This window comes from Cherax quadricarinatus, chromosome 73, assembly GCF_038502225.1.
Source record: "Cherax quadricarinatus isolate ZL_2023a chromosome 73, ASM3850222v1, whole genome shotgun sequence".
NCBI classification, from domain to species: domain Eukaryota; kingdom Metazoa; phylum Arthropoda; class Malacostraca; order Decapoda; family Parastacidae; genus Cherax; species Cherax quadricarinatus.
In genome coordinates, this window is record NC_091364.1 from 5,835,081 (window position 1) to 5,966,180 (window position 131,100).

General features: G+C 40.4%; 2 protein-coding genes and 1 pseudogene across 12 annotated transcripts in view; all 3 read left to right on the forward strand.

Moving 5' to 3' along the window:
- LOC128701183 (uncharacterized) overlaps positions 1-20,780 on the forward strand; it is a 277,363-nt gene extending 256,583 nt beyond the window's left edge. For 3 of the 4 annotated variants that reach the window (XM_070100572.1, XM_070100574.1, XM_070100573.1), the window contains exons 4-7: positions 4,102-4,231; positions 16,154-16,287; positions 18,264-18,492; positions 20,419-20,780. In XM_070100572.1, the coding sequence (XP_069956673.1) occupies positions 4,102-4,231; positions 16,154-16,287; positions 18,264-18,492; positions 20,419-20,489 (564 nt within the window). In that variant the 3' untranslated portion in view covers positions 20,490-20,780. Of the gene's footprint in view, positions 1-4,101; positions 4,232-16,153; positions 16,288-16,382; positions 16,624-18,263; positions 18,493-20,418 lie in introns of those variants that run through there. The other variant, XR_011394052.1, reaches the window with a different exon arrangement.
- Positions 20,781-31,232: 10,452 nt separating this feature from the next.
- LOC128703532 (alpha-aminoadipic semialdehyde synthase, mitochondrial-like) lies at positions 31,233-76,173 on the forward strand (annotated as a pseudogene).
- Positions 76,085-121,499, forward strand: LOC128703156 (FGGY carbohydrate kinase domain-containing protein). Of its 8 annotated transcripts, XM_070100581.1 has the most exons (10): positions 78,628-80,885; positions 81,268-81,536; positions 84,073-84,228; positions 91,572-91,696; positions 93,085-93,261; positions 101,185-101,377; positions 110,261-110,386; positions 115,112-115,158; positions 115,357-115,455; positions 120,772-121,499. In XM_070100581.1, the coding sequence occupies exons 2-10, from the start codon at positions 81,475-81,477 to the stop codon at positions 120,804-120,806; spliced, it is 1,020 nt and encodes a 339-aa protein (XP_069956682.1). In that variant the 5' UTR covers positions 78,628-80,885; positions 81,268-81,474; the 3' UTR covers positions 120,807-121,499. The 8 variants fall into 8 exon arrangements, with proteins under 8 accessions (XP_069956679.1, XP_069956677.1, XP_069956681.1 ...); XM_070100576.1 differs by lacking the exons at positions 78,628-80,885; positions 120,772-121,499 and adding an exon at positions 76,104-76,221 and having other exon boundaries at positions 115,357-116,317; XM_070100575.1 differs by lacking the exon at positions 120,772-121,499 and having other exon boundaries at positions 78,227-80,885; positions 115,357-116,317.
- Positions 121,500-131,100: the final 9,601 nt, after the last annotated feature.

Consider the following 131,100-nt stretch of genomic DNA (forward strand, 5'->3'; position numbering starts at 1 on the left):
TCCATTTTCTGGTGGAGACCTCAAGCTATTGGGACCCATCCTACCTCTAAAGTCGATTTGTATAGTTGGTTACTAGCTATTTTTGAATCTCTCTCTCTCTCTCTCTCTCTCTCTCTCTCTCTCTCTCCCATAATTATTGGGAAGTAGAACTCGCCTGGTGTGTTTGTGCTCTATTGATCAGAAATAAAGTCGTCGTCTGCACTTCCAGTTGAACAAAATATGTTCAGAATGCCGAAGAAAAGTAAACCACTGGGACTCCACGTTGCATTTACCACAAAAAAAAAATCTGACCCCGTTCTGACTTTTTTATTCTTAAAATAAAAAAAAGAGGTTTACTTAGAGATTATGCAACCATTATACAAGCAAACAGACATGCACAAACAGGCAGAGATAGAGAGGTAGGAAGAGAAATACAGATATAGAAACAGGCAAGCAGATACAATTAGGCTGGCAGAAACAGAAACAGACCGACAAGCGAGAAAGAAGACAAAGGAACATACATACGGGCACATAGGCAAATATAAACTGACACAAACACACGTAAATATAGATGATAGGACAGACACAGGCAAATATAGATGTTACGACAGACATAGACACATAGGCAGTTATAAAAACAACTAGTTAAGAATCGGTGGTGGTACAGAGGTATTGTTATTTTCACCTCTCAAGGCAAGTTCCTTGATGCTGGTGAGGGGATCTTGCTTTAAGGGATTGAACTTGTCCTCCAGTTCCTTGGATTGAATTTGATTGCCTCCTATTCCGCAGGCGCATTATGATCCCTCTCCGGATTTAGCACTTCTCTTAAATGTAATAATAATGATAATAATTCTCATAGTTTGTGCCTTTTGTCACACCATTTAACAGCTGCCATCTCACCTCCTTAGTAATATCTTTAATATAGATCATATAAAGTGTTTGAATTTACTTTATATTAAAAAAGACACATGAAGGAGCAGAGTGAAATTAGAGCAGCTGTGGTGCAAGTCTCTAAGACTGCTATTGACTTTTGATTCTGTAATATACGTACGTGTATATAGCAACGTTTTAAAGATAACACACAGCTTTTATTGCGACAAAATTTGTGTTGAGCGTCATCTGCTCTACTGCTATTTTTTTACTTCTACTGGTAATATTACCATTAATACAACTTCCTCCCCACCACTATTACTACTACTACTACTACCACTGCTGCTACGATTACTACTATTACTACTACCACTGATGTTACGATTACTACTATTGATGCTATTTCTGCTTCGACCCCCCTCCCCAATAATACTACCCTTCCTCGTCCCCCCTTTCCCACCTCTTCTGCTTTTCTCACGAAGTAAGACTTGACAGTGTCCATGACAGACCATTGTCAAGTCATAATGATGTCAAAAGTTTACTAAGCGCCGGCCAGTTATTAATTAATCAGCTAACACATAGCGAAATGTCACAGTAGAACTTCGAGCTGTATCTGTCTTTTCTGGTGAGAGATTGTGTTCATAACTTGAGTTACTTAAGGAATGATTAGTTGATGGTACGATATTATTGAATAGTGCAACACTAGAGTGCAACTGCTGTTGGCTGCTCGTCGTCTGGTGTAATAGCCGTTTTTTTTAGCTGTTTGCTAAGTTATGCAGAGTGTGAGGTCTTGAGAACTGGAGAGAGTGGAAGGGAGGGAAGGAAGCAGGAAGAAGGGAAAACGGGAGGATGGGAGGGAGGGAGGCAGCCACAGAAAAGCTTTTACTTTGATAACGTTTTGTCGTCGGTCGTAAAGGATAAAACACACACACAGCTTTCTCAGTGCCACACACAAAAATGTAAAGAGTGAATTAAAAAACACTCAACAAAAACGACAATTGACTGCGAACACTACAAAGAAAAAACGCCCGAGGTAAATTGAAAGAAGCAAGTGAATAATATAAATATTTATATATATATGGTTTTACAAGCCATGTTTCTTTTCTAGTTCGGCCACATCAATAGGCCTCAAGCATAGAACCAGGCTGCCCAGCTTATGAGGTATTTGTGGCCAGTCTCCCTGTAGTGGGATTGAATCCTGCTGACTGCAATCATATATATATATATATATATATATATATATATATATATATATATATATATATATATATATATATATATATATATATCAATGAAACCACGAAACAAGTGGTTCTGAATCATTTATCGAACTGCGGCAGGCCAGGATTCGACGCCATGACACTGTCGCGCCTCAAGAGGCCAAGCATTGTACATGTCACCCTACCATCTGAGCCATCGATCCTACAAACAACATGACCCTAGCACACTAGACTTGTTTCATGTTGCGAGGACACTCCTGGCAGATGTATGCTAAGGATTAATTTCAGCCTCCTCTTGCTTTTGTTTATTATTTGTGTCCCACTTTTGTTTATTCCCTCTCTTCTCCCCTCCCCCCCCTCTCTCTATCTCTCTCAGTACCCCTTCATCCCAAACAGCTAGAAAAATCACCTTTTTAACTTCTTGCATCATCGTTGCTCTCAGCAAGCTCCGTGTTCGCTGGATTCTCCTTAATACAAGTGGTAAAGTGCCAGTAATCTTTTATGATATATACGGTCATAGATATACACAGAGGTATATGTGCTGGAATTTATTGTGATGTATGTATTGAAAGCTTTAGACCTCAATACACAAATAACCCGCAAATAGACTGAAACTTATGACGACGTTTCGGTCGGACCGAAAAGTTGTCATAAATTTGTCAACTGTGTGTGTGGGTTATTTGTGTATTGTTCCAATCACAATATTGAGTCATTTTATTCTTTATAAACCTCAAAGTAAGAGCTGTACACCCAAATTCGCTATGGTATATTCACAGAAATGTATACAATCCTAGGTGGATATACTCGACATTCTTGGTTGTTTAGTTATCTAGGCTTAAAGCCTGTAGACTATACGAGGGTCACTAAGGCTGCATCTAACTTCTTCACTACCAGTCAAGAATATCGTAATACCTAAAGAAGAGATAAACATAACATCTCTGCATATATTCACTGAGAGACTCGCATCTCGGCGTATATATCCTGTGTATATATGCTTCTTCTTGTGGTATAACAATTATGAATGACTTATGTTTTTTTTTGTTTGTTTAAGAAGTACCTTCATTAGATGGGGAATGTACAGGAAACTTTGTGCAGTTCAAATAAACACACACACACACACACACACACACACACCAGCGACCAGCGAAGAGGCGGGGCCAGGAGCTATGACTCTACCTCAATAAAACACAACTAGGTGAGTACACACGCACGCACGCCTGTTTGCAGAGACCTGGACAGGCTAGAAGCCTGGTCCAGCAACTGGCTACTCGAATTTAACCCCGTCCAATGCAAAGTCATGAAGATCGGGGAAGGGCAAAGAAGACCGCAGACAGAGTATAGGCTAGGTGGTCAAAGACTGCAAACCTCACTCAAGGAAAGGGATCTTGGGGTGAGTATAATGCCGAGCACATCTCTTGAGGCGCACATCAACCAGAAAACTGCTGCAGCATATGGGCGCTTGGCAAACCTGAGAATAGCGTTCCGATGCCTTAATAAGGAATCGTTCAAGACTCTGTACTCCGTGTACGTCAGGCCCATACTGGAGTATGCAGCACCATTTTGGAACCCACACCTGATCAAGCAGGTCAAGAAATTAGAGAAAGTACAAAGGTTTGCAACAAGACTAGTTCCAGAGCTAAGATAAATGCCCTACGAAGAAAGGTTGAGGGAAATCGGCCTGACGACACTGGAGGACAGGAGGATTAGAGGAAACATGATAACGGCATACAAAATACTGCGAGAAATTGACAAGGTGGACAGACAGGTTGTTCCAGATGGGAGACAGAAACAAGGGGTCACAATTGGAAATTGAAGACTCAGATGAGTCAAAGGGATGTGAGGAAGTATTTCTGTAGTCAGAGTTGTCAGGAAGTGGAATAGTCTGTCTAGTGACGTAGTGGAGGCAGGAACCATACATTGGACCTAGTAGCGACGAGTGAAGAAGTGGGGCCAGGAGCTATGACTCGACCCCTGCAACCACAAATAGGTGAGTACATGGTAATAACCAGGGCCCCACCTTCCTACCTTGCAGGAGGGTATCTCAACGCTACACGAGGTTGTGTTGTCCCACGTCGATCACCGCGCCTCGGGCAAGCTACGATGTGAGGTGCTAGCCAACACCTTCGAGCAGGATACCATGGATGCCAACATGACGGTCATAGGTACGTGTCCTTGATACAAGTGTTCATGGCTGCTGGGTGGTACATGTGTCCGTGGAGGTTCTTGTGGGTACGGTTCCTTATTTAACAGTTCATACTTGTGTCCCAGTTACAGTTGTTAGAAGTTGAACAAAAATTATATCAACTACCGAAACAATAATAAGAGACAAATGCGGTATAATGCAATTATTGACACTAAAGGATTACATTAGACTGCATTTGTATCCATTACCAGATGTTAGAGGTATTTGTCCTTGGTGAAGAAGTCCGTGACCTGTGAATGTTAAAGGTGTATCCATAGAGACTGTCTGAGGTGCTGTTTGGTAGAGAAGGCGTTTTTATCTCTTAGCTCTTGCAGTTAAAATCTAGAGAATGTTGTCCTGCTTCTGCACATTTAAAGGCTAAGAGTTGTTATCCTGCTTCACTTTATTTAAAGCTAAGCTGTTAGCCAACCTCAGTTCATTCACAGGTTACGAGCTGTTATCCAACCTCAACTGAGTCAAAGACCTGTTATCGTACCTCAGGTCATTTACAAGCCCAGCTCTATCTAAGGTATACTACCATTCCCCGAGATGCCACAAACAAACACGTAGATACCTATTTACTGCTAGGTGAATAGGGAAAACGTGTATAGAGACTTGCCCAAACGTCTCGTCGTGCTCAGGATTTCACCCACAACAATTTACCAAAACTCAGGTATCTATGACCAGCTACTAGTAGGTGAACAGGGAAGTAACTGTTGTAAAGAATATTGCCATCTTACCCGGGACTGAAGCTGGTCCTTCTCTTGTGATCTTAAGCCTCTTATCTCTGTGTAATGTATCTTTGAAAATACTTGGATTTATAACTCAAATGCCTACCAGTGTTGCAGGCATATGTGAGTTATGAATCCAGGCTGGTTAACAGGATTTAAAGCCTATTACACTAGCCAATAAAACAATGAGTAACCTGTTCACTATCAGACAAGAATACCCTAATCCCTAAAATAGGTATTAAAGTAAACTCTCCGTACGTATACGTTGAGAGAAATAAACCTCTTAGTGTACATATCGTGTGTTGCAAATGTCACTCTTGCCACAACATTGTATCAATTGCATCTGCTAGAAAAATGATAGGATGGATAATAAGAACCTACAAGACTAGGGATGCTAAGCCCATGATGACAGTCTTCAGGTCGCTTGTTCTATCTAGGCTGGAATATTGCTGCACACTAACAGCACCTTTCAAGCCAGGTGAAATTACTGACCTAGAAAATGTGCAGAGAACTTTCACGGCACACACAACTGTGATAAAACTTCTCAGTTAATGGGAATGCTTGAAGTTCCTCAACCTGTACTCCCTAGAACGCAGGCGGGAGAGATACATGATATATGCACTTTGAAAATCCCAAGGGATTAGTACCAAACTTGCACACGAAAATCACTCCCTTAAAAAGCAAAAGACTCGGCATACGATGCAACATGCCACTAGCACGATAACAGACAATACAATAAGTGTCAGGGCCCAAGACTGTTCAACTGCCTCCCAGCGTACATAAGGGGATTACCAATTGACCCCTGGCTGTTTTCAAGAAGGCGCTGGACAGGCAGCTAAAGTCAGTGCCTGACCAGCCGGGCTGTGGTTCGTACGTCGGGTTGCGTGCGGCCATCAGTAACAGCCTGGTTGATCAGGCCTTGATCCACCATGAGGCCTGGTCACAGATCGGGCCGCAGGGGAGTTGACCCCCGAAACCCTCTACAGGTAAACTCCAGGTATACAAACTCAAATAGACAAAATACTCATCGGAAGGAAAGGCTGTTCATGGAAAGTTTAAGCTGTGCAAACAGTGAGTCACGAATATGAAGAAATGTTTGTATAACCTTGTTTTAAATGTGGATAATCTCTTTAGTACACGAATGAAGAATATTTCACTTGGACTGGAATCATTTACACATAATTGTCAATGCATTTTTTTTTATGTTATGTTATGTTATGTTATGCTTGGTAAATGATTCTAGATTTAACAAAAAAAATACTGTTGAATATTGTCGCTGGCTATTTGGTCAGCAGTCTTGCTTTATCTTGCTTTATCTTTCACGATTTCATAAAATAGCTTTAAAAATTTGGTCAATAATTTGTATTATTTTGATCAAGACACTATGCGCAAATATTTATTTATACACGATGTCTATTATTATTATTATTATTATTTGTATTATTATTATTATTATTAGGTATCCTTAAAAAGGGCTCTTTAAATGGCAGCCAGTTTTTCTTCTAACTTTTCGTGTGTGTGTGTGTGTGTGTGTGTGTGTGTGTGTGTGTGTGTGTGTGTGTGTGTACACTCACCTAACTGTACTCACCTAATTGTGGTTGCAGGGGTCGAGACTTGGTTCCTGGCCCCGCCTCTTCACTGATCGCTACTAGGTTCTCTCTCTACTTGCTCCATGAGCTTTATCATACATCTTCTTCAAGCTATGTATGGTTCCTACCTCCACTACATCACTTGCTAGACTATTCCACTTACTGACAACTCTGAAGAAATACTTCCTAACATCCCTTTGACTCATCTGGGTCTTCAACTTCCAATTGTGACCCCTTGTTTCTGTGTCCCCTCTCTGGAACATCCTTCGTCCACCTTGTGTGTGTGTGTGTGTGTGTGTGTACTCACCTAGTTGTACTCACCTAGTTGAGGTTGCGGGGGTCGAGTCCGAGCTCCTGGCCCCGCCTCTTCACTGATCGCTACTAGGTCACTCTCCCTGAGCCGTGAGCTTTATCATACCTCTGCTTAAAGCTATGTATGGATCCTGCCTCCACTACATCGCTTCCCAAACTATTCCACTTACTGACTACTCTGTGGCTGAAGAAATACTTCCTAACATCCCTGTGATTCATCTGTGTCTTCAGCTTCCAACTGTGTCCCCTTGTTACTGTGTCCAATCTCTGGAACATCCTGTCTTTGTCCACCTTGTCAATTCCTCTCAGTATTTTGTATGTCGTTATCATGTCCCCCCTATCTCTCCTGTCCTCCAGTGTCGTCAGGTTGATTTCCCTTAACCTCTCCTCGTAGGACATACCTCTTAGCTCTGGGACTAGTCTTGTTGCAAACCTTTGCACTTTCTCTAGTTTCTTCACGTGCTTGGCTAGGTGTGGGTTCCAAACTGGTGCCGCATACTCCAATATGGGCCTAACGTACACGGTGTACAGGGTCCTGAATGATTCCTTATTAAGATGTCGGAATGCTGTTCTGAGGTTTGCCAGGCGCCCATATGCTGCAGCAGTTATTTGGTTGATGTGCGCTTCAGGAGATGTGCCTGGTGTTATACTCACCCCAAGATCTTTTTCCTTGAGTGAGGTTTGTAGTCTCTGACCCCCTAGACTGTACTCCGTCTGCGGCCTTCTTTGCCCTTCCCCAATCTTCATGACTTTGCATTTGGTGGGATTGAACTCCAGGAGCCAATTGCTGGACCAGGTCTGCAGCCTGTCCAGATCCCTTTGTAGTTCTGCCTGGTCTTCGATCGAGTGAATTCTTCTCATCAACTTCACGTCATCTGCAAACAGGGACACCTCAGAGTCTATTCCTTCCGTCATGTCGTTCACAAATACCAGAAACAGCACTGGTCCTAGGACTGACCCCTGCGGGACCCCGCTGGTCACAGGTGCCCACTCTGACACCTCGCCACGTACCATGACTCGCTGCTGTCTTCCTGACAAGTATTCCCTGATCCATTGTAGTGCCTTCCCTGTTATCCCTGCTTGGTCCTCCAGTTTTTGCACCAATCTCTTGTGTGGAACTGTGTCAAACGCGCGCGTGTGTGTGTGTGTGTGTGTGTGTGTGTGTGTGTGTGTGTGTGACTGACTAACTCTCACAATCGTGAGGTAGACGTTAATAATAATATTTTTAAACACAATTATAATATTAATATTTTAAAAAGTATCGGCTGGTATCGGTCCTTGTTTACCGACACCATAAAACCGGCCGATACCTATACTTCGGCGTGCCACTAACAATAACTAATAATAATAATATATTTTAATATTTGCCATGTGAATAAATCACATTCACATGACATATTCATGTGAATAAGTCACATTCACATGACATGTGAATAAGTCACATTCACATGACATATTCATGTGAATAAGTCACATTCACATGACATTCATGTGAATAAGTCACATTCACATGACATATTCATGTGAATAAGTCACATTCACATGACATTCATGTGAATAAGTCACATTCACATGACATATTCATGTGAATAAGTCACATTCACATGACATTCATGTGAATAAGTCACATTCACATGACATATTCATGTGAATAAGTCATTTTTGGGCTCTGCGTCCGTCCCTGTTTTCTCATTAACAAGACAATATATTTTGACATACTAATTAGGCTGTGTAATTAGCTCAGTCAAATTTTTTAATGTTTTCTTTTAAATTTCTTAATAGTGTCTGGAGAGTAAACAGTGATCCATGCTGCTGCCTGACACACTACTTCCACCTTGTATGCTCTATCATAATTCCCAGTTCTCCATTCTCCTTGTATATATGTCGTGCCGAATAGGTAAAACTTGTGATTTTTGCTTAAATAGCAACGCTCTTCTTGATGAATAAGGCAAGCTAAAATTTGTGTATGCAAAAATCATTCTGAACCTAATGAAAAAAATATATTTCATTGTTTATTAAATTATTGTAAACTTGTCTAAAATATATTTAGTTGGATTAGGCTAAATTATATTATGTTTGTTATAATAAGGGTAGGTAAGTTTTCTAAGGTTCTTTAGGTACAAAATTATTCATTTTTATTTTAACGTTAATCAAAAAAAATTATTTTTAAAAGTATAAGAGGAAATTTTAGAAAGGTCTTAATTTTAAACGAGTTCTTGCTAAATGACTAGTTTTACTTTTGCGGCACGACATTCATACATATATATATATATATATATATATATATATATATATATATATATATATATATATATATATATATATATATATATGTCGTGCCGCAAAAGTAGTAGGTAGTAGGTTGGTAGCCAGCAACCACCCAGGGAGGTACTACCGTCCTGCCAAGTGAGTGTACAACGAAAGCCTGTAATTGTTTTACATGATGGTAGGATTGCTGGTGTCCTTTTTTTCTGTATCATAAACATGCAAGATTTTAGGTACGTCTTGCTACTTCTACTTACACTTAGGTCACACTACACATACATGTACAAGCATATATATACACAACCCTGTAGGTTTTCTTCTATTTTCTTTCTAGTTCTTATTCTTGTTTATTTCCTCTTATCTCCATGGGGAAGTGGAACAGAATTCTTCCTCCGTAAGCCATGCGTTGTGTAAGAGGCGACTAAAATGCCAGGAGCAAGGGGCTAGTAACCTCTTCTCCTGTATATATTACTAAATGTAAAAGGAGAAACTTTCGTTTTTTCTTTTGGGCCGCCCCACCTCGGTGGGATACGGCCGGTGTGTTGAAAGAATATATATATATATATATATATATATATATATATATATATATATATATATATATATATATATATATATATCATGTGATATATGATGTCATATCGCTGTATTAAAATTAATTACTTTTACAAAATTCAAGCACTCATTGTGTTATTAAAGGCGAGAATCGTAAATATTAGGTATGAAAAGAAACTGGTCATTCCAATTCGATCGCAAAGAAATCCAGGTGAAGCGCATTAATTAGCATATCCAAACGTAAACGAGGAATCCGGCGAGAGATGGTATAAGATTCCGACAAGTGTGAAGTGCTAAGGATATTTCAGTTCAGTTCTTTCCAATATATACCCTGTTTATTCTCGTCTATGATCCCACCTGATACCTTTATCAGTGAAACTCTGACGATGTGTAGCGTTAACATGACGAGAGCCCGTTGTCCAAGTTTCTCACGCTTGAACGAACTCCAGTTTAGAGGATCAGTAAAGATGCATCATGTGATATATTAAAAAGGTCTGGGTATCCAGAGGATAAAACAAAGGGAGAGGGTGAAGTACAGAAGTAAGGCTTCAAGAAAACAGAATGTCACCTAAAATGGGTAGTGAGGAAGCAGGGTAATAGCAAATTGCGAGAACGCATTCAGCAAGAAGAGGTAGCAGTCATGAAAAGCAAGAAGAGAAAGCAAGAGCAAGCAACAAGAAAATGTTGCAAGACAGAACGAGAACTGGTAGAGAGTGAAGTCGCATTAAGACAAACATCGTTGCCGTTTTTGACACCAAAATGCTTTCAGCATTTTGCCCATGGCCTTCCTCGCACAACTCTGGACTTGTAGGTTTGTTGGTGAGGAGAGGGATCGATGTGAGGGTGAAAGATATAACGGAGAGTAGAGAATGCAAGGGAGAATCAAGCAATGGGTTAAATAGGAGAGAGAGAGAGAGAGAGAGAGAGAGAAATATAGCAGCTGGAGGGATGGAAGAGAGAATTAGCGAGAATGAGGACTGTAAGGGGAGAATACGGGGAATTCAAGGGATACCCATTTAAACGCAAGGTTCACTTCAAGAGTTTTAAACTTTTTCGCTTCGTGTAGGCAAAGTCTTCAAGAAGCAGCCCGGTCTACGTCGCTCAGTGACAGTTACTGACCAAGGAGCCTGAAATATTTCCCATCAGGTTAATGGAGTAATTTTCAAGTTCGTTCTCTGTTGATTCCTTTCCCCTGTTACTATTTTTTTTTTTTTTTTTGCGTTCCGACGTGGTGTTGTGGAACCTTAGTGCCTAGCTGAACACTGAACTCGTGTGCACCTATTATTCATTGATACGGGAATTTTGCCTCCACTACATCACTCTCCAGATTGTTCTTCTTCCTGATAATTCTGTGGCTGAAGAAATACTTCGTAACATCCTTATGACCCTTCCGAATCTTCAATTTCCAGTTGTAACCCCTTGTTGCTGTGTCCCATCTCTGAAACAAGAACATAAGAAAGAAGGAAAACTGCTGCAGGCCTACTGGCCCATGCGGGGCAGGTCCATGTCAACCTCCGGCTTAGACCAATGGCCCACCCAGTCAGGTCACCACCACTTAAGGAAGGAGCACGGCTTCTGACCCAGTGACACCAGCTGTCCTATCCAGGTGTCACTAACCATCTTTTCAATTCCTCTCAGTATTTTATGTCGTTATCATGCCCCCCATCCATCCATCTCTGCTGTCCTCCAGTGTCGTCAGGTCGACTTCCTTTAACCTCTCCTTGTGGGACATACCTTTTAGCTCCGAGACTAGTCTTGCTTCAAGCTTTTGCACTTTCTCAAATTTCTTGATGTGCTTGACCAGGTGTGAGTTTATACTGGTGCTGCATATTTCAATATGGGCCTGACGTACAGTGTGTATGTGCGCACGTGTGTAGGAGGAAGGGGGTTAAGAGCAGGGAATCCTCACACAACACGAGGTGATAAGTGGAGGGCAGCGTCCTCAGGACCAGTTGGAAAACTCTGTAGAATAAATTGTACTTCTTGAGACTTAGTTGATCCCGGCTGACACTGCGGGATTATTGTGATGGCAGGTGGTAGAGAAAGGCAGGCAAGGAGGGAGATGAAGCAAGGAAGAGGGAATAAAGGAGAAAGAGATAATGGGGGGGGGAAGAATTAGAGGGGAGATGAAGGGAAAGGGAGAATAAGAGGAACAGAGGAAAGATGAGCGAAATAGGACATTAAGCATAAAAAAAAGGAAGGAGAGGAAAAGTGAGAGAGGGAAGGTGAGGGAAATGCGTAAGGTGGGACTGGGGAAATGAGGCAGAGAGATAAAGGAGTTTGTGTGGACTTTGTGGCTGGTGATTGACATAGGAGGGCTGTATGCTGAGATAGGGTGAGGGAGGGAGGGAGGGGAAAAGGACCTGGGACAAGTGAGAGCGGGTCAAGTCAAACTAGTATTTAGTCACTTAGCCATAATACCAACTTACCTCATAATTTGTAATATTTTAAAATAAAGAATTAAACTAAGTCTGCCCGAAATGCCTAGCCATGCTAGGTGTTCTAGTGGTACACTCTGTAATCATTATTTTACTACACGTAAACCACACAATAACCAAATTCTGTAAACTCAGCATTGTAATCCTTATAGAGAATAAACTTCGAATTTGAAAAAAAGTGTTCCTGGATAAACACGCGTAATGATAATCACTAAACATGACGATATAACTGCTGACAGTAGCGGGTACAAGAGGAGGATGTCACCAACAATTGCGTAACAAAGATATACAAAAAGTCGGAAGTTCATATTACCTAGCTACACTTAAAGCGAAACCTCGTTATTATGAAGATTGGTTGTAACTGGTGTTTGGATAAGTGGGTGGTGAGTTACTAAACATCGTGATGTTACCACTAGAACTAGTGGTTGGATAACTGGGTGGTAACAATCACAAAATATTGTGATGTTACCAATAGAACCGGTGTTTGGATCAGGGAAAGGCATTGAACATACAACACTCAAATAGTCTACACGAATGTGATCTTTGACCTCCAATGAGTATGAAAACCTATGTTACGAACCTTACCAGCAAGGCTGTCACCACACATAATATAGTTCTTGAGTATTCACATCTCTCTTGGATGACCTGCTAATCGCATTCTGTCTTTAGTTTCTGAACTAGTAAAATAAATATTTAGGTAGCCCACATCGAACTTCAACTTGTTCTGACTCGATCAACCATTTTAGCACTGGATGGAACCTTACTGTTATGTATATGGGACGGAGTTTGGATTTGAGGGATTGTTTGGTATGAACATGGTAATCCCTTTGAAGAAAATTTTCCAAGGTGGAGTCGAGCTTGGTTTACCACTGGATAAAGAGCTTTCACATCTTTCGTTACCTTCTCTCATGTTTCAGAGATCCTCTCAGCTGGACTAATATTGTATGAAGCCATTATACAGTTACAGTATAACACCATAAGATGGGCAACCAAAAGCAGGTTCATTCTGGTTGTACCTCTCCCATTGATATCAATCTATCAGTGATCATTTATTCTCCATCTGACTCATAAGAGAGTCATCTGCCAAATATAAACTCTAGCTCTCCTTAGCTCTAGCTTTACCCTAGTATCATTATGTATATTGCCTAACGCTAAATATTTTCAACACCTGGAGTATCTCTTTAAAATAATGCTGAGAAAAGATAGCAGCTCTTAGTTTGTAAAACATAGGAACTCCCATCCGTAATTGAGTAGAGCCGAGAAGTATTGGTTTACAAGAGTCAGTGAGCGTCATAACCAGCATCTCCTCGCTTTCAGTGTATGTATTGAACTGTAAATCACAAACGAATGCATCGGCAAACTCTGAAAATAGAGCCTCAGACGAGACCAGAAACGACCATCTACACTCGTACGTCTTCGAATCCTGTATTATTATATTATACTTATATGAAGCGCTAAATCAGTTTGGGTCATTTATCGCAAAATGGTGGGCTCGATCTTCTCTCCGCACACTCCCACACCTCGATCTACTCGCACCTGACGTTAATAGTGCATCTGGATTTAGTATAGTAAAGTTCTCAAAATGGCTGTTTAGCCTTAGAAACTAAAGGGCGTCTGTCTTAATGCCAGGTTGAGTGGTAGGTGTTTTAGTATTAAACGATTTCGCAATGATATCTAGGTATATAATTTTATTTTTTTGTCTTAGTCCACGGCATCTGATACGTTGTTTTATATTAATTAAATAAAATAAACTTTTTTTTTCCAGAGATTCATCACCGTTAATGGCAGATATCAAAATGGCCACATACTCTTAAAAAAATTGAAGTGCATGTACATTCTAAATGGTCCCAAGAGAAGCAAAAATATGGAACCTGAAATGCACAAGATGACTCCACGACAGCAAAACTGGAAGAAGAAAAAACATAGTGTCATGATCATAGTCTGTACCTACTAACTTTACCAACAAAACTATTGTATACAAACTTGGCGCACAGTCTTGCTGAGTAAAGTGGGAATTTTACACAACAAAAGTTTCACTTTTTCGAACCAAGGACTTTATTAGTTATGTATATGTGTGTCGAGAACTTAATTAAAGGAAACTTGTATGTGAAAGACATTAATTATGAGGAACTTCAACCTTGAAGTTTTTCTTGTCAACACAGAGTGAGAAAATGTGTGACAATCACCAACTCGGGAGTTCATGTGTGTGACAACCACCAACACGAGAGTACGTGTGTGTGGCAACCACCAACACAAGAGTACGTGTGTGTGGCAACCACCAACACGGGAGTACATGTGTGGCAACCACCAACACGGGAGTACATGTGTGGCAACCACCAACACGGGAGTACATGTGTGGCAACCACCAACACGAGAGTACGTGTGTGTGGCAACCACCAACACGGGAGTACATGTGTGGCAACCACCAACACGAGAGTACGTGTGTGTGGCAACCACCAACACGGGAGTACGTGTGTGTGGCAACCACCAACACGAGAGCACGTGTGCGCGGCAACCACCAACACGATAGTACGTGTATGTGGCAACCACCAACACGGGAGTACATGTGTGGCAATCACCAACACGGGAGTACATGTGTGGCAACCACCAACTCGACATTTTATGGTTGACAAAAACACAAGTGTTTCTCTCCATCCTCCACTCGTACGGGAAGTGGTGCTATTATTTATCAAAAGAAGTAACATTTTTCCTGACGCGTGTTTGAGCCTTATGATGATCATCTCGGCTGAGCTTTAAGAGATATAACAGAGACCTTCCACTGCCTTTATGGTCCGCTCAGGAAAGAAATATAAGACATGATGGTGAATTTTTCCACCTCGTATATACAGCACAGGCACACCGCACAGTAGTTAAAAGTTAAGACAGACAAAACCAAACTCCATCCTCCGCTCTCTCTCCGGGAGCACATAGCCTGCCTCTTAGAGGCAGTATAAACCTCAGTAAGAATATATCCATCGCCGGGATAGAAGTTACAATGGGAAGAGTACTACTGTCAATGAACTTAACACAGTAATAATGTAAAAACTCTAGTGCAGAACAAAATTTAACTTGATAAAGCTCTATATAGAGCAAAACGTTATCACAAGAAAAGCTTGTTCCGGACCAGTGCCTTGCATGGCGGCTGTGACTTATTGGCGACCTGGCTGGAATACACTAGTTTACATTTGGAGAGGTTCAGGGAGAAGCCTAGATTCTCTCCAAGTTTGTGACCGTCGCTGTGGGTCATCTGGTAGATGACCCACAGCGCTGGACCTCAGTTGAAGCTGCTGGTCCCGATAAACCTTTTTTTCCATAAACTTCTTTGGGAGATCTCTCAGTTTTTACGAATGATACAAATTAACTGTAACAGTGACAGAAGTAGATATAGAAGGGGTGGTTATGGTAGTCGTAGCTGTGGTGGGCGTCCACCTGCACGACAATATCCAGAACTAATAACTAGTAGTAAGTAGAAGAGGGACTACTGATGCACACAGTTCCCTGGATAACAGACGAGCAATAAGAGCATTTGCGGTATGAACAGTGCTAATAAGTAGTATTCCATAGTCTATACTTTCCATCCGCTTTCATCTCACCAAGACTGTTTTTTTAATTTGGAATGTCTCAAATTTTCTCCGTATTTCATGCGGGTAGTGACCAGAGGAAATGGTTAGTGGGAAGAGAGCCTTCTACTTTAATATTCTTGCCTTCACCATCTAGATAATACAGTATAGTTTTTAATCTAGATAGAAATATTTAGTTTATCTCATGAGGTAACCTCGGTGTTTACTTCAAAATAATTTATATATTTTATCATATATATGGTAGTGTGGGTTAATAAGCAGATTACAGAGGTAACAGTTTATTGTTGCCTCACGCTACATATTGACCGTAGGTAGAGCAGAGTACTCAGTGTTAGTAGGCCTCTTGCCTGCTGACACTGTTACCGGCCATCTTTTACCTGACTCGTATTTACACTGCAGTAGGTAAATAATTATATAAAAAAAAATTCCAGACATTCCAGCGCGGGGCCCGACCATCACAGGGCGACGGGAGAACTATCAAGTTGGTGATCTGCTGCTGCTGAACTGCTCATCCCCTTACTCCTATCCAGCCACCACCCTCGCTTGGCATATCAATGGACACCTGGTTAGTTACATCTCATTTTACCAACACTGAGCTATAATTATGTTTGTGGTTGTAAATCAATATTCCTTTCTGAGGGTAAGCGTGACTCGTTTTAGGTCAGTGGTTCACTGTGGGGTCGATTTGGACCCCCAAGGAAGAAATTTCAAGTCCAAGGGAAGGAATTTTGGCCAGGAAAGGAATTAGGGTGGGTTATGCAAGTTCACAAACTCCCTTGGACGCAACATACGAGTATAGTTCTTCATCCTTGGAAACCGTCAGAGACGTTTGTTACCACCCGGTGAGCGCCAAATCTACTGCACTCGTCTAATGCTTCCCTTGTGTCTGGTGTGTCGAGAGGTAATCAGTCCTGTGTTTTCGTATTTCTTGAAGTTCTATGCCAGTTTTGGTAGTCTGTACCATACAAGCGTGTTCAGTATTTAGTGGTCAGTATGGTGATAGTGTTATTAACCTGCCACAGCTTGGAAAGCTGCTAAATTGCTAAAATCTAAGTTCTGGCTGTGTATGTATTGTATAATAGTACTGTAGTGAAAGAATGTTTTTGCTGAACAGGATCGTGGATGTATATATCGGTATTTTGGCGGTCGTGAGTAACTCTAGATATTACAATAACCACTGATATTCTTACATATATTGTATCCACACAGCTATTTGAGGTCCACTGAATTGTCTGGTTGAGATAGATGATCGGCTGTTTGTTCAGCTGTATATTGGTGCAAATAATTTATTCTTTCTTGATTTAGGATGAGGAGGATTTGGAGAAGTTGGGATCACAAAGGAAGGAATATGATATGGGACATTGAGAAGCCCGGGTTCATGCTAGGATTTCCTGTCATGTATTTAAAAAATTGAGAGTTGTTACTTCAGCTCATTTCAAAGTCTTTTCTTAGCGGATTCTTCATTATAAGTAATATGTGTTTATTTAAAAAAAATTAAGAAGCAGTTACAGGTATCCCCTTACTGGGAATACCTAGTTAGCGCTTTATTATTATATTTTCATGTTTCTAGAATTTGTAAGTAATAGTTGCCTCAAAAGCCACTTAATCACCCTAGACTAAATGCTAAATACTCAGTACACACATACTCACTTATGTTCTCCCACATCATAACTTCAACAATCACTTTGAACCTTTTATCCATTGCTGACAGGAATAAAATTGAATCATTGTTTTCACAAAAAGCATTTTTGAATATATGAATATATCTTTTGTCTTATATAAATTAGATTCACTTATAATTAATAATCTACTGTACAACTATGAAATAATTACTATCCTACTGTACAACTATGATATAATCCTTAGTGTTAAGTAGTCTGTAAGCCAATAATGTTAAGTTGGCCCATAATGCCAGGCATAATAGAGGTTCTCTTTGCATTGCAACCCACTATTGTAAATGCAAAATCTCAGTGTACTGTTTGCAAAGACATTAAATAAATAAATATGTGGAGTTACAATGTAATGTACAAACTAGCAAGAGAGTAGCAGGTAATATTATATTAAAGAAAATCAATGTGACATGTTAACTTAAAAAAACAATCACTGTAATAAGTCTGTGTTAATTTATGTAATTTATATGAAGTGGTTAACCCATATGGGCTAGACTTCATACCCCGTCCGTGTCCGCTTGGGTCACTCAGCATAAATAGTGGAAGCTCCATTCTTTGTCTAATAACATAACGATAGAGACTACCTATGTTAGGAAGGTGACAATCTCTTGATCCAAGAATTTGATCTTACCCCCCACTTCTTCATTTTCAACCTGATTACCTCTCATTACGCTTACATTTTATGACTCCTACGTATTTAGTACTTGAACATATATGTATAATAATAATAATAATAATAATAATAATAATAATAATAGGTAGTGCATTCGTCTTAGCGCACAGAGGTTCGAGCCTTGCCTCCTGCTCATACACTTAGTGACTCCCATATAAGAAAGAAATGTACATATGGATATGTATTTATTACTGACAGGCATCGCGAGAGACAGTAGTGGTGTATCCTGGTGAGACAGACAGTGACGGGTGTGAAGCATCATGGTCTGGTCTACAGATGCTGTTACAACATGAACACTTCCAACAAGGTGTGCTTATCCTTCGCTGCACAGCCTCCATCCTGCACGTGTACAGGCTCTCCACGGAGGTCATCATCACTGACTCCACGTACATAGAAAGTTCCCCGCGGGAGGGCGCCTCCACAGGGGGTAAGTACAAACAGGTATATATTTCTTTTGTGTACATGGAGTCACTGGTTAAGATACAAAATTTATTTAAATGGTAAATAAAGTACCAAAAGTCAACAATAACATTTTCAGATTTCAGAAATCATTTATTTAGTCCGTCATGATGTACTTGTTGAAACAAAAGGTAAATATTGTGGGAAGATTCTCCGTGTGACCTTCCCCCAAAAATGTTGTGGATGCAGAATGATGTACACACAAGAGCAGCAAGGCTAAGTATACGGAGAAAGTTATCTGTGTATGTATGCTGAGAAATTAATCCCTAATTCAGGGATGAAATTACCCAGAACTGAAGGTGAATAAGTTGCACGTACCCTTAATGATCGTTTGTATAGTTGACCTACCACATCTGCTAGAAAAATGATAGGAGGGATAATGAGAACCTTCAAAACTAGGGACGCCAAGCCAGTGATGATTTTCTTCAGATCGCTTGTTCTCTCTAGGCTGGAATATTGCTGTACACTAACGGCCTCTTTCAATACAGGTGATATTGCTGACCTGGAGAATGTATAGAGAACCTTCACGGCAAACATAAGTACGATAAAGCACCTAAATTACTAGGAACGGTTGAAATCCCTCGATTTATATTCCTTGGAACGCAGGCGAAAACAATACATAATAATATACACTTGGAAAATCCTAGAGCGGTTAGTACCAAATTTGCACACGAAAATCACTCCCTACGAAAGCAAAAGATTTGACAGGAGATGCATCCCCCCAGGGGCTCCACGAGTACGCTAAGAGACAACACAGTAATCGTCGAACTGTTCAACTGCCTCCCAGTTGACCCTTGGCTGTTTTCAAGAAGACACTGGACAGGCATCTAGTCAGTACCTGACTAGCAAGGCTGTGGTTCGTACGTAGGTTTGCGTGTGGCCAGCAGTAACAGTCTGGTTGATCAGGCCCTGATCCACCACGATGCCTGGTCACTAACCAGGCCGCAGGGGCGTTGACCCCCGAAACAGTCACTAAGTATACTCCAATAATGTTAATTTTCAGCACAAGGATTGTTGGAGGATCAATCCTCAGTACGCTAATCGTGATATACACACACTCTTAGACACTGCTGCAAAAGTTTTAAAAGTATACTTTTACTAATATATATATATATATATATATATATATATATATATATATATATATATATATATATATATATATATATATATATATATATATATATATATATATATATATAAAATGTCGTGCCGAATAATTAAAACTGGTCAGTTAGCAAGAACTCGTTTAAAATTAATTCCTTTCTAAAATTTTCTCTTGTACGTTTAAAGATATATCTTTTCATTTATGTTACTGCAAAATTAATAATTTTGTACCAAAAGAACCTTAGAAAACTTTAAAAAAAAAACTTATTACAACAAGTGCAATTTTATTTAGCCTAAACCAGCTAAATATATTTTAGATAAATTTACAATAAATTAGTAATAAACAAACAATGAAACATATTTTTTTTTCGTTAGGGTCAGAATCAGTTTTGCGAAATTATTGCATACACAAATTTTCCCTTGCCTTATTCAGCAAGAACAGCTTTGCTGTTAAGCCAAAATCGCTAGTTTTACCTCTTCGGCACGACATATATATGTACACTGATGGATGTATATGCAATATGTCTGCATCTTTTACGTCATTTTTTTAGGGAAGGGGGTTCACCTGGAAGAAAATTTGAAAGATATTTATCTAAAATCAGGATGTCCTTTACGCTTCTGCAAGTGCATCATGACGCATGGGAAACCTGGTTGTAAGAGTGGGACCTCACGATCTGTGGATGGAGGATCGAGCCTCCACCACTCCTTGCTCTGAATGGCCTTCGCGGGCTTCTTAATACTACTAATAATAAAGTGCTTCATTAATCGTGTGTTGCTTGTACTGCAGGTGCAGGGTGTTCCTCGCTGGTGCTGCTGCTACTGTTGCTGCCACTACTGTTGTTCAACCTGGATACTTGAAGAGCAGTTTATTAACGCCGTCAACTTAATACAGAATATAGTTGTGATATTAGCTATGGAATATTTTATAAATCTTTGTGTGACCATAACGTTAGGTAGAAAGACGATCATGAGGAAAAGCTGAGAAAGAAAAATAGACACAGGTTTTTTTTTATTTTGGGCCACCAGCGTTGGTTACATTTTCACCTGCCCTTATTTTTCTGTAGTTGAAAAATGGGCAAAATACTCTATAAATATTTTCGAAACAGTAAGCTTACTGATCGTAATTTTTGAAAGCTAAATGATTTGCGTAAACCAATATTTTTAGTATATATATATATATATATATATATATATATATATATATATATATATTCAACAAGTCGGTCGTCTCCCACCGAGGCAGGGTGACCCAAAAAAGAAAGAAAATGCCCAAAAAGAAAATACTTTCATCATCATTCAACACTTTCACCTCACTCACACATTATCACTGCTTTTGCAGAGGTGCTCAGAATACAACAGCTTAGAAGCATATACGTATAAAGATACACAACATATCCCTCCAAACTGCCAATATCCCAAACCCCTCCTTTAAAGTGCAGGCATTGTACTTCCCATTTCCAGGACTCAAGTCCAACTATATGAAAATAACCGGTTTCCCTGAATCCCTTCACTAAATATTACCCTGCTCACACTCCAATAGATCGTCAGGTCCCAAGTATCATTCGTCTCCATTCACTCCTATCTAACACGCTCATGCACGCTTGCTGGAAGTCCAAGCCCCTCGCCCACAAAACCTCCTTTACCCCCTCTTTCCAACCCTTTCGAGGACGACCCCTACCCCTCTTTCCTTCCCCTATAGATTTATATGCTTTCCATGTCATTCTACTTTGATCCATTCTCTCTAAATGACCAAACCACCTCAACAACCCCTCTTGTGCCCTCTGACTAATGCTTTTATTAACTCCACACCTTCTCCTAATTTCCACACTCCGAATTTTCTGCATAATATTTACACCACACATTGCCCTTAGACAGGACATCTCCACTGCCTCCAACCGTCTCCTCGCTGCTGCATTTACCACCCAAGCTTCACATCCATATAAGAGTGTTGGTACTACTATACTTTCATACATTCCCTTCTTTGCCTCCATAGATAACGTTTTTTGAATCCACATATACCTCAACGCACCACTCACCTTTTTTCCCTCATCAATTCTATGATTAACCTCATCCTTCATAAATCCATCCGCCGACACGTCAACTCCCAAGTATCTGAAAACATTCACTTCTTCCATACTCCTCCTCCCCAATTTGATATCCAATTTTTCTCTATCTAAATCATTTGATACCCTCATCACCTTATGTTCACTTTCAACTTTCTACCTTTACACACATTCTCAAACTCATCCACTAACCTTTGCAATTTTTCTTTAGAATCTCCCATAAGCACAGTATCATCAGCAAAAAGTAACTGTATCAATTCCCATTTTGAATTTGATTCCCCATAATTTAATCCCACCCCTCTCCCGAACACCCTAGCATTTACTTCTTTTACATCCCCATCTATAAATATATTAAACAACCATGGTGACATTACACATCCCTGTCTAAGACCTACTTTTACCGGGAAGTATTCTCCCTCTCTTCTACATACCCTAACCTGAGCCTCACTATCCTCATAAAAGCGCTTTACAGCATTTAGCAACTTACCACCTATTCCATATACTTGCAACATCTGCCACATTGCTCCTCTATCCACTCTATCATATGCCTTTTCTAAATCCATAAATGCAATAAAAACTTCCCTACCTTTATCTAAATACTGTTCACATATATGCTTCAATGTAAACACTTGATCTACACATCCCCTACCTACTCTGAAGTCTCCTTGCTCATCCGCAATTCTACATTCTGTCTTACCTCTAATTCTTTCAATTATAACCCTACCGTATACTTTTCCTGGTATACTCAGTAAACTTATTCCTCTATAATTTTTACAATCTCTTGTCCCCTTTCCCTTTATATAAAGGGACTATACATGCTCTCCGCCAATCCCTAGGTACCTTCCCCTCTTTCATACATTTATTAAACAAAAGTACCAACCACTCCAACACTATATCCCCCCCTGCTTTTAACATTTCTGTCATGATCCCATCAGTTCCAGCTGCTTTACTCCCTTTCATTCTACGTAATGCCTCACGTACCTCCACCACACTTACATTCTGCTCTTCTTCACTCCTAAAAGATGGTATACCTCCCTGGCCAGTGCATGAAATTACCGCCTCCCTTTCTTCCTCAACATTTAAAAGTTCCTCAAAATATTCTCGCCATCTACCTAATACCTCCCTCTCCTCATCTACTAACTCCCCTACTCTGTTTTTAACTGACAAATCCATACTTTCCCAAAGCTTTCTTAACTTGTTAAACTCACTCCAAAATTTTGTCTTATTTTCATTAAAATTTCTTGACTGTGCCTCTCCCACTCTTTCATCTGCTCTCCTTTTGCACTCTCTCCACCTTTCTTTTACTCTCCATATACTCTGCTCTTCTTATAACACTTCTGCTTTGTAAAAACCTCTCGTAAGCTACCTTTTTCTCTTTTATCACACCCTTTACTTCATCATTCCACCAATCACTCCTCTTTCCTCCTGCCCCCACCCTCCTATAACCACAAACTTCTGCCCCACATTCTAATACTGCATTTTTAAAACTATTCCAATCCTCTTCAACCCCCCCCCCCACTACTCATCTTTGCACTAGCCCACCTTTCTGCCAATAGTCGCTTATATATATATATATATATATATATATATATATATATATATATATATATATATATATATATATATATATAGTTCCTCACATAATCACCATTATAAACTTAAGCAGTTGGCAACTGTCTAACTGGTCACAAACCTTGATGAGATGCTGTGACTAAGGATCGAGCCTCTAATACTACTATGAATCATCCACACGGACTTACTCATTCGTGCATAAAAGGAAACCACGATAAACTGAGCGTAAAACACTGGTGAACTATATAACAAATAATATATAACGATGTTCGATGTGTTGACTATAAAGTTAGTGGTTATAATTCGCTGTTGACAAGGGCAGAGCTGTGGTTAATTCTCATTCTTGTGTGGACCAAACACTATTACTTAATATTACAAGTCTTTCATTGTTTCAACATGCTGCAGATGTCACTTTACTTTGATCAATAACGCTGAAAGATAGATACATCTTTTAGAGTGATTATTTTCTACAGGCTGTATATTTTGGTTTAGAATCTAGCTGTAGTAGATATCTAAAGATAAAGCTCATTAGGAAATTTCTTGTTGATTAATAAAAAAATGCTATGTTAACTCCTATTATAAAGAATGCATTATACGGGCATTGAGGATTCCCACTGTTAAAGGTTCCGGATAAATGAATTTGTTAATCACTGTGCTTATGTTTACCTATTAATTGTACACCCTCAGTATGTAAATGAGATATACATATAAGACCAGACATAGTATTAACTGTTTCGCCCACGAGGGGTTTTGTTAGTGCAGTGACGTGTGCAGGAGTGTAATTGATCTGTACTCGTATGATAAAACTGCAGCCCAGGCGAAAAGTTTATATTTACATCATAATTATGTCCGTATCAATTGACTTTTAGCGTTTATATTAGTATAAATACGGAACATTATTCATTTTTATTCATAGTCTACAGAGTTAAGATACAGTTTGTTTCTGCAATAGGGAAAATAACTTTCTCATGCATTGCAAGGCAGGTAATCGTCTCTTAATGACGAATCTTGTAATGTAACGTACTTGACAATTAGTAAATACTTCAGGAAACAGCTGAATATCATCACATTCGTATAACAAGACAGATCTGTAACAAAGATTTATAAGTGCATACTTAAATAATAGCGCTCTTATATAATAAATATACGTATACCAGAACAGGTGTAAAACACAGGTGTAACAGAACAAGTGTATATCAAACCTGTGTATAACACGCTTGTATAACAGGTGTTACAAGCAATTCACTTGTAGAAGAGAATTCCTGTATAATAACACAGGTGTATAATACTCGTATAGAAATACAGGCGAATAACAGCTATATAACAGGTGTATAATAACACAGGTTTAGAACACCTGTCTATATCAGGTATGGAACACCTGAATACATCAGGTATGGAACACCTGAATATATCAGGTGTAAAACACTTGTATATATCAGGCGTAAAACACCTGTATATATCAAGTGTAAAACACCTGTGTATTGCAGGCATGTGACACACCTGTGTATATCGCAGGCGTGTGACGCACCTGTGTACATCGCAGGCGTGTGACACACCTGTGTATATCGCAGGTGTGACACACACCTGTGTATATCGCAGGTGTGTGGCACATCTGGATATATCACAGGTGTGTGACACCTGTGTATATCGCAGGTGTGTAACACCTGTGTATATCGCAGGTGTGTGACACCTGTGCATATCGCAGGTGACACACATGTGTGTATCGCAGGTGTGTGACAAATCAGAATAACAGCTGTGTAAACAGGTATATGAAATACCTGTATAATGCAGGTGTATAACCACATCTGTATATCACATAAAACGCCTGTATAATAGGTGTTATAACACACCTGTATAACAACACAAGTGTATAATACACCCGTATAATGTGACGAGTTTGGTTCCACAAGGATCAGTCTGAGTGCCGGTGCTGTTTCTTGTGTACGTGAACAACATGACAGAAGGGATAGAATCAGAGGTGTTACTGTTCGCAGATGACGTGAAACTAATCACGAAAATACAAGTGAACGAGGACTAGGAAAGGCTACAAAGGGATCTGGACAGGCTAGAAGCCTGGTCTGACAAGTGGCTCCTGGCGTTTAGCTCCAGCATGTCCAAAGTTACGAAGCTTGGGGAGGACAATGAAAACTGGAGATGGAGCACAGGCTCGGGGAGCAAAGGTTGAAAACCTCACTCAAGGAGGACGTTGGAGTGAGTATCATACCGTGTATATCCCCTGAGGCACACATCAACCAAATAACTACTGCACCAAATACTCGTCTGGTAAACCTAAGAATAGTGTTTAGACATCTAAGCAGTCATTCATGACACTGTAAACCGTGTACGTCAGGCCCAAGTTGTAGTACGCAGCACTGAGAACATTAAGAACATATCAGATCTCAGATCTGGAGGATGTTCTGGGGATCAACGCCCTCGCGTCCCGGTCCATGACCAGGCCTCACGATGGATCAGCGTCTGATCAACCAGGTTGATACTGCCGGCAGCACGCAATCCAGCGCACGAACCACAGCCCGCCTGGTCAGGTACTGACATTAAGAATTTTAGATGCATTGAGGAATGTTTTGGAAGTAGCTTATAACAACATACAATGTTACTGCTGTGTTTTCTTTAGTTAAATATTGGAATTTTTTGATGAACATTCACATGTTTAGTAATGAAGATTTTAGTATTTACAATGTAGTAAAACAGCTGGTCACAGTATAGTAGTGACAGTGTAAAGCACCTGGTCACAGTAGTAGTGACAGTGTAAAGCACCTGATTACATTTCACCGTGTCGTAAGATCTCCACATTTCGTCTCTTGTCATAAGATCAACACATTGCACCTTGTGTCATAAGATGATCACATTGCACCTCGTGTCATAAGATGATCACATTGCACCTTGTGTCATAAGATGATCACATTGCACCTTGTGTCATAAGATGATCACATTGCACCTCGTGTCATAAGATGATCACATTGTACCTCGTGTCATAAGATGATCACATTGCACCTCGTGTCATAAGATGATCACATTGCACCTTATGCATTAGTAATTGCATAACAATGGAAGTGTATGAGAATCTTTCCTTAACGGATCATCGTTGACACACGGTTTTGCGATATCTGTCCGTACCCTTGTGAAGGGCTCTTGATCCAAGAAATACGAATTGTCTTCTTACAACAAACTTAACTACCTTCCCTTCCCAATCAGATTTAGCGAAATAATAATAATTAATATTAATGTTACTAGTAAAATAGTAAATATTAATATTACAGTAGCAATATTTTACAATATTAAAAATACTCATACCAGTTTAACGCTTCCCCATACAGAGGATAATATGTCATTAAACGAGGAAAGCGGGTGCTGCTTGTTTAAATTGTCACATCCAAAATGTAATGGTTATAAAAATATTTTTTTATCTATAATTGTGTACTGTTTTGAGTTTTCTTAAGTGAATGACTGAGCACCCGAGTATTGTTCATTGTATTGACGAACACTGAACACCAGGGTGTTAATCCTTGTATTGACGAACACTGAACACCAGAATGTTAGTCCTTGTATTGACGAACACTGAACACCAGGATGTTAGTTCTTGCATGAACAAACAACGAACACTAGGGTGTTGTTCCTTGAATGGACAGTCTTTCATAATGAATGTTACTGAAAATAAATTACTGCACAGTGTACCAGTCATGAACACCAAGTTCACAAATACCTGCACAGTGTACCAGTCATGAACACCACGTGCACAGTGTACCAGTCATGAACACCACGTGCACAGTGTACCAGTCATGAACACCACTTGCACAGTGTACCAGTCATGAACACCACTTACGCAGTGTACCAGTCATGAACACTTGCACAGTGTACCAGTCATGAACACCACTTACGCAGTGTACCAGTCATGAACACCACTTGCACAGTGTACCAGTCATGAACACCACTTGCACAGTGTACCAGTCATGAACACCGCACACTTCAAGTCATTTCTTAGTGTTGTTTTGCTTTGAAAAATAAGTCATTTATCTATACAAAAAGTAAACATCAGTTAGGATGTGTTTACTCTGGCTCCTGTATCACTGTTAATTCTGGCTCTTGTATCATTGTTTACTTTGGTTCCTGTATCACTGTTTACTCTGGCTCTTGCGTCATTGTTTACTTTGGCTCTAGTATCATTGTTTATTCTGGCTCCTGTATCATTGTTTATTCTGGCTCCTGTATCATTGTTTATTCTGGCTCCTGTATCATTGTTTATTCTGGCTCCTGTATCATTGTTTATTCTGGCTCCTGTATCATTGTTTATTCTGGCTCCTGTATCATTGTTTATTCTGGCTCCTGTATCATTGTTTACTCTGGCTTCTGTATCATTGCTTACTCTGGCTTCTGTATTATCGTTGGCTCTGGTTCCTGTCTCATCCTTGGCTGTGGCTCCTGTATCAAGGATGGCTCAGCCATTTCTAAAAGTGTATTAATTTCTACTTTACACAGTACTGCTTACTGTTTCATCATGAATATAAAATGTAATTTTGGATTATTTGCATAACTCTGGCAATAATATAACTTAGACATAACTCTCAGTGATGGGCTGTCTCGTAGGTAAGTCAGGAGTAATTATCAGTGATGGATTGTCTGATATACAAGTCAAAAGAAACTATTAGTAGTTACCATTTGTCAAAAACACTTGTCGATGGGACACTTGGCCTGTTGAATGTGTGGTGTATGCACATGTGGTGTGTGTGTTCTTACCTAACTGAACCCACCTAAGTGTGGTTACAGGGGTTGATTCATAGCTCCTGGACCGCCTCTTCACTGGTCGCTACTTGGTCACGCTGTCCCTGCTCCGTGAACTTTATCATACCTCCTCTTAAAGATATGTTTGGATCCGGCCTCCACTACATCACTTTCTAGACTATTCCACTTCCTGACAACTCTGACTGGAGAAACGCTTCTTAACATTCCTGCAACTCATCTGACTCTTCCACTTCCAAATGTGACCCCCTTGTTGCTGTGTCCCATCTCCGGAACATTCTGTGTATGTCCACCTCGTCGATTCCTTTCAGTATTTTATATGTCGTTATCATGTCCCTCTTATCCTCCAGTGTTGTCAGGTCGATTTCTCTTAACCTCTCCTCGTAGGACATGCCCCTTAGCTCTGGGACTAGTCTCGTTGCAAACCATCGCACTTCCCCTACTTTCGTGACGTGCTTGGCCAGAAGTAGGTTCCAAACTGGTGCTGCATACTCCAATATGGGTCTGACGTACACGGTGTACAGAATCGTGTGTATGTGTGTACTCATCTATTTGTGGTTGCAGGGGTTGAGACTCGGCTCCTCTGTGTGTGTCTGTGTGTGTGTGTACGCGCCTAATTGTACTCACCTAATTGTGGTTGCAGGGGTCGAGACTCAGCTCCTGGCCCTGCCTCTTAGGTTCTTCTCATTAACTTCACATCATCTGTGTGTGTGTCTGTGTCTGATGGGCTGTCTTATATACTATTACATTTCTGAAACTATTATACGGAATAAATTAATTAATATTATATTAGATTACTGGTCATTTGGTTAATTTGGATAACATGAGCCCTTTTTTTTTTAGAAATATGATGGGGTTGTATACTTGTATATTTACAAAGTTCCCAGAAGTATGCTTATACACTTGTATATATTTCCTCTACTAGAGTAGAACAGAGTGCCGTAAACCCTTGTATGCTCTCTGTATATGTATTACATGACCAGGGTGTGTGTTTCTCTTATGTATCTCATCATCATTGTGTAGTGAAAAACTTTAGTACAATTTGTATATTTTATCATAAATTTCTGCATAACCTTCTACTGTTTTATTTTAAAATCCTCTCTTATGAAATGTCGTATATAAAGCATTATTATATAATGTCTTTTATAGAGCATTTTTATATAATGTGCACTTTAAAACATAAAAAGAAAGTTTCAGTATAATACAAGGTTTTTTACTCCCTCTGATTTCTTCAATTTCTGAAGCCCTTTCACATCTATGTTATCAAAAGTTGTATAAACCATGAAAGATTATATATATATATATATATATATATATATATATATATATATATATATATATATATATATATATATATATATATATATATATATATATATATATATATGCAAAAAACCACTCTGAAAGAATAGAGAAATTCCAAGCGCTTTCGTGACTACTCACATTATCAAGGAACTATGAAAGTAAAGCATCCAAGGAAGCTATATAAGGGGTCTGGCCAGCACCTCACTATCAGATCCCACAACGGTTAAACACCTGACGCGCGCCGACCCAACTTGGATAGGTCCTTTGCACAACTCGCCCCACAAACTATTCTACCCAAGAAAATTTAAAAATTATTTGTCCAGTGTATTATTAAATTCTTCCCAAATTCTATTAATTATAAATGGATCTAATTTATATAAACCAAAGGAAATATATGGTTTATATAAATTAAATCCATTTATAATTGATAGAATTTGGGAATAATTTAATAATACACTGGACAAATAATTTTTAAATTTTCTTGGGTAGAATAGTTTGTGGGGTGAGTTGTGCAAAGGACCTATCCAAGTTGGGTCGGCGCGCGTCAGGTGTTTAACCGTTGTGGGATCTGATAGTGAGGTGCTGGCCAGACCCCTTATATAGCTTCCTTGGATGCTTTACTTTCATAGTTGTAATAAAGTTGGTAGAATTACCGACAATATGTAAAGTAAAAGGACACAAGTGCAACTAATGTGACATTTATTGTGGCAACGTTTCGCTCTCCAGGAGCTTTATCAAGCCATTACAAACAATACATGGACACAGAGGGTATATAAAGGCTCAGAGTGAGGTGCAATACTTGTGAGGTACCATTTCGATGTTCAATAGTAGTAATGGTAGTAGTAGTGGTAGTGACAAAAGTAATACAATATGGTAGAGCAATTAATTCGTACATGAGTAAAAGGATATAAAAGCTATTACTTGGGTAACCAAAGTAACAGATTTTATATCCTTTTATTCATGTACGAATTAATTGCTCTACCATATTGTATTACTTTTGTCACTACCACTACTACTACTACTACCACAACCACTATTGAACATCGAAATGATACCTCACAAGTATTGCACCTCACTCTGAGCCTTTATATACCCTCTGTGTCCATGTATTGTTTGTAATGGCTTGATAAAGCTCCTGGAGAGCGAAACGTTGCCACAATAAATGTCACATTAGTTGCACTTGTGTCCTTTTACTTTACACTTTCATAGTTCCTTGATAATGTGAGTAGTCACGAAAGCGCTTGGAATTTCTCTATTCTTTCAGAGTGGTTGTTTTGCATATTCTGAAATCACCTGTTTACTGTATATATATATATATATATATATATATATATATATATATATATATATATATATATATATATATATATATATATATATATATATATATATATATATATATATATATATATATATATATCAATTTTACACTCAGTTTGTCAAAAATTTTCAAAATCACTCCAGTTGAACCATTATGTTAAAAACATAAGAGATTTCTTCAAGGGAAGGTGAAAAAGAATTCTTCCTCTATAGGTTATAAGGCTACGAGGCCAGGCGTGTCCTAAGAGGCGACTAAAATGCCGGGAGCAAGAGGCTAGTAACCCCTTCTCCTGTATAAATTTCTAAGAAAAATTTTCGTTTTTCTTTTTAGATCACCCTGCCTCAGTGGGATACAACTGGTTCGTTTAAAAAATATACACACACAAAATACTTTATTTACAATGAGCAAACAGCGCTGTATAGCCCTTGTGGCTAAGCGCTTCTTTTTGATTATAATAATAATAATACAATGAGCAAGGTCAGGGTTTGTAATATACCACTGTGGATAAAATTCTGTGACATTTCTTTAACATTTCTGAGTGAGTTGTCTCTGAATTCGTTAATTTTTATCGCATTCCAGCACATAATGACGCAAGGTGTGGCACTTGTCTATCAGGCAAGTTTTCGTTTCATTTTGTCTACATCTGGTATTGTAAGTTTATTTAGGTACATGTACACATAAATACAGTTATAAAAAATATCATACATAGCAGTGTATGTGTAGATTACCTAGGATAACCCCCCAAAAAATTCAGTGACTTATTTTCATTGGGGTCCTGGTAATAATTACTTTAACCTTAAAAGTTAAAAAAGGTAAGTAGCTTAACTGTGTGAAAAGCAGTTACAATAAAAAGAGATATAATAAGAAGATAAGATTTTCAATCCCCGGAGGGTTAGCCACCCAGGATAACCCAAGAAAGTCAGTGCGTCATCAAGGACTGTCTGTGTCTTATTTCCACTGGGGTCCACACTCTTGTCCCTCAGGACGCGACCCAACACCAGTCGACTAACACCCAGGTATCTATTTGCTGCTAGGTGAACAGGACAACAGGTGTAAGGAAACACGTCGAAATATTTCTACGCCGCCAGGAATCGAACCCGGGCTCTCCGTGTGTGAAGCGAGAGCTTTAGCCACCAGACCACCGGGCTCCCGGTAAACTGAGTTATTTACGTTAACACTAAAGAGAGGATCAGATCACAGTAACAGGTACATGTATGTTAGCTATACATGAAACATGTATTTTAGCTATACTCGTATCCCGGCCTGAGCCGGGCAGTAGTGACATCCAAGAGTCTGCTTATTTTGTTGGAAGCCATAAACATGTGGATACTACTTCATGATAGAATGATGATAGATGGATTGACTGGTGTCAGCCTTCTTCAGTCTTAAGCCAATAAAGTTCAGTTGAAGTTCTTTTCTTATTATTGTTCTCAAACTGCTGACAGTCCAAGATAGCAGTCTACTCCTCCTTAGCCAATTCATCAGTTCTATCGTGCATCTGAAGACCAATGTGAGATGGAATCCATGGAAGGTGTACTCCAACTCCATTGTCCACAGTCCTACGATACCTATGTTTGGTTTCTGACACAAACATGCCACTATTTATACTCAAGGAGTTTAGAGCATTTAAGGATGATAAAGAACCTGTTTCAATTAAAGTGTCAGTCTTAGATTCATGGACGCATTTGAGTCCAAGGAATGTGGCAGTTCTGTTTGCAGGGTAATTGATGCGTGCTCCAATATCTTTATGACAGTTATCACTCTGTATGACAAGATCAGTACTACCAGATGCACCAGTGGATTGGTGAACAGAACCATCAACATAAAAAATTTGTGAGTGTGCAGTGTGACTTAAGTAATCAATATAACTTAAGGCATCCGGCTTTGGTGGTGGTGGTGCTGCTGCTGATAGTGGTACTACTCCTTCAAATGGTGCTGATAGTGGTGTTGCTGCTAGTGGTAGTGGTTCTGTTGGTGGTGGTGGTGGTGGTGCTGCTGATAGTGGTGCTACTGCTGGAAATGGTGGTGATAGTGGTGTTGCTGCTAGTGGTAGGTGGTTGGTGGTGGTGGTGTTGCAGAAGAAGCAGCAGCTTCCTTCATCTGGTAACCATTTTTCCACAACAAATCTATCATCTCTTAAACTCATTACTTAGACTTTGCTTCCTCAGTCACTGCTCATTCTTCATATTGCTAGGCAAGCCGTATCACGCTTGTGGGTTTAGTACTTCTCATTGAAATAATACTGGAAGCCCAGTAATTTGTAACTTATAGTGGCCCTTAAGAAACACACCAACACACACACAAACAGGTAGGCAATGGACGACTTCTGCGCCATCCCTCCTCGGATGTGGACGTCTCTTTCTCGCCTGAGTATCGGTGACAAATGTCCCTCGTTCTCTCTGGGACGCTTGTTCTCATCTACTTTTCCCTACGGGCACATTACAAGAGGGGCACCTATCATCGGCTTACTTTTAGCCAGTTCCATGTTTCCGTGCTGCAGATAGTTCTTTAACGGTTTTCGTGGGAAGCCGGTTATTAAACTCAGGTGGGGTGTGGGCGTTTCGCACTGCTAGGGTTTGGCAAGGGGGACTACCTGATCTAATTGAGAACTTCTGCTTTCTGTATCTATTTACAAAGGGACTTGTGTTCCTCTTTGTTTTAGCGCCCAGCCTTGGACAACAATATTATTAGTCCGCCTGAAATTCCTAGGCTTGCTAGGCATGCTAGTGGCCTTTATTGTGATTTTTTTTTATAATATGTAAACCACCTATTGGAGGACAAAACTGACCTAATTTGCTCGAAATGCTCTGCATAACAAGCGGCTTTCTGTATAGTAGTATGCCATTGATGTCAGCTAAGACTGTGTATATGTACTTGTAGAAATAAAGATATTATTATTATTAATTCAATTCAATGTCTTCCTCGTACATCGGGAAGCTGGGCTCGATACTGCGTAAGCTGTCATTAGTCCTGATAAACCTAACAGGAAGTAAAAGAACTGCACGGACTCTCACCCACGCGGCCTTGCGCACGTTCAGGGTGATAATAACTGTGGAAACTTCTTCACTCTAAAAGTTTCCCAGGACTGAATAAACCGTACGGGGCCCTTGACATCCACACACACACAAAACACACTATTTATTTATTTATTTATTTATTACAATTTGAGCACACATACAGAGGTACAAAAAAAAAATGCAGATAAGAGCAGCATGCCAAAGCCACTTATACTATGCAGCATTACGGGCTTGCTTAAAATTAACTTAAGATTAACTAAGCAATGATGAAATCAGTGATAAAACATTAATGTAAACAGATTACTATAAAGCACAAGTGAGTATTACAAAGACAGGTCATATGGTTGCATGCATTGTTGTACATTCAGTCGTATGGAGAATTCTGTTAGGTGGTGTATTTAAAAAAATAGTAAAGTTAGATTGGGTTTTAGGTTTAACATTTATGTGATATAATTGTGAGAAACATTTAAGATATACAATTTATAAGGTTGAGTTATTCAGTATTTATTTGGTTTTGGGTGAGTAAGTGATCTTTGAGAAGAGACTTGAATTTATAAACAGGTAGTGTTTCTTTTATATTTACAGGTAATGAATTCCAGATTTTAGGGCCTTTTATGTGCATTGAGTTTTTGCATAGTGTGAGATGGACACGAGGAACATCAAAGAGTGATCTGTGCCTTGTGTTATGGTCATGTGTTCTGTTGGTTGGCAAGGAGATGTTTGAGGGGAGGGTTAATATCAGAGTTAAGTGTTCTATGTATGTAATAGGTGCAGTAATAAGTATGGATGTTTTGTATGGTGAGTAGGTTTAGTGTATTGAATATTGGTGGAGTGTGCTGCCTGTAGTGAGAATTTGTTATCATTCTAACTGCAGCCTTTTGTTGGGTAATTAGTGGTCTGAGATGGTTAATTGTTGTTGAGCCCCATGCACAAATTCCATAGGTGAGATAGGGGTAAATAAGTGAGTGATATAGGGCCAGGAGGGCTGACTGTGGAGCATAGTACCGTATCTTCGATAGTATGCCTACAGTCTTGGAAATTTTTTTAGAAATTTGTTGTATATGTGTATGAAATTTGAGTCTATTATCAAGGTGGATTCCTAAGAATTTTCCCTCTGTTAGCTTTGTGATAGGTGATCCGTTTATCATTATGTTAAGAGGGACATCTGTAGCTCTGTTACCAAACTGAATGAAGTAGGTTTTGTCAATGTTTAGTGTAAGTTTGTTAGTCCTCATCCAGGTAGATATTTTCTGTAATTCGGTATTTACAGTATTGGCTAGCGTGACTGGGCTCGGGTGGGAGAAGACGTATGTAGTGTCATCTGCAAATAGTGTGGGTTTGAGTAATTGCGAAGCATTTGGTAGGTCATTTATGTATAGGAGAAAGAGAAGAGGGCCAAGGACACTTCCCTGTGGGACACCAACTGTAATTGGTTGTGCAGAAGAGTTTGCCCCATTTGCGTACACATATTGGCTTCTGTTACTGAGGTATGACTTGAGGTAGTTGAGGGAGTGCCCTCTTATACCATAGTGTGACAATTTTACGTGGAGCAAGTCATGGTCAACTGTATCAAAAGCTTTACGTAAGTCAATGAAGATCCCCAGTGGGACTTCTTTTTTCTCTATTGCAGTGTATATATGTTCTAGCATGTGTATAATAGCATCATTAGTATTTTTATTAGGCCTGAATCCAAATTGGCAGGGGTTGAGTATGTTTTGGGAGATAAGGTAGGAGTAGATTCGTTTATGAATTAATTTTTCGAAGATTTTTGAGAGAGGGTGTAAGTTGGATATTGGCCTATAGTTATTCAACTCTGGTCTCCTCCTTTGTGGATCGGGGTGAACCTTGCTATTTTGAGTACTGTAGGGAAGGTGGAGGATTCAATGGATTTGTTAAAGAGTGTTGCAATGATTGGTGATAGCACTTGTGACACTTTTTTGTATATAAGGGTGGTAAGGTATTTAAATTTCCTGCCTTGTTTTTTAGTGCGTTGATAATAAGGGAGACTTCGTATGGGTTAGTCGGAGCTAGGAACAGTGTGTTCGGGTAGTTGCCGGTGAGGTAGTCATTTGGTGGGGTATCTGAGCTTGGGATTTTATTGGCAAGGTTTTGTCCTATAGTGGAGAAGAAATCATTGAGTCTGTTTGCTGTTTCTGTTGGTGGGAGTTGGGGTTCATCTGATTTTGCTAATTTTATTTCGCTATTTCGTGATATCTTTTTTGTTCCCAGAATTTCTGATAGGGTTTTCCAGGTCTTTTTTATATCACCTCGTAAGTTGGATAATCTGTTCTCATAATACAATTTTTTTGCCCTTCTTATCAGGCTGGTTAGGATTGACGAGTAACGTTTTGTTTGGTCTCTGGTTATGTGACCCATTCTGTACTGTTTTTCATATTGGTGTTTTGTATTTATGGATTTGAGAATGCTGGGTGTTAGCCAGGGACTGTTCAGTCTCTTAGCTGTCATGTTTAGTTTTTTTAGGGCAGTGCTTATTATAGAGGTATTGGGTCTTTTTTAGAAAATTATTAATACATTCGTCAATATCTGTATAGATTTCTAGCTCAGTGTGCCAGTCAATGTTTGCTACTGCTGTTGTGAAGTTATTAATGGCTGCCTCATTGTGAAGTCTAAAGGTGACTTTAGTAGTGTCTTGGGGTAGTTTACCAAGAGTTGTTATGAGGAAAGTAGGGTAGTGGTCTGTGGTATTATCTGTAATTATGCCTGATTTTAAAGGGGATATGGTGTTGGTCCAGATGTGGTCAAGTAGGGAAACACTAGTCTCTGTAACTCTTGTAGGTTTTGTTACTGTTGGTAGCAACATACAGTTACTCATTGTGTTTGTGAATTCAGTAACGTGTGGGTCCTGGTCTTGCAGGAGATTTATATTGAAGTCACCTGAGAGTAGTAAGTGATCTTTGTTCATGCGTGCATCAGTTATCATACTTCCTAGGTTTTGACTAAATTGGCTAATGTTTGACTGTGGAACTCTGTAGATGTTAATCAATGTGAGAGGTTTTTGTAGGTATTTGGATTTGAATTTAGCTATTATATATTCCCCATGTTCATCCCTTGTGCAAGTATTAGTGATACATTCTAGTTGGTCTGAGTAGTATATGGCTGTGCCACTCCCTTGTTGGTCTGGCCTACAGTTGTGTATGGCTGTGTAACCAGGAATGGCATAGACATCTGTACTATCAGGCTTTAGCCAGGTTTCAGTTAGCGTAATGATGGACATATTGGCATGTAAGGAATTTAGTAATGCTATGAGGTCATCGTAGTGCTTGCTTAAAGATCTGATATTGTAATTAAAGATAGTTATGTTGTTATTGGCACTGAGAAGTGCCTTTGATTGTTCTGCAGTGTAGTAATTACAGTAACTGTTTGGTTCATTTAAGTCATTATATAAGAGGTTGGTATCAGGATCAATGCTTGTAATCATAAGATTTGTAGTGAATCTATAGTTAGAATTAAGTATAAAACAAAGTAAATAGTCTTAAGCTAAAAAATAGCACCTGAACTATTTAACAAATGTAAAATAATGAGCTAAGGTAGTTTTTTTTTTCTTTTTTTTTTTTTAAGCTAAAATAAAAGAGACAATATAAAAGGGACTAATACAAATAAAGTGATAATCAAATAATGGAGCTTGGGAATATGATAGTAGGTAGTACTATAAAGGTAATTCTTTAAAGTTAGAATTATAGTATAAAATTATAATATAAAAGGGACTAATATAAGTTGTGGTGAACTATAAAGTGGTAATCAAATAAATGAGCTTTGGAATGTAATGGCAAAATTGTGAACTTATTCTACTTTAGCACCTGAGAATAGCACCTTGATTATTTTAACAATTGTGAATATATATACTAGGGTAGTTATATAAAGCTAAAATAAAGGAGAAAATATATAAGGGACTAAAATTAAGTAATGGTAAACAAAGTTAAATGGACAGATGGTCACTATGAAATAATATTGGTTTAGGAGTAAGATCTGATTTGTAATATTAAATAATTGAGCAGTTAATTGCACAATAAAAAGTAAAAAAAAAATGAGGTAGTTGGTACTAGCTAGCAAAAGATAGTTTTGGTACTTGCAAAAAAGTAATTGGAATATATACTAATTGCATACACAATGAAAAGTGACTAAAAAACAAGTAGTGATAAACAAAATTAAATGGACAGGTAAGAATAATGAATATTATTAATTTGGAGTAAGATTTGACTTGTAATTTAAAATTATGAGCAATTAATAGCAGTAAGAAAGAAGTATAGAGTATTGGAGGTAGTTGGCATTAGCTAGTGATGAAAAATAATAAAAATAATAATGCACAATATAATAGTAACATACACTATATGCACCACACGTATATATGTATTAAGGGCACTTATCTAATCTGTTACAGAAATGTCAGCTTTTCTAAGGAAGGTAGAGAAATCATGTTCGTTTGAGATGGTATATTGTTGTCCTGTTGATGTTTTCCTTACTAGTATTTTCCCATCTCGCGTGAAACACTGATGTATTTTGTTTTCCTGTTTAAGTTTTCTCAGCCTGAACAGAAGGTTTTGACGTTTTTTTGTTAGACACTCATTTATGTACACTCCATTTTTCATTGTAATTGCTGATTTAATTAGGTCCTTTCTTTTATCGTATGAATGAAGTCGGATCATTATACTGTGTTTACTTCCTGGTTTTCCTAGCAAACGTGTTTCTTTGATTTCATTGTTTTGCACGATGACTTGTACGTGGTTCTGTATTATCCTGATAGCAGTTTCTTTGCACTGTGCTTGTGTTATGTCACAAGGAATGTGTGGACTGTTTATTATAACTGCATCAGACAACTTATCTTGTTCAGTTTTGTCGTCTTGGAAATCAAGGTATTCATTTAGTCGAGTGTGCATGTTCTGATTCCAGTCCTTGATTGCTTCTTCAACCTTCATATTTATTGTTGTTATTTGCTCAGTGTGACTGGCTATAGCTGCTTTTAGAGTATTTTCTGTGTCAACACTTCCCGATGTAATCTTCTCTTCAAGGTTTAGGATCTTTTTCTCGAGGTTGGTTATCTTGGATTCTCGTCGCTCGAGTGTTGCTTTGATATCTTTGATTTCATTTTCTAGAGCAACGATGTAGTCCTTGATATTGTCAGGAATAATCATACCTGAGTTATCATGGGTGAATCCTTTGAAGGGAGTGGAGTTGGAGGGGGAGTCAGCCATGTTTGTTGTTGTTGTTGTTGTTCCTTGGGTGGCGGCGGTGAGGGGGGATGATACACCGGCGTGATTGAGTTCTAGGGTCACTTTTATTACGGCGTCCTTTCATAGCACTGAAGGATACTGTAGAATGGAGGAGAAGGCTTGTTTTCTCGGAAGTGATTGTCTGGCAGTTTTGGGTTAGCTAGATCTTCTAATTTTGTCAAGTCATTCTTGTATTCTGTTGTTGTGGTCTATTCTTTTATTACTGATCACAAGTTTTGATGAGCGATGTTTTTTTTTTTGAGAAAGAAGAGCTTCTGCGATATCCTTTCATAGTATCACTGAAGTAGATACTGTGTAGCAATGGAGGAGAAGGCTTGTTTTCTCGGAGCTTGGGTTAAGTGATTGTCTGGCAGCGGAGGCAGTGTTTGGGTTAGCAGGGCTGTCTTCCTTAGATCTTCTAATTTTGTCAAGATTTGGGTTACATTCTTAGTATTCTTGGGTCATGTTGTGGTCTACGTGGGTTCATGTAGTTGATCTTTCACTTAGGCCATCACAAGTTTTGATGAGCGATGTTTTTTTTTGAGAAAGAAGAGCTGGTAGGATACCGTTGCTGCCGCTTCCGCCGCCGCCCGAAATATATGACTTAAGACTATGACTTAAGAAATCGTAATGACACGATTGCAAACAAACCATACCCCCGGCCGGGATTGAACCCGCGGTCATAGAGTCACACTAGTTGGCGAAGGTAACAAATTTGACAAATTGATTGCTCTACTCTGATAAAATTAATGAATTTAGAGACAACTCACTCAGAAATGTTCAAGAAATGGGAGAGTATTTTATCCACAGGGGTATATTACAGATCATTCTGTGTGTGTGTGTGTGTGTGTGTGTGTACTCACCTAGTTGTACTCACCTAGTTGAGGTTGCACGGGTCGAGTCCGAGCTCCTGGCCCCGCCTCTTCACTGGTCGCTACTAGGTCACTCTCCCTGAACCGTGAGCTTTATCATACCTCTGCTTATTATGTGTGTACGTGTGGGTGTGCGTGCTTGTGTGTATGCGTATGTGTGTACGCTCGTGTCCATGTGTCTGTGCGTGCGCCCTCGTGTGTGTATGTGTGTGCGCGCACTCGTGTGAGTATATGACCCACTTAATATTTGTATTTATAACTCATTACAATTGTGACCGGGTGTGGACGTGTCAGTGGCTTTTAATTTTAACAAATTATTTTGTAATTTGTTCATGACTGTAACCATGTATAGGAGTGACTTGCCATGATTGTGACCAGATCTACCTGGAGTTCATTACCTTTGTAACTAGTTCAACTATTATAATTTTGGGGCCCAGTCCCTGGACACATTATGTACCTTTGTAATCTTTTGACTACCGCCCACAGGATGGGTATGGGGTACATAATATACATATTAAACTAACTACTCTAGGAAGGTTTGTACAGTTAGTAACTAATATTAGAAGTAATGAAGTAACCTTAGACATTAACATAGGTAGGCTTAGGCTTTTAATATAGGCAAACGTTAGGTTATATTAGCCAAGGAAAAATGGCAACCCTCATGCTTGAATGAGGAAGTGTATCACAGACGCTAGAACGTTCTTCTAAGACCTGGCACCACTGGGACAAGTGCTGTGAACAACAGCGCGGCTCCCCACGTGACTACACATACTAGACCTGGGTGTAGTGCTTAGTTATGATTGTAATAATTTGATGTTGGTGAGGGGCTCTTAATCTAAGGAACTGGACCAGTGCTTCAATACCTTGATGGATTTAGCGTTTAGTTCCTATAATAATAATCCAATACCTTGAATCAAGTGTGAGTGCCTTCCATTCTTTGAGTCCCTATGGCCCCAGTGGGTTTGGTGCTCCCCATGAATGTAATAATAGTGTACCAGCATATTTCTTGTCTCCATTTAAAAAAAAATTAGTTGAATGTGTAGGAAGTTTTGAAGGCTGGGCAGTGGTGCACCACCCATATGGGTGGTGCACCTTAATGCACCTTAATCCAAGGAATAAGATGCCTATGGGTTTAGCATTTTCTCCTGATTAACAGAATTCAAGGCAGCTCTGTGTGACCCTTGTGGGTTCAGCGCTTAGTTCTGATTATAATAATATGCCAATTACCCCCCTTCCTCAAGGGAGGTTCCTTGATGTTGGTAAGGGGCTCTTGGTCTAAGGAATTGGACATATGCTTCATTACCTTGAATCAAGACTATTATATGACCTCTAGCCTATTAAACATCTGCCAATCCATGAAATATTAATGTTGGAACCATTGTAATATTGTTATTATGTGCAACTTCAAGATTATTATTCTTATAAATGTCCACCTTGACTACCTCGCATTAGTATTAAGATTAAAAATTTTAATAAAATTTAACCACTCATATCTTGTCTAGATTTAAGTAGTTATTATTTACTTGGATTAGTCTTCCCTAAATGTCCCGGCATGATAGTGACTTTGTACTTAACAAACCAAAATTATAATTACACATTGTAACCTTTACAAAGGTATAAAATCTTTATTTTTATCTAATGTCTTTCATTGTACAAGGCACAGTACTCGCTCCCATCTTGTTCCTTATCCTCATATCCGACATAGACAAGGATGTCAGCCACAGCACCGTGTCTTCCTTTGCAGATGACACCCGAATCTGCATGACAGTGTCTTCCATTGCAGACACTGCAAGGCTCCAGGCGGACATCAACCAAATCTTTCAGTGGGCTGCAGAAAACAATATGAAGTTCAACGATGAGAAATTTCAATTACTCAGATATGGTAAACATGAGGAAATTAAATCATCCGAGTACAAAACAAATTCTGGCCACAAAATAGAGCGAAACACCAACGTCAAAGACCTGGGAGTGATCATGTCGGAGGATCTCACCTTCAAGACCCCTTGATGTTGGTGAGGGGCTCTTGATTTAGGGAATTGGATCTGTGCTCCAGTTCCCCGAATTAAGCCTGAATGCCTTCCACATCCCCCCCCAGGCGCTGTATAATCCTCCGGGTTTAGCGCTTCCCCCTTGATTATAATAATAATAATAATCACCTTCAAGGACCATAACATTGTATCAATCGCATCTGCTAGAAAAATGACAGGATGGATAATGAGAACCTTCAAAACTAGGGAGGCCAAGCCCATGATGACACTCTTCAGGTCACTTGTTCTATCTAGGCTGGAATATTGCTGCACGCTAACAGCACTGCTCACATAAGAAAGGAGGAACACTGCAGTAGGTCTACTGGCCCATACTAGGCATACTTGATTGGGTAATTCTGTGTTAATCTACCGGGTTAATAATTATACTAAGAGTTTAGTGTCAGAGAAATAGCAAGCATCGAACTTAAGCTAAAAGAATCCTTTAGGAGTCAGGAATCGCGGGAAGAACTAAAAGCCATAAATGAAATCGAAAGAAACCCAAAGTATTTCTTCTCCTATGCCAAATCAAAGTCGAGAACAACGTCCAGTATTGGGCCCCTACTTAAACAAGATGGGTCCTACACAGATGACAGCAAGGAAATGAGTGAGCTACTCAAGTCCCAATATGACTAAGTTTTTAGCAAGCCGCTAACCAGACTGAGAGTCGAAGATCAAAATGAATTTTTTATGAGAGAGCCACAAAATTTGATTAACACAAGCCTATCCGATGTTATCCTGACGCCAAATGACTTCGAACAGGCGATAAATGACATGCCCATGCACTCTGCCCCATGGCCAGACTCATGGAACTCCGTGTTCATCAAGAACTGCAAGAAGCCCCTATCACGAGCCTTTTCCATCCTATGGAGAGGGAGCATGGACACAGGGGTCGTCCCACAGTTACTAAAAACAACAGACATAGCCCCACTCCACAAAGGGGGCAGTAAAGCAACAGCAAAGAACTACAGACCAATAGCACTAACATCCCATATCATAAAAATCTTTGAAAGGGTCCTAAGAAGCAAGATCACCACCCATCTAGAAACCCATCAGTTACACAACCCAGGGGAACGGGTTTAGAACAGGTCGCTCCTGTCTGTCTCAACTATTGGATCACTACGACAAGGTCCTAAATGCACTGGAAGACAAAAAGAATGCAGATGTAATATATACAGACTTTGCAAAAGCCTTCGACAAGTGTGACCATGGCGTAATAGCGCACAAAATGCGTGCTAAAGGAATAACAGGAAAAGTCGGTAGATGGATCTATAATTTCCTCACTAACAGAACACAGAGAGTAGTCGTCAACAGAGTAAAGTCCTAGGCAGCTACGGTGAAAAGCTCTGTTCCACAAGGCACAGTACTCGCTCCCATCTTGTTCCTTATCCTCATATCTGACAGAGACAAGGATGTCAGCCACAGCACCGTGTCTTCCTTTGCAGATGACACCCGAATCTGCATGACAGTGTCTTCCATTGCAGACACTGCAAGGCTCCAGGCGGACATCAACCAAATCTTTCAGTGGGCTGCAGAAAACAATATGAAGTTCAACGATGTGAAATTTCAATTACTCATTAGAGATTTTGCCACCGAAGTGGCTAGTTTATTGTGCACCCCATATCCATCCTGTGGACGGTAGCGCGAGAGCATATGGATACACAAAAGGCCTAGGAACTAGGCCCCAAAGGGTTAACAGGAATACATATGGATTTATATCTACATATCTATAGTTCACTTATCTGTTACAAGCAAATTTAGGAAATTTGCTTAGTATATCTGGTATCTTATTTTCATTAATAAGATATCTTGACATGTCACATAGGTTATTATACTGTCTGTCTCTGTATTCCTCAATAAGTGGACAATTAAGCACATAGTGTTCAAGAGAGTGACCATATGCCTGATCACATAATTTACATTTAGTTTGATCATCATCTGTGTGTCTCCCAAACTGCCAGAAGTACTTGTAACCAAGCCTAAGCCTGGCCACTACAACATCAGTCAGTCTGTTCACATTGCAAGTTGCTCCATAAACATACTTATCTACGTTCATGTTATCATAGTGGGTTATAGATCTACTCAGGCTTCTAACTGCATTCCTATAACAATCATTTTCATTATTTACTTCTCTCCTAATATTATTCCTAATGCTAGACACAGTTATAGCAAAGTTATATTCTACATTCTCCTTCTCGATACTCTTCTTGGCTAACATATCAACTTTATCATGAAGGAGTAATCCAATGTGTGATGGGATCCATAGCAATTGTACATTAATTCCTTTGTCCCTAATTTTTGAGTATCTATACCTGGCTTCCCCAATGAGCATGTTGTTGGAGTCATTATATGAGCCAAGAGCCTTCAATGATGACATAGAATCAGTAATGATGATAGAGTCAAGCTCAGTGTCATAGGTTAGCTTTAGCGCCATTAGGATTGCAAACAATTCAGTTTGCAGTGTAGACGCCCAGTTGTTAATTCTTATGCCTAACTCAACAAATTTATTATCGTTCTTAACTAGGGAGGTGGCAACAAGAGCAGATGCAGCCCTGCCAGAAGACTCCTGTTTAGATCCATCAGTGTATATAACTTGTGATAACTTGTTACTACCAGCTAGGTGAGAAATTTCTTCTTGAGCAGTTGCTCTAACAAGAGATTTAAGGAAGGGATTACTAGCAATGAGCTTCTTGGGAGGGACTTGTAGGTATGTGATATTAAATGAACACATCTTCCATGGAGGGGTGAAATGCTCTTGTTGCCTACAGTGATACAGTTCATGCAGGTTATAAAACTTAATGCAATTGCACGTTTTCACAATCCATTTAGATCTGTGTGTATTTACCTCTAGATACTTGGTAAGATTCACTGTGACAGTGTCTGGTTCGTTTCTCAACATTCTAATACCGAGTACAGTGTTAATTTCAACAATCCTATCACTGATACTAGAAATACCAAGCTCCTTCCTCATGTTAAGAACTTTTGTAGATCTGGGACAGCCAAGAATAATCCTCAGAATACTCAGATATGGTAAACACGAGGAAATTAAATCTTCATCAGAGTACAAAACAAATTCTGGCCACAAAATAGAGCGAAACACCAACGTCAAAGACCTGGGAGTGATCATGTCGGAGGATCTCACCTTCAAGGACCATAACGTTGTATCAATCGCATCTGCTAGAAAAATGACAGGATGGATAATGAGAACCTTCAAAACTAGGGAGGCCAAGCCCATGATGACACTCTTCAGTTCACTTGTTCTATCTAGGCTGGAATATTGCTGCACACTAACAGCACCTTTCAAGGCAGGTGAAATTGCTGACCTAGAAAATGTACAGAGAACCTTCACGGCGCGCATAACGGAGATAAAACACCTCAATTACTGGGAGCGCTTGAGGTTCCTAAACCTGTATTCCCTGGAACGCAGGCGGGAGAGATACATGATTATATACACCTGGAAAATCCTAGAGGGACTAGTACCGAACTTGCACACAAAAATCACTCACTACGAAAGCAAAAGACTTGGCAGACGATGCACCATCCCCCAATGAAAAGCAGGGGTGTCACTAGCACGTTAAGAGACCATATAATAAGTGTCAGGGGCCCGAGACTGTTCAATTGCCTCCCAGCATACATAAGGGGGATTACCAACAGACCCCTGGCAGTCTTCAAGCTGGCACTGGACAAGCACCTAAAGTCGATTCCTGACCAGCCGGGCTGTGGCTCGTACGTTAGTTTGCGTGCAGCCAGCAGCAACAGCTTGGTTGATCAGGCTCTGATCCACCAGGAGGCCTGGTCACAGACCGGGCCGCGGGGGCGTTGACCCCCGGAACTCTCTCCAGGTAAACTCCAGGTAAACATGATACAGTGAAGTACAAAAGAATACAGTTAAATGCAGCATGCCAAAGCCACTTGAATGCATAGCATTACGTTTGTACAGCAATGCATGCAACCATCCTACCTGTTTTTGTAATGCTCATTTATGCTTGTTATCTGTTTACAATAACCCCAATGGAAATAAGTCACTCTGTCTGACTTTTTTGGGTTATCCTAGGTTCTCTACACATATGCTGCTATGTATGATAATTCTATGTAACTGTATTTGTGTATACCTGAATAAATTTACTTACTTACTTAATACTTCATTGCTTAGTTAATCTTAGGTTAATTTTAAGCCTGCCCGTAATGCTATGCATGCAAGTGGCTTTGGCATGCTGCATTTAACTGTATTCTTTTGTACTTCACTGTATCATGTTCAAATAAATAAATAAATAAATAAAGAAGTTGGCACCCCTGTAGAGGTGCGCGCGTGCGCACTCAGGGAAAAAACACCAATGGTGGGGAAACTGTGTCAGGAATCACGTGCAAAGTACAGTGAATAACGTACAGTAAGTAACGTACATAAGACTTAATAGTGTAGGAATACTTGTGAGTGGCGGGTTTATTAATGGTGTCTGGTTTGTTATAACTGGTTTATTATAACTGGTTTATTGTTATAACGTGTATTATAGCTTGTTTATTGTTATAACTGGTTTATTATAACTAGTTTATTTATTATTATAATTGGTTATTATAACTGGTTTGTATATTATAACTGGTTTATTATAGCTGGTTTGTTATAACTGGTTTATTGTTATAGCTGGTTTATTTGTTATAGCTGGTTTGTTATAACTGGTTTATTGTTATAGCTGGTTTATTTGTTATAGCTGGTTTATTTATTGTTATAGCTGGTTTATTTATTGTTATAGTTGGTTTATTATCAATGGTTTATTTATTATCACTGGTTTATTTATTGTTATAGCTGGTTTATTGTTATAACTGGTTTATTTATTGTTATAGTTGGTTTATTATCACTGGTTTATTTATTGTTATAACTGGTTTTATCAAGGTTATAAAACATCAAGGTTGTTACCTTGATGTTGCCGTTGTGATCATTTATGCCCTAAATTTTACTTTATATATCAAGGTTGATTTGTTGTATAATTATTTAGTACAGGTACATGTAAATATAATTATTTAGTACAGGTACATGTAAATATAATTATTTAGTACAGGTACATGTAAATATAATTATTTGGTACAGGTACATGTAAATATAATTATTTGGTACAGGTACATGTAAATATAATTATTTAGTACAGGTACATGTAAATATAATTATTTAGTACAGGTACATGTAAATATAATTATTTAGTACAGGTACATGTAAATATAATTATTTAGTACAGGTACATGTAAATATAATTATTTAGTACAGGTACATGTAAATATAATTATTTAGTACAGGTACATGTAAATATAATTATTTAGTACAGGTACATGTAAATATAATTATTTGGTACAGGTACATGTAAATATAATTATTTAGTACAGGTACATGTAAATATAATTATTTAGTACAGGTACATGTAAATATAATTATTTAGTACAGGTACATGTAAATATAATTATTTAGTACAGGTACATGTAAATATAATTATTTAGTACAGGTACATGTAAATATAATTATTTAGTACAGGTACATGTAAATATAATTATCATATATATAAATTATCCACCAGGATAACACAAGAAAGTTTTCAAGGGACAGTCCCCCAGGATGCCACCCACACCAGTCATCGACTAACACCCAGGATGCCACCCACACCAGTCATCGACTAACACACAGGATGCCACCCACACCAGTCATTGACTAACACACAGGATGCCACCCACACCAGTCATCGACTAACACCCAGGATGCCACCCACACCAGTCCACTAACACCCAGGATGCCACCCACACCAGTCCACTAACACCCAGGATGCCACCCACACCAGTCATCGACTAACACCCAGGATGCCACCCACACCAGTCATCGACTAACACACAGGATGCCACCCACACCAGTCATTGACTAACACACAGGATGCCACCCACACCAGTCATCGACTAACACACAGGATGCCACCCACACCAGTCATCGACTAACACACAGGATGCCACCCACACCAGTCATCGACTAACACACAGGATGCCACCCACACCAGTCATTGACTAACACCCAGGATGCCACCCACACCAGTCATTGACTAACACCCAGGATGCCACCCACACCAGTCCACTAACACCCAGGATGCCACCCACACCAGTCCACTAACATCCAGGATGCCACCTACACCAGTCCACTAACACACAGGATGCCACCCACACCAGTCCACTAACACCCAGGATGCCACCCACACCAGTCCACTAACACCCAGGATGCCACCCACACCAGTAATTGACTAACACCCAGGATGCCACCCACACCAGTCCACTAGCACCTAGGATGCCACCCACACCAGTCCACTAACATCCAGGATGCCACCCACACCAGTCCACTAACACCCAGGATGCCACCCACACCAGTCCACTAACACACAGGATGCCACCCACACCAGTCCACTAACACCCAGGATGCCACCCACACCAGTCATTGACTAACACCCAGGATGCCACCCACACCAGTCCACTAACACCCAGGATGCCACCCACACCAGTCCACTAACATCCAGGATGCCACCCACACCAGTCCACTAACACCCAGGATGCCACCCACACCAGTCTACTAACACCCAGGATGCCACCCACACCAGTCCACTAACACACAGGTACCCATTTAACTGATGGGTGAACATAGACAACCGGTGTAAAGAAACACGTCCAATGTTTCAACCTTGGCTGGGAATCAAACCTGGACCCTCACTGTGTGAAGCCACCTGTTAACCACCAGGACACGGGGCACCGTGCCTAAGTTGTCCTAGTTAATCTCCACACTACTGTAAGTTTATTTACTTACAAGTACACATAAATACAGTTACACAAATTAGCATACAATGTTTGAAGCTAGCATTATAGGTGACCTTAAAAATAGGCTGAATTTTTTTTTTTTTATATTTTATTTAAAATACAGTATACATTATACATGGAAGTAAACATATGTCACTAAACCAATCAACATGTATCAACAAAATTAAAGTACAACATACATATACACAATCCAAATAGAAAAAGGTACACTTCACACAAGTGTACCAACAACATATCCAGATAATCTACTTCAGCACACTTATACATCTTATGCCAAGTTTTATATACAAAATTCTTAAAGGTAAAAACCTCACCACATACCATTAAAACCAATACATCCACCCCTCACCAAAGGTACATTTATAAAGTCGTATATATGTGCTCTGGAAGTAAAAAGGTACCCCCCCCCTCATCAAATACCAACAATACAATGACATACTATAAGAGCGCAGGATACTACTTGCTCTAAGTAACAATTAATGAAAACTTTGCCTAGCATACAAGGATAATATACTCTATATCTCAACACGGGTGCAATCCACCCAAGACTTCTTCATACACTATATACCCTATAGCAGTATTAAAACATGACATACACCGCTACTTGAACTCATATTCATACCTGCTCCAACAAAGTCATCTAAAATTATGTATTTACACAAAATCAATATACATTTTTATATTACCTTACATATACTCTTACATGTGACTTGTAACATTAAAATAGCAAAGGGAAACCAACCACGTGTACTTAAAATATATAACACTACCCTGCACATACAGTGTCACACGACATGTACTATATAATCTTAACCAGGCCACTGAAACATTATATGTTAGGCCTTATTGCCAAAATACACTCTCGCATAATATTAAACTGTACCACGTTACTCATTACAGCTATTTACACTTCCGAACCTTCAGATATACAGAAATTGTGTCTTACAGAATGCTTCCTACAAGAAGGGAAACCCCGGACTTTGTATCACAGCATATTCTAAACGGTCATATGGCATACCTTAGTAACACCACGTAGTATGTGCTTTCTATAACATCTTTGAAGACACTCTCAACAATAACGAACAGTTATTCTCAAACACACTACCCTTTCATTCACCTTATATACACACAATGATGTAGTGCTCCAATACACTACATATATGTACTATCCAAAATCTTCACAACATAAAGGGAACACATGTGTAATACCACCACACACACCACACTTGCTACACAGGAAAAGCATAAATGTATCAATACAAATCCAATCACACACTTTAAAAGCCATCCACACATCCCCACTCAAGAAACTAGCTCGCCGTTACCCCTTACTTTACACTTAAATCCCGTAAATCCTTCAACTTAAAACTCCGGTATCCCTCAGTAAATGCTGTCTCCCACCTTCCCCCATAAAGATCCCTATTTCGACACTTAGTTCTATAAATGGTGGCCGCTAACACCTTTATTCTTTCATCCACACCCACCTCCCTCATAGCCCAAGACGTATAAATAAAATCAGTGACCACATACGCAACCGCATTCACCACCATCTGACTCATCCCACCTGTATCTAAACTTAACACCCTTAACACCTGTAACCCTTCCCCGAACCCACTAACCTAACTACCCTACCTAACCATACCCTCACAGCTTCTAAACAATTACAAAAATACACTGCATGAAAAATAGTCTCTGAACATCCACTCGCCTTGCACTCCCCTCCCTCCCTTAGTCTCCTATTAAATAACACAACACCAGACGGCAAGATTCCATGTAGAAACCTAAACATTACCTCCCTTACACCTGGTTTAACACGCAATTGCCGTAAACATTTCCAGATATTCCCCCACACATACATGGGGTATGCCCCCTCAACTGCCGCCACCACAGACCCACCCCCCACCCTCTCAAGAATCCTCAATGTGAGGCGCTTCGGATCGCTCACATCATTAAAACCCGCAACATGGCCTCGCCAATCATTAAATCCTTACCATAGGCTGAAAATTGTCTAGATTTAAGTAGTTATTATGTGCTAGGATTAGTCTGCCCTATATGCCCCAGCATGATAGTGACTTTCTTTGTACTTAGCAAACCAAAATTGTAATTACACGTTGTAAGTAAGTAATTATTCAGGTATACACAAATATGGTTACATAGATTATCATACAAGACTGTTCAACTGCCTCCCAGCATACATAAGGGGGATTACCAACAGACCCCTGGCTGTCTTCAAGACCCCTGGCTGTCTTCAAGACCCCTGGCTGTCTTCAAGACCCCTGGTTGTCTTCAAGCAGGCCCTGGACAGGCACCTAAAGTCAGTACCTGACCAGCCGGGCTGTGGTTGGTACATTGGACTGTGTGCAGCTAGTAATAACAGCCTGGTTGATCAGGCCCTGGTCCACCATGAGGCCTGGTCACAGAACGGGCCATGAGGGCGTTGACCCCCGGAACTATCTCCAGGTATACTCCAGGTGTACTTAGCAGCATATGTGTAGAGAACCTGGGATAACCTAAAAAGTCAAAGTGACTTATTTCCATTGGCCAGTAGGCCTGCTCCAGTGCTCCTCCATTCTTATATTCATATGTTTATGTACAGTAGAACCCGCATATGCAGAGATTCGGTTTCTACAGTTTCAGTTATCCATGGTTTACCGTGGCCTGAACATATCCTTAATTTTGCTTAATAATGTTGGCAAGACACGACAGTAGTGATGGTGGCAGTTGTTCAGAGTCTAAGACAAGCCATCAAGTAGTTCCCATTAGCAAAAAAGTGATGATTCTCCACTTACTGTGTGTAATTTATCAATTAAACTTCATCATAGGTATGTATGTAAGTGAGAAACAACTTGGTCATACCCTGAGTTTCGAACTTTCTTCGTTCCAGAAGGCTGTTCAAGTGCCATTACCGAATGAATTTGTTCCCATAAGGAATAATGTAAATTAGATTAGTCAGTTTCAGACCCCAAAAATACACTTACAAAGGCACGGATAATACACTTACATAATTGGTCGAGTTGGGAGCTGTTCAAAACTCGGGGTACCACTGTATGTGCATATGGTTTTCAAATTCAAATTCAAAGTATATTCTCTATAAAGATTACAATGTTGAATTTACAGAATTTGGTTGTTGTGTGGTTTACATGTAGTTAAATAATGATTACAGAGTGTACCACTAGAACGCCTAGCATGGCTAGGCATTTTGGGCAGACTTAGTTTAATTCTTTATTTTAAAATATTACAAATTATGAGGTAAGTTGATATTATGGCTAAGTGACTAAATACTAGTTTGTGAGTTTAGCAATGTGAATGCTTTTGTTTTGGCACAGTACATAGTTTCAGTATTGGAGTATCATAGGATTCATTATTTTAAGATTGAGATTAATATTTCTGTTTATGGTCAAATGGGTGAGTGAGTGTAAGTGTGAACCACCAGGTGGTATTCGTGTAGTTAGTTGATGGGGTGTATCAGGGAGATAAGATGTTTTCTAATGGTAGTTTTGAAGGTGATGAATGTGTCTGCAGTTCTAGAGTTCTCAGGTAGGGTGTTCCAGATTTTAGGGCATTTGACATACATTGAATTTTTGTAAAGGTTTAGTCGGACACGGGGAATGTCGTAGAGTTGTTTGTGTCTGGTGTTATGCCTGTGGGTTCTGTCACAACTATCAAGAAAGCGTTTTAGGTCAAGGTTGATATTGGAGTTTAAGGTCCTGTAGATGTAGATTGCACAGTAGTAAGTGTGGATGTACTGAACAGGGAGTAAGTTTAGATCTATGAAGAGTGGGGGGGTGTGTTGCCAGGGATGGGATTTAGTGATTATTCTTACTGCAGCTTTTTGTTGGGTTATTATTGGCTTTAGGTGTGTTGCTGCAGTTGATCCCCAAGCACAAATAGCATAGGTGAGGTATGGATAAATAAGTGAGTGGCATAGTGTGAGAAGGGCATTTTGCGGCACGTAGTATCGTATCTTGGAGAGGATCCCAACTGTTTTGGATACTTTTTTGGTTATGTGTTGGATATGGGTGCTGAAATTCAGGTTGTTGTCAAGGTATAGGCCTAGGAATTTGCCCTCATTATGTCTGGTAATTAGAGTGTTGTCGATCTTAATGTTAATTTGTGCATCTCCTGCTCTGCTACCAAACATAATATAGTAGGTTTTGTCAGTGTTAAGCGTAAGTTTATTGGCTGTCATCCAAGTCGATATTTTGATCAGCTCCTCGTTAACAATGGTGTTGAGGGTGGCAAGATTAGGGTGAGAGATGACATAAGTCGTGTCGTCAGCAAAGAGAATGGGTTTCAGGTGTTGGGATACGTTTGGAAGATCATTGATGTATATGAGGAAGAGCAGGGGACCAAGGACACTTCCCTGCGGAACTCCAGTATCAAGTGGCTGTGTTATTGATGCTGTGTCTTTAATGGTAACATACTGATACCTATTAGTAAGGTAAGATTTGAAATAAGCAAGCGCATGGCCTCTTATACCATAATGATCAAGTTTGTGGAGTAGGATGTCGTGGTCTACTGTGTCGAAAGCTTTTCTTAGGTCAATAAAAATTCCTAGTGGATATTCCATATTTTCCAATGCTGTGTAAAGCAGATCTAGCATTTTTATGATTGCATCATTAGTGCTTGTATTTTTCCTAAATCCAAATTGGCAGGGGTTGAGTATGTTTTGTGCTGTTATAAATGAATATAGTCTCCTGTGCACGAGTTTCTCAAAGATTTTGGATAGCAATGGTAAGTTTGATATTGGCCTATAGTTGTTTAAGTCTGTAGGGTCACCACCTTTATGTATTGGTGTAACCCTTGCCATCTTGAGTAGTTTCGGGAAGGTGCTAGTTTCTAGTGACTTGTTAAAAAGTAATGAAATAGCATGCGAAAGGAAATGGGCCGCTCGCTTGTACAGTAATGGTGGGACATTAGACAGATTCCCTGAGTTGTTTTTAAGTGACTTTATAATCTCGGTGACTTCCGAGGGCTCAGTTGGTGCAAGATAGAAGGAATTTGGGAAATTCCCATCTAGGTAGTCCCCGGCATGGGCATTGGTATGTGGGATTTTATTGGCGAGATTAGATCCTATGGTTGAGAAGAAGTCGTTTATCTTGTTAGCTGTGTCAGTGGGATGTAGTGGTGTTTCATTAGGTTTAGTTAGGACAATATTCTTGTTTTTTTTCAGTTTGTGGGTCCCTAGAATCTGAGAGAGTGTTTTCCAGGTCTTTTTTATATCTCCTCTAGTGTCTGTGAATCTACTGGAGTAGTATAGTTGTTTGGCTTTCTTTATTACTTTGGTGAGAACTGATGAATAGTGTTTAAGAATATCTTTGTGTATTAAGCCCTGTCTATATTGCTTTTCATATTGGTGTTTCTTGTCAGTGGATTTCAGAATGGTGCTGGTTAGCCATGGGCAACCAAGCCGTTTGTTTGTGATCTGTTTCGTTTTTATAGGACAATGTTTGTTGTATAGTCTAAGTAATTTGTTAAGAAAAATGCCTGTCCAGTCATCAATACCATTGGCCTTGGAGAATTCTGTAGGCCAGTCAACAATCTCTAGGTCAGCTGTGAACTTCCTTATTGAGGCCTCGTCATGGAGTCTAAATGAGACTTTGTTGTATTCAAGTGGTGGTTTATTAATGTTTGTCAGGAGGAAGGTAGGGAAGTGGTCTGTAGTGCTATCTGTGATTATCCCTGATTTAAGGGGGGCTAGTATATTGGTCCATATGTGGTCTATTATGGTTGCACTTGTCTCAGTGAGCCTGGTTGGTTTAGTTATTGTTGGTATGAGAAGTGTGTTGTTCATATTGTTGATGAAATCAGTTACAGGCTGATCATCTAGTAAGCCAAGGTTGATGTTGAAGTCTCCAGCTAAGAGAAGGTGGTGCTTATTCATTTGTCTGTTTGTTATTAGTGACTTTAATTTCTCACTGAAATTTGGGATGTTTGTGTGAGGTATCCGGTAAATGGCACCGATTGTTATAGGTGTCTTAATGTTTTTTACAGTAAAATTAGCAAAAATGTATTCCCCATATTCATCACTAAAGCAAGTGGTGCTAATACAAGATAATTGGTTAGAGTAATAGATTGCAATACCACCCCCAACTTGGTTTGGTCTGCAGTTGTGAATTGCTGTGTATCCTGGTAGAGGGTAGATATCTATTGTGTCCTGCTTAAGCCAGGTCTCAGTAAGAATAATGCAGGAGAAGGGTGTCTTTAGTGATTCAAAGAGTGCCAGGAGGTCATCATAGTGTTTGCTTAAGGACCTGATGTTGTAGTTAAGTACTGATAGACTTTTAGCATTGTTTAGGATAGTGCTGGCTTGTGATGCTGTGTAATAAAGGCAGTTACTTTCCAATAGGTTTTGATTGGGTGTCAGATTATGGAGGTTTAGATCAGGGTCAACGTGATCAATCATCTTCTAGGTTTAAATTATGGTTATTTATATCCTGAGTTGTGTGTTGAGTTCTAGTACTGATATCTGTAGTGGTGGGAAGCTTGGATAAGTATATAGCTAGAGTATTTTGGTCATATAGAGTATAGTCACTACTACACATAATGAAGTTGATGTTGTCTATGTGTTGTGCTGGAATGAACTAAAGTACAACTAGGTATAAACTAGTAATATAAAAATACAAATTTAAAATAGAACAAGACTCTCACTTGTAATTGCATTAAGGTCTAATATAATGACTTTTGTGGAGTCTATGTTTTGAGCTAGAATGAGCTATAGTACAACTAGATCTAATCTAATAATATGAAAATACAAATTAAAAATAGCACCAGTCTCTCACTAGTAATTGCACTATGGTCTAATATAATGAATTTGGTATTGACTATAGTACAACTGAGTTTAATCTAATAATATAAAAAAGGCACAAGACTCTCAGTTGTATTTGCACTAAGGTTTTATATAAGTTGTTTACAAGAATTAGAGTATAACTAGATTTAAATTGACAGGATAAAATACACAAGTTAAGGTAGCAAAAGAATAATAATAAAAAAAATGAAAGAAATAAAAATGACAATGACTTGGTTATAATATGCTAGTAAGATGGTAGACAGGATAGTATAAGAGTTGTAGTTGAAAATACTAGTTTAAAAAAGTATAAAATAAAATGGTCAATAAAAGAAGTTTACAATAAGTTTGATCAATATAGTTTAAAGCAAAATTGGGCAATAATAGGGATTTTAGAATAAAATTGGGCAATTGAGTATTTCTTAAAGTGAGGTAGAATTATTGAGGACAAGTTATGGCTAGTTTATAATAAAATAAGATGGAACAGTGATGCGGTAAGTTGTAAAAAAAGGAGATAGATTCTGTAGATATTAAACAAATTAAGACTATGAGGTAGAATGGTCATTGAATACAACAGTGACAATCAAAAGTAGTTGGGGTATTAGAATTTTGGGTACTATCTGTGGTTTTGGTCATCCATGGTAGGTCTTGGAACATATCCCTCATGGATATAGGGAGACTACTGTAGTCTTATCATTACAGGCCTATCAGAATGTGGGAGCCAAGATACAAGAGGACCTATCAGAAGCACCGGTGATCATAGGGATGAAGCAGGTGCCCATTGATCAGCTTATACCAAACTGAGCGTACTGTTTCTTCTCTCACACTATTAAAGCCCAGGAAGCCAACATGCTGATCCTTGATGCTATTTTAGAGAAATTAAGATCAGATAATATTTGTTAGCATTTTTTTTTTACCTGGGGAGGGTTAGCCACCCAGGATAACCTGGGGTGGGGAGGGTTAGCCACCCAGGATAACCTGGGGTGGGGAGGGTTAGCCACCCAGGATAACCTGGGGTGGGGAGGGTTAGCAACCCAGGATAACCTGGGGTGGGGAGGGTTAGCCACCCAGGATAACCTGGGGTGGGGAGGGTTAGCCACCCAGGATAACCCAGGATAGGGAGTGTTAGCCACCCAGGATAACCTGGGGTGGGGAGGGTTAGCAACCCAGGATAACCTGGGGTGGGGAGGGTTAGCCACCCAGGATAACCTAGGGTGGGGAGGGTTAGCAACCCAGAATAACCTGGGGTGGGGAGGGTTAGCCACCCAGGATAACCCAGGATAGGGAGTGTTAGCCAGCCAGGATAACCTAGGGTGGGGAGGGTTAGCCACCCAGGATAACCTGGGGTGGGGAGGGTTAGCAACCCAGGATAACCTGGGGTGGGGAGGGTTAGCCACCCAGGATAACCTGGGGTGGGGAGGGTTAGCAACCCAGGATAACCTGGGGTGGGGAGGGTTAGCCACCCAGGATAACCCAGGATAGGGAGTGTTAGCCAGCCAGGATAACCTAGGGTGGGGAGGGTTAGCCACCCAGGATAACCTGGGGTGGGGAGGGTTAGCCACCCAGGATAACCCAGGATAGGGAGTGTTAGCCACCCAGGATAATCCAGGGTAAGGAGAGTTAGCTACCCAGGATAACCCAGGGTAAGAAAGAGTTAGCTGCCCAGGATAACCCAGGGTAGGGAGAGTTAGCCACCCAGGATAACCCAGGGTAGGGAGTGTTAGCCAGCCGGGATAATCCAGGGTAAGGAGAGTTAGCTACCCAGGATAACCCAGGGTAGGGAGTGTTAGCCACCTAGGATAACCCAGGGTAGGGAGAGTTAGCCACCCAGGATAACCCAGGGTAGGGAGTGTTAGCCACCCAGGATAACCCAGGGTAGGGAGAGTTAGCCACCCAGGATAACCCAGGGTAGGGAGTGTTAACCACCCAGGATAACCCAGGATAAGGAGTGTTAGCCAGCCAGGTAATCCAGGGTAAGGAGAGTTAGCTACCCAGGATAACCCAGGGTAGGGAGGGTTATCCACCCAGGATAACCCAGGGTAGGGAGAGTTAGCCACCCAGGATAACCCAGGGTAGGGAGAGTTAGCCACCCAGGATAACCCAAGAAAGTCAGTGGGTCATCAAGGACTGTCTGTCTTACATATTTCCATTGTGGTCCTTCAATCTTGTCCCCCAGGATGCCACCCACACTGGTCACTTACTGCTAGGTGAACAGTGACAGCAGGTGTAAGGTGACTAACACCCAGGTACCTACTTACTGCTAGGTGAACAGTGACAGCAGGTGTCTTAAGGAAACACGACCTACTGTTTCCACCCGTACCACGAATCAACCCCCGGACCTCAGTGTGTGAGCTGAGAAATTCACAGTATTTTGTGTTTTCAGAACATCCGGTTGCTGGACTATGAGCGTATGTGTGACAGGCAAGGCCAGCGTGTGGTGGTGTTCGGCAAGTATACTGGAGTTGCTGGCATGATCAACATTCTTAATGGACTTGGTCTTTGTCTCCTAATACTTGGGCATCACACACCCTTCATGGTATGCTACTACTTGGGTATCACACACCCTTCATGGTATGTTCCTAGCACTTGGGCATCACACACCCTTCATGGTATGTTCCTAGCACTTGGGCATCACACACCCTTCATGGTATGTTCCTAGCACTTGGGCATCACACACCCTTCATGGTATGTTCCTAGCACTTGGGCATCACACACCCTTCATGGTATGTTCCTAGCACTTGGGCATCACACACCCTTCATGGTATGCCATTACAAATACCCCTCCATGATGGGCAATACTGTACTGGCAGTACTGTACTGACAATAAGTTCTGTCAGTCTTATTATCAGTAACTGCTATAATAATACAAATAATTAGTATAATCAGTAAATATTGAATCAGTTTATTCCTACAGCACATTGGACCCGCCCATAATTACTGCAACACAGAGATGGCAAGACAGTCAATTCGTGACACCGGCTTTGAAATTTCGCTGGGCATGATGCCGAAATCCATTGGTTCTCTGATGTTCATCTTCACGGGCACCGGGAACGTGCCGCAGGGGGCCCAGGAGATAGTTCAGGAGCTGCCCCGTGAGTTTGTCTCTGTGAAGGCATTGAAGAATTTGAAACTCCTGAACAAATGAACCTGATAGGCATTCAAACTGCTGTACATGGGGTGAGTAATTATGAATGACCTAACTGGTCACACCTCCACCACTAACTGGTCACAGACTGTACCATGATTACTGGATGAAGGTTCAAACCTACACCACTAACTGGGCACAGACAAAGTTAAATGTTTATTTCAGCTTAATACAATGTTTGTACAGAGATGGTTGACATGATACAATGTTTGTACAGTGATGGGTGACATGATACAATGTACAGTGATGGGTGACATGATACAATGTTTATACAGAGATGGTTGACATGATACAATGTTTGTACAGAGATGGGTGACATGATACAATGTACAGTGATGGTTGACATCATACAGTGTTTGTGCAGTGATGGGTGACATGATACAATGTACAGTGATGGGTGATATGATACAATGTGTGTACAGTGATGGTTGACATGATACAGTGCATGTACAGTGATGGGTGACATGATACAGTGCTTGTACAATGATGGGTGACATGATACAATGTACAATGATGGCTGACATGAGACAGTGCTTTTACAGTGATGGTTGACATGATACAATGTTTGTACAGTGATGGGTGACATGATATAGTGCTTGTACAATGATGGGTGACATGATACAATGTACAGTGATGGGTGACATGATACAATGTTTGTACAGTGATGGGTGACATGATACAATGTATAGTGATGGTTGACATGATACAATGTGTGTACAGTAATGGTTGACATGATACAATGTGTACACATTGATGGTTGACATGATACAGTGCTTGTACAATGATGATTGACATGATACAGTGCTTGTACAGTTATGGTTGACATGATAGTGTTTGTACAATGATGGGTGACATGATAGTGATTGTACAGTGATGGGTGACATGATACAGTGCTTGTACAGTGATGGTTGACATGATAGTGCTTGTACAATGATGGGTGACATGATACAATGTTTGTACAGTAATGGGTGACATGATACAATGTTTGTATAGTGATGGTTGACATGATACAGTGCCTGTACAATGATGATTGACATGATACAGTGTTTGTACAGTTATGGTTGACATGATAGTGCTTGTACAATGATGGGTTACATGATAGTGATTGTACATTGATGGGTGGCATGATAGAGTTCTTGTTAGTTAGTTAGTTAGTTTAATATGTTTATTATGCACCCCATACCCATCCTGTGGGTGGTAGTCAAAAGATTACAGAGGTACATAATTGGTCCAGGGACTGGACTCCAAAGTTTTGATAGCTGAGCAAGTTACAGAGGTAATGAACTCACAATTTACAAAGGTAATGAACTCACAATTTACAAAGGTAATGAACTCACAATTTACAAAGGTAATGAACTCCAGGTAAGTCTGGTCACAATCATGACAAGTTACAAAGGTATTTACAGATTACAGAGGTACGTAATGGGTCCAGGGACTGGGCCCCCAAAGTTTTGATAGCTGAACTAGGTACAAAGGTAATGAGCTCAGAAGTTACAGTTCTTGTACAGTGATGGTTGACATGATAGTGCTTGTACAGTGATGGGTGACATGATAGTGCTTGTACAATGATGGGTGACATGATACAGTGCTTGTACAGTGATGGGTGACATTTAGGTGTGCAAGCAGGAAGCCCATAGTCATGCAGAGCATTTTGGGTTCAATTTACAATATTTTGACTTTACAACGGTTCGACTTACGAGAGTTTGACTTTACGATGGTGTGGCAGCAATTACTTTGGAGATGAAACTTAACCCTTTGAGGGTCGACAGGCCCTCTCCGAAACTCGTTCTCAGGGTCGGCCAAATTTCAAAAAAAAAAAAAAATTATTTTTTCTTATGGAAAAATAGAGTATTTTTTTCTAAACATTATAGGCTAAACAAAAAAATTTTAGCGTCAATACTTACCGAGATATGGAGGTGTGAAATTTCCCAAAATTGAACAACATATGGTAACATCGCCGACTGCCGTCACCCGGTATTTTTCTATTTACTTTTTTATGTACTATTTTCAATTTTTTTTCAATTTTTCTTTTTCTGAGTAACTTTTATGGCCTCTGAGGCCAACATGATCAGTATTTTGTAAGTTATTTCTTTTTCAATACTACACAATAAGGGCGTAAACACTGTTGTCATTATTTTGTTTACAGAAAATATTTACACAAACAAACAATATGAAATGTTGTTTATTACTATTTTTCTATATTTTATATACACATATACAGTCACAGGACATGTTTCTAGAAGTTCTGCAGCCTGTGGAACTCTTTGAAACATGGTGTCATGCACAGTGGAGTTTTGCACTCCTCACACATAAAACGAGTGTCTCTGCGTTGTCGTGGGCGTTTTTTTGTATGTGAACAGACGTAACACCTCTTCTGAGCCTTTTTCTTCAAAGCAGTAGCAGGCAGTTTTACCAGGAAGTGATCACCATGCTTCAGACGAGCAGGTAGTTGTTGATAATTTGGTGGGCGGTCAATTGCAGGTGCATTTCCTTGGTACTTGAATACTATTTGTCTGATGACAGACAAACAGAATTCGCCGTACTGTGGTTTGTTTCTGGTGCTCATCTTATACATATTATAAGCATTGAGCATGGAAATGTCCAGAAGATGGAAAAACAGTTTGATGTACCACTTATAACTCTTGCGAACACAATCAGCAAACCCAATCTGCATGTCACATTTGTCCACTGAACGCATGTTGAAGGTGTAATCAATCACAGCTGCAGGTTTTAGAATGGGTTCATTTCTCTCTCTATGCTGCCTGCCACTGTCTGCCATTTCATTAGGGTGAATTGATGACAACAGTGTGACATCTCGTTTGTCATGCCACCGAAATGCCATGATGTCATTGGCAGCAAACGCCTGCACCTCACCTCTGCGAGTGCCAGCATCAAACCTGGGCATATGTTTTCGATTTGCACGCACTGTTCCACACACATCTGTCATGTTCACTCGCAAAAAATCACTGAGTGAGGGGCTTGTGTACCAGTTATCTGTATATAATATATGCCCCTTACCAAGGTATGGTTCTATCATTGTTCGAACCACATCACCTGAGATGCCCAATAACTTCCTGGTATTTTGCAATGTATAACTTCCAGTGTACACAATAATATCCAATACCAGACCACTGTAACAATCACAAAGCACAAACAACTTTATACCAAAGCGTTTCCTCTTGCTTGGTATGTACTGCTTGAAAGAGAGTCTTCCTTTGAACAGAATCAAAGACTCGTCAATTACAAGCTTCCTGAAGGGATAAAAATGAGTACTGAATTTCTGTTTCAGATACACAAACACATTCCTAATCTTATATAACCTGTCAGTTCTGTCAGGCCTGGTTTTATCTGAGAAGTGAAGCATACGTAACATTAGCACAAATCGATTCACTGGCATTATATCACTGAAACCTGGTGTTGCAATCAGGGGGTCTGTTGACCAGTATGATTTCACTTTGTGCTTATACACATGTGGCATAAGCATTATTGTGGCAAAGAAAAGATACAGCTCAGCCACAGTTGCCTCCTTCCATTGGTGTAGACGTGATTTTGGTGAAAGTATTGTGTTTGCCATGGTGTACTCGTAGTATGTGTTGCTTTCCATGACAATACTTTTCATCAGTGGTTCGTCAAAGAATAACTCGAAACATTCCAGTTCAGTGGCATTGTTCCCAAGTGCACAAGATGGCCGTATTCCACTTTGGCTGCCATCAAACTGGTGGGGATTTGGAACAAAATTGACAGCTTCCTGCAAATCCCAGGTGCGGTCTGCTGGTGGGTACTGGACAATGACAGGTGGTTGTGGTTGTGGAGGTTGTGGTTGTGGAGGGTGTGGTTGTGGAGGCTGGTGTGGTGGGGGAGTGGGGGATGGTGGCCTTTGTTCTAGATCAGCTGAGGCAGCGGCGTGGGTGGCAGCGTGGGTGGCAGCATGGCCCACTGCTGGTGCCTCACCGCCGGCACCACTACCACCACGCACATTTTCCATCCCAATTGCAACAGTATCTTCGTCATTTTCACTGTCTGTTCCTGTTGTACAGCCACGGGATGTACTCCGAGATACACTCCTTCCCCTTGGAATAGCATATGGCACACTTCCAGAGCGCATATATCGTCGTATATACTGACGCTTCACTGGGGAATATTGCACTTCACTATCACTACTGGAACTAGTTTGAAGAGCTTGTAGTTCATATTCACTATCACTATCATCACCCATGCTCTCATCTGAGTCTGGGATTTGGGAAAATAGAAGTTTCCTCTTGGGTTCTGGAACAACTGAACGTGAACACGAGGGCCCAGCACCAGAGGTGGAAGGCTGAGGGTCGTCTGGGTTTTCTTCACTATTACCGATATTATGGTCATTAGTTTCGGTCAAAACCTCACTAAAACCACGAAACTCATCTTCACTGGCACTTCCATCACTATTAGAACTGTCACTGGGGAACAAAAGTGTCCCAATTCGCCGAGGAGTGAGGAGCTTCTTACCGCGAGGCATGGTGGACATTGTTTACTAAGAGGGCATTCCCACAATGCACCACTGGGTCCCAGATTTTTTTTCTACCGCGCACACTGACCACGCAGACCCATTCTCTCACACCTAGGCCTATCAGCCTTTTCGCGCGAGATTTGAGGCTGCTAGAATTTATGCGTACTAGTACGTCAAAAACCCCTACGCGTAAGACGTACTAGTACGACGAAAACCCTCAAAGGGTTAAGATAATTACCCAACATGAAGGTAACTTGTATTCATTCATTTACTTTTTAATACTGGTACAGCCTCTCCTCACTTAACGATGGAGTTCCATTCATGAGACCACGTCATTAACCCTTAAACAGTCCAAACAGATCGACGTTCAAATCCATAGTGCTCCAAACGTAGATCTACGTTTTTTTTTACATATTTTCGAACATAACACGTTTTTTTTTACATATTTTCGAACATAACAAAAAAACAAATGTAGATAAAAGTTTTTTACACATTTTCAAATGAAAAAAAAAGATCTACATTTTTCTTACAGACTTTCAAATGTTGAAAAAACGTATATATACGTTTGGTCCATTTAAGGGTTAAATGAATTCGTCGCTAAGTGAGGAGCATATTATAATGGTAGTGGGTTTGTGTCAACCAGCTTTGATAATTTTTTAATGTCATCTTTGCACCATTTATAACATTTCTGGTATATTTTTACACATACAGCAGCATACTGTATATTGTAATAAACAGAAGAGAGGAAATCAGCTCTAATATACATTATTTAGGTATGAATACTGGTCAGAGAGCCCATTGTAAGTCCAAGGCATCGGTGAAGGAGTACGTCGCTAAGTGAGGAGAGGCTGTATTTAATTAGTTACAGTAATTATTTGTTTATTTACTGTTTAAGTGACAGTAGTTATTAATTTGTTATTTATTTAGCATATCATATTTATATTCTCCTATGATATTTTCAACTTACAATGGGTTCGTTAGAACATAATCCCATCGTAAGTCAAGGAGCACCTTCCTGTGCCTTTAACAGTGATGTTTCTACTGTTGGTGTAATTCTAAACTTTTGATCCTGTTGGTGCTTGAAAATAAAGAATGGGTGAGTGTTTTGTTTGTAAGAATTGTTTAGCATGATAAATAATAATAATAATAATCTTTATTTCTGCAACTACATGTACAGTAAATCCTTGACTTACAAACACCTCAGGAATCTCGTGTATTGTCTATAATACTCATTATAGAGGAAGTCTTCAACTTAGAACGCATTGGGGACTTTCTGTATTGTGTATAATACGTAATGATACACACCATACAGCTAGCCCTCCACTTTCACAAGCTTCAAATGTTCGTAGATGCCCAGCCGCCCAATCATAACATGTATATACAATATTTTATGAAGTTTTCATGTGTTTTATGATTGTTCGTGGTTCAATAGGTTAAGGAAGCAATATTGTAAGGCTAAGTAAATGCTATTATTGTATTTCACTGCAATATATTTGCGCATCAAAACATTAGCGAACACTACAGTATTGTTATATTTCCCTACATCATATTTATGCACCAAGCATTTGCGAATTTTCAAGATTCGTGATGTTCTTGATCCCCAACCCTCGTGAATATGGAGGGCCTTCTGTAATGATATGATACACAAGATTCTCAATGTGTTTGTAAGTCAAGGACTAACTGTACAAGGTATACAGACCATAGCTGACATCAGTGACATACTACTATGTATATAGAAAATCCCTTGTTATGCAGAGCATTTCCTGCAACTTGGGTTACTGCATTTTGCGGCTTATTAGATGCATTTTTTTTTCCATAAAATGTCTCCAGAAACCACCCTGCATCCTATAAACTGATGGTCAGTGACTAGAGCGGGTTATTTGTGTATCGTTCCAGTCACAGTATTGTGCCTTTTGTTATTTTGGGGTGTGGGGTGGGCTGTAGCTCTCCCAGTTATATCCGATGCTGAACCATTGAAACAAAACAAGTCATAACCTGTGAAATACGGTAATTTTGTCCCCAGGATGTGACCCACACCAGTTGGATTACTGGGTGAAGGCTCAAACCTCCACCACTAACTGGTCACAAACCATGCCATGTTTATTTCCCCTGTGTGACTTATTTTCTTTTTGTGAGCAGCGACCAACAAGATTTACTGTTGTGAGGTGAACCGCTGCGATCACTTGGTTCGTAAAGATAGTGGACAGTACGATACTGTTGAATATGAATAACATCCTGAGAGATACATCTGTCTTTGCTCACAAGGTCAGCATTTTTTGCTCACATGGTTATTGTCCTGCTTACAAGGTCATTATCCTGCTTACATGGTCATTGTCCTGCTTACAAGGTTATTGTCCTGCTCACATGGTCATTGTCCTGCTCACAAGGTCATTGTTCTGCATAGAAGGTCATTGTCCTGCTCACAAGGTTATTGTCCTGCTCGCAAGGTCATTGTTTACCTGGAGAGAGTTCCGGGGGTCAATGCCCCCGCTGCCTGGTCTGTGACCAGACCACCTGGTGGCTCAGAGCCTGATCAACCTGGCTGTTACTGCTGGCTGCACACAATCCAACGTACGAGCCACAGCCTGGCTGGTCAGGTACCGACTTTAGGTGCTTGTCCAGTGCCTGCTTGAAGACAGCCAGGGGTCTATTGGTAATCCCCCTTATGTATGCTGGGAGGCAGTTGAACAGTCTTGCATACAGTCCTGCATACAAGGTCATTGTCCTGCTCACCAAATTAATTTCTTATCATAAGGTCATTTTCTTGGTCATAAGAACAGTTTTCTTGATTGTAAGATAATTTTCTTACCAAACAATGGCAAAAGTATGGGAGGCCAACCCTGAATCATACAACTTTTCACTGTATGTAGAGATTGTATATATTTTGACTGTATGTAGAAATTGTATATAGTATTTTCACTGTATGTAGAGTTTGTATATATATTTTCAAAGTATACCTGGAGTTTACCTGGAGAGAGTTCCAGGGGTCAACGCCCCCGCGGCCCGGTCTGTGACCAGGCCTCCTGGTGGATCAGAGCCTGATCAACCAGGCTGTTACTGCTGGCTGCACACAAACCAACGTACGAGCCACAGCCCGGCTGATCAGGAACCGGCTTTAGGTGCTTGTCCAGTGCCAGCTTGAAGACTGCCAGGGGTCTGTTGGTAATCCCCCTTATGTATGCTGGGAGGCAGTTGAACAGTCTCGGGCCCCTGACACTTATTGTATGGTCTCTTAACGTGCTAGTGACACCCCTGCTTTTCATTGGGGGGATGTTGTATATATCTTCACTGTATATAGAACTTTTGTATCTTCTCACTGTGCATAGAACTTGTATGTGTTTTCATTCATTTCACTGGTTGTTTCAGGTGGTGCCACATGCCACGTTGATCATCAGTGGTATATACAGGGCAGTGAACTCACCCAAACTTCTAACCATCCCTGATGCCAAGTTCCTCCTGCAGCCTATATACACTCTCTGGCTCCCTACCAGTGTAAGTTTCTTTATATTTACAGAAGGATATTTAAAGAGTTGGGTTAAAAGTTCCTATCTTTATTTATAAGAGCTGTTACTTAACTTCAACTCATTTAAAAACCTTCTTATTTTATGACCACAATTGATTTTGACTTTTTTGGGTTATCCTGGTGGGTATTTTACAAATATGTATGGTAATTGTACTCATGTGTACCTGTAGCTTACAAATGAAATTGGAGGCATATGTGGGCCAGCAAGTTAATTTGGTCAACTGACTTTATTTCAGTTATGTTGTAAGAACATGTTCCATTTTAGAATCGTCTTAGGAATAAATGATCTCAGACGAAGTGATGTTCTGGAGTAGGGTACAGTCAGAATGTAGTTGCTGCTTGCTGCCCATCTTGCGATGTAGAAGCTCACTTCTTGCTGTGCTTGGAGGGGAGGTACTTTGACACTATTGGCCTTGTCTACAACATTAAGGCAACCCACATCCCTCCAGTGTTGAAGGCTCTGCTGAAATGATGGATCTGTCCAGGCTGGGTTCAGACAAGAGATAAGTCATCTTGCTCTGTTCTCTATTCTGTCAAGAAATCACAGATGAGACATGGGGCAGGCAGTCCAAGAAAGTGGAGCACACTTAAGGTGTAAGCAGTCTTGCCTCATAAAGAGTCTTGCAGCCTGTTGCGAATAAGAAATTTTATAAAGAACTTCAGAATGTGGTCTGTTACTATTTTTGTCTTATGCAACAAGATTTTGGATCAGTTAGTTAAAGGTATTTTAGAGTCTAGGGGAAATAATTTCAACTGGGAAACTCCATAGAATAATATTCAAATTTATTAAAGTATTTAAATACAATACTTTATCTTTTCTCTGTACCTAATATTATCTTAATACTTTGTACAATAAATTTACAATATACATATTTAGTTCAAAATCATGGAAGTATCACATTAATAAGGAAGATTAATTATTCTTCCTGTAATTAAGTCTTCACTAACATTTACGTCTTTGTCTTAACAAGACTGTGTAAACTCAAACTACAAAATGTACAAGATTCAACAAGACCTTTGAATCTGGCCGTAAAGGAAGTAGAAAGCAAGAGTTTGTCTGGGAAGACGTATCTATATGGATTACTGAACTGACCAAGAATATAAATATCAAAAGAATCTTTCAGAGCAATGAGGAACAAACTGAGTCAGCTCTAGAGACTAATTCTCAAACCCATTCGAACTGTACACCCTAAGAGAGAACCAATATACGATCAGTTGTCAAGGCTAGAGCAGGGAGCGGACTGACTACCTGCCAGTCTGTTGACCCGTTGTCAGGTTGGATCACCTGACCCAAACGTCAGTCAGCCGGACATAAACAATTGAACAATTCACGGGATGGTTCCGAGACTTATGCTCTATGTACATAAGAAATCCTATCTAACAATAATAATAATAATAATAATACAGTGGTCCCTCAATAATCGTCCATAATCCGTTCCTGGAAGTGGGACTATTATCGAAATGGACGATTTACGAATCAATTTTCCCCATAAGAAATAATGTAAATTCAATTAATCCGTTCCTGACACCCAGAAGTATTAAAACAAAATTTTTTTTTACATGAAATATACATGTAGTACATAAACAATACAATGGGAAATGATGAATGAAACATTAACAGCATAACACTTACCTTTATTGGAGATTCTTCTTAGTGTATGGGAGACTGGAGGAGGAGAGAGAGTAGATTGTTTATAGTTTGGAAGGGGAATCCCCTTCCATCAACACCTCGGGTACCAATTGCTTTTCTGGGGTTACTTCTCTTCTCTGTTTCTTAATGCCACTAGGACCACCTTGAGAGTCACTGGAGTCCTGTCTCGCAAAAAAACTGTCCAGAGAGCTCTGTTTCTGGCGTCTCTTTAAAACTTCCCTAAAATGGGCCAAGACTCTGTCACTGTACAAGTTGCCGATATGGCTTGCAACATCCTTTTCTGGGTGATGTTTCTCCATAAATCTTTCCATCCTACCCCACATTTCAAAAATCTCCTTAATTTCTGAAGAAGGCACCTTCCTCCATCTCTCTTCCTCCTGTGCAGCAAGATTCTGAGCTGCAATCTGTTGCCGTTACTGCTGAAGCTCTTGCAGCTCCTCAGTGGTTAGCTCTTAGTTGTGGTCCTCCACCAACTCTTCCACATCCTCCAAACTCACATCCAACCCCATGGAACTCCCCAGTGCCACAATAGATTTAACAACTGACATAGGCTCATCAGGGTCAGCCCAAACCCTTCAAAATCCCTCTTGTGGACACAATCTGGCCACAATTTTCTCCAAGCAGAGTTCAAAGTCCTGGTAGTCACTCCCTCCCAAGCCTTACCTATAAGACTTATGCAATGGAGAATACTGAAATGTTCTTTCCAAAAATCTCGTAGGGTCAAGTGAGTGTCTGAGGTCACATTCAAGCACCTTTCAAACATTGCTTTGGTGTAGAGTTTTTTAAAGTTTGCAATGACCTGCTGGTCCATGGGCTGGAGGAGAGGAGTGGTATTCAGGGGCAAGAGCTTTACTGTGATGAACCCAAACTCCTTCAGAATTAGGTCATCCAAGTTTGGAGGATGAGCAGGTGCATTGTCCATTACTAGGAGGCACTTGAGATCCAATTTCTTTTCCAGGAGGTAATTCTTCACACTAGGGCCAAACACTTCATTGAACCACTCTACAAAAATTTCCCTCGTGACCCATGCCTTACTATTAGATTTCCAAAACACACACAATTTACTCTTCATAACATTGTTTTTCTTGAACACTCTTGGATTTTCAGAATGGTACACTAGTAACGGCTTCACTTTGAAATCCCCACTAGCATTAGCACAGAACATTAGCGTCAGCCTGTCTTTCATAGGCTTGTGTCCTGGCAGCGTCTTTTCTTCCTGGGTAATGTAGGTCCTCTTTGGCATTTTCTTCCAAAAGAGGCCTGTTTCATCACAATTGAACACTTGTTCAGGTTTCAGTCCTTCACTGTTTATGTACTCCTTGAATTCATGCACATATTTTTCAGCCGCCTTGTGGTCCGAACTGGCAGCCTCACCATGCCTTACCACACTGTGTATGCCAGTACGCTTCTTAAATCTCTCAAACCAGCCTTTGCTGGCCTTAAATTCATTCACATCATCACTAGTTGCAGGCAATTTCTTGACCAAATCGTCATGCAACTGCCTAGCCTTTTCACAAATAATCGAAGTCATAAGAGTATATCCTGCTAATTGTTTCTCATTTATCCACACCAATAATAACTTCTCAATGTCTTCGAGTACTGGTGATCTCATTTTTGTCAGCAAATTTAGCCCCTTTGCAACAACAGCATCCTTGATTTCCTTTTTCTTGGCTATGATGGAAGATATGGTTGTACGGGATTTGTTATACATCCTGGCCAGTTCGCCCACACGTACGCCACTATCATATTGTTCAATGATGTTTTTCTTAAATTCAATCATATTTCTCACCTTCTTTACCAAAGGCTTGGCACTAGGAGCTTTCTTTGGAGCCATGGTAGCTTATTTAGCACTTAAATAACTTGCAAGCACTAAAATAAATGAATTATGATGAAATATTTTGCTGGAGCACGTGAGGGGACCGTCGCTCACTGGTAAACAATGGCACACTGGCTGGGAAGGAAAGGCCGAGGCGGCTCAGACCATGAGTATGCGTCCGGGACGAAGGACTATTAGCAAGTTACCAGACCATTTCCAAGCCAATATTTTGACGAAAAAACAGGACTACAGTGGACCCCCGCATAACGATGGCATCACATAGCGATTTTTCCGCATACCGCTTACTTTTATCGCAAAATTTTTGCCGCGCATACCGATTAAAAACCCGCTCACCGATTTTCGTCCGAGACGCGTCCAATGTGCCCTCACATGTGCCGCCCGTCCCATTGTTTACCAGCCAGCCTCCGCGGTAACATCCAAGCATACACTCGGAATATTTCGTATTATTACAGTGTTTTCGGTGCTGTTTCTGGAAAATAAGTGACCATGGGCCCCAAGAAAGCTTCTAGTGCCAACCCTGTGGTAAAAAGGGTGAGAATTAGTATGGAAATTAAGAAAGATTTTGAAGGGTTTGGGGCTAACCCTGAGAAGCCTATGCCAGTTGTGGAATCCATTGTGCCTACTTCAAAGATTAAGGAAATGTGTGCACAGTGGGTTGAACTGCAAACCTTTATAGATGAAAATCACCCTGACACAGCTGTTGCAAGCCGTGCTGGTGACTATTTCAATGACAATGTTGTGGCCCATTTTAGACAAATCGTAAAGGAACGGGAGGTACAGAGCTCTATGGACAGATTTGTTGTGCGACAGAGGTCCAGTGACTCTCAAGCTGGTCCTAGTGGCATTAAAAGAAGAAGGGAAGTAACCCCGGAAAAGGACTTGCTACCTCAAGTCGTAATGGAAGGGGATTCCCCTTCTAAACAGTAAGAAGATAATGCTCTCCCCTCCTCCCATCCCATCAATCATCACCAGATCTTCAATAAAAGTAAGTGTCATGTAATTGTGCATGCCTTTTTCAGTTTGTGTGTATTAAAATTAATATTTCATGTGGTAAAAAAAAAATTTTTTCATACTTTTGGGCGTCTTGCACGGATTAATTTTATTTCCATTATTTCTTATGGGGAAAATTCATTCGCATAACGATTATTTCGCATAACAATTATCCCTCTTGCACGGATTAAAATCGTTAACCGGGGGTCCACTGTATTTCCGAAATGGACGATTTTCAGGCCGGATGATTATTGAGGGACCACTGTAATAATAAAATAGGGACAATACCATGGTATTTTTTATATATTTTAACAGATAATAATATAACGCTGAAAGTCTCTATTCTAGCTATAAACGGGGACTTTCGTGCTATAATATTAAGTGACGATCATATTCTCTTACAATAGTTAAATAACACAGGATGACCAATTTCCAAGATATAACACAGCCTCTACTGTTTAGAGTCAAATTTTACCCCAAGGATATCAACCTCATCCCAGGGTACCAACACTCTCCCATTCATTCTTACTACTGCTCCAGCATTACTATCATGGTGCCTAGAGACCATCATCTATGTTTTCTTAGAAGCAAATGCAACCTGCCATCATTTTTCCTAGGCTAATATAGCTGTAAGCTGATGATTGATGTAACGTAGAGCAGGTAGCATTTCCTCTCCTGGATAAGTGAATGCTAGAGTACAGTCATCTCCATATGCATGGGATTCTAGGATGAGCTAAAGGTCATTGAAATAAACATTCCATAACAGTAGCACAAGCACACTTTCCTTTGGTACACTGGCACTAGTAGTGTGTCTTGTTGACTCTGTTCCACTCAGAACTACACTTAGAGATATACCTTGAAGGTGATTACTGAGAAGGCATAGTGTAGATCTAGCTGGTAACTCCTAGTGCTTGCAGTTTTGCCAAGAGTCCCTGGTGCCATACTCGGTGGAAATGTAGCAATGTCCAGTGCTACTACATAGCTGACTGTGGATTCATCTAGTGACTGGTGCCACTTAGTGGAGAAGTTTAACAACAGATCAGCAGAAGAGTGGCCTTTTCTGAAGCCATATTGACGGTCACAAAGAAGTGAATGGTAGTGTAAAAACTCGTCCTCATTTGTTGTGAGGTTATATTCTTAGGAATCTTGCTAGTGATTGACAAAACTGACACAAGTCTGTGGTTGTTGATTTCCATTCTGCTCTTCTTTTTGTGAACAGGGAAATACATTTGCCTCTTTCCACAGAGAAGGCAATTTACACTACTAGGCACTGCTGATAGATGCAAGTTAGAGGTGCTGCTAGCTGGTCTGCACATCTACTCAGCAATCTTGGGCTTACCTATCTGGACCCACAGCCTTTTTCTGCCACTCTGTCTGCCTATACTCACCTATTTGTATTTCTCAGTTCCTTACATATGGACTTAGTGCCTATTTTGAATATAATAATAGTAATAATAATAATAATAATAATAATCCACAAAGTAAAAGTGAGACTCATTCCCCTTGGTGTCCACTGATAGACATACTGTGGTCTCTAAATAGATAATCATATACAAAAAACCACATACTGATTATTATTATTATGATAATGAAGATGATGTTTCATTACAGAGAGGTTCACCATCACTGCCACACAGGATGCTGTGACGTCTCAGCAGATCCTGGAGGATCTAGAGAGTTCATGACAATGCGTATCACCATTGACACACCCTTCTGTCTCTACGACGCTGACCAGAATAAAGACACTAACAAATACACAAATAAAGATAGAGAAAAAATGACAGGCAGAGTTAGTGGCTTTCTTTGTACTCGACAATACAGTGGACCCCCGGTTAACGATATTTTTTCATTCCAGAAGTATGTTCAGGTGCCAGTACTGACCGAATTTGTTCCCATAAAGAATATTGTGAAGTAGATTAGTCCATTTCAGACCCCCAAACATACACGTACAAACGCACTTACATAATTTGTCGCATTGGGAGGTGATCGTTAAGCGGGGGTCCACTGTATTCTATAACATGTAAATCACACATTGTGATAAATATTGTGGAACCCTGTTACAGCTTCAAGGGCCCCGGGGTACTGGTGTGCAGCATAGACAATATGCCCATACAGCTGCCCAAGGAAGCCACGGATTTGTTCGGGTCGCCTGTGCTGCCTCACATGTACAACATCTTGAAGTCTGATGCCTCCAAGCCCTTCGAGGAGCAGTCATTCACTCACGAAGTGCATGGGGTTAGTTTTTTGATGTTCAGTTGTGAAGTTCATGGGATCAGTCTCTTGATGTTCAGTTATTAAATTCGTGTAAGTCTGACTGACCTTGGCTACAAGACTGTAGGTCTGAGTGACCTTGGCTACAAGACTGACTATAATTTTGAGTGACCTTACCTTGAGTTTTCCTGGAGAGGGTTTCAGTGGTCAACACCCCTGTGGCCAGGTCTGAGACCAGGCCTCATGGTGGATCATTGTCTGATCAGCCAGGCTGTTACTGCTGGCTGCACGCAAGCTGACATACGAACCACAGCCCGGTTGGTCAGGTACTGACTTTAGGTGCCTGTCCAGTGCCTTCTTGAAGACAGCCAAGGGTCTGTTGGTAATCCCCCTTACGTATGCTGGGAGGCAATTGAACAGTCTTGGGCCCCCAGACACTTGTTGTGTTGTCTCCCAGTGTACTCGTGGCACCCCTGCTTTTCATCGGAGGAATGTTACCTCTCCTGCAAATTCTTTTGCTTTCATATGGAGTGATTTTTGTGTGCAGGTTTGGTATCAATCCCTCCAGGACCTTCCAAGTGTATATTATCATGTATCTCTCTCTCTCCTGTGTTTGAGGGAATACAGACCAAGGACCTTCAACCATTCCCAGTAGTTTAGGTGCCTTATCGCACTTGTGTGTGCCGTGAAAGTTCTTTGTACGCTCTCCAGGTCAGCAATGTCTCCAGCCTTGAAGGGGGCAGTTGGTGTACAGCAGTATTCCAGGGTAAAGAGAACGAGTGGTTTAAAGAGAATCATCATGGGTTTGGTGTCCTTAGTTTTGAAGGTTCTCATTATTCATCCTATCACTTTCCTAGCTGATATGGTAGATACATTGTTGTGGCCTTTGAAGTTAAGATCCTCTGACATTTATCTCTCCCAGGTCCTTCACATTACTTTTTTGCTCTATTGTATGGTTAGAATATGCTGCTATGTATGATAATGTATGTAGCTATGTGTACCTGTAACTGAATAAACTTACTTCTGAGAAAGGTGCTAGACAAGAGTAAAGCAGCAGCAGGTCACTCTGGGCCACAGCTAGTAAGCAGCAGCAGGTCACACTGGGTCACAACTAGTAAGCAGCAGCAGGTCACTCTGGGTCACAACTAGTAAGCAGCATCAGGTCACTCTGGGCATAACTTGCAAACAGCAGGTCACTGGGTCACAACTGGAAAAAAGCAGCAGGTCACACTGGGTGATATCTAGCAAGCAACAGCAGGTTACACTGGATCACAACTAGTGCAGCCAGCAGTAGCAGCCTGTTTGATCAGGCTCTGATTCACCAGGAGGTCTGGTCACAGACAGGGCCATGGGGGCTTTGACCCCCGGAACTCTCTCCAGGTAAACTCCAGGTAGTAAGCAGCAGGTTGCAGTGGGTCACAACTAGCAATCAACAGCAGGTCATACTGGGTGACAACTAGCAAGCAGCAGTAGGTTTACCTGGGTCACAGTAAGTAACCAGCATGTCACACTGGGTCACAACTAGCAAGCAGCAGTAGGTTTATCTGGGTCACAACTAGTAAGCAGCAGCAGGTCACACTGGGTCATAACTAGCAAGCAGCAGCAGGTCAATCTGGGTCATAACTAGGAAGCTGTGCACAACAAGGGACTTTCCATGGAATGTACTTTAGAAAAAATGAACTGTGCTCCTGAAGTAGACTGTACCACTGAAATAGACTGTTCCACTGAAATAGACTGTATTCCTGAAATATCACTTTGATCCTCTTATCCATTGTTGACAGGAATATAATTGAACCATTGTTTTTCACAATAAGCATTTTAGACTATATGAATATATCCTTTGTCTTATACAAATTTAATTCACTTATAATTAATAATCTACTGTTCAACTGTGAAATAATTACTGTCCTACTGTACAACTATGATAAAATCCTTAGTATTAAGTAGTCTGTAAGCCAATAATGTTAAGTTGGCCCATAATGCCTAGGCATAATAAAGGCTCTCTTTGCATTGCAACCCACTATTGTAAATATAAAATCTCAATGTACTGTTTGCAAAGACATAACTAAATAAATAAATAAATAAAAATAGACTGTACTCCTGAAGTAGACTTTACCACTGAAATAGACTGTACTCCTGAAATAGACTGTACTCCTGAAATAGACTGTACTCCTGAAGTAGACTGTACTCCTGAAGTAGACTGTACTCTTGAAATAGACTGTACTCCTGAAATAGACTGTACTACCAGGATCATTCTCTACAACCTTTATTCCTTTAAAATATTATTATTATTATTGTAATTATTATTGTAACTGGTATTATTTAATCTGATTGTTAATGTACATTTTAGTTTTCAGCTGAAACTGAGTCAGTTGAGTGCAGCAAGCAAAATTAGTCTCTGTGACTAATATTTCATAATGCTAAAGTTCCCGCTTCACACATGGAGGGCCCGGGTTCGATTCCCGGCGAGTGGAAACATTTTGACACGTTTCCTTATACCTGTTGTCCTGTTCACCTAGCAGCAAATAGGTACCTGGGTGTTAGTCGACTGGTGTGGGTCACATCCTGGGGGACAAGATTGAGGACCCCAATGAAAATAAGTTACAATCCTCGATGATGCACTGACTTTCTTGGGTTATCTTGGGTGGCTAACCCTCCGGAGTTAAAAATCCAAACGAAATCTTATCTCTTATCTTATAATGTTTGTGTATATATGTGTAATATTGATGGTTATAATGTTTATTTGTGTATATATGTGTAATGTTGATGGTTATAATGTTCCAGGTGTGGTAATTGCTGTGCCTGGCTGTGTCTGCTGCAACAGTGATCAACACAGCAACATTGACCAGTCTGAGGAGTGGAAACAGCCATTCTAGTAACATTTAGTGTTATACCTGGAGAGGGTTACTCCTGGTATGTGGAGATGCAGCAGCTGGTGACGTCGTCAGAGGTGGGCGGGGCCCACCTGTAAGGTATTTCCAGGTTACAAGTCCACTGAAGTTTGGTTATTGAAGTAGATAGTAATTATATTTGGTGGGAAGGTGGTGGGAAAAGTATAGGAAAGATTGTAAAGAATTTATATCAAAAATAGCTTAGTGGGAAGTATTAGTTATCTCCCGACCAGAGATGAAATCTCTGGCCAAGAAATAATGGGGAATGTATTCTATAGGTTACCTTGAATGGGGTTTACCTGGAGTTTACCTGGAGTTTACCTGGAGAGGGTTTCGGGGGTCAACGCCCCCACGGCCTGGTCTGAGACCAGGCCTTATGGTGGATCATGGTCTGATCAACCAGGCTGTTACTGCTGGCTGCATGTAAGCTGATGTACAAACCACAGCCCAGTTGGTCAGGTACTGACTTAGAGATAAAAATTGGAGAAATGGGTTGTAAAGCTTAGAAATGAAGACTGATTAGATTATAAGAAGTTTTAGTTAGTGTAATATCTTTATTATGCAGCTGATACCCATCCTGCAAGACTGTAGGACTCAGAGATGAAATGTGTGATATATCATGGCTCAGTTAGTTGGCTGCCTTCTAGCATACATCAGGGGGATTACCAATAGACTCCTAGCTGTCTTCAGGAAGGCGCTGGACAGGCAGTATGGTGGGAAGCAGTTGAGCAGTGAACAGTCTTGGGCCCCTGACATTTATTGTGTTGTCTCTTAACGTGCTAGTGGCACCCCAGCTTTTCATTGGGGGGATGTTGCATTGTCTGCCGAGGCCTTTGCTTTCGTAGGGAATGATTTTCGTGTGCAAGTTTGGTACTAATTTCTCTAGGATTTTCCAAGTGTATATAATCACGTATCTCTCTCGCCTGCATTCTGTGGAGTACAGGTTTAGGAACTGTACATTTTCTAGGTCAGCAATTTCACCTGCCTTGAAAGGAGCTGTTAGTGTGCAGCAATATTCCAGCCTACATAGAACAAGTGACCTGAAGAGTGTCATCATGGGCTTGGCATCCCTAGTTTTGAAGGTTCTCATTATCCATCCTGTCATTTTTCTAGCAGATGCGATTGATAGTGTTATGGCCCTTGAAAATGAGATCCTCTGACATGATCACCTTAGTTTCTCGCTCTGTTGTGGAATTTGTTTTATACTCCGATGTAGCGTTAATTTCCTCGCGTTTTCCATATCAGAGTATTTGAAATTTCTCATCATTTAACTTTATATTGTTTTCTGCGGCCCATTTAAAGATTTGGTTGATGTCTACCTGGAGTCTTACAGTGTCTTCAGTGGAGGTCACTGTCATGCAAATTCAGGTGTCATCTGCAAAGGAAGAGATGGTGCTGCTGTATGATAATTTATGTATTTATGTGTTCCTGAATGAACTTAGTAATCATCTTAGTAAACAAATATATTTAGGTACAGGTATGCATTATCATACATAGTTTAAATTACCTAGGATAACCCAAAGTTAGAGTGACTTAGTTCAATTTTAATTATCCCAAAATACATTACATACCAGTGGCTGCCTTTTGTGTTTACCAGTGCTTTATTACCTAGCCTGTGGGTGCACCCCACACACAACCTGTGGGTGTATCCCATACCCAGCCTGTGGGTGCACCCCATACCCAGCCTGTGGGTGCACCCCATACCCAGCCTGTGGGGGCACCCCATACCCAGCATGTGGGGCACCCCATACCCAGCCTGTGGGGACACCCCATACCCAGCCTATGGGGGCACCCCATACTCAGCCTGTGGGGGCACCCCATTCCCAGCCTGTGGGTGCACCCCATACCCAGCCTGTGGGTGCATCCCATACCCAGCCTTTGGGAGCACCCCATACCCAGCCTTTGGGTGCACCCCATACCCAGCCTGTGGAGGCACCCCATACCCAGCCTGTGGGGGCACCCCATACCCAGCCTGTGGGGTACCCCACAAGCTGGGTATGGGGTGCCCCGTTTCGCTCTCCAGGAGCTTTATCAAGCCGTACACACACACAGCTTGATAAAATTCCTGGAGAGCGAAACATTGCCACAATAAAATGTCACATTAGTTGCACTTGTGTCCTTTTACCTAACATATTGTCGGTAATTCTACCAACATTAATACAAAACTATGTAAATATACTGTACCTACATTATCATTATAACTGGTAATTATACTTACGTGTACCTGTACCTAAATAAACTTACACACTGTGCTGGCATGCAGGTACACATTAAAATCACTAAGAATGTCTTATTAGTCTTGAAGATGCCATAATAATAATAATAATAATAATAATAACACTAATAATCACTGCAATGGATCAGGGAATACCTGACATGGAGGCAACAACGAGTCATGGTACGAGAAGAGGTATCACAATGGGTGCCCGTGACGAGCAGGGTCCCACAGGGGTCAGTTCTAGGACCAGTGCTATTTCTGATATATGTGAATGACATGATGGAAGGGATAGACTCTGAAGTGTCCCTATTCGCAGATGATGTGAAGTTGACGAGAAGAATTAAATCGGATGAGGATGCGGCAGGACTGCAAAGAAACCTGGACAGGCTGGACACGTGGTCCAGAAACTGGCTTCTCGAATTCAACCCTGCCAAATGCAAAGTCATGAAGATTGGGGAAGGGCAAAGAAGACTGCAGACAGAGTATAGGCTAGGTGGACAAAGACTACAGACCTCACTCAGGGAGAAAGATCTTGGGGCGACCATAACACTGAGCATGCCACCAGAGGCACACATCAACCAGATAACTGCTGCAGCTTACGGGCATCTGGCAAACCTGAGAATAGTGTTCCGATACCTTAATAAGGAATCGTTAAGACACTGTACACTGTGTATGTTAGGCCCATACTGGAGTATACAGCACCAGTCTGGAACCCACACCTGGTCAAGCACGTCAAGAAATTAGAGAAAGTACGAAGGTTTGCAACAAGGCTAGTTCCAGAGCTCGGGAATGTCGTACGATGAAAGGTTGAGGGAAATCGGACTGACGACACTGGAGGACAGAAGGGTCAGGGGAGACATGATAATGACTTACAAGATACTGCGGGGAATAGACAAGGTGGACAGAGACAGGATGTTCCAGATAGGGGACACACAAACAAGGGGTCACAATTGGAAGCTGAAGACTCAGACGAGTCACAGGGATGTTAGGAAGTATTTCTTCAGTCATAAAGTCGTCAGGAAGTGGAATAGCCTAGCAAGTGATGTAGTGGAGGCAGGAACCATACATAGTTTTAAGAAGAGGTATGACAAAGCTCAGGAAGCAGAGAGAGAGAGGACCTAGTAGCGATCAGTGAAGAGGCGGGGCCAGGAGCTGAGTCTCGACCCCTGCAACCACAATTAGGTGAGTACAATTAGGTGAGGCACATTAAATATCATAAATAACTAATTAGTTATTAGTTTGTAGTGATATATTGAAAAGATTAGCCGAAGGTATGCTAAGTTCCTCTTTACATTCCTTTACAACCCTTGCAAATAGTTCATAATGGCCTGGGGATCTGTTAGGCTTTAATTTCTCTATTTGTCTGAGGACCATGTCACTAGTTACCCTAATTGTGCATAGTTTATTATCATCCTTTTCTACATAATTTATTATTTCTATAATTTTGCTTGTATCTTCTTGAATAAAAACTGAGAGGAAGTAGGTATTGAAAAGTTCACACATTTCCTTATCACTGTCAGTGATCTGACCTGAGTTACTTTTAAGTGGGCCAATGTTGTCCCTAATCTATCTTCTGTATACCTGAAAGAACCCTTTTGGGTTAGTCTTCAAATCCCTCCCAACTTTAACCTCATAATCCCTTTTTGCTTTTCTTATTCCTTTTCCTATTTCTCATTTTAATTGAATATATTGATTTCTTAACTGCCCTTTCCCTCTTTTGATATGCTTATATATGCCTCTCTATTGACCAATGAGATGTTTTAATCTATTGTTTATTCTATTGGGATCATTGTTGTTAGATCTAATTTCCCTACTGGGGACAAAAGTCATCTGGGCAGCCAGCACTATGCTCTGAAATATGTCATATTGGCAACCAACTCTACCTACCTGACACATAGTAAGGTCGTCCCAATTTAGCCCACCCAGGTAATTTGTCAGACCCATGAAGTTGGCCAAGCAGAAATCTGGGACAGCGACTTGATTGCAGTTATCTGGATAATATTGGGGTAGAGCCCTACCCCAATATTTGTGTTATACAGTATTGTAGAAGCATAGGGATTGAGTTGGATACGGGAATCTATGACCTAAAATCATTAATAACTTGAAAGTTGCTGTGCAAACTATTACCCAGTCCAGTGGCAGACAACACACTCCCCCCAAACTTGAACTTGTTAAATAAATAAAATATGCACTCATACTACTGTGCCTACAGTATATAGGACATTATTTTTCAATATAAGCCTTTCTATGAACTTTTTCCTTTTAATAGTTGTGTAACAAGACACAAAAAAGCTGACATCACCCCCCATGTCCAACTCATCCTGTGTGAAAATTCAATGCTCATAAATGGCCTTAAGATCTGGAACTCCATCTGAAGCATTGAAAGGTTCCCTGTCTGACACCCATTTCAAAGCTGTTAAAAACACCATCTCCTTAGCATAATTGAGACAGCAATCTGTTATGTCTAACAAAACCAGCTTTCATCCAGTTCTGTCCCTGTTCTTCCTTCAACACCCATACGTAATTGGTAATATATATTGTCCTATTTAATTATATTGTAATCTAAAGTAACTTACTGTATCTTCAACATTTCTATATTCAGTCAGTATAGTACTTCGAAATATGTCTCTTTTGTGATAGACTATTTGTCATTAGGTGTCTTATTATGTTGCATAAATGTCTCAATTCTTCAAGGTGTCTTATTTTAGTTAATTGCATAAGAATTCTTATTTAATAGTATGTATATTAATTAATATGGCTTACAATTAGCTGGTCAAAATGCATCACATAATTTGTGGCCATCTTTTGTGCCTACGTTTATATTAATTCATGTAAATTACATTAAGTGGTTTAAAGAAAAAAGTAGTATTAGTGTCAAAAATACTAAATATGGTTTGTTGTGTTGCCAGACTGTTGAATATTGTGTGTTGTTGTATCAACATGTGAGGACCAAGACTGTTGCAACATGTAACCAAAAATACTGCTGGAACAAGTGTAGAAGCCTTCAAGAGGAAACCGGACAAGTATCTTCACCAGGTGCTGGATCAACCAGGCTGTGATGGAGTGGGTCAGTGGACCACCAGCAGTAATATCCTGGTGTAGCAGGCAAACACCAGATGAGCCTGACCCCTGGCTGGGCTCTGGTAGCAGAAAAACACTCAGAACTCATCATGTTAATGTTAGTTTGTCAATAGTGTGTGTGAGGAGTTTATAATAATTTTTTTTTTCAACAAACCAGCCATATCCCACCAAGGTAGGGTGGCCCAAAAAGAAAAACGAAAGTTTCTCATTTTAAATTTAGTAATTTATACAGGAGAAGGGGGTTACTAGCCCCTTGCTCCAGGCATTTTAGTCGCTTTTTACCTGGAGTTTACCTGGAGAGAGTTCCGGGGGTCAACGTCCCCGCGGCCCGGTCTGTGACCAGGCCGCCTGGTGGATCAGAGCCTGATCAACCAGGCTGTTGCTGCTGGCTGCACGCAAACCAACGTATGAGCCACAGCCCGGCTGATCAGGAACTGACTTTAGGTGCTTGTCCAGTGCCAGCTTGAAGGCTGCCAGGGGTCTGTTGGTAATCCCCCTTATGTGTGCTGGGAGGCTGTTGAACAGTCTCGGGCCCCTGACACTTATTGTATGGTCTCTTAACGTGCTAGTGACACCCCTGCTTTTCATTGGGGGGATGGTGCATCGTCTGCCAAGTCTTTTGCTTTCGTAGTGAGTGATTTTCGTGTGCAAGTTCGGTACTAGTCCCTCTAGGATTTTCCAGGTGTATATAATCATGTATCTCTCCCTCCTGCGTTCCAGGGAATACAGGTTTAGGAACCTCAAGCGCTCCCAGTAATTGAGGTGTTTTATCTCCGTTATGTGAATGGCTTACGGAGGAAGAATTCTGTTCCACTTCCCCATGGAGATAAGAGGAAATAAACAAGAACAAGAACTAGAAAGAAAATAGAAGAAAACTTGTACATGTATGTGTAGTGTGACCTAAGTGTAAGTAGAAGTAGCAAGATGTACCTGAAATCTTGCATGTTTATGAAACAGAAAAAAGGATACCAGCAATCCTACCATCATGTAAAACAATTACGGGCTTTCGTTTTACACTCACTTGGCAGGACAGTACGTACTTTGTTAAGAGCTTGCAATGTTAATGAAAGAAAACGATGGGAAAGTTTTTGGGAAACAATCAGTTACTGTACATGTTGTCAAAACATGACAGCAAGCAGAGAGATTCAGGCACTTGCCTATCTGGACAGTAATATTTCAGGAATGTGGAGTGAGTGGTTCTATATTTTTTTTATAGCACCGCGGCCATCTTGCACCGAGGCAAGGTGATCTGAAAATGAAATGAAAGTTTTTCTTTTTACATTGACAAAAAATCGTATTACAGTATATAAAGCCTTGCTGTTGGCAGAGCTGGATTAAGATTTTGTAGGCCCCCGGGCTACAGGTAATGTGAGGCCCCTGGGCTACAGGTAATGTGAGGCCCCTGGGCTACAGGTACTGAGAGATCCCTGGGCTACAGTTGATGTAACATACTATAATTATGAACTATAATTATAATTAGTGTATACTATAATTATAAACGTACTATAATTATAAACTTACAGCAGTAACTGTGAACACTTTTCACTTAATCTCTGGAGGCCCTCCTGCTGGCAGAGGCCCCTGGGCTGCAGCCCCTAAAACCCATGCCTTAATCTGGCCCTGGCTGTTGGAGTGTGAGCAAGGTAACACTTATGAAAGGGTTCAGGAAAACTGGTTAGCTGGACTTAGAGACCTGGAGGTGGGAAGTAAAATGCCTGCACTCTGAAGGAGGGGTGGGGATATTTGCAGTATTGGAGTGCCTCTGGCAAGACAGTGATAGAGTAAGTGACGGTGAAAGTTTTTTTTTTTTTTGTCACCATATCTCGGTGGGAAACGGCTGGTGTATTAGAAAAATAATATAGAAAGGTGCTGTGTAAGAGAAAGAGAAGTTACTGTGCCACCAATAATGTGAAAGTGACACTTATCATAGAGCATTAAGCATGTTCCAATTTGATAATGCTGCAGTGATTAATGTGGTAATGATATTTCAAGAGATGACAGGTTCAATATTGTCACGTGGATGGATCACAGAGCAAAGGAACAAGCCGACTTCATTAATTCTCAGGAACATTAGTACGTATCGTGAAGGAGGAATTTCTGGATATACATTATTGTGCTTATACCTGGAGTATACCTGGAAGGTGTTCTGGGGGTCAATACCCCTGCGGCCTGGTCCGTGATCAGGCTGCAAGGGTGGATCATGGCCTGATCAACCAAGCTACTACTACTGGTAAACTGTCTTATAGTGTGGACTTAAAGGAAATGTTGAATGTTTGATTTATAAATCCTAGATGTATGGCTAAATGTAGTACGGGGTGAACATCAAGTGGAAAAAAAAGTATACTGCCACAACATTATTTGTCTGTAATTGTCAACATTACAAAGAATACTGTAGAAAAGTAGAAATAATTACATTTTGTATATTTACTACATATATATATTTTTTCAAGACTGGCCGTCTCCCACCAAGGCAGTGTGACCTGAAAAAGAAGAAACGAAAGTGTTTCTTTTTATGTTTAGTAATTAATGCAGGAGAAGGGGTTACTATCCCCATGCTCTTGGCATTTTAGTTGCCTCTTACAAAATGCATGGATTTTATTATTTATAGTATTTACATAAGAATGTTTTTTCAGTGTGCTGAAATACGTGGGAGGTACAGTGTTGCTGGAAATGCAGACTCCCAAACTTCTTTGGCTCAAGAAGAATATGAAAAACACTTGGGCCAGGGCTGGCCATTTTATAGATTTACCAGATTTCCTGACCTTGAAAGCCACAGGACAGTTTTCAAGGTAAGTTATTTCTCTATGATCTGTTGCCTGTCATGTGAGAGAGTTTAAAGCAAGTACACCCTTGACTGCCTGTATATTATCTGTTGCTGTGTATGCTTGATTAGCTCCTAAATGTTTAGGGTTTAGGTACTGATGGTTTTAACTCGGGTCATTCACAAATTAATAACTGCAAACACTGGGTATCATTTAATAAATGATAGTGCAAATATGTTTTTAGATTTTTAAATATACTGGCAGGCGAGAAAAAAAGAATGATTCGCTTTAAAGTTATTATTATTATTATTATTATTATTATTATTATTATTGTTATGGGGAAGTGCTAAACCCATAGGAAGGCATTGAGGCTTAAATCAGGGAATTGGAGCACAGATCCAATTCCCTAGATCAAGAGCCCCTCACCAGCATCAAGGAACCTCCCTTGAGTAAGGGGTCACTTTAACAGGATGGGGGTGAGTACTGTGCCTTGCAGAACAGAGTTTTTCACTGTAGCTGCCTCAGACTTACTCTGTTTACTATTACTCTTTGTGTACAGTTTAAGGTGATGCTCGCTTTACGGCAGCGGTCTAGAACCTAACCCGCCACATTAGCGAGATATGCCTGTATTTGTGATAGTCACTGCTCTGGTATGTGGTCCTTCGGTATATTAAGAATAATAATAAAAAATATTGGTGATGTTATTTTCTTTTTCACCCAAATCATTCTTGAAATGATTTAGATCACTTACTCTTATATGTGCCAGATCACTCAGTGTATGATGGCTTTGTAGGCTAGCTAGAAACAGTCTAGTTGACTAGGCAGTCAACAAGGAATCCTAACCTCAGACCTGGCTGTGAAAGTAGAAAATAAGAACCCTTGAATGTTTTGAAGCCATTTACATTTGTTGCACTGGTGCATTTGTGCAGTATGTGCAGTACATTTATATGGAGTGTCCTTAACCCTTAACCCTTTCAGGGTCCAAGGCCAAAATCTGAAGTCACGCACCAGTGTCCAAGAAATTTTGAAAAAAAAAAATTATTTTTTCTTACAGAATTAAAGAGCATATTTTTGTGAAGGTAATAAAACAAAAAAAATTAGAATCTGATCAGTACTTACCGAGATACAGTGCCAAGAAGTTTATAGAAAATGATGTGGTGGTGGCAACATCGACGAATTCCACATACGCGTATTATATTATTTTGTTGTTTTAGTTGTTTTTTCTTTTCTTTTCCAATTTTTTTCTATTCCTACTAACATTTGGGGCCTGAGAGACCAATACTGTATATAATTGATATATATAAACTCACTGTATTGAACACAATAACCGCACTAAAGTTATTATCATATTATTGTTTACCACTGTTGTTTATTACAATAAATATGCACAAATATTGTATAATACTAATGTTCTATCATATATTTACATATTTACAATCACTGGACATGGTTTTAGAACTGCTGGAGCTTGTGGAACTCCTTGAAACAAGGCACCATGCACAGAGGCACCTTACATTCCTCACACATAAACCGAGTGTCTTTGCGTCTTTGTTGCCGTCGTTTTGTTTGTGCACAGACAATGCATCTCTTCTGAGCAAATTTCTTTTGAGTTGAAGGAAGCTGTATTATGAAATGATCACCTTCTCTCCTCAAACGCTTGGGTATATCGTGATGAATTCGAGGACCATGTTGTATTGCAGGTGTTGTTACCTGGTACTTCATTATGAGTTGTCTGACAACAGACAAACAAAATTCACCATACGGTGGTCTGTTACCAGTCTTTATTTGGTACATATTATATGCATTCAGCATTGAAATGTCCATGAGATGGAAGAAAAGTTTCATGTACCACTTGTAACTCTTACGAACACAGTCAACAAAACCAATCTGCATGTCACACTTGTCAACCAAGTGCATGTTTTGTGTATAATCAATCACTGACACTGGTTTTCGAATACGTTCATTAGTCACTCGATCAACTTTGCCACTGTCTTGCATTTCATTACGGTGAATGGTTGTCAACAATGTGACATCTCGTTTGTCATGCCACCATAATGCCATGATGTCATTGGCAGTAAACACCTGCACGTCATCACCACGAACACCTGCGTTGAGCCTGGGCATATGTTTACTATTAGAACGCACTGTGCCACACACATCTGTCTTGTTCACTCGCATGAAATCACTGAATAATGGGCTTGTGTACCAGTTATCGGTATATAATGTATGCCCCTTACCAAGATAAGGTGCCATCATGTTTCTCACTACGTCACCTGAGATACCCAATAACATCTTGGTATCTTTCAATGTTTTACTACCCGTGTATACAACAATATCCAACACCAGGCCACTGTCACAATCACAGAGTACAAACAATTTTATACCAAAGCGGTTCCTCTTGCTCGGTATATACTGCTTGAATGACAGTCTACCTTTGAACAAAATCAAAGACTCGTCAATTACAAGATTCTTGAATGGATAAAAGTATATCCTGAACTTTTGTTTGAGATACATGAAAACATTTCTAATCTTGTATAACCTGTCACTTCTGTCAGGCCTGGTTTTGTCAGAGAAGTGCAACATACGTAACAGTAAGATAAACCTGTTCACTGGTATTATTTCACTGAAGGATGGGGTAAAAATTAGCCGATCTGTGGACCAGTATGCTTTTATATTATGCTTATAGACGTGAGGCATAAGCATTATTGTTGCAAAAAGCAAATACAGTGGACCCCCGCATAGCGACCTTAATCCGTGCAAGAGGGCTGGTTGTTATGCGAAATGTTCGGTATGCGAATGAATTTTCCCCATAAGAAATAATGGAAATCAAATTAATCCGTGCAAGACACCCAAAAGTATGAAAAAAAAAATTTTTACCACATGAAATATACATTTTCCTACACACAAAGAGAAGGATACATGCACAATAGCAGAGTAGTACATGCACAATATATATTGTGCATGTACTACTCTACTAAATGAAGAATAAATGACACTTACCTTTATTGAAGATGCAGCAATGACTGATGAGACACTGTGTCCTGGGAGTGCCTTTTCCTCCTGAGTACTGTAGGTCCTGTTTGGCATTTTCTTCCAGAACAGGCCTTATCACACTGTGTATGCCATTACGATTCTTAAATCTCTCAAACCAACCTTTGCTGGCTTTAAATTCACCAATATGAGCACTAGTTCCAGGCATTTTTCCCTGTTCACCTGGGTGTTAGTCGACTGATGTGGGTTGCATCCTGGGAGACAAGATTAAGGACCCCAATGGAAATAAGTTAGACAGTCTTCAATGACACTGACTTTTTTGGGTTGTCCTGGGTGGCAAATCCTCTGGGGTTAATTGTTTCTTGGTATTCTCAATAAGCCACACCAACAACGGTGCTACAGCAGCAGCAGCAGCTGACGGTGGTACAGCAGCAACAGACGATGCTACAGCAGCAACAGACGATGCTACAGCAGCAGCAGACGATGCTACAGCAGCAGCAGACGATGCTACAGCAGCAGCAGACGATGCTACAGCAGCAACAGACGATGCTACAGCAGCAGCAGATGATGCTACAGCAGCAGCAGACGATGCTACAGCAGCAACAGACGATGCTACAGCAGCAGCAGACGATGCTACAGCAGCAGCAGACGATGCTACAGCAGCAGCAGACGATGCTACAGCAGCAGCAGACGGTACTACAGCAGCAGCAGCAGCTGACGGTGGTACAACAGCAGCAGCAGCTGACAGTGCAGCAGCAGCTGACAGTGCAGCAGCAGCTGACAGTGCAGCAGCAGCTGACGGTGGTACAGCAGCAGCAGCAGCTGTACCACCAATAGTAGCGATGGTTGATTGGGGTTTATTATACAACCTGGCCAGCTCGGAGACACGCACTCCACTTTCATACTTATCAATGATCTTTTTCTTCATCTCTATAGTAATTCTCCCTTATTGCTGTAGGGTTGGCACTAGAAGCTTTCTTGGGGCCCATGGTCACTTATTTTCCAGAAAAAATCACCAAAAACACTGTAATAATACGAAATGTTCCGATTGTATGCTTGGATGTTACCGCGGAGGCTGGCTGGTAAACAATGCCACCGGCGGAACATGTGAGTGTGGCTCAGGCCGCACATTGGACGCGTCTCGGACGAAGGGCGGTGAGCGGGTTTCTGGGCGGTATGCGAGGCAAAATTTTTGCGATCAGTGTCCGGTATGCGGATTGTACGGTATGCGATGCGTACGGTATGCGGGGGTCCACTGTACATTTCTGCAACAGTCGTCTCTTTCCACCTGTGTAGTCTTGACTGTGGTGATAAGATCGTATTTGCCATGGTGTACTGAAAATACTTATTACTTTCCCTGGCAATTTCCATCAATGGCTGGTCAAAGAATAATTCAAAGAATTCCAGTTCATTGGCCGTGGTTCCAAGGGGACAGGTAGGTAGAATTCCACTTTAAGAGTCATCAAAGTGGTGAGGCTTGGGAACAAAATTGGGATTTTGCTGCCAATCCCACATACGGTTTTGTGGTGGATACTGGACATCATGGGCTTGTTGTACGGGTGGTTGTGGTTGTGGCGGGCTGGTGGTTGACGCTCCGCTTTGTCCTTGAACTGACGAGTCAGCAGCGTGGGTCCCCGCGTGGCACGGTGAGTCATGCATGGCAGTGCCACTACCACCACCAGCACCACTAACACCATCCACTGATGCCTGTGGCCCATCCATGCCAAGTGTAGCCACATCATCCTCACTATCACTACCTAAAACGGGTGTAGGGCCATGGGATGTACTCCGGGATGTACTCCGTCCCCTGGGCACAGCATAGGGTACACTACCCGAGCGCATGCGGCGGCGAACATACCGACGCTTCACTGGTGAATATGATTCCTCACTATCACTACTCGAATGATCGTCAAGCACAGTAAAATCACAATCCACGTCAGAATCATCGTCATTACTGAAGTCAGAGGCCTGGCCACGCGAAAATATTAGTTTTCTCTTACGTTTAGGAACACCCGAGCGTGAGTCACGAGTGCCCACACCAGAGGTAGAAGGTCGAGGATCGTCGGGGTTTTCTGCACTATTATCGATATCCTGGTTATTATTTTCGGTCACTAACTTATCAAAGCCGTAGAATTCGTCTTCATTTGCACTTCCATCAGTGTCAGAACTATCAGACAGGAAGAGGAGAGTCCCAATTTTCTGGGGAGTGAGAGCTGACTTGCGACGAGGCATGGTGAACAAGGGTGACTGAGCCGGCATTCCCACAATGCTATGCAGGCGCCTAGATTTTTTGTTTATGGCGCATACCCACGGCGCAGACCCATTCTCTCACATGTAGGCCTATGAGCGCTTTCACGCTAAATTTGACGGTGCTAGAATTTTGGCGTAGATCTACGGTTTGGACACTCACCGAAAAGCTGTAGATCTACGGGACGGACCCTGAAAGGGTTAAATGGTCCAAACGTATATAGTGTACGTTTTTTCAACATCTGAAAGTATGTAAAAAAATGTAGATCTTCAAAAAGTTTGTTTTACATTTGAAAACGTGTAAAAAAAATTTTTATCTACATTTTTTTTTTTGTTATATTTGAAAATATGTAAAAAAAGTAGCACTACGAATTTGAACGTCGATCTGTTTGGACCGTTTAAGGGTTAATATACTAAATTCTGGCATATTTATTTTCAATTTTTTTTTATTCTTTGCTTTGCTCACTTTTTGTCCTCTCCAAAAGTATCCTGAATGTGGATGCCCTCTTAAGTTTTTTCGAGACAGGTCCAGTTTTTTTTTTTTCTCCAACAAGTCGGCCGTCTCCCACCGAGGCAGGGTGACCCAAAAAAGAAAGAAAATCCCCAAAAAGAAAATACTTTCGTCATCATTCAACACTTTCACCTCACTCACACATTATCACTGTTTTTGCAGAGGTGCTCAGAATACAACAGTTTAGAACCATATACATATAAAGATACACAACATATCCCTCCAAACTGCCAATATCCCAAACCCCTCCTTTAAAGTGCAGGCATTGTACTTCGCATTTCCAGGACTCAAGTCCGACTATATGAAAATAACCGGTTTCCCTGAATCCCTTCACTAAATATTACCCTGCTCACACTCCAACAGATCGTCAGGTCCCAAGTATCATTCACTCCTATCTAACACGCTCACGTACGCTTGCTGGAAGTCCAAGCCCCTCGCCCACAAAACCTCCTTTACCCCCTCTCTCCAACCCTTTCGAGGACGACCCCCTACCCCTCCTTCCTTTCCCTATAGATTTATATGCTTTCCATGTCATTCAATGTATCATCTTTAATATCTGTGTTTTAGTCCTACCTTACACTATTTCTTTATTGCCTCATGCCTCCTTCAGGTGGGTAATGGCGAAAGTCAACACGTGGAAATAAAGACATTGGTAGCAAAAAATCCTCTTAATACATTTCTCCCAAGGCTGGACTTTTATGAGCCTTGGGTGAAACATTGTCAATGTCTGTGTCTGGAGTTTACCTGGAGAGAGTTCCGGGGGTCAACGTCACTGCAGCCTGGTCTGTGACCAGGCCTCCTGGTGGATCAGAGCCTGATCAACCAGGCTGTTACTGCTGGCTTCACGCAATCCAACGCACGAGCCACAGCCCGGCTGGTCAGGTACCGACTTTAGGTGCGTGTCCAGTGCCTGCTTGAAGACAGCCAGGGATCTATTGGTAATCCCCCTTATGTATGCTGGGAGGCAGTTGAACAGTCTCGGGCCCCTGACACTTATTTTATTGTCTCTTAACGTGCTAGTGACACCCCTGCTTTTCATTGGGGGGATGTTGCATTGTCTGCCGAGTCTTCTATGTCTAGTTCTTAAATTGTCTTTAAGCATTAGGATTAATCTGCCTGAAATGCACTGCATGTTAGTGTCTTTCTTTTGTTCCTAATAATATTTTAATAGTCTCCATGGGGAAATGGAACAGAATTCTTGCTCCGTAAGCCATGCGTGTCGTAAGAGGTGACTAAAATGCCGGGAGCAAGGGGATAGTAACCCCTTCTCCTGTATATATTACTAAATTTGAAAGAAGAAACTTTCATTTTTCCTTTTGGGCCACCCCAACTCGGTGGAATACGGCTGGTTCGTTGAAAGAAAGAATATTTTAATAGTGCATGTAAACTACATTATTTCTTTTATACAGTATACAAATAAAGTATTTATTTCTTTATTTATTTTCACTTTATTTTCACTTTGTTTCCTATATCTACAACTTTTCTGGATGTATAGCATCTTCTGCTATGCAGCATTTAAAGTCTCTCTCAGATTTAACACTCGTCATGAAAGTTTTTATGATTTTTCTAATTAATTTTTTCTTTTTACAGTTTAAGATCTTTATTTTTGGCTTCCCTCAAGGTCACTCTGCTCATTAGTGTGCAAATGGACCTACATGAGTTATGGGCGGACTCAGGGATGGGACAGCGGGTTTTTCAAAACCATTGGGCTGGAAGATTTAGCTGATGATGACTCTCACAAAATTGGTGTGTATCTTCTATGTTTCTTTCAAGAAAAATATATGTCAGTAAAGTAAGAGCATTTAGGAAGGTGAGCCTTTTATCAGACTGATAAAAGGCTCATCCATAAAGATTTGGTCTGCTAAATGCTTTGGTAAAATGAAAGCTTTTTAATAATTTTGCACTGACAACATTACTGTTTTTTCTGGTTTTAAGTAAGTTTATTTAGGTACAGGTACACACAAGTACAATTATCATACATAGTAACATGTGTATAAATTACCTAGGATAACCCAAGAAAGTCAAAAGTGACTTGTATTTACATTTTGCCCCAGTTATTCCTCCAGCTTTTATATAAATTAGACAAATAGAAATAAGAGAGGACCCTATTTCTCACTCAAAAACAATAGGTTTTTATTTGTATCTGCAAATCATATTTGAAACTTGTTTTATATATTTCAAAACAGTGTCTTGTAAACATTGAAGTTTACATTAAATGTCTGTAAATATCATATACAGTGGTATCTCGGGTTACAAACTTAATTCGTTCCAGAAGGCTGTTCGAGTGCCGATACCGAACGAATTTGTTCCCATAAGGAATAATGTAAATTAGATTAATCCATTTCAAACCCCCAAAAATACACTTCCAAAAATACATTTACATAATTGTTCGAGTTGGGAGCTGTTCGTATGCCAAGGTACCACTGTATACTGTGTATATTTAAGGTGTTTGTATGTTTACCTGTGATATGTAGGATTTTGCTGTGTAGCGAATATAGAAATTATGTACTTATTTAAAACATTTTTTTTAATACTCTAGGTGACTCAAAAAATTAAAATGACTTTCTGAATTGTAATATCCCAACCTCTCTTTTGGGAGGAAGGCATTGTCCTTCCCACCTCCTGGACTCGAGTCCTGCTAACTGGTTTCCCTGAATCCATTCATAAATGTTACCTTGCTCACACTCCAACAGCATGTCAAACTATAAAAACCACTTGTCTCCACTCTGACCTGACATTCTCCCATAAGTCTTTTGGATGCTCAAGCCCTCAAAACCTCATTTACCTCTACAACCCTTCCTGGGACAATTCCTACCCTTTCTCCTTTCGTTTTGGTCATTCCATCTTGTTCCATCCTCTCCAAATATCCACACTATCTCAACAACCCCTCCTAAGCTCTGAATTATACAATTTTGTAACCCCACACATCTGCTAATTTCTACTTTCCACATTCTCTGCATAATATTCACACTACACCTCAGACAAGACATCTCTACTGCCTCCAGTAGCTGCCTCTTTCCACAGATGCCTCAGCACTTAACCTACCTTTTTTTTCCTTTGTCAATTCTATAGTTCACCTTGTTTAAAAATGAAATGCACCCAGATTGACTTAATTGAGCTAATTGTTTCATCAGGGAAGACAGTGATGACACCTGGGACTAACTGTGGCAAAATCTCTGCAACAGCAGCATTGGAATTGGGACTATCTGACAGCACCTTTGTTGCAACGTCTATTATTGATGCTCATGCAGGAGGCCTGGCTCTGGTGGCCGCTGGGGCAAAAACCAAGCAAGATCTCATTGGTAGACTAGGTAAAAAATTCTATGTCCTAATTTTTATATTGTACATTGTGGTATTATAATAATCATAATCTTTATTTCAGCATGATGCTATGTTTGTACAAAGATGGGTGACATTTAAGTGTGCAGAAAGCCACTTGGTATGCATAGCATTTTGGGTAAACTTAAACCTATCTTAAGACTATAAAGGCAATAACTAATTGATTGCTTATATATATGGTCTCTCCAAAATCTTTTGAAAAGGATTCAAGAGTCATGAAATTCAGGTAAGTTTTATCTAACATTATCCTCATTTAGCTAAACAGTAATTGTAAATGGTACGATGATACAGGAGGGCCCCTCTTTACAGCACTTCGCATTATGACGTTTTGCTAATGCAGCAGTTTTCAATTATACCCATTCTTCATTTATTCAGACTTCCTACGATAAATGTATTCACCACTCACAATAAGCTAAAGATGAAAATATTGCTGGAAGTCCAAGGGGCTTGGACTTCCAGCAAGCATGTGTGAGCATATTTGATAGGAGTGAGTGGCCTTTGTTAATGAAAAATCAATCATATTTATGTCCAGCTCCAAGTTTGCTTGTCCCATTGATTCCACTGGAAAAGTTACAGTGGATGCCCATGTCTGCCTGAAGGAATTTATCTTTTAAATTTTTTGTGTGATTAAACTTTTGAAAGTCCCACTCAGCAGTAATAAATGAAATGACAAAAACTGAGCTCTTCTTCTTTCAACAAACTGGCCGTATCCCACTGAAGCAGGGTGGCCCAAAAAGAAAAACAAAAGTTTCTCTTTTTAACCATAGTAATGCATACAGGAGAAGGGGTCACCAGACCCTTGCTCCTGGCATTTTAGTCGCCTCTACGACACGCACGGCTTACGGAGGAAGAATTCTGTTCCACTTTCCCATGGAGAACAAAAACTGAGCATCAGTATTAATTACTGAATAATTATGCATTTACAAATGTCATTAATTAATATAAAAGTGTACAAGATTACTGTCTTTTTACTTTCCTTGTACAGGAGGGCCCCTTTTGTATGGCTCTTAGGTTCCTGACCCTGTGTGATAAGTGAAAATAGTTGATGGGTGGAAAAGAGCATTTTTTCATTATCCATTGTGGCTCATGTGCCTGATAATGTGTTTACACTATTATATATTAAGTGCTCAAAACATCTAGGCATAAAATAACAGATAAAAAATAAAATAAAAATACATATACAGTACATACAGTACTTGCCCTAAATTATGGCACTGGTCACCCTTCCCTTATACAACTGTGTGAGAATAGCAGAAAGTAGTAAAAGCACTGAACATAATGAACAATGACTCAGTCAAAAGCCACTGAAAATGTGGAACACCGAATAGAGGATGCTGTATAAGCAAGTCCCTCCTGTACTGTATTTGGAACCATAATTGTACTTAACTGCATATGAAATCCTACTTAATAGTCTGTCTAATTCTTAAGTAATCTTAAGTAATGCACTCCACAATTTATATTTTGTGTCTAACAATGTTTTATCTCCTGTAAACTACATTATTTTGTGTGAATTTGAATTAATGTAAGAGAAAAACTTAACTTCTAGGTAGTAGGTTGGTAGACAGCAACCGCCCAGGGAGGTACTGCCGTCCTGCTAAGTGAATGTAAAACAAAAGCCTGTAATTGTTTTACATGATGGTAGGATTGCTGGTGTCATTTTTCTGTCTCCTAAACATGCAAGATTTTGGGTACGTCTTGCTACTGCTACTTACACTTAAGTCACACTACATATACATGTACAAGCATATACAGGAGGGCCCCGCTTTACGGCGTTTCGCTTTACGGCGTTCCGCTAATACGGACATTTCAAATTATGACCAAAACTCGCTATACGGCTCCCCCCACCTGTCTTTCTAATACGGTCACAGCGGCCCACCGAGTTTGTTTACATTCTCCCTGAGCACATCTCCTTATTATGTCTGGAAACTTTCCAAAATTTCAAGTGTTTTAAAGTTATTGTATATTTTATATGTATTGTACTTGATAATTAAACTTGTGTACACCTGTACCTAAATAAACTTACACACTGTGCTGGCATGTAGGTACACATTAAAATCACTAAGAGTCTCTCTACTCTTGATGCAATAATAATAATAATAATAATAATAATAATAATAGTAATAATAATAGTAATAATAATAATCTCTTGGGCGCATTAATGTCGCATATTACGTTAATATAGACATTTCCCTTAATCTATCTATGATATTTTTTTCAAAATTATATAAGAAACACATTATGTAACACACAAACATGATACATGCACCCACAGTATAAAAATTTATACAAATATATATGAGATGTTTACCAAACGGTTTGTAGAAGTGTCGGAAGAATTACGTTTTCTCTAGCCCGTCACCTGTTACTAGGGATAACTGTAGAAAAATATTCCTTTCGTATGCCTTCACTTTATAGCTATAATTCTGTACTAACCTGTACAGGGGTGGGATTAAATTATGGGGAATCAAATTCAAAATGGGAATTGACACAGTTACTTTTTGCTGATGATACTGTGCTTATGGGAGATTCTAAAGAAAAATTGCAAAGGTTAGTGGATGAGTTTGGGAATGTGTGTAAAGGTAGAAAGTTGAAAGTGAACATAGAAAAGAGTAAGGTGATGAGGGTGTCAAATGATTTAGATAAAGAAAAATTGGATATCAAATTGGGGAGGAGGAGTATGGAAGAAGTGAATGTTTTCAGATACTTGGGAGTTGACGTGTCGGCGGATGGATTTATGAAGGATGAGGTTAATCATAGAATTGATGAGGGAAAAATGGTGAGTGGTGCGTTGAGGTATATGTGGAGTCAAAAAACGTTATCTATGGAGGCAAAGAAGGGAATGTATGAAAGTATAGTAGTACCAACACTCTTATATGGGTGTGAAGCTTGGGTGGTAAATGCAGCAGCGAGGAGACGGTTGGAGGCAGTGGAGATGTCCTGTTTAAGAGCAATGTGTGGTGTAAATATTATGCAGAAAATTCGGAGTGTGGAAATTAGGAGAAGGTGTGGAGTTAATAAAAGTATTAGTCAGAGGGCAGAAGAGGGGTTGTTGAGGTGGTTTGGTCATTTAGAGAGAATGGATCAAAGTAGAATGACATGGAAAGCATATAAATCTATAGGGGAAGGAAGGCGGGGTAGGGATCGTCCTCGAAAGGGTTGGAGAGAGGGGGTAAAGGAGGTTTTGTGGGTAAGGGGCTTGGACTTCCAGCAAGCGTGCGTGAGCGTGTTAGATAGGAGTGAATGGAGACGAATGGTACTTGGGACCTGATGATCTGTTGGAGTGTGAGCAGGGTAATATTTAGTGAAGGGATTCAGGGAAACCGATTATTTTCATATAGTCGGACTTGAGTCCTGGAAATGGGAAGTACAATGCCTGCACTTTAACCCTTTGACTGTCGCGGTCGTATATGTACGTCATAGGAGATACCGTGTTTGACGTATCTATACGCATAAATTCTAGCGGCTTCAAATCAAGCAGGAGAAAGCTGGTAGGCCCACATGTGAGAGAATGGGTCTCCATGGTCAGTGTGCACCATATAAAAAAAATCGGGGAGCCAGTGGTGCATTGTGGGAATACCATTTCAGTCGTCCTTTTTCAGCATGTCTAGCGGTAAGAAATATGTGACTTCCCTGCAAATCTGGGACTCTTCTCTTCCCAAGTGATGCTCTAACACAGATAGAAGTGTCAATGAAGATCAATTTCATGATTTCGAGGAGTTTGAGACCAAAAGCAATGGAGGAGGTGGAGGAGGAGGAGGAGGAGGAGGAGGAGGAGGAGGAGGAGGAGGAGGAAGAGGAGGAGGAAGAAGAGGAGGAGGAAGGAAGGAGGAAGAGGAAGGAAGGAGGGAGGAGGAGGAAGGAGGGAGGAGGAGGAAGGAGGGAGGAGGAGGTAGGAGGGAGGAGGAAGAAGGAGGGAGGAGGAAGAAGGGAGGAGGTGGGAGGGAGGAGGAGGAAGGAGGGAGGGAGGAAGAAGGAGGGAGGAGGAGGAAGGAGGGAGGGAGGAGGAAGGTGGAAGGAGGAGGAAGAAGAAGAAGAAGAAGAAGAAGAAGAAGAATAAGAAGAATAAGAATAAGAATAAGAATAATAATAATACCTAATACCTAATAATAATAATATGTAATAATATGTTCCCTTGAGGCATGAAAACAGTTCACCCCATGACAGTGACAAGATAAGGGGAGATAACATCTGATAAGAGCTGACCTTTGATGAGAGTAAACGAGGGTGGAGGGAGGGGGGCAGCTGTCCATCTGTCAAGAGCCAGGAGGAGGAGGAGGAGGAGGAGGAGGAGACGGAGAAGAAGGAGGAGGGGGAGGAGGAGGAGGAGAAGGAGGAGGAGGAGGAGGAGGAGGAGGAGGAGGAGGAGGAGGAGAAGGAGGAGGAGGAGGAGAAGGAGGAGGAGGAGGAGAAGAAGATGACGACGAACAAACATTTGTCTGTGTCTATTTGTCTGTCTGCCAAACTCCCTGTCTATCCGTCTAGCTCTGTCTCAGAGAGAGCCACAAGACTGTCATCATCACGTTTACTCACATCTTCAAGCAGAGTATAGCACTTTGTCTGGATTTTTTGGGTTATCCTAGGTAATTTACACTATGTATAGTTGTATTTATGTGTACCTGTGAGACAGAGATAGACAGAGAGAGAGAAAGAGAGACAGATTGAAAGAGATAGAATGAGGGAGAAAGATAATTAGATAGAATGGAGGGGGAAGCAGCATCCGACCCCATTGTTTTGACAGGCAGTAGGGGGAGTGACTAATGAGACAATATGTCATTTTGACAGCTGCCGACTCCTGACTCAAAACAGTTATAAGCCACACACTCGCACACAAGACAAGCTTGCTGAAGGGTGATAATAGCAGTTTTATGAAAGTATCTAGTGACTATATATGTGTATATATATTATAAAAACCAGAAGCAAGAAGGGAAGGCAGGAATGAATGAAGGACTAGATGAAAGGAAGAAAAAAAGTAATGAAGGACAGATGAAGGAATGTAGGAAGAGAGGTGGAATGCCCTCCAGGTAGTCTCCAGGTAGGAAAGGAATGAAGGAAATTAGGAAGGAATGATGACACACGACCATTTACCTAGGATAACTACATAACACAACTGCCTGCTAATACTTTGAAGAAAGCTGCTCAGACGAGGTGTTTTGTCTTTGCACATAAAAAAAAAAATTCAACAAAAATGCACACACACTGATTTTATGTGTGAGGAGTGTAAAACACCATTGTGTATGACACCATGTTTTATGTGTGAGGAGTGTAAAACACCATTGTGTATGACACCATGTTTTATGTTTGAGGAGTGTAGAAGACCACTGTGTATGACACCATGTTTTATGTGTGAGGAGTGTAAAACACCACTGTGTATGACACCATGTTTTATGTGTGAGGAGTGTAAAACACCACTGTGTATGACACCATGTTTTATGTGTGAGGAGTGTAAAACACCACTGTGTATGACACCATGTTTTATGTGTGAGAGTGTAAAACACCACTGTGTATGACACCATGTTTTATGTGTGAGGAGTGTAAAACACCACTGTGTATGACACCATGTTTTATGTGTAAGAGTGTAAAACACCACTGTGTATGACACCATGTTTCACAGAGTTCCACAAGCTGCAGAACTTCTAGGAGTATGTTCAGTGACTGTATATTGGTATATATATTATAGAGCAATAGTAATAAACAATTTTTTGTATTGTTTGTTTTTGTAAACAAGTTTTGTAAACAATATATTGATAATTATGTTTGTGTGCTTATTGTGTTGTATACAACGAGTGTATATATGTACATTGCACCTTACTTTGGTCTCACAGGCCACATAAGTTATGTGAAAAAATAAAATAGTGAAAAAAACAACAAACCTTCAAATACAAGTAAACTAAAGTTTACCGGGTGAGCGGCAGTCGCCGCTGTTGCCATACGCGGCTCATTTTCTGCAAACTTCATGCCTCTATATCTCAGTAAGTACTGATGGGAAATTTTTTTTTTGGGGACTAAAACAATCAGAAAAATAATCTTAACATTTTCATAAGAAAAAATAATTTTTTTTTTTTCGAATATTTTGCGACACCAGGAGACACTTCAGGATTAGGCCCTTCGACAGTCAAAGGGTTAAAGGAGGGGTTTGGGATATTGGCAGTTTGGAGGGATATGTTGTGTATCTTTATGTGTGTATGCTTCTAGACTGTTGTATTCTGAGCACCTCTGCAAAAACAGTGATAATGTGCGAGTGTGGTGAAAGTGTTGAATGATGATGAAAGTATTTTCTTTTTGGGGATTTTCTTTCTTTTTTTTGGGTCACCCTGCCTCGGTGGGAGACGGCCGACTTGTTGAAAAAAAAAAAAAAAAAAATAATAAAGATATTATAAGGTAAAAGTTTCACAAACTCTTACAAATGTACATGAATGAACTAAAACTGGACACGTATTAATACCGTCTATTTTGCCTGACCGAGTGATCGTCCACAACCTGTTCAGTTTGTTTACGCTGTCTGAGCTTGGTGTATCATTAAATGTTGTATATTACGTTAATATACACATTTTCATTAATCCATCCATGATATTTTTTTTCAAAATTATATAATAAACACGATACATAACATAAATACATAACAACATATGTGTAGAGAACCTAGGATAACCCAAAAAAGTCAGAGTGACTTACTTCCATTGCCTTCACTCAGAGCATCATTTCTTCTCAAAATGATGTTACATGAGAATGGGAGTGTTCTTCTTTATTTATTCTACCATATCAATGTAGAGACAACCTGTACACAATGTAACTTGTACACAAACCAGACGTGTACACTGTTTACAAAACTTACCTTCGCCTGGTTTGTTTACATAACTCTGCGCCTGTCCTCTCTCCTCTCTCATGCACTCATTCTTTCTCTCTGGTATGGTAGCCTGGCTGACTACCATACATACCACACTTGATTTTTTACAATAAATACTACTCATCTCACCCTATATTTTAAGGTAAGTAATGAGTGAACTGTATATACATTTTATCGCTCTGGGATGCTTAAATATCATAGAATAGTATGTGTGGGTGGGTTGGCCTGGTATGGTAGCCTGGCTGACTACCATACATACCACACTTGATATTTTACAATAAATACTACTCATCTCACCCTATATTTTAAGGTAAGTAATGAGTGAACTGTATATACATTTTATCGCTCTGGGATGCTTAAATATCATAGAATAGTATGTGTGGGTGGGGTGGCCTGGTATGGTAGCCTGGCTGACTACCATACATACCACACTTGATTTCTTACAATAAATACTACTTGTCTCACCCTAGATTAAGGCTATAAATATTTTAAGGTAAGTAATGAGTGCACTGTGTGTGTATTGTACTTTTTTATTGTTTTTTGATGCCTGGTTCTATTGCTAACATAATATATGTTAGTGTAAACTTGTTATCTAGTTTTTGTATGCATTTGTAAGTGGAAAAAAAGGGTGTTCCACTTTACGGCGGTTTCCGCTTTACGGCGGTAGCCTGGAACCTAACCCGCCGTATAAGTGGGGCCCTCCTGTATATATATACACACCCCTCTGGGTTTTCTTCTATTTCTTTCTAGTTCTTGTTTATTTCCTCTTACCTCCACGGGGAAGTGGAACAGAATTCTTCCTCCGTAAGCCATGCGTGTTGTAAGAGGCAACTAAAATGCCGGGAGCAAGGGCCTAGTAACCCCTTCTCCTGTATAAATTACTAAATTTAAAAAGAGAAACTTTTGTTTTTCTTTTTGGGCCACCCTGCCTTGGTGGGATACGGCCAGTTTGTTGAAAAAAAAAAAAACTTTGGAGAACTTAATTAGGGTAGGAAAAATAAATATTTTCATCATTTATGTGCAGTATGTCAATGATTGTATATTTTTTCAGGTCTGATTTGTGGAACATCAACTTGTCACATGTGTGTGAGTGTAGATCCCATCTTTGTGCCAGGTGTGTGGGGACCATATTACAGTGCTATGATTCCTGGCTGCTGGCTTGCTGAAGGTGGACAGAGTTCAACTGGTGGTCTTGTTGATCACATTATAAAAACTCATCCAGCAGCTAATGACTGCCCAGATGAGTAAGAATAACATATAGTATGATTTTTTAATATTATATATACGTCTGAATGGGGAAGTGGAGAAGAATCCTTCGTAAGTTAACAAAGTGTGTTGTAGGAGGCGACTAAAATGCCGGAAGCAAAGGGCTCGTAACCCCTTCTGTGTAAATTGCCAAATGTACAAAGAAGAAAAACATTGATTTTTCAGGTTACCTTGCCTTAGTGGAAGACAGCTGATGTGTTAAAAAAAAGTTAATTACAGTATGGGTGAATGGAGACAAGTGGTTTTTAATGGATGCGCTGTTGGAGTGAGAGTAAGGTAACTTTCGTTAAAGGATTCAGGGAAACCAGTTAGCTGGACTTGAGCCCTGGAGGCGGGAAAGGTAGTGCCTGCACTCTGAAGAAAGGTTGGGGATTTTGCAGTTGGAGGGTAATCTGAAGTGTGATCTCGTCACACTTTTGGAAGGACAGTGAATGAATGACAGTGAATGTGTAGAAGGAGATGGTTGTTGAGTTAAGAAAAAGAAATAGAATTTGAAAAGTGTGCAGTATGGCTACAAATGTTGGAGGTAAAAAGCTGAGTGCCTGTACTCTGGAGGAGGGGTGGGATTATTGTAGTTCTGGAGGTGGGAACTACAGTACTTTTATGCTGAAGGGTGAAAATATTATAGTTCTGGAGGTGGTATACAGATGGATTCAATAAAGTATTTTGAACTTGAAAGCTCCTTGTGTTTTCCGAATTCTGTGGACTTTGTAGTCTAGTAGTTAATTTTGCTGTACACCTTTGTTTTGGGGTAATACCCAAAAAAAGTTCACCAACCTCTGCTCTAAATTATTAACATATTTGAACAGATGTGGGCTTCATGCTGAGGTTGCGTACTCGATGACAGGCCTCATGGATGTTGCATATATTGTCACAAATGATTCAATACTGAGATTCGTGAAAGGTAATAATTCTTTGGTCAGAAATTAGCAATTTACCTTTAAAGCTACTCAGTTGATGTTAACTTCTGGAGAAATATTCAGTACCATGTTTACTCCTGGGATGCTTTGAAAATCTGGAAAATCTTCCAGCTCCTGCACCCAACATCTTGCTCCTGGGGGATTTCAACTTAAGGCACCTAAAATGGAGGAATATAGCAAATAATATTGTTGCAGTAATAACACCAGGAGGCAGCTCTGATGAAAACTCACACTCACACGAGCTTTTAAATCTCTGCACAAAATTCAATTTAAACCAGCAAATAATAGAGCCTACTAGACTGGAGAATACACTAGACCTCATCTTCACTAACAATGATGATCTGATAAGAAATGTCACCATATCAAAAACAATATACTCAGATCACAACATAATTGAGGTTCAGACATGTATGCGTGGAACCCCAGACCGACTTATGAGACTAGTCACGAGGGAGCATTCACCAAATTCAACTTCAATAACAAAAACATAAAGTGGGACCAAGTAAACCAAGTCCTAACCGATATAAGCTGGGAAGATATACTAAGCAACACAGACCCCAACTTATGCCGAGAACAGATTAACTCGGTGGCACTCGATGTATGCACAAGGCTTATTCCTCTAAGAAAAAGGAGTAGTAGATGTAAAATAGAAAGAGACAGGCGCTCCCTTTACAGGCGACGGAAAAGAATAACAGAGCGGCTAAAAGAGGTCAATATATCTGAAATGCGTAGGGAGACACTGGTCAGAGAAATAGCAAGCATCGAACTTAAGCTAAAAGAATCCTTTAGGAATCAGGAATCGCGGGAAGAACTAAAAGCCATAAATGAAATCGAAAGAAACCCAAAGTATTTCTTCTCCTATGCCAAATCAAAATCGAGAACAACGTCCAGTATTGGGCCCCTACTTAAACAAGATGGGTCCTACACAGATGACAGCAAGGAAATGAGTGAGCTACTCAAGTCCCAATATGACTCAGTTTTTAGCAAGCCGCTAACCAGACTGAGAGTCGAAGATCAAAATGAATTTATGAGAGAGCCACAAAATTTGATTAACACGAGCCTATCCGATGTTATCCTGACGCCAAATGACTTCGAACAGGCGATAAATGACATGCCCATGCACTCTGCCCCATGGCCAGACTCATGGAACTCTGTGTTCATCAAGAACTGCAAGAAGCCCCTATCACGAGCCTTTTCCATCCTATGGAGAGGGAGCATGGACACGGGGGTCGTCCCACAGTTACTAAAAACAAAAGACATAGCCCCACTCCACAAAGGGGGCAGTAAAGCAACAGCAAAGAACTACAGACCAATAGCACTAACATCCCATATCATAAAAATCTTTGAAAGGGTCCTAAGAAGCAAGATCACCACCCATCTAGAAACCCATCAGTTACACAACCCAGGGCAACATGGGTTTAGAACAGGTCGCTCCTGTCTGTCTCAACTATTGGATCACTACGACAAGGTCCTAAATGCACTAGAAGACAAAAAGAATGCAGATGTAATATATACAGACTTTGCAAAAGCCTTCGACAAGTGTGACCATGGCGTAATAGCGCACAAAATGCGTGCTAAAGGAATAACAGGAAAAGTCGGTCGATGGATCTATAATTTCCTCACTAACAGAACACAGAGAGTAGTCGTCAACAGAGTAAAGTCCGAGGCAGCTACGGTGAAAAGCTCTGTTCCACAAGGCACAGTACTTGCTCCCATCTTGTTCCTCATCCTCATATCCGACATAGACAAGGATGTCAGCCACAGCACCGTGTCTTCCTTTGCAGATGACACCCGAATCTGCATGACAGTGTCTTCCATTGCAGACACTGCAAGGCTCCAGGCGGACATCAACCAAATCTTTCAGTGGGCTGCAGAAAACAATATGAAGTTCAACGATGAGAAATTTCAATTACTCAGATATGGTAAACATGAGGAAATTAAATCTTCATCAGAGTACAAAACAAATTCTGGCCACAAAATAGAGCGAAACACCAACGTCAAAGACCTGGGAGTGATCATGTCGGAGGATCTCACCTTCAAGGACCATAACATTGTATCAATCACATCTGCTAGAAAAATGACAGGATGGATAATGAGAACCTTCAAAACTAGGGAGGCCAAGCCCATGATGACACTCTTCAGGTCACTTGTTCTATCTAGGCTGGAATATTGCTGCACACTAACAGCACCTTTCAAGGCAGGTGAAATTGCCGACCTAGAAAATGTACAGAGAACTTTCACGGCGCGCATAATGGAGATAAAACACCTCAATTACTGGGAGCGCTTGAGGTTCCTAAATCTGTATTCCCTGGAATGCAGGAGGGAGAGATACATGATTATATACACCTGGAAAATCCTCGAGGGACTAGTACCGAACTTGCACACGAAAGTCACTCACTACGAAAGCAAAAGACTTGACAGACAATGCACCATCCCCCCAATGAAAAGCAGGGGTGTCACTAGCACGTTAAGAGACCATACAATAAGTGTCAGGGGCCCGAGACTGTTCAACTGCCTCCCAGCACACATAAGCGGGATTACCAACAGACCCCTGGCAGTCTTCAAGCTGGCACTGGACAAGCACCTAAAGTCAGTTCCTGATCAGCCGGGCTGTGGCTCGTACGTTGGTTTGCGTGCAGCCAGCAGCAACAGCCTGGTTGATCAGGCTCTGATCCACCAGGAGGCCTGGTCACAGACCGGGCCGCGGGGGCGTTGACCCCCGGAACTCTCTCCAGGTAAACTCCAGGTGTGGTGTTGCTCAACCTTGAACTTCTTGTGGGGTTGAACTCCAATAGCCACTTGTGTGGCAAGCTTTGTACTTTGTGTAGGTCAAACTGAAGCTTTTTTCCTGTCTTCTCTAGGGTTTTATTTTTTCATTAGCTTTACATAATGCACAAACAGGGCTAGGGAGGGTCCTTTCATTTTCTCAGGTACATATATTGTTTATGTATCTCAGGAACAGTAGCAGTTTAGTACAGAACCTTGTGGAGAATCACAAATCCCACTGTCTAATAGCAGGAACAATAGTGGTCCAGTAAGGAACCTTGCAGAGCACCACATGTCTCACTGTCTATTAGCTGGTACAACAGGGGTCCAGTACAGAACCTTGCAGAACACTGCATGAAAAATGTTTTTCTACACTTTAATTGTAACCACTAAAATCACTTCACTTATCACAACTACCAGCACTTCACGTATCATAACTACTAGCACTTCACTTATCACAACTACCAGCACTTGACTTATCACAACTATCAGCACTTCACTTATCACAACTACCAGCACATCATTTACCACCACTACTAGTACTTCAGTTATCACAACTACCAGCATATCATTTATCATCACTACAAATACTTCATTTATCACCTCTTCTTGTATGTAATCAGTATTGATAATGTCTTTTCCAAGCCACCCAAGAGGTAGACATCGAGGCTCGTTTTTTTTATAGTGGTGTCCCCAGTAGGCCTAGTCCACTCTTCTCTCAACTGATGTTCACCTACTCAACAGCTATAAGCTTGAAGGAAGGCTTTTGGTTCTTCAAGCTGAAACAAGATCTTATCATTTTCTTTCTTCCTTTCCTGAAGTTCACGCTCTTCAAAATTCTTCAGGAACTCGGCAACTTCTGCTCTTTTCTTCTTCTCGTATTCCCAAGCTTTCTTCTGCTGATTCTTGCGTTGGGAGTCAGTCTTACGAAGAGCAAAATTCACCAATGAGTACTGAGCATCGTAGGCATCAAAAATCTCCTCATACTCTGCCATCTTTCGTTCTTCCTTCTCTTTCTCAGCTTTACGCTGGGCCCAAGCACGAGCCTTTTCCCGGGAGCGGTAGGCTGCCAAGTCTCGAGCCTTGGCCACCATCAAGGCACTAGGTTTCACAACACCTCGAGAATACATTCGTCAGATGTCTGTCTTGAGACTTTTATTACTAAAGGTTTGTAAGAAGTAGAAGGCAAGTTCTTCTGGATATCCAAAATGTGGACTGATTTACCAAGATTTAGTTAAATTATTAAATATAGTTAGGCTAGAAGAGTAGAACAGTGGTATATGTTGTGTGAGATATCCCCAGGAATATTTAATATATTTGTAGATGAATGGATGTAAATATCTATAACTATATATTTAAGTGGACTGATTTACCAAGATTTAGTTAAATTATTAAATATAGTTAGGCTAGAAGAGTAGAACAGTAGTATATGTTGTGTGTGATATCCTCAGGAATATTTAATATAGTATATATATAGCTTTGTAACATAACTATATAATTTATATTTAACTTAAATATATATAGTTATAGATATTTAGATCCATTCATTTACAAATATATTAAATATTCCTGGGGATATCTCACACAACATATACCACTGTTCTACTATTCTAGCCTAACTATATTTAATAATTTAACTAAATCTTGGTAAATCAGGGCACATTTTGGATATCCAGAAGAACTTGCCTTGTACTTCTTACAAACCTTTAGTAATAAAAGTCTCAAGACAGACATCTAAAGAATGTATTCTCGAGGTGTTGTGAAACCTAGTGCCTTGATGGTGGCCAAGGCTCGAGACTTGGCAGCCCACCATTCCCGGGAAAAGGCTCATGCTTGGGCCCAGCGTAAAGCTGAGAAAGAGAAGGAGGAACGAAAGATGGCAGAGTATGAGGAGATTTTTGATGCCTATGATGCTCAGTACTCATTGGTGAATTTTGCTCTTCGTAAGACTGACTCCCAATGCAAGAATCAGCAGAAGAAAGCTTGGGAATACGAGAAGAAGAAGAGAGCAGAAGTTGCCGAGTTCCTGAAGAATTTTGAAGAGCGTGAACTTGAGGAAAGGAAGAGAGAAAATGATAAGATTTTGTTTCAGCTTGAGGAGGAAGTAAAAGCCTTCCTTGTAGCTTACAGGTGTTGAGAAGGTAAGCATCAGCTGAGAGGAGAAGAGTGGACTAGGCCTACTGGGGACACCACTATAAAAAAAGCGAGCCTGGATGTCTACCTCTTGGGTGGCTTGGAAAAGACATCAATACTGATCACATACAAGAGGTGATAACTGAAGTACTAGTAGTGATGATAAATGATGTGCTGGTAGTGGTGATAAATAATGTACTGGTAGTGGTGATAATGTGCTGGTAATGGTGATAACTGAAGGAATAGTAGCTGTGGTAAATGATGTGCTGGTAGTTGTGATAAACGATGTGGTGGTAGTGGTGATAACTGATGTTCTGGTAGTGGTGATAACTGTAGTACTGGTAGTGGTGATAACTGTAGTACTGGTAGTGATGATAACTGTAGTACTGGTAGTTACCTGGAGGTTACCTGGAGGTTATTCCGGGGATCAATGCCCCCGCGGCCCGGTCCATGACCAGGCCTCCCGATGGATCAGGTCCTGATCAACTAGGCTGTTACTGCTGGCCGCACGCAGTCCAACGTACGAGCCACAGTCTGGCTGATCTGGCACTGACTTTAGGTATCTGTCCAGCTCTCTCTTGAAGGCAGCCAGGGGTTTATTGGCAATTCCCCTAATGCTTGATGGGAGGCTGTTGAACAGTTTTGGGCCCCAGACACTTATGGTGTTTTCCCTTACTTTTTATTGGGGGCATTTTGCATCGCCTGCCCAGTCTTTTACTTTTGTAGGGAGTGATTTCTGTGTGCAGATTTGGGACCATTCCTTCCAAGATTTTCCAAGTGTAGATTATGATATATCTCTCCCTCCTGTGTTCCAACGAGTACAAGTCAAGTGCTTCCAAGCGTTCCCAGTAGTTAAGGTGCTTGACAGAACTTAGTGGTGATAACTGTAGTATAGTACCTCCCTGGGCGGTTACTGTCTACCAGCCTACTACCTAGGAATAATAATAATATATTTTATTTTGACATGATACATGTATGTACAAAGTAGAGTAATAGTTGGGTGTACATACCAAAAACCCCTTTATATGCAGAGCATTTCTGGCAAACTTAAAATTAACTTAAGATTAATAAGGCAATAACAGTATATATGGTCATTAGATGAGTTACAATGAATACAAGAGACTTGAGTATTCTATTAAGTCATGCTATATGACTTTAATAAGTCTTGTAGAGAATACATACATTTTTTATTATTAACCTTAGGTGGATACAATGGAGTGATTAATATTTGAGATGAATACAGATATTGAGAGCAAGTATATATTGATGAAAAAGTTTTACCTATGTTCATGATATTGAGCAAATGCATGTACAGTTTTTACATATGTATTTATGATGGGCTGGGATAGGTTAAGGAGATAAGGTGTTTTCTAACTATAGTTTTAAAAATGCTGAACCAGTGGTTCTGGAGATTTCTGGCAGAGAGATCCAGATTTTGGATCCTTTTATGTATAATGAGTTTTTAAAAAGATTTAGCCTTATGCAGGGAATGTCATAGAGGTTTTTATGCCTAGTGTTGTGTCTGTGAGTCCTGTTGCGACTGTCAATAGTGCTTCAGGTCGGGATTTATATTAGAATTTATTCTGTAGATGTAGGTTGCACAATAGTATGAGTTAATGTTTTGTATAGTGTGTAGGTATAGGTCTTTGAAGGGTGAGGGGGGAGGGTTGTCTAGAAGTTAGGAGGGGGGGAGGGTTGTCTAGCAGTGGATTGTGTGATAATTTGCACTGCAGCTTTTTGTTGTGTTACTATTGATTTTAGGTGGTTTGTCATTGTGGAACCCCAGGCACAAATATGGATAGATCAGTGAATAGTATAGTGTAAGTAGTGCTGTTTGTGATACATAGTAACATATCTTTGAGAGGATGACAACTGTTTTAGAAACCTTTTTTGTTATGTGTTGGATATGGGTGTTGAATTTTAGGTTGCTGTCAAGGTGCACACCCAGGAATTTTCCCTCATTATGTTTAGCAATAAGGATGTTGTTAAGCATATTTAGTTGGTCCTCACTTGCTCTACTCCCAAACATAATGTAAAAGGTTTTGTCTATATTTAGTATGAGTTTATTGACAGTCAGCCAGGTTGCTATTTTTGTGAGTTCTTTGTTAGCAAGTGTTGAGTGAGGCTAAATTTGGTTGAGAGATGACAAAAGTTGTGTTCTCAGCAAAGAGAATAAATGTAAGTTGTTGTGATACTCTTGGAAGATCATTGATGTATAAAAGGAAAAGGAGGGGGCAAAGAATGCTACTCTGTGGTACACCAGTGTCCAGGGGTTTTGTCGAGGAGGTTGTGTCATTGACAGGTGTATTGCTTTCTCTTAGTGAGGTAGGACTTGATAAATGCAAGCACATGGCCTCTTATACTGTAATGATTAAGCTTGAGGATGCTATGATCTACTGTATGAAAAGCTTTCTTAAGGTCGATAAAGGGTCCAAGTGGGTATTCATTTTTATCCAGTGCTGTGTAAAGTAGGTCTAGCATTTTTATTATTGCATCATTTGTGCTTTTGTTTCTCCTGAAGCCAAACTGGCAGGGGTTGAGGATGCTTTGTGATGTTATGAAGGAATGTAACCTTTTGTGTACAAGTTTCTTGAAGATTTTGGAAAGTAAAGGCAAGCTTGATATTGGCCTATAATTGTTTTTGTTGGGTCACCACCTTTGTATATTGGTGTAATCCTTGCTAGCTTGAGTAATTCCGGGAAAGTGTTGGTATCTAGCGATTTGTTGAAGAGTAATGCAATGGTGGGTGAAAGGATTTGAGCCACTCATTTATACAGTAGTGGTGGCACTTGGGTTACATTCCTTGATTTGTTATTTAGATTGTTAATAATCATGGTAACCTCAGTGGGCTCTGTTGGTGTAAGCTAGAGGGATGTTGGGAAGTTATAGCATTTTATTGAGTAGATCTTCAGTCTTTGTCAGTATAGTTTACTAAATCCATCTCATGTAGTAACTGGGTTGATTGATGCAATCCACATTAGATCTTTGCAATGACACTTGAGTAATAGTGTCATATAAATGCTTTATAAATTTTGTTTCCAGAAACTGTCTGTTTCCCATCAAGGTAGTGACCCAAACAAAGAAGAAATGCTTTTACCATCACAGTCTTGCCAAAGTGGCACTGATACTACACCTCAAAACTGCTAATGTCTCCACCACTCCTTTAAGGTGTGGGTAGATATACTTGAAATATTTGTCATTTTATATTAGTGATTTATATTAAGTCATATACATAGTTATATCCTAGGTAGTAGGTTGGTAAACAGCAACCGCCCAGGGAGGTACTACTGTCCTGCCAAGTGAGTGTACAATGAAAACCTGTAATTGTTTTACATGATGGTAGGATTGCTGGTGTCTTTTGTCTGTCTCATAAACATGCAAGATTTCAGGTATGTCTTGCTACTTCTACTTGCACTTAGGTCACACTACACATGCATGTACAAGCATATATATACACACACCCCTCTGGGTTTTCTTCTATTTTCTTTCTAGTTCTTGTTCTTGTTTATTTCCTCTTACCTCCATGGGGAAGTGGAACAGAATTCTTCCTCTGTAAGCCATGCGTGTTGTAAGAGGTGACTAAAATGCCGGGAGCAAGGGGCTAGTAACCCCTTCTCCTGTATATATTACTAAATGTAAAAGGAGAAACTTTCATTTTTCCTTTTGGGCCACCCTGCCTCGGTGGGATACGGCCGGTGTGTTGAAAGAAGAAAGAACATAGTTAAATGTTGTATAGCTGAAGAGTTATTTGGCAGTTGGTCAGTTATGTTAATACAAACACTGCCGTTACAAAGAAAGTAAATTTTATGGAATCTAGTCCATTGTATACAACCTAAGTTGGCATAATTTGGATTGAAAATGGTATGAAATGGGTCACCAAAATTGTATTTTTTAATAAGATGTGTGTGGCATCTGTGATCCTGTTAGACAGGCCATACAGTGCAAAACTTGGGACAAAATTTAGCTGTAAAAATGGTTCTAAACTCGAAGCACATGATACTCAGGGCAGACGAAACTTGGGGTTCCACTGTATAGTCTTCTAGAAATCCCTAAGAGTTATATAATCCTGATAGTAGTCCCTAACAGTTGTATAGTCCTTATAAGTGATAAGAGATAAGATTTCATTTGGATTTTTAACCCCGGAGGGTTAGCCACCAAGGATAACCCAAGAAAGTCAGTGCATCATCAAGGACTGTAACTTACTTCCATTGGGGTCCTCAATCTTGTCTCCCCAGGATGCGACTCATGCCAGTGGGCTAACACCCAGGTACCTATTTTCTGCTAGGTGAGCAGGACAACAGGTGTAAGGAAATGCTTTGCCCTTGTAGTAGTCCATCAGTTATATAGTACAGGTCAACCATCACTAATCCGGCATCATTGGGACCTGTAGTTTGCTGGATTACAGAGTGGTTAGGTTAGAATACACTTAATTAACCTATCAATAGAGAGACTTTCTGCTACATCTTCCTCATTTTCATCACTGCTTTCTCCTCCACTGGCTTGCTGCTGTGGATTTACAACCATCTGCACAATTTCAGTCAGCATAATGATGAAATTTGAAATTATGCTTGCTGAAATTAGTGCCGGATTACTGATGGAACCAGATAACTGATTGCCAGATTAGTGATGTTTAACCTGTGCTTGTAGTAGTCACTGACAATTATATAGCACTTGTAGTAGCCCTGACAGTTATAAAGTAGTTTTAGTGATCTACTGTATCAAATGCTTTTCATAGGTCTGTGAAGAGCCCCAGAGGATATTCATTTTTTTCAGTTGCTATACAGTATATAGTAATTCGAGTATCTGAGGTAGTACAGTTTATGATACAATCTTACTTTGTAAATGGTCCAAGTCGGACCGAAACGTCATCGTAAGCTCCTCTCTTCTATGTGCGGGTTATTTGTGTATCGTTCCAGTCACGGTATTGTGCCTTTTTTCGTTATTTACATTTTTAAGTTTGTAATTAGTTCTTTTACAGTGGTAGAATACAAATATTCTATATTTCACTCTATTATTAATGTATGAGGTAGTACAATTTATCCTTGCCATCCATACTCAAGACAACAGGGGTCATCTCAGAGTACTGTATAATTATATATACAGAACTAAGGAACTACAGACTAATATCTAATTCTCCTTTGCTCTCTAAAATCTTCGAAAAAATAATCCATAAACAAATCTATTCCTTCCTCCTATCCCATAACATACTGAACCTTTGCCAGTTTGGGTTTAGGCCTGAATAAAAGCACAAATGATCAATTATTCAGATACTCGAATTACTACATACAGCAACTGAAAAAATGAATATCCTCTGGGGCTCTTCATAGACCTACGGAAAGCATTTGATACAGTAGACCACAATGCCATGCACCTAAAACTAGAGCATTATGGGGTCAGAGGACACTTTCTCAATTACATAAAATCTTATCTTAGTGGAAGACTTCTTTCAACAAACTGGCCGTATCCCACCAAGGCAGGGTGGCCAAAAAAGAAAAACTAAAGTTTCTCTCTTTAAATTTAGTAATTTATACAGGAGAAGGGGTTACTAGCCCCTTGGTCCTGGCATTTTAGTCGCCTCTTATAACATGCATGGCTTACGGAGGAAGAATTCTATTCCACTTCCCTATGGAGATAAGAGGAAATAAACAAGAACAAGAACTAGAAAGAAAATAGCAGAAAACCCAGAGAGGTGTGTATATATATGCTTGTACATGTATGTGTAGTGTGACCTAAGTGTAAGTAGAAGTAGCAAGACGTACCTGAAATCTTGCATGTTTATGAGACAGAAAAAAGGACACCAGCAATCTTACCATCATGTAAAACAATTACAGGCTTTCGTTTTACACTCACTTGGAAGGACGGTAGTACCTCCCTGGGTGGTTGCTGTCTACCAACCTACTACATGTACCTATATTAGTGGAAGACATTAATATGTATTCATAAATGGCATGACCTCCAATACTCAGCCTGTAGTTGTTGGCGTGCCACAGGGAAGTGTCCTAGGTCCTCTCCTCTTTCTTATTTACATCACTGACCTCCCAAATGCACATCCTGTACCTTTATAAAGTTGCCTGACAAGGTACATTCTGTACCATTATATTGACAAAGGTACATCTTGGACCATTATAAATTATTATTTTTTTTATTAACACACTGGCCGATTCCCACCAAGGCAGGGTGGCCCGAAAAAGCAAAATTTTCACCATCATTCAGTCCATCACTGTCTTGCCAGAGGGGTGCTTTACACTACAGTTTATAAAACTGCAACATTAACACCCCTCCTTCAGAGTGCAGGAACTGTACTTCCCATCTCCAGGACCATTATAAAGTCATTATAAAAGTACATGATGAAACAAATGCCCGCTAAATATTTCCTTTCCAAATTTTTGATCAGTTATGAATTTTTGTTATTACTGTTTAGTATTTTAGTTGACAAATAGTGTTTTCTAATGCGTAGAGGTTTTGTACCAGTAAATGTAAGTAAGTAAGTTTATTCAGGTATACATAAATACAGTTACATAGAATTATCATACATAGCAGCATATGTGTAGAGAACCTAGGATAACCCAAAAAAGTCAGACAGAGTGACTTATTTCCATTGGAGTCCTTTTACCTTATTATTATAATGTAAAGGTTATAATATTTTCGTATTATTCTATACTGAAGATAACATCTTATTATCATACTAAAAAGACTATCTACTACACGAGGGTCATTACTAGGAATAAGGCAAAATTTACACGTACTTTAGCTAAAAAATAGAAAATCATTCCCCTCCCTTTCTGTAGCTACATTCATCAGACACCTTTTGACACTCTTCTTGAACTGGTTCATGCTATGACTGGCTTTGACATGTGCGGGCAGTCTGTTCCATTCGTTTATTGCTGTACAATAAAAGGTGTTTGAAGCCTGGCCAATGGCTGTGGGTACTACAAAGTTGTGCTCTCTCCCCCTAGTACTATGATTGCTTTGGTTCCCAACCTTGACAAAATTGACAGCAAGATATTCTGGACACTGTTTGTGAGCAATTTTATAAACATGATTTAGCTTCAGTTGTTTTACTCTGTCTTCAACATTCAGCATATCCAACTGCTGTAATTCATTCTGGCCTACATGCTCTCTTGGTCCCAGCCCCAGGATGAATCTTACGATTTTGTTCTGGGTGATTTGAAGTCTATGTTTCAGTTGTTTTGTCAAGGCAGAGTACCATGAAGAGCAAGTGTAATCCATATGGCATTGTATAAGGGCTAGACATAGGGTCCTGCAAGCCTCAGTAGGTAGACACTGTGCTTGTCTATACAGGAACTTCAGTCTGGCATTTGCTTTCTTTACTACACTGTTCCCTATCAATTCTCCTGACATGCATGGGTCAAAGGGGATTCCCAGATATTTTGACCCATGCATGTCAGGAGAATTGATAGGGAACAGTGTAGTAAAGAAAGTGAATGCCAGACTGAAGTTCCTGTATAGACAAGCACAGTGTCTACCTACTGAGGCTTGCAGGACCCTATGTCTAGCCCTTATACAATGCCATATGGATTACACTTGCTCTTTATGGTACTCTGCCTTGACAAAAAAACTGAAAGATAGACTGCAAATCACCCAGAACAAAATCGTAAGTTAGTGTGCTTAGGATAAATGGTTTTGTAATTACATTATCCTTGTTTTATAGGTGTTTTATTAAGTTATTATGAAGGTAAACAAAGGGCTCTAAATATTTAAAGTTGCAAATAGTACTTAATTATTAAGGATGTGTATCTGTGTGCCTCTGACAAGACAGTGATGGCGTGAATGATGGTCAAAGTCTCTCTTCTTTTTTGGGTCACCCTGCATTGTTGCTTTGTTTTTACTGAATCATCTTGTATATAAAAAACATAATTTGTTGTTTCTCAGGTGCTGTATAATCAGTACGAGTTTAGAGCTTCCCAACGACTCTGAAGGTAAGTCTGTAAGGCTGGATTATAAAAGTCTTGCCTTGTGAAACACTTATGTATTGAGAGGATCACTTTGTTAATTATTGTAAAAAGTGTAGTAGCATCATTTTTTTATGTATTTAAAGATTAATAAGTTTGTCATCTCATAAGAATGGAATAATGTGAATTTGTAAAATACTTTTTTCACTAGATTTTGTGCTACAGGTTCTTATCAACTTATAGTGGGGTTATGTTCCCACAAAACCATCGAAAATGATATGATAAACAACATCGTCAAGTTGAAATATCCTGAGTCGAATCATTGTAAGTTGAGGTGCACCTGTAGTGTATGGTATTGTGATAAAAGAATAGCCATTTATTGCAGGAATACTGCTCTAGTATATGTGTTTGAGGACACTTTCCATTTTATCACAGGAATTTTTTTTGTATGTATATCAAAGTTAAAAAGGAGAACGATGTATTTATTGTTTGTGGTTCATGTATACAGTGGAACCTCTACTTGCGAGTTTAATCCATTCCATGACCTTGCTCGCAACTGGATTTGCTCGTTTGCAGAGTCAGTTTTCCTTATTTAAATTAATTGAAATGCAATTAATCCGTTCCAGTGGAATTCTGTACTTCAATAATTTCGCTAATATCAACTCCACGGCTTATTTATCCGTCTCACATCATCTAATATGACATAATAAACAATATAAATAACATAGAAACCTGATATATACTCTAAAATGAGTAAAATGTCATTCATGTAGTGGTATGGGTGGTGTCGGCGGTGGACGAGAGTTTGGAGACCGGGCAAAATACTTCATGAATAATTTCGCTAATATCATTATACGGCTTATTCTATCACAGTTCATCTAATATGACATAAACAATATAAGTAACATAGAAACATGATATATACTCTAGAATGAATAAAATATGTCATTCATGTAGTGGTATGGGCAGTGTCGGCGGTGGACGAGAGTTTGTCTAGAGACTGGGCAAAATACTTCATGAATAATTTCACTATCATCATCTATACGGCTTATTTATCTATCACAGTTCGTCTAATATGACATAACAATATAAATAACATAGAAATAACAAAAAAAGGCACAATACTGTGACTGGAACAATACACAAATAACCCGCACATAAAAGAGAGAAGCTTACGATGATGTTTCGGTCCGACTTGGACCATTTACAAAGTCACTTTGTAAATGGTCCAAGTCGGACCGAAACGTTGTCGTAAGCTTCTCTCTTTTATGTGCGGGTTATTTGTGTATAAATAACATAGAAACCTGATATATACTCTAGAATGAATAAAATATGTCATTCATGTAGTGGTATGGGCGGCGTCGGCGGCCAACGGGAGTTTGTCTGGAGACAGGACAACATACTTCTTGAATATTTTGCTATCATCAACTCTACAGCTTATTTATCACAGTTCTTCTAATATGAAATAAACAACATAAATCACATAGAAACCTGATACATACTCTAGAATGAATAAAATATGTCATTCATGTAGTGGTATGGGTGGTGTCGGCAGCCGACGAGAGTTTGTCTGGAGACAGGACAACATACTCCTTGAATATTTCACTATCATCAACTCTTTGGCTTATTTATCTATCACAATTCGTCTAATATGAAATAAACAATATAAATCACATAGAAACCTGATATATACTCTAGAATGAATAAAATATGTCATTATGTAACAGGTGGAGGTGGCCACAGCTGCTCCCTCTTTGTTGTGGTAAACACTACCATCTAGTGACAGCCTTTTGAAGCCGTCTATTATTATATGTAGTACATTGTTATTATATATCAATCAATCAATCAAGTTTATTCTCTATAAGGATTACGATGCGGGGTTTACAGATTTTGGATATTGTGTGGTTTACATGTTTTAAAATACTAATTACAGAGGGGACCACTAGGACACCTAGCATGGCTAGGCATTTCGGGCAGACTTAGATTAATTCTAAACTTTAAATTATTACAGATTATGGTATTAAGGCTAAGTGACTACATTATAGTTTGTGAGTTTAGCAATGTGAATGCTTTTGTTTTGGCACAATACATAGTTTCTATATTGGAGTATCATAGGCAAACTTATGACTAGTTAGGATTCATTATTTTAAGATAAAGATTCGTATTTCTGTGTTTATAGTCAATGGGTGAGTGAGTGTAAGTGTGAACCACCAGGTGGTTTACATGTAGTTAGTTGACAGGGTGTATCAGGGAGATAAGATGTTTTCTAACTGTAGTTTTGAAAGTGATGAATGTGTCTGCAGTTCTAGAGTTTTCAGGTAGGGTGTTCCAGATTTTAGGCCCTTTGACACACATTGAATTTTTGTAAAGGTTTAGTCGGACACTGGGAATGTCATAGAGATGTTTGTGTCTGGTGTTGTGCCTGTGGGTCCTGTCACAACTATCAAGAAAGCATTTTAGGTCAAGGTTAATATTGGAATTTAAGGTCCTGTAGATGTAGATTGCACAGTAGTAAGTGTGGATGTTCTGAACAGGGAGTAAGTTTAGATCTATGAAGAGTGGGGGAGGGGGGGTTGCCAGGGATGGGATTTAGTGATTATTCTTACTGTGGCTTTTTGTTGGGTTATTATTGGCTTTAGATGTGTTGCTGCAGTTGATCCCCAAGCACAAATAGCATAGGTGAGGTATGGATAAATGAGTGAATGGTATAGTGTGAGAAGGGCAGTTTATGGCACGTAATATCGTATCTTGGAGAGGATCCCCACCGTTTTGGATACTTTTTTTGTTATGTTTTGGATATGGGTGCTGAAATTTAGGTTGTTGTCGAGGTATAGACCTAGGAATTTGCCCTCATTATGTATGGCAATTAGAGTGTTGTCGATCTTAATGTTAAGTTGCACAACACCTGCTCTGCTACCAAACATAATGTAGTAGGTTTTGTCAGTGTTAAGTGTAAGTTTATTGGCTGTCATCCAAGTCAGAATTTTGAGCAGCTCCTTGTTGATAATGGTGTTGAGGGTGGCAAGATTAGGGTGGGAGATGACGTAAGTCGTGTCGTCAGCAAAGAGAATGGGTTTCAGGTGTTGGGATACGTTTGGAAGATCAATGTAAATGAGGAAGAGCAGGGGACCAAGGACACTTCCCTGCGGAACTCCAGTATCAAGTGGCCGTGTTGATGAGGCTGTGTCTTTAATAGTGACATACTGATAACTATTAGTAAGGTAGGATTTGAAATATGCAAGCGCATGGCCTCTTATACCATAATAGTCAAGTTTGTGGAATAGGATGCCGTGGTCTACTGTGTCAAACGCTTTTCTTAGGTCAATAAAAATTCCTAGCAGATATTCCTTATTTTCCAATGCTGTGCAAAGCAGATCTAGCATTTTTACAATTGCATCGTTAGTGCTTTTATTTTTCCTGAATCCAAATTGGCAGGGGTTGAGTATGTATTATTCTTTCTTTCTTTCTTTCAACACACCGGCCGTATCCCACCGAGGCAGGGTGGCCCAAAAGGAAAAACGAAAGTTTCTCCTTTTACATTTAGTAATATATACATGAGAAGGGGTTACTAGCCCCTTGCCCCTGGCATGTTAGTTGCCTCTTACAACACGCATGGCTTACGGAGGAAGAATTCTGTTCCACTTCCCCATGGAGATAAGAGGAAATAAACAAGAACAAGAACTAGAAAGAAAATAGCAGAAAACCCAGAGGGGTGTGTGTATATATATGCTTGTACATGTGTGTGTAGTGTGACCTAAGTGTAAGTAGAAGTAGCAAGACGTACCTGTAATCTTGCATATTTATGAGACAGACAAAAGACACCAGCAATCCTACCATCATGTAAAACAATTACAGGCTTTCGTTTCACACTCACTTGGCAGGACGGTAGTACCCCCCTGGATGGTTGCTGTCTACCAACCTACTACCTAAATGTATTATTATTATACATATTATATTAGTATTATTATTGTATTATACTATTACAGTATTATTATTATTATACATATTATTATTATACATATCATTATTATTATTATTATTATACATATCATTATTATTATTATTATTATATAAATAATTTGTAATTTTTATTCACACAAAAAATATAAGATTTACTGTTATTTCTTATTGCAATAATTGTATAAATAATGTCAACCTATTCACGACTGCATATTGGAATGGACAGTGACATAATTTGTTTACTCTTAAACATAGCCAAGCAATGGGCCATTTCTCCTATGCTGAGCTCAATTTCAAGGTACTTTTCATTGTAAAAGCAATCAAAATCATATCTATTTCTGTAATATATCTTCCATTCTATCAAATGAGACCAAAAAAAAAACGAGAATACAACCATAAAAACCATACGAATATACCGCTAAGGGACGGCTAATTGCTGAGAAGTGAACTCCATTATTTATGCTTAGATTTCTTTCATTTTTGGTGTACGTTAAGAAGCATCTTTCCATCATACATTGCCCAAGTTTCAATAAGATAGTCCAACAAAGAAATGAGATACAATTCCCGAGATCAAGAGCAAAAGCCCCTCACCAGTGTCAAGGAACCTGTCTGAGGTCTGCTCGCTTATGGAAATTTTGCTCACGTATGGAAGCAAAAAATCGACCCATTGACTGCTTGTATTTGGAAAAACTCGCACGTGGACACGCTCGCAAGAAGAGGTTCCACTGTATTTGTAAATGCTGTAGGAGTTATACAACACCTGGCTTGGTTATGCAACACCTGGCTTGGTTATGCAATACCTGGTTTGCTTATGCAATACCTGGTTTGCTTATGCAATATCTGGCTTGGTTGTGCAACACCTGGCTGAGCTATAAAACACCTGGCTGGGCTATACACCACCTGGCTTGGTTATACTCAGATGATCTCTACAGATTCAGCATTTTCCATAAATGTAACAATTTTCCTGGCTAGGATGTTCATCTCTGGAGTACTGTAGCCACTGTTCCCTTGTCCTCACATCAAACAGGCAAATGTTATTGTCTGCTAGATGGTTTGTATATAAGATCAAATGAATAGATCTTCGATTATGCAGCATCCTTGGCTGGGGTTGAACTAGAGTCAAAAACATGATAGTTTAATCATTTTTTTTTGATGTTCTGGTGTTGTTAGTGTGTTTGCAAAGTAGGATTAATCAGGGGATTCAGAGAACCTGGTTAGTGGGACTTGGAGTCCTGGAGGTGGGAAGTATAGTACCTGCACTCTGAAGGATGAGTGAGGATGTTACAGTTCTGGAGGTGGGAAGTACAGTACCTGCACTTTGAAGGATGGGTGAGGATGTTACAGTTCTGGAGGTAGGAAGTACAGTACCTGCACTCTGAAGGATGGGTGAGGCTGTTACAGTCCTGGAGGTGGGAAGTACAGTACCTGCACTCTGAAGCATGGGTGAGGATGTTACAGTTCTGGAGGTGGGAAGTAGAGTACCTGCACTCTGAGGGATGAGTGAGGATGTTACAGTTCAAAGGGTCACATTAACTGTGATGTTGCATTCCTTCTGACAAGACTGCTATTGAATGAATGATGGTGAATGTGTTTCCTCTTTTATTTCATTGCCCCTTCATGGTGAGAGACGACCGATATGTAAAAAAAACATATATATTCTTTTTCTGTATTATTTTTCAGGTGTCTGTATTAAAAAGACTGCCACACAGTTCTGAATGGCAGATGACCAATTGCTGGATAATCAATGATGTATTTATTTAGCCACACAGTTGTGTGCATGATAATGTGTATTAATAATGTTTATAAATGTGTAGGATGAGGATCTTCCATATATTAAGCTTTACAAGGCATCAACATGACACTGAATATCTCTGAATTCATATAGGTAATGAATAACAGCATTCTTTTGCCTTTCTCATAATTCAGGATTATACAACAGCATTGTACAATCAGTGCCATTTTGTGATGTAGTGCTTGTGAGGTCACTAAAGGAGACATAACTCCAGTAAAGTGTCACACACCTTGCCTTGACAAATAATTGTTAGACATGCCTCTCGGCTTAACTAAGTTCTTGAACTGGTGTCAGGCTGTAACACGTGGTCTACGCCTTATGGGGAAGGGGGTGCTTTAAAGATCATGTAAGCTCAAGGAAACAGCTAGAGAGAGAGAGGTTGGCGACAGGTCCGGTGAGCGGGAGCCCTGGACAGCCGTGTGTGTAGTGGACCACGCATTGCGAATCTCGGGTCAGGTGGTCGGTGAATTAAGAGTGAGTACAAGTCTGTGTTACTGATATCATCTATCCTTCCCCTGGTAATAAGTCTCATAGGTCAATTGTTATATTATGTAATTTTCTGTCAGGATATGTTGTATTCTTGCTCTTTATGTTATTAAGTAAACTATAGCCATAGTTCCCATTTTTATTTGTACCCTCTTATGCCATTCCCTATTCTGTTAAGCACTGGGATAATACAGGAGATGGGCTCACTTGCTGGGATACCTCAGGCAGAGTGAGTAAAGGTCTCATAATTTTCAGAAGTTTTTTCAATGTGCCAGCCATATCCCACTGAGGCAGGGTGACCTAAAAAGAAAAACAAAAGTCTTTTTTTTTATATTTAGTGTGTATACAGGAGAAGGGGTTACTAGCCCCTTGCTGCTGGCATTTTAGTAGCCTCTTATGACATGCATGACTTTCAAAGGAAAAATTCTTTTCTTATGCTTAGATGCTGGTGTAGCAGTGTGGTACGGTTGTCTTAGGCATGGAACAATGATGCATAAAGCCAGGATTACCTATACATTTATCATTTACAAGTTATAGTAATGGCATAGACATGTACAATATAGTACAGTACAGTGGTACCTTGGGATACGAAATTAGTTTGTTCCAGAAGGCTGTTCGAGTGCCGATACTGAACGAATTTGTTCCCATGAGGAATAACGTAAATTAGATTAATCCATTTCAGACCCCCAAAAATACACTTACAAAAGCACTTACATAAATACACTTGCATAATTGTTCGAGTTTTGAGCTCCGTATCCCGAGGTACCACTGTACTTTAGTTTGGTTAGTGTGGATCTAGTGGGCCCAGAGATTTTAATATCAATATTATATAATATTAATTATGAGGTTTGTATATGACAGTGATGTTGATATGTCAGGAAGATTACAACACCCAAAACATTTATTATAAAACTACAATAATCATCATTGCAAACTGCAGAGAGAATCCCATGACAAACTTCCATACATCCAAAGGACAAAGTAGAGCAATATGGAAAAATAGACACAAAGTATAAAGTGATCCTTTATTGACTATGTTTCACACACTGACTTTATCAAGATGTGTTTGTGACACTGTGGCTTTATCAAGATGTGTTTGTGACACACTGGCTTTATCAAGATGTGCCTCTTCAAGGGGGGCTCCTTGGCATGGTGAAGAGGCTCTTGGTCTGAGGAATTAGACCTGTCGGTCTCCTTCCTCAAACCGAACCTAATTACCCCCCAATCCCCCCTTCCCTATCCCATGCTCCCCTTTTCCCTTTCCTCCTCTCCCTCCCCACTCCTCCCTTTTGCCCTTCCTCTTTTTGGCCTTTGGGATTTTTCCCACAGGCGCGCTAGTTCCTAGGTAGGGGAAAGGGTACCGGGGTCCATCCCATTCCATTGAGGTTCTTGGCGGTGGCGTAGTTTGCCGTGGAATCTGGATCACCTGGGGATGTCCCGATCCCTCTCCGGTATCCTGGAGAGTGGCTTTGGGTGTCTTTCGGGCCACAGGTGTATCTCTGGAAGCCACCTTTCGGATTCCGGGGGTGGTGGCTGAAGGAGGTATGCTTTGTGGCGGATATCCGGCCGCCCTCTCTTTTGGCCACCAAGGTAGCTCGGCAGATGTGAGGTTGCTATCCCGGATTGCTGGTTTACTGGCATGATGGGTAGGGTATGGCACGGGTTCCATGCTGCATCTACGCTACTTGCGGTGCTGAGGTCTTCTTGGGTGCGGAGGGAGATTTCTGGCCCTTTCATTCCTCCTAGGAACTATCCCTCCCCGGTCCCCCCTTTTTTTTTATTCTTTTTTTATTTTTATTTTCTTTTCTTCTTTCTTTTTTTTTCTTAAAAACAAAAAGAAAGAAGTAACCTAACCATGGAGAACCCAATCCATGAACCTGGTACCCCCAGGCCCCTTCTTGATACCGCACCCCGTTCTGACCCCGCCTCGTCTTTGGACCACTCTTCGGACACTCCTCATGCCTCTGTACCTCTTGCCAGTGCTGTTTCCTCACCCGCTTCAGGTACTGAGGTCTCGACTGACTCCTTTGATTTATCTGACCTCCGCTCTCCTTTGACTATGCTTCCGGCCTCTCCCTCTACGGTGCGGCAATTTTCGAATCGCCGGCCCATTCCACGTCGGACCAACTCTGGTCCCACGCCTAAACGCCAACAACAATTACCTGCTGATACTTCTCCACCTTCTCGTTCTTCTCAGAAAAGATCGACACGTCCTGCACTCCCTTTCCACGCTCAGTTTCAGACTGCACAATAGACTAAATTCTTCACTTTACGACCGACTTCCTCTACCGCCTATCTTTCCGACCACAGTATTGGCAAGGCACTCCTATGCCATGTTGGTAAAGATATTTCTTTTCATGCTCTTAAGAGCAGTACGCGCATCATCACTGTACAGAATGCTACCCAAGCTCATGATCTTTCTCTTCTTTCTCATATAGATACTGTTCCTGTCACTATTGAAAAACATCATTCCCTCAATTCTTGTAGTGGTACCGTCATTCTGCCCCATACCATAGTTCAACAAAATTTCCAGACATGTGGCAATGACATTCTTGAACAGCTGGAACTCCAAGATCTCCCAATCCTCAAGGTAGACACTTATGTTCTTCCTGCCTGTGGGCGGAGACGATACCCTAGCAATGTGACTCGTTTAACTTTTGACAGCCGTGAACTCCCATCCTCAGTTTATGTAGCAGGACATTGGTTACAAGTTCGAAAGGTGATCCCTACACCGCAACAGTGTAGAAATTGCTGGCGATTTGGCCATCCAGCAAAATATTGCAGATCCATAGCCGAATGCCCAGTCTGTGGTGCAGATGACCATTCTAATACGTCTTGCAATCGACCTCCCTCTTGCCTTGTCATGAGGCTCACCCTTCGTACTCTCGCCATTGCCAAGTCTACTTAAATGAGCGGGAAATCCATTATCTCAAAGAGGCAGAAGGTCTCCCTTATGCCATGGCAGTTTCTCATTTCCGCCTCCAAGGGAGACTACCTCGTGTTTCTTATTCCCGTGTTTCAAAACGTCCCCCCACTTCTGGGGTCCCATCTTCTGCAACCTCCTCTGTGGTTACCTCTCCCATAGTCACTCCTGTATCTAATTCTTTTGCTGTCCTAGGCTCAGACGTCCCTACTTCAACGCCTCAGTCTGTTCTCGCTTCTTCGTGTTCTCCCTCACAAGCCTCAGTATCGACGAGACCTCGTACGACGCCTCCTCCCAATCGTCCCTCTACTTCTCAGAAGTCAAAAAAAGGTCCTTTAACCCCTCTTTCCCTTCTTCCACCTCCTCATTTTACCTTCCCTGTCTCTGTACCGGGTTCTTCCCCTCTCACTGGCTCTGTTACAAGTGTAGAGGTTCACCCTCCTCCTCGTACTATACCTACCTCCCCTGTTCCCTCCCAAGTTTCTTCCTCTTTTGCCACCTCCCAGGTTTCTGCCTCTTCTGTCCCCTTCCACGCTTCTTCTCCAGTTCCCTCCACCCTTTCGCCCCCCCACCTACCTTGGTACAGTCCATTACAGTTCCAATCTTTACTCATCCTCCCCTACCATCTCCAATATTGTCTCCCATATGACGTCTCTGAATTCCGAAACACTTGAAGCAATCTCTGAATATATTGCAGAGACTAAACCATCAATGGACACTGATCCACCCTCTGTTCCTTCTCTCTCCTCTCCTCCATCTATGCAACTCCTTTCTTCACAGCGCACCGTTCCTTCGCTGCTTGAACGTTTTCCGCTGCCTCCGCATGTGGACTTTTCTAACCCCTCTAGTCCGTAGGAACCCTTACCTGCAGATTTCAAGTATCTTTATCATTGCCAATCATGGCCTATTTACAGTGGAATATACGCGGCCTCAGGGGTAATCGGGGTGAGCTTCAGATGTTACTCTCCCAGTTTTCCCCTGTTGGTGTTTGCTTACAGGAACCAAAATTACACTCTGCTGTTATCTCTCCCATCTCAGGCTATAATTTATTGTATTCTTCAGATCCTTTTCCTGATGGGACCTTTAATGAAAGTGCCCTTCTTCTACGCACTGATATTCCATACCATCAGCTATTTGTTCGTACTTCGCTGCATTACACAGCAGCCCGTATCCACTTGCATAGGTGGTATACGCTCTGTTCTTTATATCTCTCTCCTTCTCGGGCATTATCTATTCCGGATATTGCCTTTCTTGTTTCGTCATTACCACCACCGATTCTGTTACTTGGCGATTTTAATGCCCATCATTTCCTCTGGGGGGGGTGGGGGCTCACTGTGATTCCCGTGGCATTCAGTTAGAGGCTTTTCTTGCCACCCACCCCCTCCATGTTTTAAACACAGGTACTCACACCCATTTTGATCCTCGGACTCACACACTCTCTTGCATCGATCTCTCAGTCTGCTCTTCCTCCGCCGCATTAGACTTCACCTGGTCTTTTCTCCCGGATTTACATGACAACGATCATTTCCCAATCATTCTTACTTCCCCTTCATATTCACCACCTCTTCGTATCCCACGCTGGCAATTTGATCAGGCAAATTGGAACCTTTACTCACAACTAAATGTTTTTAGTGAGGTTCCTTCTTCGTCCTCCATTGATGAGCTTTTACACCTCTTCTCGTCCTCCGTTTTAACCGCAGCTTCTCATTCTATACCCCAAACTTCGGGCAGGCATTCTCAGAAATGCGTGCCTTGGTGGTCTCCTGCTTGTGCTCGTGCAGTACGTTTGAAACGCGCTGCATGGGGCAGGTACCGGTACAATAGAACCACGGAGAGACTTCTTGATTTTAAGCAGAAGCGTGCGATCGCTCGCCGTGTCATCCGTGATGCTAAACGCACTTGCTGGCGAGATTATGTCTCCACCATCACCTCTGCTTCCTCTATGAGTGCAGTCTGGAAAAAAGTATGAAAACTGAGTGGTAAATATTCTCCTGACCCGGCTCCTGTTCTGCGGGTTGCCGGTGTTGATATAGCAAACCCACTAGATGTTGCCAATGAAATTGGCAATCATCTGGTCCGTATTTCTCAGAGGCTCCATCTATGCCCCTCGTTTCTTTCCTCAAAGTCTGCCAGAGAGTTAGCACCCTTGGACTTTTCTTCTCTCAGAGAAGAACAGTATAATGTGCCTTTTACACTTCAAGAACTGGAGGCAACACTCTCAGCTTGCCGATCATCGGCAGCTGGGCCTGACGACATTCATATTCGTATGCTACAACATTTACATCAGTCAGCCCTTGCAGTCCTATTACGCCTTTTCAATCTTATTTGGTCACAAGGAGTTCTTCCACAGCTGTGGAAATCTGCCATTGTTCTCCCTTTCCGCAAACCAGGCACTACGGGACATGAAGCCTCCCACTATCGTCCCATTGCTCTTACCAGTGCAGTTTGCAAAGTGATGGAATGCCTGGTAAATAGACGTTTAGTGTGGTATTTAGAGACACACAACAGTCTCTCCACTCGTCAATATGGCTTTCGTAAGGGACGTTCTACCATAGACCCCTTACTACGCTTGGATACGTATGTTCGTAATGCCTTTGCGAATAACCACTCAGTTATTGCCATATTTTTTGACCTTGAGAAGGCATAGGACACAACTTGGAGGTATAATATTTTGGCCCAAGCCCACTCCTTAGGCCTCCGAGGCAATCTACCATCCTTCCTTAAGAACTTTTTAACTGATAGACATTTCCGTGTTCGGGTTAATAATGTGCTCTCCCCGGACTTTATCCAAGCTGAAGGTGTCCCCCAGGGATGTGTTCTGAGCACAACACTTTTTCTCCTTGCTATTAATGATTTGACCTCTAGTCTTCCATCAAATATTTGGTCATCACTCTATGTTGATGACTTCGCTATTGCCTGTGCAGGCGCTGACTGTCACCTCATTACAGTTTCTCTCCAGCATGCGGTCGACCGTGTTTCCAATTGGGCCACCACACATGGGTTTAAATTTTCCAGCACTAAAACCCACCAAATTACTTTCACTAGACGCTCTGTCATCTCCGATCATCCTTTGTACCTCTATGGCTCCCGTATCCCTGAACGTGATACAGTCAATTTTCTGGGCCTCCTCTTTGACCATAGGTTATCCTGGAAACCTCACATTACCTCTCTGAAGGCAACTTATCACAGCCGGCTGAACCTTCTTAAAACCCTTGCTCATCTTTCATGGGGAGCTGATTGTCGAACCCTCCTTCGCCTACATTCCACCCTCATTTTATCGAAACTTGATTATGGTGACCAGATCTATTCAGCGGCATCTCCTGCTACTCTCTCTAGCCTTAACCCCATTCATCACCAAGGATTACGTTTATGCCTTGGTGCTTTTCGCTCTTCCCCTGTTGAGAGCCTCTATGCAGAAGCGAACGTTCCATCCTTATCCAATCGCCGTGATGCCCATTGCCTTCGCTACTATGTACGCTCTCATGATCTCCGCAATCCTTCCGTTTATAGAATGGTCACTGATATTAGTAGACATTCTTTATTTGTTCGCCGCCCCTGTTTACTCCGTCCCTTCTCTCTTCGCCTTCATTCGCTCTTGTCTTCTCTTCATTTACCACCTTTCTATGTTCATGTAGCATCTCACTTTTCCCTACCCCCGTGGGAAGTTCCAGCTGTTCGAGTCTGTTCTTTCTCTCTCCCTTGCTCGAAAGCCCAACTGTCTATGGTCGCTTCCTGCTCTCTTTTTCTTGACCACTTTTACTCTCATTCTCATGCCATCGCAGTGTACACAGATGGCTCTAAGTCTTCTGACGGTGTCGGATTCGCAGCAGTGTTTCCGGACAGCGTCATGCGAGGGCATTTACTATCTTCGGCTAGCATTTTTACTGCCGAATTGTATGCCATTCTTGCAGCACTTATTCATATTGCATCTATGCCTGTGTCATCATTTGTGGTTGTCTCAGACTCCCTTAGTGCTCTACAGGCTATACGGAAATTTGATACACCTTGCCCCCTAGTTCTCCGTATCCAACTTTGGCTATGCCGCATCTCTACCAAGCATAAAGATATTGTTTTTTGTTGGGTCCCTGGTCATGTTGATGTACAGGGTAATGAACAGGCAGACACTGCTGCACGGTCAGCAGTACATGACCTACCAATTTCATATAGAGGTGTTCCATTTCCGGACTATTTTGCTGGCTGCGCGGTCAGCAGTACATGACCTACCAATTTCATATAGAGGTGTTCCATTTCCAGACTATTTTGCTGTAATAGCTACCCACCTTCACACCCATTGGCAACAACGTTGGTTAACTCTGCTTGGTTACAAACTTCAGTCTATTAAACCGAGCATAGGTTACTGGCCATCTTCTTGTCATCAGCGTCGAGGTTGGGAGACTACTTTCTCCCGCCTTCGCGTTGCCCACACTCGTCTTACTCATGGACATCTCATGGAGAGGCACCCTGTTCTTCTCTGTGAGCAGTGTCAAGTTCCAGTATCGATTAGCCACATTCTGTTAGACTGCCCTCTCTATCAGCGAGCACGCAGAATTTACCTCCAACGTCGTCTCCGCTCTACTACTCTCTCTCTACCTTCCCTTCTTGCTGATGGACCCTCCTTTAATCCTGACTCTCTCATTGACTTCTTGACAATGACTGATTTACTCCACAAACTCTGATAATGATACCTTTTGCACTCCCCTCAGCCCTTTCTACCTCAATCTCTTGCTGCCCTCTACCCTTTCACCATCCACTGCCCCGCTGTTCTCCGTAACCTATTACTCGTCCATCTCCCTTTTGCCACCTGATACCCTCGCTTCCTTCCTGCCCTGCAGCACTGTATAGCCCTTGTGGTTTAGTGCTTCTTTTTTATTATAATAATGCTATTGGCATTTTAGTAGCCTCTTATGGCACGTATGACTTTCAGAGGAAAAATTCTTTTCTTATGCTTAGATGATGGCACAGCAGTGTGGTCTTAGTCATGGAACAATGATGTATAAAGCCAGGATTACCTATACATTTATCATTTACAAGTCATAGTAATGGTATAGACATGTACAATATACAGTGGACCCCCGGTTAACGATATTTTTTCATTCCAGAAGTATGTTCAGGTGCCAGTACTGACTGAATTTATTCCCATAAGGAATATTGTGAAGTAGATTAGTCCATTTCAGACCCCCAAACATACACGTACAAATGCACTTACATAAAAACACTTACATAATTGGTCGCATTGGGAGGTAATCGTTAAGCGGGGGTCCACTGTAGTACAGTACAGTGGTACCTTGGGATACAAAATTAATTCCAGAAGGCTGTTCGAGTGCCGATACCGAACAAATTTGTTCTCATGAGAAATAATGTAAATTAAACCCCCAAAAATGCACTTACAAAAGCACTTGCATAATTGTTCGAGTTTTGAGCTGTTTGTATCCCGAGGTACCACTGTATAATGTTTGTATCCCGAGGTACCACTGTATAATGTTTGTATCCCGAGGTACCACTGTACTTTATTTTGGTAAGTGTGGATCTAGTGGGCCCAGAGATTTTAATATCAATATTATATAATATTAATTATGAGGTGTGTATATAACAGTGGTGTTGATATGTCAGGAAGATTGCAACACCCAAAACATTTATTATAAAACTGCAATAATCATCATCACAAACTGCAGAGAGAATCCCATAACAAACTTCCATACATCCAAAGGACAAAGTAAAGCAATATGGAAAAATAGACACAAATAAAGTATAATGTGATCCTTTATTGACTATGTTTAACACACACACTGGCTTTATCAAGATGGGTTTGTGACACAGTGGCTTTATCAAGATGTGCTTTTGACACTGTGGCTTTATCAAGATGTGTTTGTGACACTGTGGCTTTATCAAGATGGGTTTGTGACACTGTGGCTTTATCAAGATGTGTTTGTGACTTTGGCTTTATCAAGATGTGTTTGTGACTTTGGCTTTATCAAGATGTGTTTGTGACACTGTGGCTTTATCAAGATGTATTTGTGACACTGGCTTTATCAAGATGTGTTTGTGACACTGTGGCTTTATCAAGATGTATTTGTGACACTGGCTTTATCAAAATGTGTTTGTGACAATGTAAGTGACACTGCTTTACATCAAGGCTTTATCAAGATGTGTGGCTTTATCAAGATTTTTGTGACACTGTGGCTTTATCAAGATGTATTTGTGACACTGGCTTTATCAAGATGTGTTTGTGACACTGTGGCTTTATCAAGATGTATTTGTGACACTGGCTTTATCAAGATGTGTTTGTGACACTGTGGCTTTATCAAGATGTGTTTGTGACACTGTGGCTTTATCAAGATGTGTTTGTGACACTGGCTTTATCAAGATGTGTTTGTGACACTGTGGCTTTATCAAGATGTATTTGTGACACTGGCTTTATCAAAATGTGTTTGTGACTTTGGCTTTATCAAGATGTGTTTGTGACACTGTGGCTTTATCAAGATGTGTTTGTGACACTGGCTTTATTAAGATGTGTTTGTGACTTGATAAAGTCCACTGTGTGGGTGAAACAGAGTTGATAAAGGATCGCATTACTCTGCATTTCTATTTCTCCATCATGTTGATATTTTATACTATTTATCTCCATCTTAGAGCAATATATAATTATCCCTACATGTAACATCACCTCTAAGATCACAATTTTTTGTACCCGAGCCAATAAGCAATTGTGTGTGTCATCTTGTATTATTTGTGATGTTGAGACAAACACTAACAATACAAGATTTTTCACAAAGTTCCATGTGGTGGATGTGAAGAGATATTAGTTTTT

Coding starts and splice junctions, on each gene's coding strand:
- LOC128703156 (XM_070100576.1), top strand. CDS start 81,475: ATGAGCCTGACCCCTGGCTGGGCTCTGGTAGCAGAAAAACACTCAGAA. Junction 81,537..84,072: donor TCAGAACTCATCATGTTAAT/GTTAGTTTGTCA, acceptor ATGTTTTTTCAG/TGTGCTGAAATACGTGGGAG. Junction 110,387..115,111: donor GTCTCCACCACTCCTTTAAG/GTGTGGGTAGAT, acceptor GTTGTTTCTCAG/GTGCTGTATAATCAGTACGA.